This window comes from Aspergillus mulundensis (genome assembly GCF_003369625.1).
Source record: "Aspergillus mulundensis strain DSM 5745 chromosome Unknown scaffold_26, whole genome shotgun sequence".
In the NCBI taxonomy this organism is placed as follows: Eukaryota; Fungi; Ascomycota; class Eurotiomycetes; order Eurotiales; family Aspergillaceae; genus Aspergillus; species Aspergillus mulundensis.
In genome coordinates, this window is record NW_020797914.1 from 1 (window position 1) to 134,078 (window position 134,078).

The window sequence follows — 134,078 nt, forward strand, 5'->3', positions numbered from 1 at the left end:
CCCTCATATTCCTTTTTTGACTCATCTCATTACCTCTATACCTATCTTTGTCCTCAATTTCTCGCTGTTACCGAATCACTCAACATCCTTTTTGGTAACTTCTCTCCCAACGCATCCGATCTCCCTCGTCCTGTACTTCTGCCTCTTAAAGCGTCGGGTCTAGTGTACAATAGTAGGTAGTTCCATGATTGACTTTGTAAATTGGTCTGCACTTCAACTGCAAGGAACCGATATAGTTTGGTAGTAGATGATAGAACTATGTACTTATTAAACTAAGATGGGCGTACAATACCGGCTGTGTTCGTCCTAGAAGCGAAAGAAGTATCTAAAAGACCGATGCCTCCAGAAACAGACCAAAAAGCAGACCCAAGCCAGCATCTACTCCATCCTTGCAATCCAAAAGGAAAAGATAAATGGAAAACGGGTCAAAAAAGGGCAACACCCATGACAAAGAAGTGAAGCTAGTATTTCCAACCGGGGAAATTTAAATGGTTAGAGATAGATTCAAGATTCTGCGCATCTATTCCTCCTTCTTGTCCTGCACAGCCTTCTTCTTGTTCTTCTTACCCTTGTACCTAGGCGCGACGGACAGGCGAGGAATGAATCTTCCAACGCGGGCCTGGTATTCCTGGTACTCGGGGTACTTGCCGGCGCTGATTTCCTCAGTGAGACGGACGCTTCCCTGGAAGATGGCCATGAGACCAATGATTCCCAGGGCCGTCCACTGGACATATTGCTCAGTTCGGTAGGCGTTCCACAGGTAAAGAGTGAGCCAGATGGCCTGTTCAGCGGCGAAATTGGGGTGGCGGGAAAGCGACCATAGTCCACTGACAGCGAAGCCGCGTTCCAGGTCTTCGGGATCATACTGGTCCTTGAGGTTGGCGGGGATGCGGGCGGAGCTGTTGTATTCGTGCTTGGCGTTCTGGAACTTCCATTGCTGCTGGTCGGCGAAGAACTCGATGATGATGAAGACAAAAGCGACCCGGGAAAAGATCAGGTCGGGGAGCTCGAAGGATTCGCCGCCGGGGAGACGCGCGAGGAGGAGGAAGTTGTAGGTTGGGGCTGTAAGGAGAAGAAGCAGGAGCGGCTGGATCACGCTGATGAAAGTGATGTTGAAGAGGAAGAAGACGAAGCGGTTGTTGACACGAGAGCGTACGATAGACCAGCGGTAGTCTTCTGAACCAATGCTGTATCCGCCTCTACGCCAGTAGTTGAAGGTCAAGCGCACCTAGATAAGTTAGGGTTCAGCTGAGTTAAGAGGAAGAAGAAAAACATACGGTCCAGATGACGGAGATAGCAGCGATCGTATCCAAGTTAAGAGTGCGCAGGCCGGAAAGACGTGCCCAGACAGCGAAGTGAACATTGAACACCGATGGTAGGATAGACCAGAAGCGATCGACTTGAGAGTAGTTGCGGTTGATCTCGGAGAAGATGATAAATAGGACGGAAGTGAAGAGCGTAAAGGCAAGCGCACTCGCAAAGGGGTTGGTCGAGAGATAGATGTCTTTTAGAGCGTTCACATCCTTCGTCACAACTGCCGGCTGAAGATGTCCTGGGAGCGCAACAACTTGCGACAGGAATGGCCGCACAGCATGGTTGAACGAGACACAGTCTGCAAGAGACTTGACCTCGGGGAGTGGCAGCGTCATTGTCTTTGATGGCGGAACAGAATCAGGAGTGAGGGTACTTGGTTTAAAATGAGAACTCCAAGTATTCCCACATGAGACAAGGTATATATAGTATTGGATCTGGACTACAGAATAATCAGACCGTCATAGATGCAGTGAAGAGAAAATGGAATAATAGTGAAAGCACAACAAAAAACAACCTTGGGCCCAACTGTCACTAAATCTCACTAAGAGCTGAGGCGGGGTGCACCAGTCCAAATCTGGAAGTGAGCTATTACTTCCTAGCTTGGAAGTGGCGAGTCTCGTGACCGCGTCGTTTTCGCGTTCTACAGACCAGTCAACTACAAGTCTACAGCCCCCATGACCAACCAATTATGGAGCAGAGATGATTCCCAGATTAGGAGCTCCAAGTTCCTGTAGTACTAATTGCCTGACAAACTGTCATGGCGGGCACCAAAGTCCTGTGCGTGGCTGAAAAGCCTGCAATCGCGAAGGCTGTCGCGCAGCACCTATCTGGAGGTCATGTGCAAACTGTAAGTGAAGAAACTAGTTTGTGATATATGGACTAAGACCAGGGCAGAGCGCGGTTACCGGAAACCGATTTGTGAAAAATTATACCTTCGATTTCAATTTCGGGGGCCAGTTGGGCAACAGCTCTGTCACCATGACCAGCGTTCTAGGGCACTTGACGGGCTTGGACTTTGAGCGCCAGTACACTGGCTGGACGTCTTGCCCACCAGCCCATCTATTCGAAGCTCCTGTTAGAATCGATGTGGCCGATGTACGTGAGACTGAGTTCTGGCTGTCAGTGGTGGATGCTAACCTTGAAACAGGATAAAAAAGCAATTGCAAACAACATCATCAAACAAGCGCGGCATCATCAGTACCTGGTCATTTGGACTGACTGTGATCGAGAAGGGGAGCATATTGGCACAGAAGTGCGCGACCAGGCAAAGGCCGGCAACAACCGGATTATCGTCAAACGAGCCAAGTTCAACAATACCGAGAGAGTGTAGGTTCAATTCGGTCTGTTTCTCTATGAGATTTTCTAACCCAGTGGAAGCCACGTCTTGAATGCCGCGAGGTCCCTCATTGAGCTTGATGAACGTCAAGCGAATGCAGTAGCGGCGAGGATAGAGCTCGACCTGAGGATAGGTGCTGCATTTACTCGCCTGCTCACTCTTCAATTACAGAACCTCCATGATACCCTAACACAGAGGGTTATCAGTTATGGTATGCCATTTTTCTGCTCTGCAGCCGCAACCCTAACTGACACCCCCCTTTCAAAAAGGGTCCTGCCAGTTTCCAACCCTCGGGTTTGTGGTTGATAGATTTTTAAGAGTGAAACGATTCAAGCCAGAGAACTTCTGGGGAATCAAAGTCACACACTCTCGGGATGACATCAAGGTGAAATTTCTCTGGAAGAGAGTTCATCTTTTCGACAGAGCCGCTGTGACTATGATGCTGGAGCGCTGTTTAATGGCCAAAAAGGCCAAGGTTACCAAGGTCAACCAGAAACCGACAAGCAAGTGGAGGCCCCTACCATTGACCACAGTGGACTTGCAAATGATGGGAACAAAATATCTTCGCATGGAAAGTTCAAAAGTCATGAAGGTAATGCGTCAATGTGCAAACGCCTGTAGCAAGTCTGTTACTTACAATTATTAGATTGCAGAAAACCTCTATACTAGAGGTTTCATTAGCTATCCACGAACAGAAACTGATCAGTTTGATAAAGGAATCGACCTGAAGAAACTCGTTGAGAAACAACTACCAGACCAGAACTGGGGACAGTACGCTCAAGGGTTAGTGAGACTCACACCGTTCATATCTAGCAGCCATTGATCGTTCCCATGGTTTAGGCTCCTCGACGGTAATTTCAGGACTCCTCGAGCTGGACGGCACAATGACCAAGCACATCCGCCTATACACCCTGTCTGCTGGGTTAACCGCACCGCACTAACCGCGGATGAACATAAGGTATACGAGTTTGTCGCCCGACGGTTTCTCGCCTGTTGTTCAGATGACGCCAAGGGCCAATCAACTGATGTCGAGATCCAATACGGAGACGAAATGTTTCACGCTAGGGGATTACTCGTATTGGAGAGGAATTATCTAAACGTTTATGTTTACGACAAGTGGGAAAGCACCCAGCAGCTGCCCAATTACCGGGTCGGCGAGCTGTTCGAGCCCACCGAAGCCAACATGTTTGATGGAAAGACTTCGCCCCCAAATTACTTGACAGAGCCAGAGCTCATCGGACTAATGGATGCTAACGGAATTGGCACTGACGCCACTATGGCCGAACATATCAAGAAGATCAAGGACCGTGAATATATTGGCGTGCAACCACAAGGAACCGGTCGAAACGCAATAAGCTTACTCATTCCAACTCGGCTGGGTATTGCCTTGATACTTGGCTATGATGATGTTTTTGCCGGCATCCCAGACAGCCCGTCCCTAAGCAAGCCCTTTCTGCGGAAGCAGATGGAACTGGAAATGAGGGATGTTTGCTCTGGCACCAGATTACGGACACATGTCGTTCAGCAAAATCTAGACATGTACCGGGAGTTATTTATACACACTCAAATGCGGATGAACATGCTAAAGGCTGCGTTTCGAAAGTATATTGTTGAGGAGGAGGATGTGTGAGCTCTACTATGCCCTCTCATTCGGCTTATCGAAGAGTCTTTACGAACGACTGGGTTATAATCCTGGTAGAGGTCCCATATTTTGACCAAATTCATACGTCAGGAATATACACACGTCTACGGGAAACAATCACTGACAGGAATGTGGCAACGCAAGGAAATTGATTAACTATAATCATGCCCGCCAAGGCATGTCCTGCTAACGAACAAGGACCAAGTTGTTACATGAGGGGAAAGATCTCCCTTTCAAGCCTGTGAGCCTCTTGGATTGAGCAGATGTTTCTTTGGCGAAAGTCCTCAAGCAACCATGGCCGTACCTCGAAGATTTTAACAATACGCAAGGTATACCCAGGAAGACGCTGCCCTTGAAAATACCTTCTCATCCAATATCCCACACTCTCTCTTCGGAACATTTTCGCTTTTAGCCTTTTTATGAGCCTCCACAGACAACATTCTGAACGATATAATGATTTCGATATCCCCTTTACCCTCTGCGTGGAACCTGGCATATCGTTCCTTGTGGATGCACGCGCAGCCTGCTGAGGTAGAATGGAGCAGGCCGGCATCCTTTTCTCATTTCACCGACTTGATGTTTACGCTGCTTCATCAGCCTTCTTCTCCCTCGCGTGCTTCGGTTCTCGCATGAAATAGAACTCACACTGTCGTTGCCACTCGGTGATGCTTTCTATCTGCTTAACGATCCTTTCCAACCGTTGCTGGATCTGATCGTTCCTCTCGTCAAGAGTACCACAGGTTGTCTTCAGCCCATCGGCCGAGATCCGCAGTTGCACAAGCTGCTCTTCCAGGATGGCTTTCAGCTTGGCGGACTCTTCTTCTTGCAACTTCTTGAACGGCGCGAGATACTTGTTCTTGATTGTTTCTGGGATAGCCAGGATGAAGTCAAGGATTGCGTTGAGTAGGGCAAGGACTTTTCCGATTGGGCTGAAGAGTATCAAGATGATTGGACCGAAGACTTTCTTGACTGGGATAAAGCCTTTTTGGACGAATCGACCGAAGACATTCTGCAAGGGAACGAACATCTTCTTGACAGGACCAGGTATATTCTTCTCAATGCTCTGCCGAACCTGCTCATCGACAATCATCGTCCGTACCTTTCTCCCTATCCAGAGACAACCGAGCGCTGCAAACAAGACGAAAAGTACAACCGCGAGCCCGTATACGATGCCAAGTTGAGTCTCCAGATTTTTTGAGGTTGGCATAGCTTCATCCAGATATATATCCTTCGCGTCAGACAAGTGCGGGTTGGTCGAAGGGGAGGAACTCCCCCATGTGAGTTTCGAGAGGGAGGACCAGGCTGACGCGATCATTCGGTGGTCGAACCTGGGGTCTGGGCCGCCTGGCCAGATGATGTATGCGGCCGAGAGGCCGATGAGGATTTGGAGTGGGAGGGCGGTGCTCATGGTGGTGTGAAACGTGGATGTGTATGTAGAGTTGTGCAATAGTATGATGAGTTGAGTTCCGAAACGATTTGGAATCTCGTAAATGGAATCAATGCCGTTTTCGGTCAAACTGGTTGCTAGAAACTGTTATGGAGAGGAAGGAAATAGGGAGGAAGAGACTGAGTGAGTGTATTTATGTCCCCCACAACAAAGGAATTATGGCTCTTTGAGTTGGCACGAGTGAGTTCTTTGATGGTTCTTTATTGGAGTCCATGGCGTTATGGTTGCTTTGTCTTGTCATCGTAATCCCTCACTCAATGAATAATCCCATGCCTATTTCACCAGGGTACAAGGAAGAATTGCACGCAGAGACTTGTTTGTCAGAAGGGAGAACCTTGGCACTAGGCAAAACCATTAAAGGAAATATCCTGAAGCATATATGCAGGGGTTTTAGGGTACAGCCAACATCCCCCAAAAGATCATGAACAATATATACAATGCATCTTTCGGCTGCGTTAGCGCTACCGATTTGCAGTCCTCCAAGTCGCCTACGCAAGCTTCTTGCTCAGCACAACACCATAGAAGATAGTGGCGCCAAGGGTCACCAGGTTAACCAAGCTAGACAAGCCATGGAGACGGCCGAACTTCTTGTTCAGGGCGATCATCTCCTTGGAATGAGGAGGCGGGTCGTAGCTCTTCTTGCCGTCGCGAGTTTCTTCAGCCACAGTCAGCATCTAATCCTATCAGGGACGTTCTAGTGATGCGCAAGACATACCCTGATGCTTCCGCTCCCGCATCGTATCAACAGTAAGCTTGCGCAAGACGCCAAAGTTGACCAGGCCCGTAACGAATGCCGTCGCAAGCGGAAGGAGGACGCTGTACTTGTTCTCTGGCGCTAGGAGTCCTGAGACACCGAGGGGCTGGTCGGCGCGGGAGGCAGTCAATGCGACAACGACCGGGAGCGCGGTCTGTAGGGCGAAGTAGGTAGGGAAGATTTTGGCTTGGAGGGCGGCGAACTGGGGGCGTGGGAGGGCGCGAAAAGCAATGATGCCGGAGACGAAGCTCTGTTCTTGTTAGGGCATGGTTTTGACTTATATGTGATATGTGGTATGTTACCTGGTAGACCTGGACACCCAGCAGAGTGCCGTAGCTGAGATGCAGATGTCAGTGGTAAGCTTGGGCGGTTGAGGTAAGGACAAACCTCAGAATGTGAAAAGGGCGGGGGTCAAGCATCTTGAAGTCGGAGCTGCACGATGCTCAAGAGATGCGAATGTGAAGGGGAAGTGTTGATGGCAAAAGTCGCTGTATCATGCGATGCGCATTTATGGATTGCGATGCGGGACCATCCGAGGCTTTGCGGGCCGAGCTTGAACCCACACGCCCCGAGATGCAGGAACGCTACTATTTCCACGGGCTGCAGTACTAGGGCAGGTTAAACTCACGCACTTCTTCTATACACACACATCTCCATGATGTCATGTGCCGTCGCGTTTGAGCTGTCCCCAATTGGGAAATATCGCGCGTCTGCCTGGGCCTCCGCGTTGTTCATCGCCTGCTGCCTTTTGGCGGTCCTTTATTAGCCAATTCGCTGTGGTCTCCATGTTCGTGTTTTGATTTTTGCCTCTCACCTTCACCATGGCGGACAAGGAAGCAACAGTCTATATTGTGGACGTGGGGAAGTCCATGGGCCAGCGCCGCAATGGCCGAGACATCACGGATCTCGAATGGGCTATGAAATATATCTGGGACTGCATCACGAACACTGTAGGTTCCCAAATTCCGTTATATGAGCTTTACTGACTAGCCCAGGTGGCTACTGGGCGCAAAATGGCAATGCTGGGCGTAATCGGCCTAAAGACTGACGGTCAGACATGTTGGTAGTTATAGAGGTCCTTATACTGAGAGATTGACAGGTACCGACAACGAACTAGGAGATGAATCCCACTTCTCGCATATTTCTGTTCTGTCGGAGATCAAGCAGTATGTCGTCCGCTACGTTCAAAGTGTTGTGTTCATAGCTGACCAACGATTCAGATTTCTTATGTCTGACATTCGGGAACTGGGCGAACTAATCAAGCCGAGCAATGTCGACAAAGGCGACGGTATGATCCCGGATATACTGAAGACGTGCTTATATTGATGGCTGCAGCGATCTCTGCTCTCATATTGGCAATTCAAATGATCATCACCCACTGTAAGAAACTAAAGTGGAAGCGGAAGATTGTCCTCGTTACGAATGGAATGGGACGAATGAACAGCGAGAACCTTGAAGATATTGTCTCGAAGGTCAAGGAGGATAATATCGAGTTGATAATCCTGTAAGTGATGCTAGCATTTTCTTTTGGGATTGAATCTAAAAGGTTGTAGAGGGCCCGATTTCGACGATGCAGAGTATGGCACCAAGGAAGAGGATAAAGATCCGCGCAAGGTATAAGGTCTTCCCAGAAATGGTTTGTCTCTAACATTTTGCAGGCTGCCAATGAGGCTCTTTTGCGGACTGTCTCTGAACAATGCGACGGAGTGTTTGGCACGCTTGAACAGGCAGTAGAGGAGATGGCAACCCCTCGAGTCAAGGCTGTCCGGCCAGTTGCATCATTCAAAGGTTTCCTACAACTAGGTAATCCTGAAGAATATGACACGGCGGTCCGCATTCCTGTTGAGCGGTACCCACGAACAATGGTAGCGAAGCCGCCAACAGCCAGCCAGTTCGTCCTGCGCTCAAATACAGCCTCTGGAGAAGAAGGGCAGGAGTCAGCAACCGTCGTTCCTGAAAGTCAGCCTGAAGATGGTAGCTCCCTCACTAATGTGAGGAACCTGAGGACGTACCAGGTCAACGATGAGAGCGCCCCTGGTGGTAAGATTGATATAGAACGAGACGAGTTGGCTAAAGGGTATGAGTATGGACGTACAGCGGTCCACATCAGCGAGACCGATGAGAATATCACCAGACTGGAAACCACTGCTGCGCTGGAATTGGTCGGATTCATCCAGAGCGAGCGGGTATGTATAGCTTGACACCGCGAACCGACTTTCGGAACTAACAAAAATTCCAGTATGAGCGATATATGCATTTGTCTAATACCCACATCATTATCTCCAGTCGCGCCAACGACAAAGCCTCACTTGCACTATCCTCATTCATACATGCCCTCTTTGAACTAGAGAGCTATGCCGTTGCTCGCCTAGTCACAAAAGAGAACAAACCTCCCATACTGGTTCTGCTCGCGCCTTCAATTGAGCCAGAATACGAGTGTCTCCTCGAAGTGCAATTACCATTTGCCGAGGATGTCCGAACATACCGCTTCCCACCTCTTGATAAGGTGGTCACCGTGTCTGGAAAGGTGGTAACGCAGCATCGAAATCTCCCAAATGATGACCTTCTCAATGCCATGGACAAATACGTAGATAGCATGGAGCTGAAAGACACAGATGAAGATGGGTACTTGCCCTAAAAACCCCTCCAACATGTACAGACCACTAATGAAGCTAGGGATCTGATTGATACGCCCTTCCCTATTGAAGACTCCTTCTCACCTGTTCTACACCGCGTGAATGCGGCGATTCGCTCTCGAGCTATACACCCAAGCGACCCCATCCCACCCCCAGCAAAAATTCTCACCCAATTCTCACAACAACCCGACCAGCTCCTCCAAAACGCAGACCGCCATCTCAAAAATCTCATGGAGGTAGCCGACGTCAAGAAAGGTACCTGCCTAGGTTCACCAATTCTTAACGCCTTATGCTAACATCCAATAGTACCTCCCAAAGCTAAAGGCCGCAAACGCGCTCGCGAGCCCGAAAAGCCTCTCTCAGGTCTAGACGTCGACGCCCTCCTGCACCAAGAAAAGCGCGTGCGAATCTCGCCGAACAACGCAATTCCCGAATTCAAACAGACCCTCGCACAAGCCGAGACCATCGAAACAACGAAGGACGCCGTCAAGCAGATGCGCTCAATTATTGAGGACCAGATCCGGAATAGCCTGGGGGATGCGAACTATGACCGCGTCACGGAAGGACTGGGCGTTGTCCGCGAGGAGCTGATATCCTATGAAGAGCCGGGACACTACAATGAGTTTATCACGGAGCTGAAGGAGGCGCTGCTCAAGGAAAAGCTGGGCGGTGATCGCAGGGAGCTGTGGTGGCTTGTCAAGAGGAGTAAATTAGGCTTGATCGAGCAGCGGGAGTCGGAGCTTTCTGAGGTTACGGAGGAGGAGGCGAAGAAGTTTCTGTCTGCCCAGTAGTAATGCAGGGAAGAGTGTTTTTGGGTGAAAATGTTCTAGATACCATTTGCTGTTAATGAGAATGAGAAGGAAATGCTCCAACAGGGCAAAGTAACTGAGACATAACTCGCTAAAGAACTAGAGACTGTGTATACTCGAAAAGATCATTCCTTGGGCGCTGAAACACGCTGAATAGAACCCACGCATAGCAATATACAAACCAAACCGACTATGAGATTTTCCCCAGTCTCTTCTTGCCAATATCAACCTTCTGCTGAAGTCTAGTATCGCACAGGGTCAGTAAACGATCCAGATTATGTTCGTGGGGTGAAGGACAACATACCTCGTCGCATCCTCATCTACCATCCGCAACATCTCATTCTGCACCTCCAATTCCTCATTGATCTGGATCCCGAGCTCCTTCTGCCTCCTCACAATCTTCAGCAGCTCCTCCACACTCATATCCTGCTGCTGCATCGTATCCCGCTGCAACTGCAACACACCTTGGTTGTCCAGCTCGCGCGTCCGCTCTGTCTCCTTCCCAAGCACCCTTCCCGATCTTGCGGGTCTCCTGCCACTGCCTCCTGCACCTCCCGCACTATTCGCTGCCCCAATGAGCGCCTCTTTGTCCTTGATCGATGCAATGGCGTTGTCGACTCTGCTCTTCGCCGCCATGGCGTTCAGTAGATCCTCCAATCCATCTTTCTCCTTCCGCGCGTTGATCAGGAGGTCCTTCCGACGTCGAATCTCGCCTTCCCCGAGCGAGGTCGAGCTAGTATACCGCCCGTTCCCTTGTGCACTCCCATTTCCACTATCGGCTATCCGCTTCAGGCCATCCTCCAATGCAGATATCAGCGAACCCGCACGCACAAGAGAGCTCTTCGCCCGCGCCGAGCTCTCATGTTGCCGTTGAGGCGTCGTCTCCTGATCCCGTCTAGTAAGATGTAATCTCGCATCATGGAGCTGCGATTTTAAGTCTCGGTAGCAGTCTAGCCATAACGTTGGATCCGAAATGGGTTCTCCGTTGAGAAGGCCCGGTCCTGTTGCTGCGGCGTGCAGACGCGCGGAAGATGCGGTGATGTTCTCGTTACTATGGTTGTTACTACCGAGGCTGGGCAGGTTCAGGAAAGCGCGCCAGGCTGGTGAGTTGCGCCATCGGGAGTCCGAATCTTCGTTGATGGCGCGGAGGTAGGACTCGAGGCCCTGGCGGCGTGATTCGCGGAGGTCAGCGTTTGAGACTGTATTTGATAGCCAGGACTTCGGTGGGAGAGGCAGTGGCGGCGCGCTGTTTGTTTGGGACGTCAAAGTTGTGTGGAAAGTTGCAAAGTCGGAGTAGCGCTTTGAGAGGGCGAAGGAGCGGAGAGGAAGGCGGAGGGTGATGTTGTAGATTGTGAAGGGCGGGGAAGTGGTTGAGGTCGTAGTTGTTGGTATGGATATCTCGAGGGGAGGAGCCATCATGGAGTATTCTGCTCTCTAAGCTCGCAGAAGCTCCTTGAACTGAGAGATGGGAGAAGATGCTGGAGTTGTAGTTGGAGTTGCACTTGTGAGATGACAAGGCCGATAAGGGCTTCATTGCGCTAACCATATCGGGCCCAAACAATGACGCAACGCCCTCATTACTATTAGTTCGCTACTTCAATTTCATATGAAAGGACAAAGGTATCATATTGAAGTGAAGGGGTACTATTGACTCTTTGGTTAGAAAAGCATTGGCTCCCCTTCAGTCCATAATTCCCGCGCTTCTAACAGATCTCGCTGCCCATAATGCTCTCCAATTATGGTGATGATCATATCCAGCATTGCTCGAGTCTGCGTACTCACGTCAACAGCCGCCGTATCAAACTCGACTTGGGCTTGTATTTCTCCTTCCTCTCGAGATGACTGCTCGATCCCGGTTGCTGAGATCCGCGCTTCGAGTCGCGCTTTCGCCTGCTCCAATCCCTCCGCATCAGATTTCTTCTCCGCACAGGGGTCCTGGGGGTCGGTAAGAACGTTGGCATCGACAGCTACACCCCCTTTATCGCCCAATGATCCGTCCTTGTCCTTGGTGTTCTGATCATCGGAGTCATAGTCTTCTTCTTCTTCTTCTTCATACAATTCCCTCTGTTCTTCTTTCACCTTCTTGAGAATTCTCACAGCACGTTTCCCCAACTCCCGAATATCTCCAATATCCCGGGCCCCCAACTGCCCAGAATCCCGACACTTTCCTAGGAGTCCCCAAGCCCAGGCGCCAATACGTCGAACCAAAACCGCATCCCCGTTCCGTACATTCTCCGATATGAGTCGCGCCAAGATCATCAACACTCCCAGAACGCTATCCATATCCATGCACGCAAGTTGTACTGTTTGAGGGTCAACCTCTTGCAACAGGCGCCTCCACTCTCTTTGCGCATTCTTCGATGTCCGGGGAAAGCTGATGGGGTGTGAGTCATCAAGCGCAGATATGGCTTCAGATGGGGGTGTGCATTTTAGAATCGACCGTAGGAGAAGGAATCGGTGGTGAAGCAGGTTGTAGTAGCTTGCTTGGGCGTCTGTAAAGATCTCCTCGGCGACGGGTTTTGTTGTCGCAAGGCCAATATATACGCCATCAGAAAAGATTCCTTCTGCGACATGCTTCGCGGTGCTCGGTTTCTCGTCTTCGTCGTTGGCGTTTTCGTCTTGCTTGTTTCGGTCGCGGTAATCCTTGGACGCATCTGTCACTGCGGCTGTTTCCACCGGTGGTTCTATCGCTACGGGAGCGTTGAAAAGCGTAGGCAGTGAGTTGGCTTCGGAACTAGAACAGCATTTTCAAGTTAGCGATCCCAACAAAATTATGCCAGGTATAAAGAGAAAGAGAGCGATAGGGGAGACGAACCTCGCGTCATTCGCAAGCTAGCTGGAACCAGAATGCAAATTTAGCTAGCACGTCGCAACAAGAATGAAACCCCAAGAACAAAGGTAGAAGTAACAGGCAAATGCTTACCGGACCATTTTCAGATACTCTAAACCATCTTCCGCCGGTCCATAAAAGAGTTCATCGCCATCAGCTGTATCGAGACCGGGAAAGGCGCTTTTCTGCCCGAAGACGGGGTGATTGCGAGGTTTCTCGTATGGAGTTACCGAGTTCTGCGTTTCCTCGTCGTCCTGATCATCTTCTGCGTACGAAGAGCGGGCGCGCTTGGAGTATGGTGAATATCCTGAGCCTGAGCTGGGGAAATTTCGTTTTTGCGACATACCGGCGGAGGTGTTGTGGTGAGTTGAAGAGTGAGGACCCCGGATCCTCGAGCTGCTCTAAAGAAGCTCTATTTAGGCTAGCTCCATCTACGGATCTGCGGGGCCTAGATAAGAGCAATCATAGGCAAAGTAGCAACTGTAATGCTCCCTACAATAGCTTTCTAGCCAAGATATATACAGTAAATCGTCGTGTTTTCATTATTCTTTTATCTAGTTCCCGAGTTTCGAGCATTTACGATTAAGGACGTAGACGCTGGGGGTCACGAGGGAACAGAGTTGCCAACCTGATGTTTGGCAGTCCAAGGAAGAACATGACAATACGGTTCAGACCCAGACCACCACCGGCGTGGGGAGGGCATCCCTGGCGGAAGGCTGCCAGGTAGTCTTCGAAGCCTTCCTGGTTGGGATCGACGCCCTTGGCGACCATAGAGGCCTCAAGCTCTTTCACATCGTGAATACGCTGAGCTCCGGACATGATTTCCTCGCCACGCATGAAGAAGTCATACGAGTTGGAGAAGCGGGAATCCTGGGGGCAGGACTTGGTGTAGAAGGGGCGGACAGCCATGGGGAACTTGTCCAGCACATAAAAATCAGTGTCGTACTTCTCACGGATGATCTGGCCCAGCTGCTTCTCCATAGCAGTAGTGAAGTCGTTCTCAAAACGCTCCTGTTCTGAGACATCGACACCGGCCTCCTTAAGAAGCGCCACACCGTCCATGTAGTTCAGTCGCAGGGCCTTGCCGTCCTTGGGGAGCTTGAAGTCGCCTGCCTTGGGGTATGACTTCTGGATGATGGCGATCTGGTCCGCGTATCGCTCCTTGAGCTGAGAAAGGATGAAAACGAGGAGTTCCTCGGCAAACTCGAGAACTTCGTGGTAGTGAGAGCTGAAGGTCTTCTCAAAATCCAGACCAGTGAACTAACAAGGGATTTATAATCAGCTTTTGGGAAAGAATATGTTCCCCAGCATGGACATACCTCGGTCAAGTGGCGGTGAGTGTTGCTCTCCTCGGCACGAAAGACAGGCGCAATCTCAAAGACGTTCTTCATATCACCGGCGATACACATCTGCTTGTACAGCTGCGGGCTTTGGGCCAGGTATGCGTTTCTCTTAAAGTACTTGACCTCGAAAACACCACTGCCACCCTCTGTGGCAGCGCCCACCAACTTGGGCGTAGAGATCCATCGAGAACCGCTCTTGATCATGTACTCCGCAAACAGCTCTGCAACACCGCTGGAGATCCAGGTAATAGCCTGGCTGGTCGCTGTCTGAAGATCCAAGACACGGTTGTCAAGACGGGTCTTGAGGGTGACAATGGGCGCACCATCGGCGTCAACCTGGAAACCCTCCTCAGTGGTCTCCGGAAGTGGTCGCTCCGCATCCTTGACCTGCATGGGAAGTTGTTGGGCGGCTTCAGCGATCATGTAGATCTTGCGGATGTGGAGTTCGTGGTTGTTCAGGGTGGCGGAGGCAATCGGAACACCAGGCTTCTTTACAATACCAGTGACCTGGACAATGGAGTTGACATTCAAGCCACTAGTGTACTTGACCATCTGTCGCGAGATGGGTTCCGCCGCAGCAATAACAGCCTGCACCTTCAGACCCTGCTGTCGGAGCATCAGGAATGCCAACTTGGCGCTCTGAGCACGGGCATTGTCCACACGAGCCACGACCGTAATCTCCTTCTCATAATGTTCGTCATTGATATCGGCGAGTTGTGTGGTAGGAAGGACGTCCGCGGTCTCAGGAATTGGGCCGTATAGATCTTTTGCGGTGTCGTTCGCCTCAGCAGCGGCAGCCTGGGCCTGTTCTTGCGCAGCTCGCTGAGCAGCTTTCTCCGCCTTCGCCTTATCCTTCGCAAGCTTCTTCAGCGCACTCTTGCTGAGCTTGCCTTCTCCGCCCTCACCAGCCTCCGCAGCGGGAGTCTCCTCGGGCTTGGGGCGAGTGGGCAATTCGGAATCCGCCATGTTGATTTCGAAAACGTTGAAATGAATAGAATCCCAGAGATAACAATTCTAGATATCTGGCTGGTGGCGGCCTTTGAGTCACTCGTCGACGCCTAAGCTCTCTTTGACTGACTCAAACGGTCGTACAGCTCTTGGACAACAAATCACCCCGCCGGGTTAAGCCCTACCGTATTGGAGGGGCAGTCCACGTGATCCTTAAAAGCCTAAGGCACCGACTTGCTATAGATGAAAGGAAGAGACACAGAGGGCTTCAGGCCACGAAATGCAGGGCAGTTGCTCGATGTGCCATCACTGGAGCATTTTTGATGTTAATTCATAGCTTGCGAATAGAATCGCATTGCGATGAAGTCTACAGTACAGTGGGTCTAGAGTATAATGCTTGCCGTCTCTTCTCTATAGATACGTCAAGCAGTCGAAGAAAGTGTCGCGGTTTACCTCGCGAGGAATGAGGTGTTTCCGAGCGAGTAGTGGAGTCTATCTGACCTGCCACTTCGAATGCTGCAAGCCCCATTCAACCGCTTTCTGGACATTATCAGCAATAGTCTTTGGAGTCCATGCCGGCTCGCCTCCCATGTAAACGCCAGTTCGCACGAGTATAGAATGCCACTCGCTGTTGTGAGCACTTCGGTATGAGTTGGCTCCACGAATATCGGATTCGGGGTTGTCCCCAACCATGTAAACGTTTCTTAAAGATCTTTCTGTTTTGAAACCGAACGCTCTAGAACGGTTACGCAGGAGCTGATTCTCCGCGAACTCGTATGTTCCTTGCGACGGCTTACCAATAACTGTCTTCTTTAGCTCAACGCCCTTGCTAGAGCCTCCAGTGATTGCACTCCAAGTGCCTTCCAAAGCTTCGCGGAAACCGCCCTGGCCTAGACGAGGGAGGCTGTAAGCAGCAGCCCACCAGAGATCCGGGTTGGAGAAGTAAAGCGGTGGCTGTCCATCCTGCTGATATCCACGATTGGGAAGATCGGCGCGGCCATTCTTTTCTGATAGAGTCCCTAGGACTCCTTGCGATGAAAGCAAGAGGTCAACGATGACATGAGCGTCCAGCGCCCAGTCCCTCGGGTCATTGAATACGAATATAGCGTCAATCTTGAGGCCCTTGGTTGGATCCCCGGGCTCTCCTGTGTGAGACAAGGGTCTCGTAAACGTCTTGTAGTAGTCGCTGAACCCCTTGGAAAAGGGCCAGATGGATGGGTTGGCCATCAAAATATCGCCAGGTGTTACGACGTTTTTGAACCCGTACCTCTCTGCTACCGCACGACATCCATCTCCATCCCCACCAACTACTAAGACGCGTTTGTTCTCCAAAGCGGGTTGAGTCTTCGTTCCCTGCACCATTTCAGCGAATGGTGAATGGCTCTGAATGATCACGTCTGCATCCAATGGAACTTGTAGTTTCTCGCTGATTTCAGCAACGCGTTCGGTTTCATGTTTTCCACCACCATTGGTCAGAAGGATAAACGGAATGCCTTCTTTTTTAAGAAGAGCTAACGATTCAGCCGCTCCGGGGATAGGAGTTGACGATCGAAGAAGGACACCGTCGATGCTATGGAAGGCGTTAATAGAACAATTACTCACGATGCGGACGAGTTTATATCACTATACCGCTCAACTTACTCAAATGCAAAGGCAAAATCAGGGACTCGGGGTGCTGCAGAACTAAGGTAGCGTATGCTCCGGCAAGTTGGTCTGGCGGGGAGAAAGGAACGCGAGTTAGAGCATTGGACCAGTCTCAAAGGCCGCCAAAGGGTGTGAGGACGCATTTCAAATCTATGAGATTGAGAAAGAACGTACAAGGCGCTTGAACAGATGAAAATAAGAAAGGAGTCTGGAGAAGTGAAACTGTTGTTATCGGAAGGGAGGGGAAACGGGCAGTCATCGGAGCTTCCCCGGAGCCTTTTCTAAGGCTGAATGATATCATCCCGATCTCAATCCTCATTTTCCTCCGCTCGACTAATCCCGCGCTCAGCTACGAATAGACGGATTATGATGGAAGTTCGGTTTGCCTTGCCTAATGATCTCCGAGCCACCAATCCATCTTCCAACGGAAATTGTCGTTCAGATTTTGGACGAGGTCGCTGCCGATGAGGTGGCCCGCCAATCGACACTCCACGCCTGCTGTCTGGTCTCGCGGCAATGGTATACCTGCGCAATTACTTTACTCTGGGAGAGACCCCGGATAAATAGCGGCCGCAGCTTTACGAGATTTACAAGCACGATCAGCCCACCGATCGGGGTCCGCAAGAGCAAATGGAATCTCGGCGCCCTCGTTCATAAGCTCGATTTGAGCTCCCTCGTCCATCACAGCTCACCCAGCCTGACCGCAAGGTTGTTGGGCCGTGTCAAGGAGAATTTGGAAGTATTTATTGCTCCCAGGGCTTCGTTTGCGTCCAACAGCCTGCCGTCACTCACGAAATGCTCCAAGCTCCGTTATCTAGACCTCTCCCTCGTGACCACACCCATTCCCTTCAAAGACCTCAGAAGGAGTCTAAGCAATCTCACCAATCTACAAGCCCTTCGCCTCCCCCAGTCGAACTCTGTTCCAGACTCCGAGTCGTTTGGAATACCTTGGCCCCCAAATCTTAGCCGTGTCCAGTTCAGCGGCCACTTCTCCGCCGAACCCATCCGGTCATTCCGCTGGCCGGCGTCTCTTACGAGCCTCACCATCAAAAACTGCTATGACCTTTCTCTTTCGAATCTCAGCAGCTTCATGTGCAGCCTGGACTTAAGTAATTCACTTAAGCGTCTCATAATATCTGGTTCAAACCGCCGGCTAAGCCCAGAATCAATAACCTCTATTCTCATCTTAGTACCAGGCTTATCTTTTCTCAGCGTCCCTGGTGACATGGTTGATGGCACGTTCTTCGATATGCTCTGCCACGCTGGTATCCCTACCCTGGAAGTGCTTGAATTTGGATACCCCACTGAGGATCCGACAATATATTTCAGTACAAAGAGCTTGATCGAAGCGCTTGAACTCGGCCTTCCGAATGTGTATGCCACGGGGTTCGCTGAGGTCTTTATCTCCGATGATGGCATGTTAGACGACGACGCAGTTGACGACTTCTTACTTGATCGCATGGAGTTGAGAAAATCTCTCCCACCTGGTGTCGTGGACACTAAACAAACCTCTTTGAACATTCAGCCTGGCGTATATTATATCTGAGTTCCGGGGGTGCTTGTTCCGCAGACCATATTCATCTCTCAGATTTATTCCCACGCGGAAATCAAAACGGGTACAATTTCTGAAGCGCCAGCTGGTGCTCGGATGAGCATTATTCCCCATTATACGTTCTGGTTGGCGGTATACGGGTTACTCCGATATTATTCTCTCCTATATACCTTGCTTTATGACTTTATGAGATATGTCTAAATGACAAATTCAAGAAGGGATGGGTTCAACCTTATGTGATGGATGCTAGAAGCAGGTTTTTCTCAGGCGTCATCCTGTTTCATTGAGGAATAACAGCTGTACAAAAAACACTTGTGTTGTTTTAGTTTGGAACTCCAAAATTTAGCAGTGCATACGAAAGACAAGAAACATCATCTGCACTAGATGAGAGTGTGGATATATGGCATAGCTTGTAACAAAAATGGCCGCTACGCCAGTAACAAAAGTCAGTAAAAAGAAATACTCTTTTATTGGCCAAAATGCAATCAATCATCAAGGTAATAATAGAATGATCAAAACATAAAGAAAGGAAAGAGAAGAAAGAGGAGAACATTGCAATGGGTTTAGACGCCTACACAAATCATTGATCGCATCTAACTCGACACCTGCATTATAGACGGGGGGAAATTGTAGAGAAAATCGAATATGGCAAGCCTGATTTCATAATGCCAAACTCGTCATCGCCTGAATATACCTTCTTGAGAAAGTCAAAGCTACACAATACAACCGGCTCCACCTCCAGCTTAAGCCAAAGAAGCAATCACCGCGGGCGCGACACCTTCTTCTTCGGCGCGCACTGTAATCTTAGTGGTGACTCCAGTCTTCGTGGAGTAGGCCATCTTGATGAGAGCCGCGACTCGGCCGCCTAATACTGTCTTTCCGAATAATTTGAGAGTATGTGTGCTGTTGCTAAGGGCCACGTCGGTTCCTTCGAGAGGCTGTAGTGAGAGTGTAGATATCAATTGTTCGGTGGCGTCTGATAAAATTGTCAGTTCGAATCAAGGATAAAGAGTTAGATCAACGTACCTGCGATGCCCTTTAGGTTGCTGAGCTGAAGAGTCTCGCTGACTTCCTCGCCGTTGGCACCTGTCTGCTCCCAGACATGGTCGAAGCTGCCGGCAAATGTGGGGATGACATAGTCGCTGCCTGTAAGTTCTAGGTCGTTGACTTGATATTCATCCTCATATCCGCTGTCTTCCGGCTCGCCAGTTGTAGGGTCGATCTCCTTGCTAGTGAATTTGAGGTTGTTTGTAAATGAGATAACGGGGACACTTTGTTCGCCCTCGAGCTTCTTGAATGTGACATATATGACTCCAGGTTCGTTGGTGTTTAGTTTGGGCGCAGGAACAATGAATTCCTCTTCTAGGATATCCTCCTCGGATGGCGTAGCGACCACGGTAACGTCTTCCAGGACGGTATCCGGAAGAGTGTTTTTAACATCATATTGCAAAACAATGTGCTCCTTGAAGATGTGTTTGACAGCGGTGACGATGTATTCCGTTTCGCTCTCGCTGAGTTCGACGGGAACAGAAGATTTGAGCAATGTGCCGTACGCCTTGAGCTCGGGAATTTGCATGAGCTGCTCGGCATACTTCTGAGTGGCAGCGGCGGTGGCAGCTTCGGCCACACCATTTGCTTTGCCGCCCTTGGGGGGGCCAGTAGATGGTGCCTTGAGTGTAGGGGTAGCACTCGTAAGCTTCTTGGTTCGCTCTTCGGCCAGGGCTTGTTCCTGAGAGACAACGGGAATCGTAGACACATCGAATGCCGTAGCAAAGGTCTCTTTGTCGCCGGATGTCACGTACATGACAAGTTGATGCTCAAAGGTTGAAAGAGAGTACATCGATTCTACCTAGGTCAGCGAATGTATAAATCTAGCGGGAAAACGAGCTTACCATTCTTGATGAACAGATTCGCCATATCATCCTCTTCAGCCATCAACCGAAGGTTGAGAGCAGCTCGGTCACGGACTTCGTCATCGGTATCATCAAGGCACCGCGTGAGGAGAACAGAAACGCTGGACTTTACTTCAGGGTCCTTCTGGCCAACGCCAAACTTAGCCAGTGCCGTTACAGCGGCAGCACGAACAATGGCGTTTTCGAGGACCACTCGGTTGTAGATGTAACGAATGTACTTCGTAGGCTGCGACGTCTTCGGGCCCTCAACACCAAGGAGGTGCAGAACCCTAACAGACAATTTTGTGAATTCGCAGTCCTCAATAAACTCACAAAGATGGGCAAGGGCTGTGACAAATTAGCTAATTGGAAGTTACGGTCAAATGAAAACTCCATACCATCTTCTTTGCTCTCGGGGACAAATTTAATGAGGTCAAACATGCTCTCGACAACGCTTCGCTTGAACTCATAGCCACCCTCATCCCGTAGGATACTGCTGAGGAACGAAAGCATACCGGCCTGCTTGCTGGGGAACTTCAAGCACAAGGTCCGGATTGCCTCGACGATCGTAATCTTGAATTCGTCCGTGATATCGGCCATAAATCCCGAGATCTGCTTCATCAGGCGGTCAACGCTAGCCTCATTGCCGGTCTTCAAAAGAGTGGTGATGGCGAAAGTGGCGATGGAACGATTGGTATTCGAGATCAATGATTCGATGTCGGGGTTGCACACGTTAACAACATGAGGCTTGAACGACGCGAATCGGTGGAGGATGCGGATCGCTGCGAACTTGGTGATAGCACGGGGCGAAGAGAGGAATAACTGGAGAACATGGACAGCCTGCGAGGCTTCCGCATCACTGACGTCCCTAATATCGCAGATCGCCTTTGCAGCCTCGAAGTTTACCATCTCGTGCTTGTGTCGGAGCCATCCATCGAGCATCTGCATCATGGGTTTCCTTAATCCGGCGTCTTCCTCAGCCAGCTTTGCGGCCAGGCGCACAAGAAGAACAAGCGCGGCGGGGCTCTTTACTACCCCTGCAGCGCCGTATTGTTGGACCATCTTAACAAGAGCCATGCGGTCATGCGAGCGCATCTGGTATAGAAGCCCAATTGCATGGTACTGAGTCATGAAATTTGACTGCGAAATCGCGTGTGCCTGGGAACTGCCACCAAATCCGAGAAAGCCAGTTGATTGCTTAGAGCCCGAAGCCGCTTCCTGTGTCTCGCTTTGCCATCTTCGGACAACGTCTCGCGCGATCGGGAGAAGGTGGTATGAGGAGACGAGAGCGGCTGAGGATACCGAAGGGGTCTTGTCGACAATAGCTGTTTTGATCAATCGTTCGATACCTTGTACGGTCGTGGCCTATCAAGCTGTCAGATGAGAAGAGCCCCGTAAACCCAATTTACTCACGTCGATAATGCGGCACAGAGCCCGAATAGCGTTAGCTCGGTATAGTACATCGCTGCCAACTGCGGTATCCTTCATGATAATGCTAGTGGACATGATGACATCTTCGGCCGTGTTTGCGAGTTCTTTCAAGATGAGATAGACCATCTGCCGTAACGAGGGATCCTTGTTCTGGAACAGTTTCGAGATGCCGAAAAAAAGAGTGGTCGCTTCGTTCGTCGGGAACTGCTCTCCAGTGAATACGAGGACCGCGATCTTGGTCAGTAGCGTGCGGCATTGGCGAGGCAATATCGGTGATGAATTGAACAGTCTCGCTATGGAACGGGAGAAACACGGTCAGCAACAAAACATCCGGGTCATGGTACAGCTCCGATTCGGGGGTGGTTCTCACCATCTTGGAAAACGGAGGTCCGATCCAGCTTGATCATAGTCTGGTCGGCATCCTCGTCCTTCTTCATGTAGCTCATGATGCTGGGCGGCAGCGATCGCAGCAGACAGAGGACTTTCTAACTTGCTCTCTGTCTAGAAAGTAACCGGCTTGCGGGGAGACGCCAGGTCAGGGTCAAGGTCAATAACGAGGGGGACACCGAATTGACCGCGGGTTCAGGAGGCGGAATTGATCGTTCGGTACGTAAGAGGAGTGAGCGTAATCAAATCCTCATTATATGGGCAATGAGAAATAGAAAACGAGGTGAGATTGCTGCGAAGGTGACCGGCCCAACGAACAACAACAGCTTAATTGGACTCCGACTTTCCAGTTCCCGTCAAGCATCCAGGTGGCCTTCCGCCTCTGTGGGCACGAGCCACAGTTCACGCAAACACTGCAAACATGCGGCAGCCACTCCCCGGGTCCAGATCTTCAACGTCTCTCCACCATCATCGTTGATTCATCTTAATATTAACATTAATGGCGAGATCATGCGTGTATGCTGTGCTATAATATTCTGGGCTCCCAAAGCACTGATCAACACATAAAAGCAAAGACACTCTCGTGTTGTGGATGCTAATACCCAGTTCAGGTCGAAGCCATACACCATTGCATTGCGTCAGCGTATAGACTCGAGACAGCCAGTATGTTCATTGACAGGGACCTCTAAGATCGTGCATTGCCTACCTGGACGGCAATCTTCATGACGCCCCTTGAGTTCTGAAACTACTCGATGTGCTGCGTGAAAGTTGATAGGTCTGGGCTATTAGGCCCATTGCTATACTTCAACAACCTGTGAAAGCTGTTTACCACAGTAGACCTGGATGGGTTTACAATAATGAAGCGACATAAAATACAACAGAATAAGAAATATTGAAGTATCCAGTTTATTCTAGGAATCAAGTAGTTCATGGAGATCTGGGCAGCAAGGGTGCAGAGAGTGTCGCAGTGGTTGGTTCCTCCCGCCCTGAACACCAACCACAACGGCGCCTTTCCTCTCTTCGTCCTCGCCCTCTTTTCTTCTTTCTCTCCACCTTCTCTCTCCCCCATCACCAGTCCGTCCTCCACGTCCTCTCCCATCTCTTTTCCTGCCTATCTCCTCCTCTTCCTCTTCTCTCCCTCCTCTTAAACCTCCTCTTCCACTTCCCCCGTCGAATCTCCCGCTTCCTTTATCCTCTTGCCATTATTCGCAACCTCCACCTTCCCCCGCCCGCCGAAACCCCTCTGGATTCGCCCCCCATCCTCGCAAGTTTCTCGCCGGCGAATACTTTCTGCTTTTATCATTGTCCTCAACCTTCTTGACACGTCTCCCTTTCTACTCAGTCTGTAAGTAATTCACGTCTTCAGCAGCCCTTGTCGCCATTTTTCGCCATGTCGGCGTGGTAACGGAACAGAGTTCCTCGGGTGCCATTTCCGTTTGACACTGGCGCAAGGAACAGACGGTTGCCTCATCCGTGTACCAAGCTCCATAACTAACCCGTGACATTAGTCGGATTGTCTCTTACTTGTCTTCCCATCTACGACACACTAAAATCTCGAAAACATGGACACCTCCGACATTCACGAGACCCCGATCGCCGACGAGACGATGACCGATTCCATCAACGTTGGTGATGAGGGCGACATGGAAATCGTCCCCAAGACCGAGGAAGAGTATGCGCAATCCATGCTCACTCTTCGCGCCATCGTTTCATCCAAGGAAGCGGGTGTCATCATCGGAAAGGCGGGTAAGAACGTTGCCGATCTACGCGATGAGACTGGCGTCAAGGCCGGTGTCAGCAAGGTAGTTCCCGGCGTTCACGATCGCGTTCTGACCGTGACCGGTGCTCTCCACGGCACTGCTAGAGCCTATGCTCTTGTCGCCAAGGGACTGCTGGAAGGAGCCCCGCAGATGGGCATGGGTGGAATTGTTTCCAACAACGGCACTCATCGTAAGTGTTACCCTACACATATCTGCGAACCCTGCCTTGACTCTCGAATGTAAACTTACACTCAATAGCTATCCGTCTATTGATTTCCCACAATCAAATGGGCACCATTATCGGACGACAGGGATTGAAAATCAAGCACATCCAGGACGCATCAGGTGTGCGTATGGTGGCTCAGAAGGAGATGCTGCCTCAGTCCACCGAGCGTATTGTCGAAGTGCAGGGCACCCCTGAGGGAATCGAGAAAGCCATCTGGGAGATCGGAAAATGTCTTATCGATGACTGGCAACGTGGAACTGGAACAATTCTTTACAACCCCGCTGTGCGTTCGTCCGTTGGTAGCGGTTCGGTCCAGCACAACGGTGGCAATGGCGACAGCTACAACAACCGCCCTTACAACCGTACCGGTAACGGTGCCGACTTCAGTGACCAGTCCGGCAGCTACGGTAGACGGTCCAACCCCGATACTAGCAACCGCGGCTACCCTCTTGTCACCGAGGATGGCGAGGAGATCCAAACGCAAAACATCAGTATCCCTGCTGATATGGTTGGATGCATCATCGGCCGGGGTGGAACCAAGATTACAGAGATCCGCCGGAGTTCTGGGGCCCGCATCTCTATTGCCAAAGCCCCTCATGATGAGACCGGAGAACGCATGTTCACCATCATGGGCAGCGCCCAGGCTAACGAGAAGGCCTTGTACCTTCTATACGAGAACCTTGAGGCTGAGAAAACTCGCCGCAGTCAGCTGCAAGAGTAATTTGCTGTTAGCCTGAACGGGCATCCACGATCGACCGACTACGCCATTTCCGACAGGCTCTTCATCTCCTCACCTGATTAACAGAGTCGCTTGACTCTTCTCCTTCTCTAATAACTCTGCCTGCTACCTCTATGTTTCTTCTTAATTATGTCTTCCTATCGTGCAGTTTCTCTGGTCTATCAGGAGCAAGATTTGCCGAGGGATGCGTGTTGTGCAAGGTGCTGCAACATCTGTCTATCTCCATGAATATGGACTTTGACTGATTTCGCGGAAATACCAGCACGACGCATCTGCTTTGAGAGTGTCTCCTCGGCAACCCTATCCTCCTCACACGAGGGGTTACTATACTATCCCCGCTTGACTCTTCCTCCATCTACATCCTACTCGTGCCGCCTGTTATATCCGTTATATCCTTCACACCAAACCGTCCTTTCCTCCTTCCGTCCGCTGTCCCCTTATCCTAAAACAACCATGATTCCAAATTATTGACGACCTTTGACTTGAATATCCTTATACCGTCTTGTTGACCTTTTCTCCTTCCATTTGGCACATGTCTCTCCTAAAAGCGTTTTCACGACTATCACCCAGTGAAATATGTGTCAACTTGTGATTTCCGGATTTCCTTGAATTGTCGCTTCTAGCGGAAACCTTTATCATGTATATGATACGGAGAACATCAGCCAGGGATCAAAAGAAGCTAGGAAGAAATGGCTGAAGAAGCATGCCGAACAAGTTACGTGGATTTCGATCGGAGACGATCTCTTTAAGACGAATGATTATGACCTGTCCTGCAAATTCGTGGACTTATCGGAGTACACCGTAGTACTAGATGTAGCATTACGTGTGTCTGACGTAATGTCCCACGAGGCCATATCGTTCTATAAACCAGGTCAACTGTCAGAAGGCCATCTATACTAGTCAAAGTCTGAAAGGTCACGGATGAGACCGCCGGTATCTACCAAACCTAAACCTCCATGTTGGTGCACCCTTCGTGCGCTTATGTACTTACAGCATCGTCATCGCTATTCAAACATACTGCACTGGAGCTCCCTGGTTATCGTTAATATGTAGTAGGGTATATAACATGATTTCCAGGACCATGAGTAAACAGAAGGAGGGACAGTGCACCCTGGCCCCTACTAAGTCACTATTGTGAGAGTTTAAAGTCATCCATAATAGGTAGTGGTAAGTAGTAGTACAGCGGTCTACTGGTACATCCATACAAAAGCGCAGAAGTAGAGAAAAGTAGAAGCAACCCTCTATACAACGCCAGAACAGTGAGAACAAAACCGCAGAGAGCGCGTTATGGTCCTTATGGTGGTGATGGAAAGCTTAGAAGAGAAACAGAGAGGGAATGAAAGAGAAAGATGTGATGCCATTGCCACGCCAGTCGCTCAAACAGAATCAACCTCGTATAAAGTACTGTATCATCATGATCATGATATCCAAGTTCAAGTCCAAGTCATGCATGCGTGTGTTCCAATTCAATCCAATGGATCAGATGAGGTGAGATAAAATAAGGATGTGCTAGGATCTCGTTGTTCGTAAGGTAGATGGGTAAGGATAGCTGCCCGCATAATGATGTTTTGCAGTAGGTATGATGTACGTATGCATGCATGTATGTATGATGATGATGTATCCCCGCGCAAGGAAGAGAAGAGCCCACAATCATTAGTTGGAAGACGATAGGCCAGAAATGAGGGAAGCAAAACGCCGGCTGGAAAGAAAGAACTGTATTGTACCCAAATGATGTCGCTGCGTTCGTTAGATGGGATGTCAGTGGATTTGAATAATGTGAGGATTGAACTGGTGAAGTAGTTCCCGAGGACCAGCGGAATGGAGAATTGAATGGGAGCGGTTAAGGACACGACAGTCAGTCAATGCTGTCGTTGAAAGATTTGGATTGCTTCGTGTCTATTGTTGATATTGGGCGCTGTCTGACGCCTAGTCTCCGGCCGCCGACGCTGTTTGTACGGAAACGATTCTGCGTTATGGGTGTGTAGCTAGAGGCTAGCTTGCTTGAAGGAGCCGATATCCTTGTCTGGGGAACCTCCTGGCGTGGTGATACCGGCACATCATCTGCCGGACTCTCAATAGCTGACGGCAGGCCATAGCGGCGAGAGCCCGCTTGGATGTTCGCACGAGGAATCGCAGGGGTAAAGTTTGATGGTGTCACCAAGCTTCGACGGAGTGGTATGCCGGATTGTGAAGTAGTTGGAGTACGGGGTTGAGAGGGCTGCTGGGAATCAGATATTGGTCGTGGCGACGGGTATCCAAAAGAGCTCTGCTGTCGAGGTGAGGGTTTTTGCGCTGAAGACGCTGCACCAATGTCGGTCATACTCCTGGATACCGAGCGGGTATGCGGATTTCGATAATCGGCAGGCTCCTCTTCCTGCAACCTCTTTGTCCGCATAGAGACGGATAGTCGACTTAGCCGACTTGCGGTGGCAGGGGTAGCAGGGGCGCTCGGTGAATGTGTCAACTTGGTACTTTGGCTATGATTCTCAGGTGAAGGGTAAAGATCGCCATGGTTCGCAACACTTGCCCGCCGCGCTTCCAGTCGACTTGCCGCACGAGGGCCGCTGCTCTGGCGCCGTGAAAGGTCCTCGGAATCTTGATGCAGACTTTTACGGTATGATAACGCGGTTGGGGTTATCGTTCCTTCGTCGGTAGTGTTCGACTGGGAGACTCGGAATGCCGCATCGCTAGAATGAGACGACTGCTGATTATGATGTTCATCTGATAGGGCAAGACACAATTCCGTCAGGCTGCGACAGACACTGTCGGCCTTTCGTCGAGATTGCCGCTCTGATGAACCGTACCCATTGACCATGGAGACATTTCCGGAAGGCGTTTTTCCTGTTCCTAAGAGTTGCGAAAGGGCCATTGCATCCGTAGCAGCGGCCTCCAATGCCGTGTATACATCTTTATTTACCGCACTCCTCGCCTTGACCAAAGCCGACTGCAATAGTGGGTGAACTGGGTTGGGAGCTGTAATCGTATCTGATTCATTCGAAACACTGGTTCTTCGGTGGCGTGGCGAAGAGGACATTGTCGTTACTGTCGTTGTCGCCGTGCGCGGTCGCTCCGCAGAGGAAGAGAGCATGGCCTCCTGAGACGACGGGGGGAGTTTCCCCGTCAGTTCCAATTTCTTGATCCGAGACTTGAGGTCTTCTAGCTCATCCCAGACAGTAGAGGGCGCAGTGGTCGAAAGAGTGGATTCCGTCCCATCCTGTCGGGATTGTTCGTGACGCGGCTTCTCAGTGACTTCAGAGGCTGAAACCTGTCGGCTACTCCGAATCGTAGAGAGGCCGGAATGACGGAAAGAGCGCGTGTCGTGTAGAGAGGCTCGTCGTTCAGGGAGCGATTCATCTTCGGGACTCGTGCGACTTAGTCGACTGCGAGACACTCCGACCGTTGAGTGTGCGCTTGACGCAAAATTTGACTGCGGCGATCGGCCAGTATCATCGAGAGGGTGCGCGGAGGCAGAATACGAATATGGTAAGGTGCTATGTCGATTAGATGGAGAAGCTTTTTGTGAATTTTGATGCAAGGGGCTTTCGAAGGTATTTGAGCGGATTATTTGTTCGGGAGACGGTGTCAGGTCACTGCCAACACGGGAGATGGAAGAGCGAAAGCCATTACCCGACATCCTAAGTCGCGACTAGGAAGAGAATAAAGTCAGCCCTGAAAACTATCCACTCAATCAAGTAGTTTGGGAGGAAGTCTAATCAGCTCCCAGAACCAGAATTAGCTCAACTCACGCGTCTGAGTTCGGAGCGACCCAAGGACTCGCGACGGGTCGAGTCAGACCTTGCAATGTTTAGAAAGATGTCCTCGTTCCTAGACGGAGCTTCGTCGGCTCTCGCGGCAGCGCCGTTTTCGTCGGCATACGAGCGCCCCTGAACGAAGGTCGCAGTGGACGACGGCATCCTTCTCTTTACATCCGGAGGTGACTGCTGGGAGTATAATGTTGATTTGCGACGCTTTGGCGCATTGGGGCTCAGCACGCTGAGAGTCGAGCCGGCGTCTAGAGGGAGTGCGGAACTACCCCCTTGTCTAGGCGCGGTCGCGGCGGGAAGCACTTGCGGAGATTCTGAAGCCAACGGTGTTTCAACGTATGACGAATGAAAGTCCGGGACGGATCTTCGGTGGCCGGCATACAAGGATGAGTGTCTGGGCGAAGAAACGGATTCCGACGCGGGAATACTCCGGTCGATGCTGGCGGTCTTGAGGTGTGATGTCAAGGCGATCTTGCGGAGAGGTGATTGGACTTCGAAACTGAAGCGGCTCTGAGGTAGGCGGGGGATGGGCGGCAGCGAAGGAGGATTAAGGAGGCGCGACGGAGATGAGGGCGAGGAGGTTGAGGGAATCGGACGAGACGGTGAATGTGAAGGTGAAGGTGATGGCGCCGTCGATGAAGTTGTGGTGCCGGCGAATGTTAGCGCGCCAGCTTTCCCCGTGTCACGGGGATGAGGATCTCCCGAGATAGTCAATCTTCTTTCATTCGCAGCAGAGCGCAGTCGGCCGGAGGACCTGCTCTTGACCAAAAAGTGTCTTTCAGGGTATCCAGATTTCATAGCTGGACTCGCGGGTTCAATCTGGTGGTCCTCTGCCGGGTACCTCGTTCGCGACGTGACGTCCATCGTCAACCGACGCGAGAGATGGGCTAATTCGACGATCGAGTCGCTTTCCGTCGCATGAGTGTTTGGCTGGACAATGGAAACAGTCTTCCGCCGGCGTCCAGTGTTCAAACTCGTCCTTTGATCCTTTGTTGTCGGAGTGGGAGTGGTGGGTGAAGGCATCCGAGTGCCAGCAGATCCTGTGTCGTGGAGCATCTGCAGCGTTGGTCAGGCATCCAAACGGTACCGCAAGCGCGAATTCTCTTGTTCCCAGTAAGTCCCAAGAGACGCATTGAAAACTTATCCCAGTAAACTGGTTGGTTTTGGAGAAAATTCGATCTATTGGCTGCGGGATTCTATACAGAGAGTGAATAATAACTACCACGCATACATCACAATTGCCAGCTCCTCTCGCCTCTGATTTGTTAGCTTCCAGGGGAAAACAGGGCTACGTTTACAAAAATAAATCGAAATGAAGGACCTTTTCCACTTTTGTGAGGGTTGTGAGTGGCTAGACAACTGGAATATGGAATCTGGCCGGTGGAGCTCGCACTGTTTAGCCCTCAGTCATGGCCCGGAGAACAGCTGCACTAGATCTAATCTGGACCTGACAGGTACGGCTAAGATATGATATGGATTCTTCCACTGGCCTGCGAGGTGACCAGAATCCCAGATCTTGTTTCATGCATCTTATCGAGTGGCGTCCGGCGATCAGGTATATATTTGGCTTGCTGTCCCCTCCTCCTTGAAGCCTTCAAGTTTTGATAGAAGAAAAGATCGAACACGAACCATGGAAAGAGACTAGGCCGCGCTGGGGCTCGAACGATTTGATATGTCATAATATTCTGCACCAGTTCCTGCAGCAGCAAAAAAAAAGACCCGTCCACGCCGTGGCTTCCACGGTTCATGCTGGCAAGCGAGACTGGTCATCTTCCTGCACAGTTGCCCTAACAATAAACGAACTGGGCGGGGAGAAGTTATACAGTCCTTTCTAGTAATGATACGTAAGGAGAGATGGTCCAGTGTGGTAATATTCTTGATGATCAGCTATCCTTGTTAGGTCCTCGAAGGTGTCTACTATCGGAACCAAGGATGTTGAAACAGCCAGGATTGAGGATTGAGCTCGTTTCTAGTGTAGTGTCAGCGCAGGCAGTAGCCCCGATGATTCAAATGATTGTCCATGCTGCGACCGCTGACCGTTATAAATCTTTACGCCTCCGCGACTCTCCGAGCGTCTCATACTTGCCGCAGTCTGGGGCACTCGTTACGACGTTGTCTTATAATAATGCCAGCTCTGGAGACGGCACGTCGGCAAAACAAGTTTCATTCTTGCCAGCAGCTCGGGGGTGCCTGCCTCACAGTCAAACGGTTACACCCACCCGAGACGGGTAGACACGCGTAGATGACCCGTTTCTTCGTCACCCGCAGCATCAATATCATGGACGTGAAGCCGCGCAGCTCATCACGACATCGAGCGACAGATTCATGATAGCCGTTATGGTCCCTCCGCCTTGAGCCCGCTTGTTTCCGCCTCACGCGTGGCAAAATGGAGTCAACACATGGCTTGACTCAGACCACGTCCAAGCTTTGAATCCGTCCGAATGAAACAGCCGCGAAGCTCTGCTTAGACTACTAGCTCACGAGACGATTAAGAGCCCAAGAGGCTGTTCGGACATCGGAGATTCCATCTGCAGATGCTGCTTCAGATAAACGACCACAGGGGCTTCTGCTGCGGGAATATTGGAGATAGCGTCAGATAGATAGACGAGCAGGAACAGATTCATATACTGGAGAAACAGCTCCCGCGTCGATGAGCATCTCGCCTCTCTATCCTTGATCACACGACCGAGGCAATAATTCGACACTTTGCTCTTGCAATCAATCCTGACCCACCAATATCGCCGATTGAAGTCGAACGGGGGGCCCAAGCTGTCCTGTTCGTCAGTCAATCCGACTACTCAACAATTAACATTGTTTCCTTTGCGGATATTAATTAAGGATATTCCCACGCGGCTCGTTTGGCGCGGTGCGGGATGCCTCCACGGAAGTAGGGACTGGAATACTGGACGGCTGAGCCTGGCAGCCTGGGAATACCAATTGGGTTCGAGGTTGACTGTCATTGTCAGGAGGCCAAGATACAGACCAGTGATGAGCTTCCAGCGTCAATCATGATGCCATGATATTCGTTCTTGAAACCTGGAAGTGGACGTAGGCGAGGATCTCCAGGGATTGACTTGCCACACGTGACCGTGGGGATTTGAATCGCGCCAATAAAATAGTTGGGAATAGCATCGCTGTGGTGTGTTTCACATTCAGCCAAGTCCACTTTGCTTCGCCAGTTTGAACTAGCGCGCGCTGCTCTTGTTTCAGGTGTGTTGCTCACGCCGCAGCGGCGCAGCGTTCGTCCAATTTTGCCCCCCGCGAGTCGGGGATTCGGCGACAACAGCGTATGCTGAAGCCCGCGGTCTCCAGGGGCCGCTCAGGGTGTATGGAATAGACCGGCACAGCTTGTGTGTCAATTGTTTCACCTCGCAGGCTCGGCAGCGATAGGAAGATGTCGCAATGCCTCCACTGTCTCGTAGAAACGATCTGTGGATCACTAGAAAAAAACACGAATTCCATATTATTGAAGCCTTCCTCGGCCTCTGGTCGCTTGCCATATTACTGCTGCTTTTCTCGTTATTCTCAGCTGAACAGCCGCATCGTGTTCTCTTCCCCTCAGTCTGACGTTGTGTTGATCGAGATATAACAACTTCGGGTCTCGGACTGAACAGAGCCGCGCACAAGCACAAGCACTCATCTTGCAACAGGAACCGTGCTTGTAACAGAGCGGGTCTAACGCTTCAGAGCTCGATTACCGATCCAAGCGACACTGAACAAAGAGAAATCTTCATCAAGGAAGCAGATCTCACGCATCAGCCGGCACTGTACTGTCATCTTGCTTCTCGAAGGCTTCGTCGAGGGTGCCGACTGTCGAATCCTGCGCGGGCGAGATTATTGCGATCGCTGGGACTGGTGGCATTGGCAGATGAATCCTGCGGATCTCGTATTGCCGCTGTATTGATTCATTCTTTTTCGACATCCAAACCCAAGGCTTATCCTAGAGGCGGAAAAGACTGTTGACCAGGTATGTCATCTTCAAGCTTGTTTTGCCTTGGTTATGCCGTTATACCTGCACATGTCCTCCTGCCTGCTCCTGCTCCTGCTCGTCACACTCTCAGGATGAAGCCCCAGAGGCAACCCGGTTTCCTGCAACTGCAACTGCAGCATCTGGAATTCCTCACTCCTCACTGCTCAGATGCCCAGACTGCAAAATTCCGAGAGGGAACCTTGGATCTGGTGGCTTTCCCGATTCAGCTCCACCCCTGCTTTGTACTCTCTATATAGCTCCCGCCTTTGTCTTTCAGCTGTTCGCGGTCCTCCCAAAGTCCCAATCCCGAACCCTTCCCATGGAAGCAATGCAACTGGTCTCCAACTCCCGGTCCCAGGCATGTTGACTGGCTGACCCAGGTGGTGTTGGGGGGAGCTGGCCTGTGATTTGCGTGCGTTTAGCGCCCATCTGCATTCCAGCCTCTCTCGCACTGACCTGGGCGCTAAATTTAGAGCTCTGCTCCACTGCGCTGGCCGCTGGGATTGGTTGCCCTTTAGAAACGCGGGCAGCACAGAAGTTCGTTTCAGAGCAGTCTGTACCGGTATTATTTCGCCTGGCGCTCTCTGCCGCTCTCGCTGCCTCTCTCTCTCTGCCACTTTGTCGTCCCTCCATCCCCAATATTCCCAGTTTCTTCCTCTTCTTTCTCATGCGTGACGGCCTGGTGTCTGTCTGTCTTTGATACGCGGTCTGCCTCTTCCCTCGATCCTCTGGCCGCTTCTCTTTCTTTGTCTCTCCCTCACCTCTGCACTCGTCCTCGAGAGACCCTCCTCCCCACCCATTGCATTGCACTGCCTTGCTCTCCGGGGCTTCTCACCTTCAATCTGCCTTACTCCCTTCTTACCTGCTGTGGGCAGTCGTTCTAAGACTCGCTATCGTCCTGAATTTCCCTCAAGGTTGACTGGAAGAACCCTTTCTTGTTACTTCTTGATCGGTTCCTTTCCTCATCCTCAGGGAACGACTGCCCACACAAGCACCGGGCGGCGGCAATCCTCATCTTGATATCACCTCGAGGACCAACAGTTGTCATTGTCTTTCCACGTTTACTCTTTGTATTACCTTCATCTTGACATCACTCCTTCGACTCCGAATCGTCCTTGCGCCTTGCAGGAATCTCTACGTTCCTTTATACTGTTCCTCGCTGACAGATCCCGATAGCGAGCTCGCTCTTTGGTAGCATTCTTTGGTATGTGGCCTTGGTAGACACCCGTTGTCAGTTGTACTGGTTTCGTCGCCTCTATACTTCTGTTCCCTTTCGACAGCTGTGAAACAACTGCCTTCGCTATACTTTCGCGACTCAATAGCTTTGTTGCGATCGCTCTTCAGAACCGGGCCGATCGTCGCTCTGTTTCACTCTCCTTGCAGCTCTACTTTCTTTTCTTCCGACAGCGTCCTCATTTTATCCGCCATCAAGAGACTGAAACATGGAAACTGATTATCCTCTGTCTAAAAGGTCGTTTGCGCTGGTAGCAAGCACCAGTCCTCAACAAACCAGGTCTGCTTACAGGCATTGCCCAACGACTAAAACACCGCCACTCTCCGTCGTTATACCTACCTATACTTGCGGCGCATCCGGGAGCTCGTCTCCTTTCAAACGCAGGCGCACCTCACAGCCTGATCTCACCATGCCCGTTCAAACCAGCCCACCGTCGCTGCCGGACTCGTTCCCATCATTTATGTCGGTGTTTGGCGGGGACCCCTCAATATCTCTAGAGAAGGAGGAGCAACACATCAAGATACAACATCTCAGCTTCCCAGCTAACATCAACGGGAACACGTTGCGACGCCCTCTACCCTTTCAACATCGCGAAAGCGTCTCCTCCGCAACATCGGGATCTGCCGATTCGTCGCCTACCACTACAGTCTCAACCTTCGATTCGCCTATCACCACAGATACCTCTCCCAATTCCTCACCAGAATCACCAACATCGATGCCTCTTGCTTACTCTAAATTTATGGCAACACGCAACTTCGAGAACCCAGCTTTAACCACAGCTCAAAGCAATTTGTCCAAAATGACATCAGAATCTGAAACCACTCAAAAACGACCGGACTCCCCCGGGAGACGAGACAGAAACCTCAAAAACCTGTCGCTGAGGATGCCTCCGCCCCTAAGTTCCTCACGCCCTTCGATTTCTACTGCCTCCGTCGTGGAAATAAACTCTCAGCATCACCTTTCCGCCCCACCGTCCCCAATAAGTATCCCTCCTAAAGGAATGCGACGGAAACCCGCCGGCCTCACAATCCGCACGCCCGGGTTCGACCGATCCTTCTCTAGCAATATTTCAGAGCTGGTTCCTCCAACCCCGCATGGCCGGATGTCATTGCGACACGCCGAGTCGTCGCCATCATTGACGTCCGTATTTTCGCCTTCATTTGGCCCTAAGGGTGGCATGCAATTACCGCGGCCGAGTACACAGCATGGCTATCGACGACCATCCGCACACTCGGAGGATAATCTTTCTCCAGTTCCTTCCGTCGCAGATGAGGGAGCAATAGCGGAGACTGTATTGCACGAATTAGTGGAGGAAGATGACGTTCCGCAATCAAGAGAATCCGCGCGCCGCAGCGAACGTGGTTACCCGAACGGTCCCATACAAATCTATGACTCCGGTGTTTTTCTGTATTTGGAACCTACCGCGGATGAAGCCTCACGGTTCGACGTTGTCGTCAATGTGGCCAAGGAAGTGAAGAATCCGTTCACCACCGATAACTCGCAAACTGTGATGAGCGCTTTGCGCAATGGGACTGTCGATCCCAGACGTCAGTCTTGTTCAACACCCTTCACGGCTTTCTCAGACGCTTCCTTCAAATCGGCACTCGAGTATCTACCCGCTAAGTCGGGAACTTCGACTCCGAAGAATGAGCCATCCGGACCGGAGTATGTGCATGTAGGCTGGGACCACAACTCGGAAATACTGCAAGACCTATATCCGCTATGCGAGCTCATTGAGTCCCGTATCTCCCAAGGAAAGAAAGTTCTTATCCACTGCCAACTTGGTGCAAGCCGATCCGCTTCTTTAGTGATCGCCTACGGCTTGTATAAGAACCCGCAGCTTGACTTCAATTCAATGTATGAAACAGTCAAGGAACGGAGTCGATGGGTTTCGCCCAACATGAGTCTCATCTATCAGCTAACGGACTTTCGGTCGCGGCTGCTTCGTGGCTCACGGCCATCGTCAGGGGATTGGTCCCTAAAAGGATCTGCACCCCCGACACCGCTTCCTGAGGGAGCCATGTCTTCTCAAACGGAGGTATCAAGAGATTCATGTGCTACCCCTGATACTGAACCAAACTCCTCTATTGGTCCATCGCAAGGCTCGCTCAGCTCGAGCTCTCTTTCGGTGCCCTCGACCAACCACACGACACCGGTTTCCGCTAGCAGTCTTGGATTTCCCAAGTCTCTCTCAAAGAAGCGGAGTGTTTCCCCTAGGCCTCTGGCTCTAAGGCAAAGTTTCTTCAACCCGGAGACCCGGAATCGTTCCATGCAGGGCGGATTGTCTAGTGATAATGCAGAGCACGAGTCAAGAAATGCGTTTGCAAAGAACACCGAAGAGCCTTCTCTCTTTTCCCCGCGGACAACGGGCTTCATGGCTGTGGCTCGACCTCGACCGTTGTCGGGTATTCTTGAGGATGGACGACCAAATGTGGTCTCAATCGCGGATCCACGGTCGCCTCCTCAAGGCCACGAGCGACTAATTATGAGAAGCATTGATGAGTTTTTGTGATTTCTTTTTGCATCATACTCGAAATGATTCCATGACCTTCAAACTTTCGCTGTTGTCTTCTCCTTTTTTCACTTCGGACTCTCATGACCGGGAGCGGGCTTTACGGTCGATAATTTCCTCGCATTCCCTTTTTTATTCATTCGCTCCATTCATTGCTGTCTTCACCTCAGTATCGACTGACATGGCATGCATACTTCATACTGGCGTCCCGGGCGTTCAAAAGAGGTCGAGTTTCGGAATCGTGCCTTTCAACTTGTAATATTACTATTCATGTGTTGCTATGGCGATTGGTCTCGGCCAGATACATTCGTTCTGTTTATTGTCTATTTCTTAATATGTGGTGGCTATCAAATACCCATGGGCTCTGAATACACTTATGAAATCTATTCCTAAACATCCCGTTGAAGTCGTATATGTATAGTATTCATAGTTGTCATTGTCTACACTTGAGTGCGGGCCGATAGGAACCCGAGCTCAACTCCAGATCTTTTTGGGAGAGCCACTTTCACTTCTACACCATTGTACCAACGAAGATTCTTCATAATGTCAGGCGCACCGGACGAAGGCCATCCAAGCCATTTAGACCCTAGCGAACTAGGCACAAAGGAGTAGTAAGTCACTGCACCCTGTTCCTGGGAGAAAACATTCCGCATCATTACCCCGCTACCCCTCCTTGCGCCCATGTTCGCATACGCTACATCACACGCCTCGACACAATAAACGCAAGTCGCAATGTAACAATATACTAACATACCGAGTAATAACTAGCTGGGAGACATTCTACTCCAGAACCCTAACAAACATCTCAACGAAACACAACCCAGCCGCCGAGAAAGGCCCCGTGGGAGACGCTGAAGCCGGCAATGAAGACTCAGACTCAGAAGAAGAAGAAGACGACTACAACGCCGACTCGGATCCCGGCACGTCTTGGTTCTCCGAGCATAATGCGCCGCAGAAGGTCCTCGATTTCTTGACCCGCGAGACGTTTCCTCTTGCGCCAGTGAATACGCTCCCCGGTGGTTCTGCGTCTGAGGCTATGTCAGGAAGTAGCTCTGGCATCCGGTCAATACGCAAAAGGACGAAAGGGTTAAGCGATGCCGAGAAGAGGGGCCAGCCTACGATACTGGACCTGGGGACGGGGAACGGGAGCATGCTTGCGCTGCTGAGGAAGCGCGGTGGGTTTGTGGGCGAGATGGTGGGGGTGGATTATTCGGCTAAGAGCGTGGAGCTGGCGCGCGAGCTGCAGGTTACGAGGAGGCATGAGGCTTATCTGAGTGATTCTGATGAGGAGGATGAGGGGTCTTGGTCTGATGACGAGGCTGAGAAGGGAGAAGATCGGGAAGAAGAAGAGGAATGGAACGAGATCCGGTTCGAAGAGTGCGACATCCTTAACTGCGAGGCAGATCTGCAGGGCCAGAAGGTACACTGGTTCCCGTACGACAAGGGCGGCTTCGACATCGTCCTTGATAAGGGTACGTTTGATGCTGTGAGTCTGATGACTGAGAAGAGCGAGTGTGAAAAGTACCCGGGGATCGCGGGAGGGCTTGTTCGCAAGGGCGGGTTCCTGGTTGTGACGAGTTGTAACTGGACGGAGGAGGAGCTTGTTAAGTGGTTTACTTCGGCTGAGCTGAAGGTTGGGGGCGATGGGAAGCTGGTTGTTTCGGGGAGGGTGCAGTATCCCCGGTTCAGATTCGGTGGGCAGGAAGGGCAGGGGGTTTGCACGGTGTGTTTTCAGCGGGCTTAGTGCATGCAATCTCATGATCTTAGATATACCACTATACATTAGAGGGAAATAGGAGTGTGCTTGGAAACCACAATACAACCTCTTCTCGCTAATAGGCTTGCGAAGTTAATGATCAGTGACCTATAAGACCTCCATTAGGGTTCATGGTAGTGACTAAGAACTGGTAGCCAGCCCGGGGACGATACTGAACCGGATAGGTTGTAAAGCTGCTGGTCGACGTGAACAGAAGAACTGTATGGCCAGCTTTACTGGCAACAGCGACTTGATCAGATCGCGTGCCTCGTGGTCCTCTCATTTCTTCAACCCTACTCCACATACCTAAGACCTAGTGTCGGCGGTCTCCATGCGTGCGATATCCTGTCCATGCAATCGCGCGAGCCTTGTAGACACGGCTGTATTGCCATCCAACTGTCCTGGGCGAGGAGCAAGGGCAGACCAGTCAGATCCAGGTCCAGTTTGCGATGTCTCGTGCTTCGATTTGAGCAACTAGGAAGGAAGTGATGATGCGACATAACTCAGAGGCCTGTCCCTTGGTTACACACAGGGGAAATCAGATGCTTGGGTGATCTTCAGCCTGTCGGGTGCTTGAACAGCCATGGGTAGTACGGTAGGCCATGCAAGTTAGATCTTGGATTCCGAACAGTAGACGGGTATCCCTGATCCATGCATGGTGGCGGCTATTGCTCGAACGGCTGAGGTCTTTCGCAGGTCGATGAGCAGATGATATCAAAAATGCAGTAGTTGATACAGGCCCGGAGGTCAAGTACCCTGTTGGATAGGCTAGGTTCGAGGCCGAAATGTCATCTTTGTGAGTGTAAGGGCTGGTCAATAGCTCATAAGCTTTCATAGCCTGCGCTCTGGAACAATGCGTATGGTTTCCAAACCCGGTAAAATCAGAATTTCTGGCTTCGAGCATGGTGACTGTTTGCCCGGCTGCGGAAGGTGGCTGTCATAACCAAAGGGCATTGGGAATAACTACATCTGTAAGCCCGGCCCGGCCGACTGACGTGGATGCCGTCGAAGCCCTTCCTGTTTGCTTGTCGCAACTCCTTATTTGATCCAACGCTAGGGCTAACCTAAACTTCCTCATGCTGCGTTTACAAACCTCTCTCCAGAAACCTAGGATATTAAGAAGTCTGTGAGCCACAGTCAATTGGTGACTGGTTTAAAAAGTGCGTAGGATAATATGCCCCTGTCTTAATATTAGCGGGCCAGAAGGGCACGCTAGGATATTCGCTAGTCTATATTCTCTATTATTATTTATATCATTATACATAAATTCGCCCAGTACCTAGGCAGAAGTAGAATGCCGTAAAACCGCAACGACGCACCATCTCCGCCGATTCTCTGGTCCCTCTCCCTCCCTAACGCCAACCCACTCCCTCCTGACCTCTCCACCGTCCTCGGCGCTCGAATGCACATCGCGCTCGTAAATGCTTTCGATTTCCATCCCCAGGCTAACCGCCGTCTCAAAGAACCCGGCCACAATCTCTCTTCCGGTGTGGAAACCCGCAACAACCCAGACCCTGCCCTGCGGCGCAAGGAACCACTTCATCGTGCGCACGAGGTTCTCGTGTTGTGATCGCATCCAGTAGCAGTCTGCGGCTATAATGCGTGTATAAAGGCCTTTGTTTGACAGAGCCCAGGGATCCGAGGTGAGTGTGGTGCCCCATTCGTGTGGGCAGATGTCAATTGCGCGGCCGACTGGGGGAATGTTGCGTTTGACATTGAAGCTTAATGCACCGCTCGCAGCTAAGGCCGGGGATGAGGGATGGTCCGTTATCGTTACTTGTGAGGCGCCGGCTAGGGCAGCGATTATGGAAGGGAGTCCGGCGCCTATGATCATAGTATGTCAGCAGTCCAATCATTTTGTCCAGTCCATGTGAGAGGAAGACGAACCAGCGCCTAACTCCAATACTTTCTCTCCCTGGACCTTCCATATTTTGTAGTCCGCATTGCTCAGCTTATCCTCAGACTCATCAGCCTGCTCGATTCCTTCTGCAACAACGATACCCGCGCTCCAAAGGAAGTGAGCAAAAAGCTTCCTCCCTTCTTCAATTGGGTTTGCGTGACCGTCAGAGCGCGGCAGACCCTCCGCAACCGTTTGAGAGAGTTCTCCGCTCCGGCTCTGGCTCGGATAAGAAGGGACCATGATCTCTAGCTCGCCGTACCGCGGCGAGGAGTATAGAAGGTGTTGCCCTGGGTCTCCGTGGAACTGGGGAGCGTCGTCCGGGAACAGATGAGAAATAAAGGCTGTAAAGACATCTTCCGGGTCTTCGTCCTCATCGTCTGAGCATTGATCGGAAGAGAAGATCGGTGACGGAGGAGCGGAGAAGGAGGACGAGGTGGAGGTATCGATAGAGGCAGCGGTAGAGAGGGCGACAAGACGCCGGGGGAGGGGCCTCAGGCGGGACTGGAGTCCCATATCGATTCCAGATGAATCTCTTGTCAGTCCTCAAGGGAGGAATGGGATATCAAAGCACATCTGTGAGGCCCGCGGTGTCGTGAGTTTTGAGTAACCACAAAACCGTTTGCAAACCCACCGACTGGTGGGCCGGTGGGGAGGTTAATTTGGCTCCAGAGATTGGCAGAGAACCTCATTGATTTTCCCAGTTATCCTCAAGTACGCTGGCAAAGAGGGATATCGTGACTTCAGTAAGTATCGTGCTAAGGCAGAGCATTTCTATCCAAATTATCTTTGGGAGAAAAATAATCCTGCAATGTTCTGCGCACAGTTTGTAAGTTTGCCTTTACATAACTTTATATGGAAACAAGAACTAACCCCCTTGCTCCTGATTAGCTCTGCTCCTGATCTTTCTACCTTTGCGCTGCGCTTAACACCACGGCAAACTTAATGATCACCAAGAGGCTTTCTGCATTAAACTACCTTAAAAATAAGCGCAGATCTTGCTTATAGATTGACAAGGTGAATAAAGGGCCGTGATGATACTACTCAAGGCTCTGAGGATACTCTTCAAGCTAGCAATAACAATAAGCTGCCAGAGCTTCCCTACAAGCGGTCATTCGATGCAGCGTTTGTATAGAGATTCTTGGTGTTTTTGGAGATTTTGATGTTGATCAGCGGATACTAATCCCCAAGTAGTATCAGGCTAGCCCGATTGGAACTAATCTCTTTGCTTAAGTAGAAGCTAGTCCCAATAGGTACAGAAGGCTTCTCGCCCGCGGATCCATGGGATAGGATCTTTCATCCTCCGTACATCCAAAAACTTTAACATCAAGATTCTAACAAGGCCATGTAATTACTGAAACTGTTGTTGATATATAACACCCCTATCTTCAAGGCCATTGCTTTCAGGGTGCTATATAAAATTATCCAGCCGATGATCAGGGTTTCTGCAGGACAAGAGCATTGTAAATCATGCTCGTAGCTGCTCGTAGCCTCAGGTACGTAGTAGGGTTATATGTCGGCATTACGAGAAAAACTGCTATTCAATTTAGCTCTTGCCGGTATACATCAGTCCACTCCAAATATGCTGATGACATTGACTGCATGATTGTCGCCATGAAATCTAACACTTTGTTCTGTGGTGTGGGAACTTGGCAAATCTGGCGAACATGGGTTATCACCAACTTACGGAGTAGCGAGCGTCGAATAATACTAAGCTGCCCTGAGGAATAGACCTGCCCTGGAAAGCTGAACAACAAGCTTAGTGCGCGAATTGGCAATGCTTAGACCCTGGAAGAACTATTCAACACTTCAGGATTGCGCCACTGACCGAGTACAATCAAGCTTTCAGGGCGATGTCAAGCTCTGGTTTCAACATCCTTATTGTGTAACTCTTAGTAGAGATCGCTTTACTAGAAGTATAGAGCGACTGGTAAACAACTTGAGCCGATTTTAATGGGGGTATCCGGTTAACCACTCCCTGGTCAAGGCCATGCTGGAGACAGCCCCGGGACATCCATTGAGCTTTAGCATGATACATATCGATATTCGTAGGCCTAGGTTATTTGTATGCGAGTTCTCACGATGCGGGATCTTGCTTTCGTGCTAGAGTTTTTGGAGTAACTTGCCTGTGTTGGAGTATGTAAAAGGACGTGCCTATAGCGAATTGGTTTTTATGGCCTAGCGGTATCGAACAGCCTGTGCACACTCAGAAATATATAGTGTGATAACTCTGCTCAGGCTGTCACTTAAAGTGGAATTGTTACCTAATATTAGTATGTTTATCCGGACAACTCGAGGTTAGCGGATGATTATCAACAATAATTGACTATCAATTGCTGGCGGAAGACGCTATTTTGTCAGTGTCTAGCATGTCGAGATAAGGCCGGGCGTGATAGCGCCGGTGAACAACAGCGACAACTCAATCTCATTGTTATCCAGGGCAGCGATATCGGATCAGCCAATCTGAGCTCAGGCTGTAAGGACAATCTAGTCTCAAACAAAAACCTTTTTTCTTTTGTTGAATTGATACTCGGCTTATCGAAACGGAGAAATATTTTTGACAGTTGGCAGGAAAAAAGTTGGAAGGTCAAAGCTGGAGCACATGACGTTGTACAGCACTGGCCCCTTAGAGTCCACCTGGCCAGGCGAGAGCTCGTGATAGGACGCAACGGCCTCGGAGAGTCGGAGCAGTTCAAGGCTGGTCGCAGTCAGCCAACCGGTGATACCGGTACCTGGAGTTATTACTATTGCTATTATTATTTGGAGACGAGCGATTTACGGCAAGGGATGTTCATGTCAGCCTGCTGGGCGACTTAAAGATTTCTGACTTGCATGCTCAGGGCTCCTTTTCTGTACGGAGGAGCAGGTCTGGACCTTGCTGGGCGAGGCCGAATCAAAGAATAATTCGCGCGCGGGGGCGGCATTTCCGCCTTTAGGAGCCGATCAAGGCTGTGTCAGCAGGCTGATGACATCATTCACGTGACCCGAGCATGTCACCTCCAATCCCACGGCTGCCTCGCGCATTTGAGTTTGGCCTTCCGTAGCGTGAGCGCTCTGTTCCCAGGTTTCGTGTCAGGAGACGTGGACATGGTTCTTCTAGAGCCCTAAGGATCATTATTGCCTCATTTTMTAAGAAGTAGAGCGCGAGAGAACGACAAGCATGGCCTTCAACCGCCAGTTTGGTACGGGAGCAGCTGCTTGGGGTCGGTTCCCAGATGCGGGTGGAGCTGAAGGTCACCTCATCCTATTCCTCGCTGCCTTGCTGTTCGCCCGTTAGTCAGGAACCAGCTGAGGATAGGCGCCCGCAAATCTCTCGATTTTCTCTGCAAGCTCGACCTCAGTAATGATGTGCAGTATGAGAGCTCGACAAGAGCATCACTTCGAGGTCTTCCATTATTATTATCTCGATTTCTGTAAATGAGTCGGCTGTCTAATCGCCGACCCCGCATACTCTAGAGCACCATAATTAGCCCCACAGTCTCACGCCTGTTCCACCGGGATTGGAGCGTTCTGGATACCCTGGCACGCTCTGCCATTGCTTCCTCGACTGACTCCTGCGACTTTCTTCCTCCTCTCACTCTCTACTACCTCTCCCCTTCTGCTATTGTCCAGCTGTCCAACTTCTTCCTCCTTTCACTGCACTTCCTCTCTGTCGGCCTCATTTTCTCGTCCTTCTCTTGGTCTTTCTCGTACTCAATTCGTCCTGGCCCAATTGCTTATCATCTGAGCCCTGAGCCCAGTCTTACTTCGCCCACAGGTACCCTGCGCTCCTCCCATTATTATTTCTCTACCACAAGCTCGACATTCCACCCGAATTTCACCTCTCCTGATATAGCCACTGACTTTGAGGAATAGGCGGTTTTGACTTTCTACCCTCCAGGGGCTTTTTGGGATTGACTTTCCCAGAGCCCACGTATCCACCATGGCCTCATTCAAGGTAACTTGCTCTTTTGGTCCTCTTTGTCAGGCGTGTCTTTTTTTCTCCTAAACCCGATATCCGGACATTTCCAAAAACATCTGCTAATGCTATCTCTACTAATTAGGAATTATCTCTCTCCCGTCCCTTCCCTCAATCCACCCATCGTCACCATTCCCACTCCATTTCCCTTGGTGCCGTCAACTCAAACCATCGGGTGACTCGCCGAAAGAGCGTGACCACCACAGCCGCTGCCAACGCTGCCGCGGCGGTTGCTGCCACCCTGAAAGATTCTCCAGACTCCATGGGAATTGCCATGCCCGCCCATCGTCGGGGAAGTCGAAAAGGTTTAGAATCTAGCTCGGTCGGAGCTCCCTCTGCTCTCAGCTCATACCTTTCCCGCAGCATCAACAGCGCCAGCCGGGACTCGCTGGTCGCCCGCAAGGCTTCTCCCAGCCAAGTACAGGACAGCTCGCCAATGGCCCAGACCGCGGTGGATGGAAGCATTGCCCCCGGAAAACAGATCAGCACCAAGAACCGCAACCGACGCGCTAGCGAAGGTGGGCATATGGTCAAGGGCGAAGGAAAAGGCTCCAGACCCGAACTTCGCTGCGAACGCTGTGGGAAGGGGTATAAGCATGGCAGTTGCTTGTCCAAGCATATGTGTGTAACCTCCCCCCTCTGCCATCCTGCCACCCGGCTCGGTTTGGAGCAATGCACCATGTCGGCTCTGCAACGGTCGCCCTCGTGGTCAACCAGCTCCTCTAGAACCACGTTCCCTCCTATCCCTTTCCGTGCCGGAGTTTCAGTCGGTTGACATGTTATCGAAACATAGGTGGGAGCATGACCCAGCATGGGCTATCACGTCGAAACTCCTGATCTCTAAGCACCAGCAGGTGCAATTGCTGGAAGCGGCGTCTGTCTTGGTCAACATGAACGTGGACGACCCGACTGCAGAAGTTCCTGACGCTGAGTCGGAGACTTCATCCGCTTCACCAGACGCCTCCTCCGAACTTCGAGACGGACTCAGCTCGACAGAGACCACTCCGCCGCCGATGGATGAAGACAACAGCGACGACGACATGTCGATTGAACCTGAGAAGCCCTTCGGCGTCAACCACGCGGCCCCGCAGTATTCCCACTCGTTCCAGTCCATCTCCGCGAGCTCGTTCGCAGGGAGCGCCCCATGGCCTTCCCCCGGCTTCTCGCACTACCGTCATTCGAGCATCGACACTCGTCCCCCGACCGCGGAAGCCAAGTTGGCCGACGACGATGAGGCGGATTTGGCTGCTGCCATCGGCCTTTGCAACTTTGGCACACCCCGAATGGGTCCGACATCGGTGTCACCCGGTGTTCCACCAGTGCCCCCGCTTCCATCCCGCTTCCTTGACCAGGCTAGTTCTTCGGAACATCACAATCTTGGCCGATCAGGGTCAGGGGTCAGCGTTACTGATACCACCCTCGCCAACTCCCAACAGGACGTGTTCCTCTCGTTGTCATTCAATCCTTCGATGTCGTACAAGGTGTCGGATGAGCGCGAAGTCAGGCTGGGGAACACGGAACGCAGCAGCCGTCAAACCCGCAACGCTGATGTTGATTTTGGCAACCGCCCCACTCACGCGGACGACGATGACGACGGTGTCTTTGGACGAATGGAGGAGTAAACACCTCCCGTCTATAATCTCATCGGGTGACTTGAATCTCTTGCAACCGCCTCAAACCTTATACCTCTCATGACATGTACGAGACTCTGCGTGAACTTTGCGAATTGCTGTGCTTTGACCAGTTGGAGTTGGAGACCCCCTTTGCGTGTGTATGACCATTTCAGGGACTGTACCGCCCCATTTACTTGGCTGGGGCACTCTGTTGCATGATGGAATTCAGGGTATATTATATCACATATTTCCTTTTGTCCTGACCGTCTATGCCTTACTGTGGCCATTTCCTTATTGTACCTTGTTCTCTTGCCGACCCAATTCCTTCATCTACTGTTTCCTTTTCCTATACATGACCATTGTGCATGGCCCCTATACCAATACATGTATAAATCCCAACGGACAATAACCTAGCATTATCGTTTCTTTTTGGCTTCTTCACCAAGTAGTCATGCTATATAGCTCTCTCTTGTTCTTAGACTCCCAAATTCCTCTAGCTAGCAATAGATCTCCATGCACCATGGAACCCTGATCCTTGTAGCTGCATCGTCGCATGATCCATGCTCAATAGGCACCTAATTTCCCCGCAAATCAAACATGCAGCCTTAGGCATATTTCTTTCTCACGAGCAGAGTCCAACGGCTGCACCGCTTCCGTATACCTGGCCGAATCATCAATCACCGGACACGAGGCCGAAACTAAATGGCCACGGCCAGATCGGATCCGAACAAGCGCAAGGGGCTGAATGTATGAAACAGAGTATGCAAAGCTCGGAGATTGGTATAAATTTGCTGGCGAAGACTGATTGGTACTATATGCTTCGAGTCGTGTTCCAACCGTGTTTGACCTTCGAGCTGTCTGACTATCAAACTTACTCTGCCAGGTCTCAATTAAGATCGGTCTGCATGATTCGTTTGTGGATATATGGCATGTTGGGCAGGCTGGAGGGTTGTTCAAGTGTTTTTCGTCCAGCCACTCATAGCTGAATTTTAGAAGCTAGAGAGAGTGTTCTATGGAGCGTTTCCGGTCTGTACTCGATCAATAAACTTAGGACCACTTGTGATGTACAGGCCCAAGCTCAAAAGCTACCTAAGAGAGAATAGGCAAGACTGCGCAGTAGGTGTTCAATCGCTAATATTTCTACGTAAATATCTGATTCTAGACTTCTATACTTCGCCCCTGTCAGCCCACCAGGTACTCCGTAAACCCAATATATTTATTTTCCCGCCTCGAAAATAACCTTCTGCACCCTCATCGCATTAAACAGATCATAGGCCTCGACTGCCTTTGACAAAGGCATGATGTTGTCCGTCATGAATCTACCGTAGATAGCATCGCATTAGCATGATCGAGTCCATAACAAACATAAGAGAAACAGAGACCCACCCAAGCAAATGCTGGTTCCTCTTCAGCACCTCCAGCGCTGCATCAGACACAGACCGCACGGGACACCGACCCATCTGCAAAGTCACATTCTTGCCGTATGCCTCGCTTCCGCTCCAGGGGATCTATGCACTCGTCAGTACCGCGGCCGCCTCAGCTTTCAACCCAGAACCACTGGAAGCATACCTCCCCATTATGAACCCCAACACTACTAATAACGCCCCAGGGCCTCAACAGCTCAAAGCTCATTCTCAGCGCCGGACTCAACCCCACAACCTCAATGACGGCGTCGGCCCCGCGGCCGTGCGTCAACTCAGCGACCCTCCTATCCAGGCCCTCGCGGTCGTTCTTGAAATCCCAGGGCTCAGCACCGAGAGACTTTGCTAGCTCCAGACGAGAGGGTACGCAGTCAACAGCGAGGACGTGCTTGGGCTTGTACTCGAGCGCGTTGATCAGCGCGCAGAGACCGACGGGGCCGCAGCCGATAATCACCACAGTTTGCTCTGCGATTTGCGCGGGCGTCGCATTCTTGAAGGCGTTTAGGGCGGCGAAGTAGCCCGTTGGGAAGATGTCGCCCATGAGCACGAGGTGCTGCGGGGAGATTCCGGCGGGGGCCTTGATGACTGTGCCGTCGGCGTGAGGGATTCGGACCTGGGATTGTCAGTACGCGTAAGGTATCCCTGCTGGAAACTGTGAGAGGATCTTCGTACGTATTCCGCCTGCGCACCATCTAGGTCGTCGCATCCAAGCAGCGTGTTCTTGTCGCATCTTGATGAGAAGCCCTGCGTGCAGTAGAAGCATGTGCCGCTGCTTGAGTCAGTACGGCGAGATAGGCAGATTATATGGTAAGGCGCGACATACCAAGATGTCGTAAACGCCGAAACAACCATGTCCCCCTTCTGCACGGTCTTAACTGCATCACCAACCTCCACGACTTCACCTGTTACCTCATGGCCCATGACGAACCCTGTCCCGGCGGGTTCAATGCCCCGGTATACATGGAGATCACTGGGTCAATTGGTTAGCTCCGTCTATCAAAGCAGCAACTCGCAAGTGAGAGCCGATCAGCTAGTTACCTTCCGCAAAGCGCGGTATATGTTGCTCTGATAATAATATCCTCTGCATGCTGGATCTGGGGGATCGGACGCTCCTCAACGGCGACTTTGTGTAGGCCCTTGAAGACCACAGCACGCATTGTCTGGCTGGGCATCTTGTTTTGGGTTCCTACTGTTTGGTGAATTCTTTTTTTTTGTTGGACGTGGGGGTGTAGTTGATAAATCTCGGCTTCAAGTCCGATAAACGGCCAACTCCATAGATGGTGGGGCCGTCATGTTGACCGATCTGATGGTTCGCCGATCTGGGGACGACCAAGGGAGTTGTTCCAGAGGTTGACTTGGTCTGAGCATTCGCAGCGTTCCTGGCTGAGGGTATTTGCTGAAGTCTTCGATGTCAGCAGTGCTGCGTTGGATAAACCGGATGGATTGAGATAATCTGCCTAACTATTTGTTCAAAGCCATAATGGATAGATATGGTCGATTCCGAAACAAGGCTTTCAGAACCTAACAGCTATCCTCATAATCATGTGTAGTATTGATAAGATATCCAATCTCGGGGGCTTTGATCTTCAATCAACTCTGCTGCAGTGTTGTATAAACTGCAAAGTTCCCATTCTCAGCCCGACCAAATTGAAAAACGCCGCTCAACGCCGCTCACTTTGCGCCATGTTGAAATATGCTCATCGTAGTGTCCATTCGCAAATGATGCCGGACTAGCTGTGCTCAAGAGAAGAATCACCGGCCCGTGGATGTGCCCGATGATATGCCCGGGGTATGGCCACGTCAAAAGACCGTCCCTAGCACACCACGCACAACAGCTCCTCTTCCAAGATGAATTTCCCTTCTTTGTATTTCTCGCTGCCCTCGTACGCTTTGTCGTACTTCCATCCTACCGTTTCTTTGCATTGCCTGCATGAAATGTCGCGGACGATATGTCTTCCGGTGGTCATGCTACGCTCCACGGCTTCCGACGTATTGATATTGACGACGTTATTGAAGAGGTACGCTTTACCATGCTGGCCCCGGAAATTCTGTGAAGGGAGACTAGGTTAGTAGTAGCTCCTCGATCAGACGGAAAAGGACAACTATACTCACTCGGCTCATGATGTCGTCATAGTCAGCCAGATGTGTCTTGCAATTCTTGCACCCAAAGATTTTGGCAGATGTAAGATAGACGTTATAAGAGAGACCCATCCTGTCCTGTTGTTGCTGCCAGTTCTTCTGAGCTACTGGGCAGGAGAGACCCGTATGATTCCTGGAGTGTGAGCTGCACAAGAGCTAAGCAAGTGTATACAGAAGGTGTCAGTTCGAAGCGGAGAGGAACCAGTATGTAGAGTCCGATCAAAGATGCACTATCTGCAGTGGAGGTTCCTGTCGGTGGAAGTGGAGTTACAAGGCGGGGAAGGAGATAGCTGCGGAGACAAAGGCTGGGTGACTTCACCGACCTCTTGACGGGAGCGGAAGGTGCAGAGCTTGATCGCGAGAATGGACAGATGTTCACAAGAAATCAAGTCCTCAGGAGAACGTTATCGTCAGAAGCTGAGGCTGATGAGCTGATTTGAGATCAAGGGGCCGGCTGAAGATGTGGAGTAGTAAAGACAGCCAGATAAGTCACGGGTTACAAGCGGCGATCGCAGTCTCGGAGAAAACAATGTGGAATTATGTAGTGAGCTCAGATATTCCGCTGGACTTGTTCAGCTTGCCAGCACTTGAGTATGGGAGAGAAGGGGTCGGGTGATCTATGGGCGAGGCTGCGCGCCCATCCTTGTGCCCTGTTAGTTACCTAGCGGGGATCTCACTCAGCAGTCATCATCAGGCAGGACTCCTACCAAAGCTAGTCTAATGCCACCACCAAGTTACTCTATAGTAAGCTTGTTTATACTGACTATCCTTCCGCACGAATCCGCCATTTTGACTTCAGATGTTTATGTTGCGGTTTAGCTGTATATATGTCTACGGTTCCTGAAACATCCAATGCTTATCTCTTATTGCAATCGAGATAACCGTCGGAATACATATTCAGGAGAAAAAAAAAAGCCATTGCTAAGAGAAACAGGGCTTCTACCTCATGAAAAATGCAACGGCAATGAATGTTTGAGCGGGCCATTCCCGAGTTAAGCGAAGAGCGCCATATGCATTATATGCGATTTCGAGTTTGGCGACTGATTGATTCAAACCATCTGCATCGCGCAAGCCATGGGAGAATCGGGCACCTAGGGCACAATAAGCCCATTTTCATCGTTGCCCAAGGAGACCCATGTTGTGCTCCCAGAAATGCCTGCATTCGGTATGACCCCAGTGCTCCGTCCACCATTCGCCGAAGCTATCCTCCACGTTCTCATCCACCCTGGGTATCCTTTCGTCTCTCTTTAGCCCGCAAAGGGCGCATGCATGTGAAGCCTTTATGGCTCCTTGGCTGGCTGTAGCCGTTACAACTCGGGTGCTCTCGAGGATAACCTGCACTGGACGCCTCTCTGCCGCCTGAATCACGGAATTAAACAGCGCTGCACGGTCTCGCCACATGTTGATAATATCGACGGCCTCTTGTTGCTCCTTGATATCCTCGTTCTTGTTGACAGTGTTCAGTTTCATCCCCCCTGACTTCCCCGAGCGCGCAGGGCCGATTCGCATACTCTGACTCAAGATTGAATCTCTTTTCCATCGTAATGTACGGCCTGCGACAACCCTTGCGACAGCTTTCAGAGTGCAGATGATAGACTCAGCTACTGAACCTAGCCTATCCCTCTGTTGTATATTTCTCTTTGCTTCCGCACCTTCTTTCCGCAGGCGCTCGAATAGCCGAGGAAACAGCTCTAGTAGGATAGATGGAGGCGGTATATTAGTTGGGCGGACGAACGCGGTAGACGGGGACTGCTTGGTAGTCTGTACTCCCGGTTCTACTGTGGCCTTCAATKGTTGTGGGAGATTTCCTGTGTCAATAGCTTGTTGAGGTTCTTTAAACTTCAGGCTAGAGCTTCGATTAGTCTCCATGGGCCCGTCAGTAAAGTCTTCCCATTCCTCAAATTGTTCTTCTTCCAAGGGAAATTTTGGCTTCGCATTTTGTACATTGCCGCGCTTTTTTTCTGGGGTATTATCGATCAATGTATTTGCTTGATGATGGCCACTAGTCGGCGGCTTGTCTGGGATTGTGAGTGAATCCAGAGAGCCCAGCAGATCTACAGTCCCAGAGGATTCCAACGGCGAATTGTGATTTTGTGTGACATTGCGCCCCGGCCTGTCAAAAGCCTTGTGGCTTCTAACTGGCTCTGAAAATCGCTTCTGGCCAGGTTGATTGACTGGAGCCTCTGCGGACTCGAAATCGCCCCAATCCTCACTAACATTATCGGAAAATTGCTCAAGTGTGGCGTCGAAGAGCACATCATTGCTATCTTCGGCCTGCGGCAGCTCAAAATCTCCAAAGTCGTCAAATTGTTCAGGCTGATGGTGGGTGCTGCGCTGGCCTAGCAGCAAATTGGGCTCGTTCAAATGATGACGAGAGCGCTGGGATAAAGTCGCATTTTCGGACACGTCCAGTTCGGGTATCAATGATCCCTCGTAGGGCGTGCTTATTTGATGGCGCGCAGTGTTTGAAGGTCGACTAGTGGGTGCCCCAAGTCCAAATTCTGCAAACAGGTCTGCCGACATCGAAAACTGGAACACGCACCATCAAGAGGATCGTGATCTTCGGGATGAGTTCTGGGTTTGCAGGTTCCACGAGATACGTCGGGGCGAATTCGGATCCGGTGAGTCAACTGACAGCTTCTGAGAATTGCCTCAGCCCTCTTATCAATTTGCAAGTACAGCTCCAGGCCTCAATATGGACAAGTATGGGTTTCGTCGCGATAGGTTTTGGGGCTTGACGGTGGTTAAATAGGTACGGTAGTGTCGCTGGCGGGGAAAAGACGGCCGAGGTGACGATCCCGCCCCATCAAGGCCGTCGTCATTTGTACCTCCGCAGCAGCTCTCTCCTCGATTTACTTACCTTCAGTCTTCGTGGAAACCACCTCAAACTGCTTCAAACTACACATGGAGAAATGAGGGGTATTGAAGATTCCAGGTATAGTTTTCAGAGTGTGCTTTTAGCTGTAAACTTGGGCTTTTAGCTGACAATCTCTTTAGACAGCGCTGGAATACCCTGTTCGAAGGCCGCGATACACCCTCAGACATCCGAAAAGCACTGAAGTCGGAACAAGAAGAGAATATATGCAATGATGGGCTGAGATCAATATGCTGGAAGGCATGTACCCTCCCTATCTGCAGTCGGGCCCTGTGCTTATTGGAGTCAGGCATTTCTGCTGTTTGAGGACCTTGGACGGACGCAGTGGCCGAGCAAAATCGCCGAGGCACGAAGCACTTATGTCGCACTGAAGGAACATTTCTTGAAGTATATAGAGCATCCGGATGACCTCCAGTCAAGCATCGATCCGCTAGCGGACGATGAACAGGTATGTGAACCTCGATCTCAATGTAGACCTGGTTGGCTGATTCATCCCCCAAGTCTCCCTGGCAAACCCTACGACAGGATGAGCAGTTGAGAGCAGAAATATCTCAAGATGTTGATCGATGCTTGCAAGAAAATCATTTCTTCCATGATCCCGCAACTAAAGCTAAGATGATTGATATATTATTTATTTATTCGAAACTCAACCCCGATCTGGGTTATCGTCAAGGCATGCATGAGTTGCTGGCGCCGATTTTGTGGGTCGTCGATAGGGATGCCATCGAACCCAAATCTCGTGAAGAGCCTACTTCAACCGGTTCAGGCGATGAATTTATGCTTCATCTTTTGGACTCCGAATATATCGAGCATGATGCGTTCAGCCTTTTCTGCTCGGTAATGCAGAGCACCAGAGCATACTACGAGCACAACACACATCGATCAGTGAACGGGCAAGCTGATGCGATCCCAATTATTCTCCAATGCGAGCACATTCATAACGATCTACTGGTGGCTACAGACCTGGAGTTAGCTGATCATCTACAAGCACTTGATATTCTTCCCCAAATTTTCTTAACGTGAGTTTTGCATTGGCATTGTTGGTGTATGTATTGACTAACTTTATGTATCAAGTCGATGGATGCGTCTTCTTTTTGGGCGCGAGTTCCCGTTTCAAGACATGCTTATGATTTGGGATGCTCTTTTTGCAGAGGGACTCCGACCCGGGCTAATTGACTTCGTGTGCGTGGCGATGCTACTTCGAGTCCGCTGGGAATGTTAGTACTCCCGGCCCCTTTTCGTGATATGAAAGACTGACATAAACAGTACTGGGCTCCGACTCATCAACTGCCCTGACCACGTTGCTTCGCTATCCGTCGCCTCACCCTCACTCCCCAGTCAGTTTTGTTCAAGATGGATTGTACCTTGAACAAAACCCTACGCCCGAGAGAGGTTCGTTCCTCATTTCCAAGTATTCCGGAAAACCTCCCGAAGTATCAAAGAGACCCAACTCAGCAAGCAGAGCCCGCCCGGGCCGAAGATTCCAGTTTCGCAGTGATTTTAGGGGCAATAGTGAGACAGGTTCCCCTTCAAGATCCTCAGCAAGAAATAGCCCGTTGAGTATCGAGGCTCTTCTTCAGGACGTATCAGATGGCATACAGCGAAGGACCGAGACATGGGGTGTGGCGAAAGCTGTACGCGGGGCCGTCAATGAAGCGAAGAAAAATATGCAATCCATGCAGGCGGATCACGCGTCACGGCTGATGAGAACCGGAGATTCAGCGCCTGGTCCGATTTTATACCGGGAGTCCGATGCTACCACGCAGTTGAAGGCTAAGATTGAGGGCATCCGGGAGAAAAACCGGAGACTGGCCGCGTCACTGGGTGAGGCAGTGATTGATATTCGCTCACAACTGGCGAATAATGCAACCATGAATCCCGAAACTACAAAGACCGTGGAGCAAGCTCTTACGAAAGTTGAAAATGTGCAGATTACGCTCGAGACGCCTTACTCTGATTCAGATTATACGCAGTCTTCCAATGTCGGCGATCCCACGAACGAGACAAAGCATTCTGACCATTACAAGCCAATAGCTGGTGACGAGAAGTCTACGCCGTCGGAAAACGACAGGCCCCCACGCGCCTCGATTGATTCCAGCATATCGAATACACCCAGTTCCAAGTCACCTGCTGAAAGCGACAATGGGAAACGCATTATTTTATCGCCTCAACCAGTGAACAAGGCTAGGCCCTTACGACACCCCACCCGGCCGTCGTTAGCAAATTCAGAATTCTCATGGATGCTGGGTGGAGGTCGACATCTTTCCAGCTTTGTTAGCCCTGCATCAGTTCCGCCGGAACAGACTAGACATGGTGAACCACGAGTTAAACAGAGCGCCCTCTTCGGTAATGGCGATGTTGAGCAGAAGAAGCCGGACGCTGAACCGGACGGATTGGCAATGAAGAGTTTGAGGGTGGGAAAACGTGGAGAGTAGAAATCTGCATTTCTTTTTTCTTGCATTTAGTTTCATATACCCCGAGCTATCTAAACTTACCTAGGTAGCTGTGTCATGCAATTTCGTACTCATGTGCTCTCGCTTAGTCGCTTAGGACCTGGGCCGAGGCTCAAATATATGAGGTGTTGGACGATCGTGATGCAGGAACTTAATTATTGGTGGACATATAGCAAATTCACTGGCCATCGACAACTAGATAGTTTTCAACCACCTGAGTGAGAGGAGAGATTGAGACTTGAGAAACTGGCACCGTGGGGTATCCGCAAGCTCTGTGGTAACATCTCGGTATACTTGGGCTCACGAATTACATCACCACCTTGATAGGAAAACATTAGACGGAGCCCTGGCAAGGCAATGTACGTTATCGTGAGATATCCCAACATACAGTAGCTTAATCCAATCATGGTGCTGGTGTACACTACCACGAGAAGAGATCAGGCTAAGGGCAGTGTGGTTGGATTGTAGATTCCTCCCCCGACCGATGTCACTGGCCTCTCGAGGGTTTGCTTTTGGTCAACGTCTCGATCTGGCCTCTCCGGGTATAATAATAATTGAATCATATTCCAAGACTTTTGTTCTTATTATAGCGTCCATTCCTGTGTAATATTGAAAGAGCAGACAAAAAAGCAAAACAACGTCATCGTTTTCGACCCTTCTTTCTTAGTGTCTTTTCACGCTGGATCTTTAATTCAGCTTCACTCCCCACTTTCCCTTGACCGAACCACACCTACGCGGTCATCTGCTTGACTCTCAGGTCAGAGTATTTCCTTGACCTCTTTGTCGCTTTGGGACCAGCGGCTTCGACCCCCCGCAGTGTATACGGAGCTCGACCCTTTTCGTTCTCCGTAGGTTTCCACTCGCAGCACTCGGTCCACGGCGTCTGCTAATAGGCGGTCTTTCTTTTCTCACTGCTTCTGCAGCCGGATTGCAGAAAAAAAATCGACCAGCGTTTCAATTCGCAGCTTGTTTTGGAGGAGAGTGCACCTAGAACCAAGATTCCATCCACCCTCCCCGCGTGCTTCTCGCCACTGCGACGGTGCCTGTGACCTCCTGGGGCAGCTGCTCACTTCGGCCTCCGTTGGCCACCAGCCTTCTGACCTTGCGTCTCTCGCTCCTTTCTTGACACTGATAGCGCAGCTCGACCCGGTCCTCTCCTTTCGATCACTGTCTTCCGGCAACGTCAGTCGCATCTTGACCTCGATTTACGCCTGTACGAATTCTCAGGGACGAAGAGATAGCGCGATTGATCCTCCGCACCTAGTCGTCAAACTGCGAGTGACCGGCGAAGAATACGCGAGAAACGAACTCTATGTCCACAGCCACGGCGCCCATTGATGTTTAAGTGTCGCATGTAGCAGCGGGTCATCGCCATTCCGAATTACCCTAATCCTCGCCCCGTACTCAAAGTTGCGCCGTTTAAAGCTGTTGCCCTTAAACGGCCCAACTGGTACTGGCCGCTGGGCCGTTGATTGCTTGGAAAACTATGGGGGCTGCTTCATATAATCCTGATGGTTAGTTCGACCTCGTTTTTGTTTCCTTCTTGGGACTTGCCCCTGTTGCTTCGTTCCGAGGAGCAACATATATTAGGCTTGTATGAGTGCAAGTCCGTGAACGAAGAAATGTCAGGGCGGGAATTAGATGGGAGGGAGCGATCAGAAGAAAGGGATAATTATTTTGTTCGGCTTGTTTTCTTGCCTAAAGACTGCATTTGCCTGCACATTTGATTTGCGGGTCGGGGCAATCTGAGACACTGCATCGCATATTCCGTGATTTGGATGGAACAGTCAAAGATGCTGACGATACTGTCCTAGGCGAACCCAGTCCCTTATCGTCCCCACTGGGACGGCTCTCAGAATCCCCGGAAGACGAGTCTTTCATGACACCTCTTTCAGGCAACCCCAGCGACTCGTTAAGATACTCGGTGGAGAACAATTCAGCTGGATATGATTCCCTCCCAAGGTGGGTAAATCACCAACGGCAGCCCCTTGCATTTACCGGCACCATAATGCCATTGTATAAAAGACAATCAAAACTAAGAGCAACGATTCTGTATCCTTCTCAGGTCTCCGCTCCTTGAACAACATGAACATGGACTTGGCCCGTCCGGTTTAGATCGTATACGCTCCCAACCGCCCTCTCGGGTTTTTACACTCCCGAACATGTCTACATCTTCTATAGGCGCTCTGAGTCCTCGAACCCTCTCTCCTTCACCGCGATCCCTTTCGTCATCGAGAGCGAATTCGATGGCCGTCGCGGCCAGTCAAGATATAAATACCTTGGAAGACCTTCATCGGTTTCCTTCCGAGTCACTTCATTCATTTTCTTTCGCGCAACAATCCGAGGAGCTTTTGCACAGTCGCCAGAATATCTTGAAGCGGTCTATAGATTTCATGCGTGACCGCTTCAAATGGGGCCCTAGCAGCACAACCGGGATTGCGAGTCCTCCAAATCGGATGCGTGGTGATACAGACACGCAGGCGATGGTGGATCTTTTGTCCCAGTCCAACATCTCCGGGGCATCGATAGGACCCATGACCGGACCTCCAGACGTGGGAAGCGACAATGTCTTTGAAAGAACATTCACCGAGCTTCAGCGACCTTCGCCAGAAGCCAAGGACGTTGGACAGCCGCCACCGCAACCTCCAGGACATTTGCAGTTAACCTCCAGTCAACAACTACCTCACGAGAGGAGAGGCTTAAAGTCCGCTCCTACATCCAGGCGCGTAAGCTTAAAACGTACATTCACGGACGTCAGTTCTACTATGCCTCAACGTCAACTGATAGAACCTTTAGCACAACCATATACGACTGGAGACCCATTTTCTCCGCTAAGCACCTCCACCATTGGGTCCGTCTTTCCAACTCCGTCCTTGCACACCCATAGCAGCAAATGGAACCCGGTATCACAGGCGGTTTTCCGGACTGAATCCAAGGCACCCTGGACCATCCTAGCGGCCAATGATCTATCATGTCTCGTATTTGGTGTTACACAGGCTGAAGTACGCAAGCTGAGTATCCTAGAGGTCGTACAAGAGGACCGACGGCAGTGGCTCGAGTCAAAACTGGGGGATCCTACGACCCACGCTGCAGCGAAAGTTCGGCCGTCACCAGATAAGTCCCGTATGAAACCTGCGGTCCCAAGGTCTATGGGAATGGGTAATGGTGTCACCGCACAGTTGCTCAGTAAACCTCCCTCTCGCGCTCGACCTTCGAGGAGAGCTCAGACCGATGATGGCTATGGTTCGAGTGCCTATACGGCAAGACAACTCAACCATCCAGCAACTAAATCACGCGGCGTTCTTTTATGTGGTGACGTAGTTCCCATCCAAAAGCGCAATGGTGCAAAGGGTTCTGCGAGTATCTGGGTTATGGAAAAGCGCGGTGGTCTGATTTGGGTTCTCGAAGAAATCCAGGAAGATGTCGCCTACATCAGCTGCGACGAGGCTTGGAATATTACCGTTGCCCGTGGCGCCACCGAGAAGGTATGGGGCCATGGAGTAGTCGAGACCGGTCAGCATCTCACGAAACTTCTGCCTCACCTGCCTTCCAGTTGCTTGAACGTACCAATTGAGAAAGGTCTCAACGAGGTTGCCGATATCAAGTATTTCGCTGCCGCTACCTCTGGGGCAATTTGCACACCCACCACAGTTGCCAGGGACGAAGGCTTACGCTCTCTTCGAATATCCAGCTTCCCTCACGTTGCCGGTATTATGGTATTGTCGTCGTCAAGCTTGAAAATCATTAGCTCGAACTCGGTCTTCTCGTCGGTGCTGTTTGGCTATGAACGGCCGGAAGGGCTGGATATAACGGATCTCATCCCCGGTTTTGACGACTTCCTATACGTAATCTCTGATGAAGAGAATGTGCCTCTGGTAGACGGCGTCGTTATTCCGGAGCTCAGCTTTCGAAGAGCACGAACGCTTTCTATGTTACGGGATGGCAAGTCAAACGTTGCGTCGGTATTCCTCGAGCCAGCCGGCCTCACGGCCAAACACCGCGACGGATCTACTATCGCTGTGGATGTTCAGTTACGCGTCGTGAAGAGCGGATCGATATTTCCTAAACATCGCGAGAAGAAGATTGACACTGAGGAGGAGATTGATGATGGCTCCGAAGATGCGGTCACGGTAACGGAGCTTGTGTATGCTCTATGGATTACATATTCAAGGAACATCCACTCTCACGGTCTGCCAGTGCGCCCTCCTACGCCGCAAGAAGTATCCGCGCAGGCAACAAACTCGTCGGAGACGCCAACACCGAAGCCCTCGTTAGCAACGCCAACAGCCCCTCGGCTTACGGTACCAGACGGAATGAAATCGAGAATACCAACTTCTACTTTGAGCCAGCAGCTCAGCGAGGCCGCTTCTGAACCGCTCACCGACAAGCCCGTTCAGCCAGTGCCCGAGGTGAAGCCGGTCAACGCAAAGGAAGCTTCCAAGAAACGTATGATCACAGATTATGTCATTCTTGAAGAAATGGGCCAAGGGGCGTATGGTGAAGTCAAACTAGCTCGCCTCAAGAAACTGCCTGCGAAGAAAGTTGTGCTGAAATATGTGACGAAGAAAAGGATCCTCGTCGACACATGGACTCGTGATCGTCGCCTGGGGACAGTCCCACTGGAGATTCATGTCTTAGATTATCTCCGGAGAGACGGCCTGAAGCACCCGAATATTGTCGAAATGGAAAGTTTCTTTGAAGACGATATCAACTATTATATCGAGATGTTACCGCACGGATTGCCCGGCATGGATCTTTTCGATTATATTGAATTGAAGACAAACATGGACGAACAAGAATGTCGGAACATTTTCGAGCAGGTTGTCAGCGCCATCCATCATCTACACACAAAAGCACTGGTTGTCCACCGGGACATCAAGGATGAGAACGTGATCTTGGATGGTGAGGGCAAGATTAAGCTAATCGATTTTGGCAGCGCGGCCTATATTAAAAATGGGCCATTTGATGTCTTTGTAGGAACAATAGGTAAGACTCACGGTGCGTTTGTTGGTGCTCAAAGGTTAATGAGTTTCATAGACTATGCCGCCCCCGAGGTTCTCCAAGGGAAATCATACCGAGGGAAGGAGCAAGACATATGGGCGCTTGGCATTTTGCTGTATACGATCGTCTATAAAGAGAACCCATTTTACAACATCGACGAGATTCTGGATCACCCGCTTCGGGTTCCTTTCATACCATTTTCGGAGGACTGCATCGACCTAATCCGGAGGATGCTCGACCGCGACGTGGATAACCGCTTGACGATAGGCGAGGTTATGGAGCACTCATGGATGGTCGACAGCTGAACCATACCGCTACCTCGCGAGAATCGTTTTGGATAAACCAACGGCCGCAGAAACGGAGATTATATATCGACATTACATACATGACATGACATTTCAGCAGCGAGAGTCTTTACATACTCATACCGACATATCCTCCCTCATAACAACAAGATAACAATAATGACTTCATTCTTCACTGCATGACGCCCGGAAACGACCTGAAAGGAATATGGTTACAACCTACGAAGGATGTAAGACTGAGTGGGGCGCTTCGTCGAAGCAGATTGAGGTCGGCCTAGTACATAGCCGTGTTTTATCTTTACTCTCTTTATGCCAAAAGACTAGTATTGATTGATATAGAGGCCAGGAGATAGCGAGATACCCCGTGATATAGCTTGAACTAGTTTAGTAGTCAGTAGTTACAGAGACATCTTTATGAATTGGATTGACATCCCTAGCCGACTCTCGGGTTGGCTCTAGAACAAGTGCGGGGTGAAGCGGGGAAACCGCATCGTACAGAGAACTCCGTACACGAGAACTATCCATGGAAGGCAAATCATCGGACAAACTCCATTTACGGTGCGCATTGTTCCAAAACTTCCGTTTGCGAGATTTAAAAATCTAGCACACCGGGGCACCAAGTCCAATGGTCGGCCTGGCCCTGGCAAGCCTGACTCGATCTGACTCGTCCAGGCTCCAAGCAACTGGGCCGCTGCGGTGGCAAAGTCTTAGATTGTCCGGCCGACGCAGACCGTGGGCTGGTATAACTGGTCCAGGACATCAGGAACGGAGGAATGGGCTGTTGAATGGGAATTGATAGTCGGGATGGACAGGAGAAGCTGAATTGTGAGATTCATGGGAGCCTGGCTCGGGCTCACGTGATGCGCGGTTTCCACGATGTTGCTTAGAATGAATGGTCTTCTTCTGAAAGAGCAGAGAACTAAACTAAAGGACAAAGAACACACTCGGCATATGTCGTCGAGAGATTTTTTGGACTTTTATCCTCGGGCTCCCTCTTCCGTGGTAGGTGGAATCCAGTGGCTCAGCTGGCGTATCTTTCTGTCCGGTATAGACTATAGCGGGATAGCGCCTAAGCTAAGACTAAGAATGCTATCGATAAAGATAAAGTGTGGGGTGTCCAACTGTCAGTCAGGCCAACGATGTGTTCAGTCATGGTATCATTTCTGATCTCCTCGCAGCAACATTATTCCAATGATGATTAGCAGACTACTACTCCGTAGACTAGAGATGTCCATCTGGAGTCTGGATTGATCTGACACCTCCGTTCCACATCGCCTGACCGACTGGCTCCGACTGTCTTGCTCCCCCTCCACTCCAGTAGCCCACCTGCATTATCCACGTCTCCCAACCTCCTGCGGCGTACGCTTCTCCTTGTTATTTTTCTAATCTGCTTTTTGTTGTTCTTCTTCGAGTCTCGCCCTCATTGACCTCTGCTGCCGGGCTCTGGTTCTACGGAGTGACTGCTGAACTGCCTTTGACTTTGAGCAGCTCACACTGTCAGATAACTCCTGGTTACGCGGCGAGTCCCATGGTTCGAGTGTGAACACCACCCTCTTGTCTGCCCTCCAACCGATGACCGTCTCGGTCCTGTCGCTTGACCAAAGTCTCCTCCTGACCTCGGCCTCACACCATTTCTTTATCTTTCTTTCTACCTTATCTTTGTTGTCTACGCCTATCTTCCAGTGTTCATCACCCTTCTGGTTCCTCCAATGTTCGCAGCCGGAGTCTGGCGCCATATCACCTGTTGATTGCGGATGTTGACAATGTCCATCATCTGAGAACTGCGTCCTAGCGGGTTCCCGCGCCGTCGCTGACTGCGTTCTTGAATACTCTGGTTTTTGTCCGGGTTTAGGTGCGATAATTCAAAAAAGTTTGTCCGCCGTGATTACCCTCTATCGCCTCTGTCAGCACCGCCTATATCAACAATGGCGACAGTAGATCCCGAGATCGTACCCTTCCCCGAGGCTCCTAACTCAGCGAGCCCCAGCTCATCAGCAGATCAAATACCGCTCGAACAGCCTCAAAAGGTGAAAGGACGACACAAGTTACTGCAAAGTCTCCAGCGCTTTTCCTCGAGTCCATCCTTGACCCGGCGCAATCGATCTCGGTCCGCGTCGACCACCTATGGTCGTAATGGTGCTTCGTTGTCTTGTGTTTCACTCTCTCAGTCGACGTATGCTCCCTGCTCAAGCAACGGAAGTGCAACGCAGCTGTACGGCGGTCTGAACATTCGTCCTACCACTCCCGGTCCTACCGGATCTTATGCGGCTGATGACCAGGAAGGGAATGCGCGTATCCGTTTTGTTGCGGACACTATCAATGGCCCTCAGTCGAAGAAGATTGCGCTGCCCACTGAAGTCAGGCCCGGGTCTCGGAGTGGTATGCTTGAAGATGCTGCTGTCGTCGCGAAGCCGGAGAAGTTCGACTTCTGGGGAAAGATGCCGAATGAGCTCGGGATGCTGATTTTCAGCTACCTCACCCCAAAAGAGGTCATCCGTTGCTCGACTGTTTGCAAGTGGTGGCACAAAATGTGCTATGATGGGCAGCTGTGGACGGTTGTTGACACCACGGACTATTACAGTGACATACCCAGTGATGCGCTCATGAAGCTCATTATGTCGGGTGGCCCGTTCATAAAAGATTTGAACCTTCGAGGGTGCGTTCAGTTGCGAGAGAAGTGGGAGAGTGAAAGCGAGGAAATCACGGCTGTGTGTCGCAATGTCGTGAACTTCTCTCTGGAAGGGAGCCGTATGGAGAAGTCTGCGATCCATTGCTTTCTTGGGCGGAACCAGCGGCTACAGTATGTCAACTTGTCTGGTCTGGACAGTGTCACGAACGGAGCGATGAAGATCATAGCAAAGTCATGCCATCAGCTGCGGACTCTGAATGTCTCCTGGTGCACGAATGTGACTGTCTCGGGCCTAAAAAGAGTTGTGAAGGCTTGCCCTATATTGACTGATCTCTTGGCCAGCGAGATCAAAGGATTTGATGAAGTGGAACTTCCCTCGGAATTGTTCAAGCGGAATACCCTGGAGCGTCTGGACATCAGCCGGACTGATATTACTGATGAGAGTCTCAAAGTACTTATGCACGGCGTCGACCCGGAAATAGACATTTTGGAAGATCGTGCGATTGTTCCGCCACGACGCCTCAAGCATCTAGATCTCCACCAGTGCTCGGAGTTGACAGACGGCGGCGTGAAGAGTCTCGCGCATAACGTTCCCAATCTCATAGTGCTCCAGCTCGCAGGATGTACTGACTTGACCGATGATTCTATTATTCCTGTTATCCAGACGGTTCCGCACCTTGTCCATTTGGAGCTTGAGGAGCTGGAGCGTCTCAGTAACAGAAGTCTTCTTGAGCTTGCGAAATCCCCATGTGCTCCATTCATAGAACATCTCAACGTCAGCTCCTGTGAATCGTTGAGTGACCCAGGAATGCTCCAGGTCATGAAGAGCTGCCCGTCGCTCCGCTTCGTGGAAATGGACAATACCCGGATCTCGGACTTGACCCTGTCAGAAGCCAGTTATCGTGTCCGCAAACGAGGATATGACGAGAACGTTCCTCAGATCGGGCTGCGCATAGTCGCCTTTGATTGCCCGAACATAACCTGGGTCGGCGTCAGGGATATCCTAGCAGGCAACGCCTACATCCCCCGTCAATACAAAGTCTCCGCCCCCGATGCGATATCAGTAGTCACCCAGACTGTAAACGCAAGCAGGACCTCCGTGCTAGGATCCGGATCAGGAGCCTCGACGCCCATGATAACCTCCTCAATCACACCGCCGCCCCCGCCCACCGTCTACCCGAATCACATCATCCAGCTCAAGTGTTTCTATGCCTGGCAGGCAACTGTGGATGAGCACACAAAACGTGTCCTGCGCGGCGACCTTGCGGCTGCCAACCGGCTCGAGAAGAAATGGTTCGATTATATGGTTGCCACTGAGGAAGCGGGTATCGGTGGTGCTGGTGCGAGAAGGCGACGGAGAAGAGCGCGCGAGGCGGAGCGCATTTACAACGACGACGACGCCGGGGAGCCGTACCTTGGCCTGCTGGGGGGCAGAAGACGAGCTCGCAGCGGCGGGAGCTGTGCGGTCATGTAAACCACTTTGCCGCATATATCCCTGGCTCGGTGACCGAGGTCCTGATAAACCTTCTATCCACATTGGTCAGCGCTGGGCAGTCTCGATGCTGTGCCGGTCATGTCATACTGAGACTGTCCTGCTCTGCTCTGCTCAGATTAAAGTCATATCCAGTCTTTTTAGGATAGGACATGACCCATCACACAACTTAACAACACGATAAAACAGCGAACCCACAGCTAAATTCTGTGAACCTGCTCTCCTTTCCTTTTTCAGTTGGGGCTTGTAACCCGCATCATTCAGCAATTTCCTTATTACATCTCATGTTTTGTCTAGAAGGGTTGGTGAAGTCGGAGTTTGATTTACATCTTATTCGGGCCATGTCTTGCATCATCCCCATTGCATAACCTAGCCACCTACCTACCCGAGGATTGGGATTATCTTGTTGGTATTCTACTTCGGCCCTTCTATGTTCGCTCAGGATTTTGCACTCTGCAGTCTCGGCCCATTTGCATATATGTTCGCGCTTATTGACTGCTAGGAGTTACTGCGTAACTACCTCGCTAGATGAAGAATGAATTGCACAGTATGAGTATGTGTTCATTTGGGTATCCGATGAAAGAAAGAAAAAATCAAGTTCCAGTTGCGCACGTAATGCTGAAATATAAACAAAGAGAATTGCTATTCTCACGGTAACTTTCCTATTCTCACGGTAATTAGCGCCCTCTGGCCGCGCTGGCGCGGGAGCTAGCCGCTTTAGTACTAGTAAGCGGAAAGGCTGTTACTAAGCTTATTTAGGTTCCGCCTTTTAATTTTGCCCGGCAGAAAACTTAGCGCGCATTAATTATTAATATTCTTAAATTTTAATTTTTTATACAAAAATTAACATTTTAAACTTAACTAAATATAGGCAAGTTCTAACTTTTAGGTGGCCGTGTATACTAACTAATAAAAATATGTTATTTAAAATATAAATTCTTACTTTTTTTACTGCGCTACGCTTGACTACAAATACTTGCTTTAATAAAAAACCTTAACACCGGCCTCCCCCCTATTCTTAACTAGTTAATTTATATATTTAAACTTAAATAAATCTTGCTTAATAAACTTTTTTAGTTAATTTAAAGCCCCCCGAGGCCTTTCTTTTTATTATTTCTTTAGTAAAAAATAAATATAAGGGTGTTAAAAATACGCAAGGAGTTAAGATCTTAAAACTAAAAGCCACTAGTTATAAAACTTTTTAAGGCCAAGGCTCCGGTTATTATAAAACACTTTTTAAATTTAATAAATACAGGGGAGTCCAAGGCTTTACTTATAGCTGCTTATATAATACTTAATTAATTTATTAAGGCGCTTTAGTAAATAAAAATTTATTATTTTAATTACCTTTTGCATGGCGTAGGTAAAGACCTTTATAATAATATTTTTAAAGAAAAAATGCTTATATTAAGGCGGAGGCCTTAAAGTATTATTAGCGTGTTAGTATTAAGCCTTTATATACTAAGCCTTAATAATATTATTAATAAGAGTTACCACATGGATTAGCTCGCTCTGGGATGACTTTAAATTTTTCTTTAATTAATAATAAGCTAACTTTACCTAAAAGGTTAATATTTAGCTAAAGTGTGGATAGGTATTAGTATAATAAGCCAGGAAGAACTTTTTAGTATTTTTTTAAAGCTATTTCTTCTTAATATACTGCAGGAAATCTTTATATATAAGCTACTTATATACTTTTTTAAAGGCCCTTTATTAGCTTTTAAAAAAAGTCTTTATTAAAGATTATATGGCTTAAAACCATAATTATAGCATTACAGTCCACTACTTATTAACCCTTTAACTTTACTTTTTATTATTTAAATTAAGGCTATCCTAAAGCGTAATTAATATAGCCCGCTTTGCTTAGCTAAAAATCTTCTGGTTAATATACTAAATACAAAAAATTTAATTAGTTATAGGAAGAATAACACCAAGCGCCTTAATAAAAGCCTTATTTTTATTAATAATAATAACCCCGGGCATTTTAAGGCCTTTTTATGTATAAAAATCACGGAGTTATTATAATATTTAGGTGTATAATAGCTTAGTCTTATCCCCTATAAAGCTATATATAATAATAAAGGTCTTATTACACGCGATAACTTTAGCAATTATATAAAAAGGTAGGAGGTACTGGTTTATTTTATAGGTATAGTTAATAATAATAATAAAGGGGTTTTGCTTGAGTTGCTTAATTAAGGTTAAATAGGCTAAAAAGGTGTACTTTAGCTTTTTTTTAAAGTTTATCTTATGCCTTATAAAGCTGCCCTTTTATTAAGGCAGCTAGTTAATAAGCGCTTTAGTTAGTGTTTTACCATTTAGGAACTAACATTAAAACTTATTATAAAGATTATAAAGATTTTTAATTTTTAAAGGGCAAGGCTTTTTTATACGCTTTAAATAATTTATAACGTGTTAAGAATAGCAGCTAGCTTTATTAAATATTAGGCCAAAAATCTTTTTTTTATAATTTTTAATATACTTTTTATGCTAGTTAGGGATAAAAAAGTCCTTAGTCCGCTTATAATTATAAGAGCCATAAATAACTTTAAGTACTGTAGTTGGGGTTTGGCGCCTAATAATAACTTTAAATAAATAATTAATTTAGTAGGATCCAGCACTTTAAGGCTTTAAAAAAAAAGTAGGCTTAAAAAAAAAATTTTTTTTTGGTATAGGCACTGCTCCGCGGTGGTATTTAAAATTAATAAAATTAACTTTTTTATAATATTTAGGGTACTTGCTAGTGCTTTATTTAAGGACCGCGAAGCTATTAATTCTTGCAAAAAACTTAAAATAGGCCTTTACTTTTTTTATAAAGTTAAAAACCTTTTTAAAGCTATTTTTAAGCTCCAAGATGCTATTATATTAATTTTTAATTTTAAAGTTATATTTATTAGCAAAGGGCTTGCTAGGGGCTTTGTTTTTTAAATTACTAGATAAATAAATTAAACCAGCATCTAATGCCTGATTAAAAAATAAAATTTTATTAGGATTAGACTTTATAGTATTAAGTTCTTATCCTATATAAACTATGACTTTACGGAGTTTTAAAAATATTTTTATGGTGTTAAGCTTGGTAATAGGGCTACTAGTACTAATTAAGTCTAGTTTATGGCTATAAAGCGGCTGGCTGTAAAACTAGTATAAATACAGCTAGTGGCGGCAGCGCGCGCGGCCGGAGGGCGCTAATTACCGTGAGATTAGCAAAGTTACCGTGAGAATAGCAATTCTCTAAACAAATAGACAGACTCCTGAGATGCGACGCATGAGTAGGCAGGTGGAATGGCCGTAGGGGTACGATATATAGGTATGGATGCTCCGTAGATGTTGGATAGACCAAATTACATCTCGAAGAAACCGCCGTCGCTTTCGTCTCCGCTCTCCTCGACTGGTGCCGATGGAGCGTGTTTCGCGCTCTTCCCTTTTCGACCATCGGGCTTGCTGGTCTTGACCTCTGCCTTCTCCTTGTTGCTGGCCTTCTTGTCACCAGTGTCCTTCTTCGACTGCGACTTCGATTTCGACTTCGTTTCCGTCTTAGTTCCGGCTCTGGCCTCGTTTTCGGCGATCGAGCTCAATTTCCCTTCCCGAAGCAGATCAAGCGTTCCGTCCTCCATGCACTTTTCAATGGTCTGCAGCATAGCTTTCTTCTCTGCTGCGGTCGCGGCGCTCACAGTTTCCTCTGGTTGCGCCGTCTCCTCCTCCTTATCAACGTCCTCATTTTGACCCGAGTCACCCTTCTTCCTCTCCGCGTAGATCGAAATATACTTCTCCGTAAGCGGGTAGTAGATCGTGTAGTTCAGGTTCACTTTCGCGGTGTGTAGCCGGGCATCCAGTTTCTCGAGCTTCTTGTTCTTTGTTCCTTCGTCGATATCGATATCCTTGCCTAGCTCGTCTCGTTTCCGCGTAAGTCTGTTGACTTCCTTCGTGGCTGTTTTGCGGTCTGTGATAGCGCAGCACATTAGCACCAATTCATCTCAACGACTGAGCAACTCGACCCCAAAGAAGAATATGATAGGAGAAATATACCCAGGAATCTAACAAAATGATACTTCTTGATCATCCGCGACCTCTCGCGCCGCCTCTCCTCATCCGCCAATTCCTTCTCATACCCACCCAGCGCACGCTCCTGGATGATGCGCTTATCGGCAGGGAGTTCTGGTTTTGCGAGAAGACGCTTAGCATCTCGAATGCGACGCTTGAGTTCGTTGACGGATGGGTGTTGCTTTTCTTCTCCGCGGTCTTGCTGCGGCTTTGATTTGGGTTTGCGTGATCGGTCTGGGTAGGGCGTTTTGCGCTGCGGTCGGGGTGGGTTGAAGTCTTTTGGCATTTTGGCGGCTCGTCTATGCTAGAGTGTAGCTGAGACTGGGATTGATTTGGGATGATGTGGTTGCTGTACTTTATAGAACTGATCGGCAGAGAAAATAATAATGGCTGCGATAAAAAGTGGAAGATTGTCGGGCCGAAGTTGGAGTGCGGGAGGAGCGGAGATTGGGTTCGAGATGGGGTATACGCCGCATCTACCTAATGTCGACTTCGACTTGATCTCGACTTTTATCGTGTGATTGAAAATTGAAACTCTTTGGCAATCAAACAGCTAGTTAGCAGTGTGCTAGCAGTGCACCTCAGTTATCAACGGAGTGCCCTGTTGCGCCTCAGCTACCCAATCGCACAGCAACATGCGCGTTGCTGCTTGATCCCGCCCAGCTCCATGGGATGAAGCAACGAATGGATCAGACGCAGTACTTTGTCAAGTACTATATTACTCAACGCCAGAATATTCCACGGAGTACTACACGAAAATAAGTCCGGCATTGAATACAGAAACGGCAAAAATGGACAGAGCAATCCGCTGGTCTCCCTCCTCTACACCCGCAGAACAGCGCTTTCTCTCCGTCGACGTCACAGGAAAGGTCTTCCGGCTGTGCAAAGTCACCTCCTTCTCCGATGAAGCCCTCTCGCACTCCATCCTTTCCACGCACACCAAAGTGCCCGCCTTCCGAGCCTTCGATTGGTCCCCGGTCGACGAGTCCCTAGTCGCGGTAGGGCAATCCTCCGGCGATGCGACGATCCTGCGTATGCGCGAGGGCGACGACTCGCAGGAGTCCTTTTCCTTCCCTGTGCGACATCAGAGATACTGCAATGCGATAGCTTTCAGCACGCACGGGCTGTTAGCGGCGGGGTTGGACCGGGTGCGCAATGACTTTTGCCTGAACGTTTGGGATGTGAATCAGCGGTTAGCGATGAGGGGCGGGAAGGGGCATGTCGAGCCGCTGAGGAAGCTAGCGAGCTCGGAGCCGATTACGAGTGTGAAGTTCTTCAGAGATCAGCCGGATACATTGGTGACCGGGGTTAAGGGGCAGTTTGTGAGAATTTATGATTTGCGAGGTATGTTCTGCTCTGTGCTGGACCTGGAGAGAGCGACTGACAAGTGTAGAGGGCCCTGGTTTGCCATCGCTGCAGTTCCCGACGAGATGTGTGCATAATCTGGCTATTGATTGGCTTGATGAGAACTATATCGCGTCCGGGTTGACGTCGAACGATTCCACTGTCTGTATCTGGGACCGGCGGGTCGGGGCTCGTCTTTCGGCAGGCGCAACTCCAGGCCTGGAGACAGGTCAGTTGGAGCCTGCGCTTGAGTTCAAGAACGTGATCGCGCCTAAATCGGCAATCTGGAGTCTCCGGTTCTCAAGGACGAAACGAGGCTGCTTGGGTGTGCTTTCCAGCAACGGTCACCTGAAAACTTACAACATTGTAAAAGAGTACGTCGCTGAGGAATATCGCTCGCCAATTGACCGAACTCTTGGGCAGAACTCCGTCACCAACTACCCAGAGCAGATCTATACCAAGTCCGTTCGCGATGTCTTCAGTCCATATGACCTCCCGTCGCGAGGATACCAGGCCTCCGAACGAGTGGTCTCATTTGACTTTCTCAATATGAGCAGCTCCAATGAGCCTAGCATCTTGACGCTGTCAGCGGATGATCAGATAAAGGTTGTTACCGTGAAGCCACCGCCGCCTCCAGTTCGGCTATCTTCGCAAGGGACACTGGTCTGTGGTAGGCCTGGCGAGCGCCACGACTTCAAGTCCGTACGTCCTCTAGAAACGGAGGGCACAAACATCGGGCAAATAGCAAAGAGTCTGCGGCATGGCGCTCTAGAAAGGCAAGATGGCCAGGACGATGATGGGAAAAGTCGCGCTGTGCGAGAGAACCCTGAACAACATCTTTCCAGTCGAGAGGGGAGGGAGCGCGTCCTGTCAGTCGGGACGCAGGGCAGTCCCCTTACTGCCCAAGAAGCATTGACTCTCTTGACAGTGCACAGGCTGCGGTGCAAAGAAGGGTATCTGTTCAATGGAATGCGGAATAAACTGATTCTGGCGGATGACCCGTCGCTGCAGGACTTCTGGGAATGGATTGAGCGTGAGTGCCTGCTGACATGAGGAGTTAATTGCAAGCTAACGAGTTAGGTGCACGCTCCGACTCTGCGAGTGACTCGATGATCATGAACCACCTGGATTTGAACTATCTCGGCGTATTTGATGTCTGGACAGGAGATTTGGGTATGCTTACTCATGAATGTCTGCTGGAGCAGGGAAGAAACAGGGCTAACTTGCATAGGAGCCAGCTTCGAGGCACGTTGGTTGGGTTCCAACGCCGCTCACTACCCTGATATCAACGATACCATCGTGGATCTAGTACAGGAAAAACTGAACCTTCCTCCCATTGAAAGCTTACAAACTCGCTACTCCGAGCAAAGACGTCTTGGTCTGCGGATATGCGGCGCAGCGCAGTCACATCGCGAACTCGAAGAGCTCGTCAAGACGTTGTCGGCAGAGAGCCAGCATACAAAGGCCGCTGCTTTAGCTGTCTTCCAAGGCGAGCCGAAGCTTGCGTATCTTGCGCTTCGGAGCCATACCCCTACGCAGGCGCATAAACTTCTCGCAATGGCGATAGCCGGTGCCGCCAAAGGAACAACAGATCCTGACTGGGAAGAGACCTGCGCGGAGATCGCCAAAGAGCTTACTGACCCGTATGCACGGGCGATCATTGCGCTCGTCAGTAAAGGAGACTGGCGTTCTGTCATCCAAGAAACCACCCTCCCTCTGAAATACCGCGTCGAGGTCGCTCTACGTTGGCTTCCAGACGACGACCTCACAACATACCTAACCGAAACAACAAAGCGCGTTATCCAACAAGGCAATATTGAAGGCATCGTCCTTACCGGTCTTGGCCACTCGGCCATGGATCTCTTTCAATCCTACATCAACAAATTCAACGACGTCCAAACCCCCGTCCTCGCCATGTCCCACACAGTTCCCCGCTTCGTCAACACCCCCGCAAACAAACACCGCTTCGAGACATGGCGCGAGACCTATCGCTGGCAAATTAATTCTTGGAAGCTCCAGCTCGAACGCGCCCGCTTCGACGTTGGTTCCCGCAAATTCGCCGCCACCTGGGACGGCCGCCGCCTCATCGAGCCACCGCGCCAGCAAGTCAGTCTGACCTGTAACTACTGCACACAGCCATTAACCCAGCACGACGCCTCCTCCCAACTATCCCCATCCACCAGTGGAGAAATTGTCCACGCGACTCCGGGCAACCCGCTCGGCTCGGCCGCCATGTCCGGCACGATCTGCCCACGCTGCGGGCGCCACATGCCGCGGTGCGGCGTGTGCACGCTCTGGCTAGGCTCTCCGGATCCGATGTCCAAGGCTTGTGTCGCGGCGGAGACGGCGGCGAATCACCACAAGCTTCCCGAGGCGGAAATAATGCGGCGATTTATTGTTTTCTGCATCAACTGTAACCATGGCTTCCATGCGCATCATGCGCGAGAGTGGTTTGCCAGACATAAGGTCTGTCCGGTAGCAGAGTGTAGTTGTATTTGTGATCGATAATACCCTAGCATAGCATTATGAAGTTATTTCCTCTTCAGTTGTATGTAGTATGCAGAAATGGTTTGTTGGAGATCAATGATGTCAAACCTCCAGCTTACGTTACGGATTAAGATTCATCTACTCCGTATGTATGATCGTGATCGTGACTCCGCAAATTTAACAAAAACAACCCCAGCCAGCCACGGAATGACTTACAATTGACTCACAACAGCTCCATCGGTCCTATCACCTGGGATCGCTGGATTATCCCCATTCCTCAAAATTAAGCTCATTCTTAAACCCCTCCCCGCCCCGAGCCTCATCCACCCCCACCGTCTCCGACAAATTCTCCGACAAAATAATTTCAACCCCGCACAACCCCTCCACACGCTGCTGCCACCACGCGGACGATCAAGACCTCCAAAGATGCCCGACACAGACCAGCAAAAACGGAATGGAGGAAGAGGAGGAGGCCGAGGTCGAGACCGCAAACCGCCCAGCCGCGAAGTCACGGTTTCCAAGGCATTGAGTTTACTCCTCCGCCACGCCGCAGAGCGCGAGGGGCTCAAGATCGATTCACAGGGGTACGCGAATGTTGCAGATGTGGTATGTGATGCTCTGCCGCCCAAAGAACTCAACTTCATGGGACAGCAAAGGATAAGAAGGAATTGCCTGAGAAGAGCAAGCTAACTAACGAGACGTGCACAGCTCGCATGGCAAAAATTGAAATCGCTCAAGGTGACCTTCTCCGAGATCATCAGCGCCGTCGACACGTCGGATAAGAAGCGCTTTGCGTTGCTATACCTCCCACCATCCTCGGATGCAACTAGCGAAACCCCCTCAGCCTCAACGAACCCCGAAGACAAAGCAAAAGCGGAGGCTGAATCCGGGCAAGATGAGAATGCCACAGCAAAAGCCCTAACATCCTTCAATACCGACCAAAAACCTTCGCATTACCTCATCCGCGCGACACAAGGCCACAGCATTAAATCCGTCGAAGCGGAGTCCGGGTTATTGGAGAGACTCACGCTGGAGAACCCTGATAAACTTCCCGACACCGTGGTGCATGGGACTTATCACTCGACGTGGCCGTTGATCCTGGCGTCTGGAGGCTTGAGAACCATGGGCAGGAACCACGCGCATTTTGCCACAGGCCCCGCGGTGCAGGATGTTTTGAGTGTGATTGATTCTTCTGCTTCCAAGGACGAAAAGGAGACTGGCTCTGGAGCTGGATCGCACGGGAAGGTTATATCAGGCATGCGTAAGGACGCGGCAGTGCTGATCTATCTCGATATCCGGAAGGCATTGGCGGGCGGATGCCCGTTCTGGAGAAGTGAGAATGGTGTCATTCTCTCTGAGGGTATGGAGGTGGATACGCCGGCGGGTTCTGGTGAAGGTGAAGGTGCAGCAAAGGGGCAGGTAATCCCCGTGGAGTACTTTGATGTTGTGATTGAGCGGAGGAAGGGGATGGGCAAGATTTGGGAGCGTGGGGAGGTGATTCAGCCTTTGCCGGAGGAATTGACGAGGAGGGGAAATCCCAAGAGGAGGGGAGGGGGTACATAGGGATTGTCTGACCTGTCTCTATCTAAATACCCTATAGTACGCTAACTTACATCGACCCGATCCTGGCCTAATGTAGTAGCGATGTGACGGCTATAGACAAGGTTAGGGCTAAGGTTCAGCCGCGCCTACCTCACCGCTGCGCACTACTCCATGTTCAACCTTACGATGTGCTCCGCTCTCAAATGGTAAGGCGCGTACTCTTTCTCTGCGGTGGACAGTAGGAACCCCGCAATGCACTCAATTCAGGTATCACAAACATAGAGCAGTGGACTAAGACTATATACAATGAAAACCCCACCTACGCACGGCCTAACTCAAGCACCGTTAGATTTCAGCCCATCTGGCACCAATCTCACATCGTAGTTCAACTCAAGCCCAGCTTGAGGGTCACCCTTGCGCTCAACAAAGTCAACAACCAGCGAGTCCTTGACGGCGAAGACCGAGTCGTTTGTCAGATAGGGGTCTTTGCGGTCGAAGATCTGCGTTGTGAGGGGCTTGTACCCATTGTGCGTTGCCTGTACAACATCAGCATTAACCACCCATACCAAAGGCGCTGCATACGGCGCAAATAAATGAGCTAGAGGGGTGGAACATACAATGATATGGATATGCGCCGGTCTGAACGGATGTCTGTCCATCATCTTCAACAACTTCCCCGCAGGACCGTCATCGGGCACAGGGTACGGCGTCGGCCGCAGACAGTAAAACGAATATTTGCCGTTCTCATCTGTCTTGAACTTCCCACGCAGGTTAAACTCCTCCTGATCTGGATCCTGCTGCTCATACAGTCCATTCGTCGAAGCCTGCCAGACCTCGACCACCGCGCCAACGAGCGGCTTCTTCGTCACGAAGTCCACGACCTGCCCGGTCATGTACGCCAACTCACCCCTGCCGTCTTTTTCTTTTGGCGCGGTCTTGACGATGCTCTCGCCGTTTGAGCGGAAGGGGGTGTCGGCGCGGAAGAAAGGTCCTAGGATTGCGGTGGCTGTAGGAGCGTCGGTGGCTTCGTCGGCGAGTTTGAAGGTGATTTCGTCGACGAGGCTGCATGGCATCAATCAATACATGTTCCTTCAGGTAGGATGGGCAATAAAGGAAAGAATTGGTACGTACGACTCGAGCCCGATAACGTCGCAAACCAACTGCCCCTCATTCCGCTTTGCGTCGCTCATCTGCCCCGCCCAGTTCATGAGCTGTACACCGGCCATCCACTCGTCGACGGTGAGTTCGTTCTCGCGCGCAAAGTCGTGGACGTGCCGGATCAGCGACGCCATGAGCTGTCGGAACCGCGGGTTGACGTTCTCGCCCATGGCGTTGACGACATTGTCTGTGAAGTTGGGATCGAAGCGGTGGGAGGTCATCTTGCTGGCTCTCACGGAGATTTGTTTCGGGAGAGAAGTAGGGATAGAGGGAAGAGATGGGAAAGTCTATCCATGGGGAAGTGTCCGAGTGCTCTTATATAGGCAAATAAAGGATGTCTGCCAATGAGAAAGTGTGGATTTCCGGACACCCCCAGACTCCTCATTCTGGAAAGAGACCCCGCATTTACTTGCGGTACCACTGTGCCAGTCGGAAGCCCGCTGATCGTATGACTGCGAAAGAAGACGAGGCAAGATGCTGGCTTCCGATGTCAAGGTGGAGGCTGGCAGCGATCCGAGCAACTGTTCGGATCGGATACGAGCTTCAGCCAATCAACGTCTGTCATCATCCGCCCTTATAGGTACGGTGTACAGAACTACAGTTTGTACAATGCATAACTGATATGTAACGGTATTCTAGGACATTATTCAAAAGCTCGCCTTGACAAACTCTGCGATCGTCTTTCCAACAGTGTCCGGCGCTTCGATACAATGCCAGTGTCCAACCTGCGGCAGCACTTCCATCTTCTTGTTGGCGCTCGACACGCGGCTGAAGATATATTGACAACCCTCCAGGCTAGCCGACTTATCTTCCTCTCCCGCAATTAGCAGGAACGGCACCTGGATGGCCGAGTAATCGATAGTAGGGGCATTAGCAATCGCCTGACATAGCGCCGCATATCCCTTCGGATTCTGTCCGAGGACGAGTTCACGGATAAAGGAGCTAGCGAGAGGGGACGCCGTCGATCCGGTAGCTTGATAAGGAATGCTGTTTGCTAGAGACTCCATGCCACCTACTATCATTAGCAGCCATGCTTAATTCACCTGAGAATAGCTTACTCTCGGCGGCAGTCTCGCTGCGCTTTCGCATAACAGATGCTAGAGTCTCAGAAGGGTGAGTAGGACCAATCGCTACAACACCTTTCACACGATCTGCATGTTCTGAGCCCAAAAGTGTCACAACTAGCCCACCCATAGAGTGGCCGACAACCACGGCTTGAGGAATATTCAGCGCATCAAGAAATCCAATCACATCAGCAGCGATAGATCCGATAGAAACAGACTGGTCCGTGTACGTAGAGCGACCAGAGCCATAGGTGTCAGCGGTGATGCAGCGATGCTGAGAGGTCAGGTACAGGAGAAGCGGGAAGTAGTAGTTCTGCGATGAGCCTAGGCCGTGAATGAAAAAGAAAGTGAGACCATTGGCGGGGGCTCCGTCGGGATGAGAGTCAGCATAATGCAATTGATGGTTATTGACTGAGATGAACGGCATCTTGACTTTGCAGCTTGAACAATGTCCGCTAGGTTAGGGATGTTGTGAGTTGCGGGGTGATGAAGCATTGGAACAAAACACTGGAAGCCGCTAAGATTAGATACCAAATCGCCGACGTCATGCAGCTCACACTTCACATAGCTCTCCCGATTTCGTAACCCAGCACTGGCATTTTGTCCCGGATTTCCGAGCAGCAGGTTTATCGTCGACTTCAATGGTCTCATAGCTGCACTGCTGCAGCCTACCCAGGCCGGTTCATCCGTCGGATGGTGGGACAGCGAGACGCTTGCCAACATACCGTTTAAGCCGAAGAGGGGCCCGCTATCCGAAGACTACCCGCACTGCCCCATCGGATCGGAAAACATGCAGCATTGAGCATGCATATCTCGCGGGCGGAGACAGTTATTTGTGATGTTGTATATATAATGATATGTTTTGGACTCTTAAGTCGCATCCAATTGAGCCAGTTCCTCGTCAAAACTGGAACCTGGGTCGAAGTCCGGCACGAACTCCTCCAAGAGGATGGCAGTGTCGTCTTCGAAGGAATCTGTGCTCAGGACCGTCGCAACCGACACCTGCTCAACAGTATCCGTCACTTTGGAGAGGTCCTCGTCGTAGAAAGCAGAGCATTCGGAGAACTCGTCGTCATCCTTCTCGATATCTTTCTCGCGGGGGCCCTCGATATCCTCAAGTGTAGGCTGTCCTGCTTCATCTAGAGCAACCAGTATGCTATCAAACTCCTCATCGTCGAAGCTTGAATCGTCATCGTCGAATTCACTGATTGTCTCGGTCTTACTCTCACTCTCAGAATCTATCTCTGGTTGCTCCTCTGGACCTTCGCCTTCCGGCTGAACAGACGGTGTCCTCTTGATGAAATTGAACAGCAAGGGCTGACTCGCAGGTACAGCAGGGGCATTCGGGTCCGGTATACCACGACGGATTCGTTCCTCGCGGGCCTTCGCGTCCTTCTCGGTCTTTTTCTTCTTTAACAGTATGCGCCGCTTCTCCTTTTCCCGGAGCTTCTCAGCTTTGCGTTCGCGTTCTTCCTCTCGTTCGATGCGAGCGATCTGGGATGCTGTGAACTGAAACCGTTTGTTGCTGCGCTGGTACCGACGGCGGACGGTGCGGGACTTTTCAAGAATAACTCGCGGTCGATCGGCCATGGTTACGTTGGACAGCTGCGAACTGGTTGTCGAACGATGCAATGTATATGGCAGACATTGAGTATATAGGTTGTAAACAATAACAATAAACAGCGCTGTGACTAACAATAACCTGCCTGCGGTTGCCTGGAAACATTCACTGTGATGGTGACTGCCCCGAAGTGCTTATCTCCTGGCACGTGATTCTCTGCTAGGTGATCTACTCCAGCTTGAACCAGCATCTCAACAAAGGCACAATACATCACCAGCTACTTCGAATATGAAAAGAAAAGATCCACCTAAAGCCTAGGCTTGAGAAGACCTTATGACAAGCCAAAAACACATTCTGACGTGTTGGTACTGTCTGTCTTTGTTACCTCCGTATGGATGTGGACAATCTGAACGAACCCCGGATTTCCCTCTTACAAATCCTCCTTGGGAGCCCTTCAGTCAAACCGCCTTGATGTACATCCACATTACAGGTCCTTATTCAATCTATACACGCTTACACCAGCCCCTGGAGCCTGAGCAGGTGCTGTTACAGCACCAAGTACAACATATCCAATGACAGCAGTACTCCGTAGTCGCCAGGGTTGAAATAACAGTTCGCTAAGAATACGACATGCATGCATTAGCATCGTCTGCCAGATACCGCGGAACTTGCCTACCTATTTTCTGGCAAATACCCTACCGCCGTTTCTAGGAGCAGGATATTCACCACCTACACAGCAAGGGAAGCAATAAGCCTCTGCATAACGGCATGAGTAACCCACGCGCTGGCATTGTTCTGACCGTTTATGACCCATGTATTGATGATTATCTGGCGTCAAACAGTCTTGGATAGAGGCAGGCATACCTTGTGCCTCGGCTCCTGTTAGCTCAGACAAATCGCTAGTCAAAGGTACAGTATTGAAGGAGTCATACTGCTACTAAGGGATACAAGATATGATTGCCACGTTATCAAAACAGGCAGTCTTTTGAGGGAAATTAGCTCGGATGCGCTCTGACTGATAAACAATTTCGGTATGTTCGTGCACAGCGAAGATATTCGGCATCGCAATGATAGAAGGTATGGTCAAGGAGGCTCTTGTTATGTTGGATAGTCTCATGTTCGAGGTGACAATTGTATTCGAATCTCTTACGCGCACAGCATCAGACTCGTTACTAAATGAATGAGGATGACCCAGGAGAAGCAAATCTCTGGTTTGGTGAAAAGGCGCAAGCTATTTTATCGGAGATGACGCGGACTTCAACGAGCACTCAGACGAAGGGGTTGGCTGGTATATGACCTGGTATGATCACTGCCCAGAAGAATAGATCTGTACTCCACCGATACTTAAACCTTTGTTTCGGCCATGAGTACTCTATACATCAGCCAGTGTCACCATGTTGCTCAGACACGCTGGTACATCTGAGGCGCTAACTCGCTGGCTAAAATCCCACTTACAGAAACAGTAGAAGCAGTTTATATTTTGGAAACCGGGCATCTAACAAGCTGGACAGAACTACAAGAGAGATGTATACGGAGCAGGTATACTTCAATCAGGGCTAGGCCACTCTTATCGATAAGGACCCACTAGGCCCAATGTGCCCCTCCGTCATCAGAATTATCGGGCTTGTGATTGCAGACAACAATCTTTCCCCAGATTGATTTGGAAAGCCATTTACACGTACAATATCTATATACCAATCACAGACACAATGCGCCTCGTCAAGAACAAGATCGAATATGGCGGCGCCGGCAGTGTCACCCTCATCCCCGAAGAGCCTGAGGACATGGTACGTCACCCCTCCCTTCAATAAACCCAGATGCACCCCTCTAACCAGGTAACTCACCAGTGGCATGCATACAACCTCATCGTACCTGGAGACCTCCTTTATGCGACAGCTATCCGCCGCGTTACAACAACCGCCGCATCAACCGGCTCAACTAGCTCCTCACGCGTGCGGCTAACGCTGGAGATCCGAGTCAAGAACCTCGACTTTGACCCGCAAAACTCCCAACTACATGTTAGCGGGCAGATTGTAAATGAGACGCCGCATACGAAGATTGGACAGCACCATACCCTTGACCTCGAACTTAACCGGCAGTTTACCCTAGAGAAGGGATCCGGGCCGGATAGTGAGGGAAGCGGGTGGGATAGTGTTGCGGTCGAGGCGCTAAAGGATGCGGTTGACGAGGGCGGGAACCGCAAAGCGGAGGCTGTGGCCGTGGTGATGCAGGAAGGACTAGCGCATATATGCTTCATTGGACAGTTCCGGACTGTCCTGAAGCAGAAGATTGAGATGTCCGTGCCGAGGAAGAGGGCTGGAGGCAGTGATCATGACAAGGTATTCCGCATTACATTTTTAAAGGATGTTTTGATGCTAACAAGCGCAGACAATGACCAAGTTCTACCAGACAACCCTCGACACCCTCCTCCGCCACATGGAATTCAACACCAGCTCCACCTCAATGACAAGCAACGACCCCGTTCGCCCCGTCCTCCTCGCATCCCCAGGATTCACTGCAACCTCATTCCAAAAACACATCCAACACGTCGCCAACACAACCACCCCCGCGCTCAAGCGCTTGCTCCCCTCCGTCGTCGTCGTCCACTCCGCCTCCGGCTACCTCCACTCACTCACAGAAGTCCTGCAATCCCCCACCGTCAAGGCCCTCCTCAGCGACACCAAGCACGCACGCGAGACAAAGCTCATGGATGACTTCCATGAGCAGCTACGAAAGGAAACCAACAAGGCTACGTACGGACCCCGCGAGGTCGAGAACGCCGTTGGCCAGGGCGCCGTGGGGCGTGGCGGCGGGATACTTATCATCTCGAACAAGCTGTTCCGTTCTCCGGATGTGGCGGAGCGGAAGCGGTGGGTTGCGCTTGTGGATCGCGTGCGGGATGTCGAGGGTGGTGAGGTGCGCGTTTTGAGTTCGGAGCATGAGAGCGGGAAAAGGCTTGATGGGTTAGGAGGCATTGCGGCGATCTTAACGTTTCCTATCGGTGATGAAGATCTGGAGGAGGATAGTGAATGATCTACTCTTCTATACTTCTTATTTCTACTACTTTCCCGATAGATATTCTAGGACGGTCGGTAAATACTTCACAATACTATGCTCAACTGTAGCACAGGCAACCCACCAAGGACCGGTAAGAGCACATCGTGGCTAGACCATCACATGCTTGGACAGGGCCCCTACCTAGTACCTACTGGTAATCTAATCAACAATCTATTCAAAGAGTATCGAGCCTTTTCAGCCGCAAGTGCAGTCAGACCGGACAACCCCCGGCCCCAACCGAGCGCCCCGGCCCCTTTCTGACGTCTGGGCATCAAGCCTCATCCAGAAATCTAAACGATGGCGACTATGTTCATGAGCCGCCGCCCTGTGCAGTCCAGAGTCCAAACAAGATGAGGATACGGAGTACGCAACGGGGGCGGAGGCGGCTTTCAGCAAGCGAACTCCGGCGACAGATAAAAATCCACGAAATTCAAATCAAAGATTATCGCGGAGATGAACCCGTCGCGAGCCAAGGGCCGGATGGGCAGCGGCGCGTGATTAGCAGCCCTCTAGTTCGCGGGCTAGTAGTAGATACATACTACTTGTAGCTATACTTAGCGAGTGATTGTGGCTTGGAAGAGATAGCTTTGCGAATGCCAGGAAGTGTTTATTTGGATTTGGTTTGAGAGTTATCTATTGTTCGGGGTCGAGGTGGAGGTGATAGGGGGTAGAGTAGGGGCCTTCGAAGATTGTGATGAACTGTTAAGGGGCGGCTGCTGTAAGGTAAGGAGCGAACAGGGTATGGGTATATGGTATGGTGAACATAAAGATGGACATGCAAAGATAGAGAGTAAAAGGCAGAAGCCATAAAAACTGTGAAGCAGAATCCCAACAATGCAATAGTCAAAGAATGGAAGAAGAAAATGTATGCATGACAAAGGGTACAAATGGCAAGCTTGAAACGAGGCGCCAAAAACAATCAAAAGAGCCAAACGGGTGTATAAAGCATAAAAACATTAAGGCAATGCGGGATGGTTTATGATGCCGTGTTGACTTGCGTTCTTGATCTTCTCTGGTGGGAGGTGCTCTCTCTTAGCTCATCCGGCTCAGTTCGTCGCCGCTTGCGTCGAGGTTCGGTTGCTTGAGGCTGTTCCTGTGGGGTGATATCTTCTTGCTCTTGCTCTTCTCGTTCACGTTCCTGGGCTTGAATGTTTTCTAACTGCGCTTCGCACTGCTCTGCGGTATATGTAGTGTTGGCGCCTAGTTCTGACATCTAGACATTGTAAGCAGACATTCTGATCCCAAGGGAAAGCATGAGCTCACCTTCTGCGCAATTAACTTGTATTTCTCCTGTTCCCAGAAATCCCTAGCCTGTAAAAGTATCCGAACCTGGAACAATATATGTTAATAACGTTCGAGCCACATTTCGCTTCTTGTATCAAGAAGGCTCTGGATTCCTGCGGTACACTCACGCACATCATGGTCATCCCATCGGGCCATTCGTTCCCTGCGTCTGCGCTGTCGCATTTGCAGGCGGGCCTCGGTAGCGTCTTTGTTGTATCTCTCCCGGTACATGTCCCGAATCACTCTCCATGCCAGTTTCTGTTGGCGGAGATTGTACACATAGGCGTCTTCCTCTTCTGCTTGCTGGTTTCGTCGTCCGCGTCCTGATGCCCGGGCTGGTTCAATGCTTGGACCCGCGAGGCTCTGTCTCTGTTGCTCTTCTAGGCGCTGGAGCCCTTCCGGATGTGGAAGAATGGTTACTGGTGGATCACGCGTCACTGAGGGCCTAGATTCTCGCCTGGCCCTTCTCTGTGACGGCTGGGGCGAGAGAGTCTCCTCTCTAATCCCGTATCCGCTGGGTGCAATACCGAGGCCATAGTGAGGGTCCCGGGTAAGCTCGCTTGGATAGGGAGTGGTAATCCCAAGTCCGTGATGTGCAACAGAGTCGGAAACCGGATATTGGTACTCTTGCGAGTGGTGACTGAGGACTGGGCTAGTCCGAGTATGAGCGTATGAGTTGTCTGGAAGACTGATTGGCGTGAGAATTGCCGAAGCTTGGTATGGTGGAGGTGCATTGTACGGATTGCTAACTGCTCCATACGGTGACTGCAGAAAACCGGGATCAGTTTGCGTGAACAGGATATCTCCTACGGCTGTTGTACTTTGACATACCGGCCACTGAGGATTGATACCACCATAAAACTCATCAATCCCTTCATTGGGATTGCATCCACCTTGACCGAATGACATTGGGACGTAATATTCACACGAAGATCGGCAGGACATAGAACGAGTCAATCAGAGTATAGCTGGAAGCGCCGAGAGGTTCGTGAGTGGACCAAAGAAAAACAATGAAACGCTTCGTGAAACAGGTGCCAGGGAGGCCACTATGGAAGGCGGCAAACGACAGAGGCTCGACGAATAGACTGAGAGTAGAAGGTGCACAATATATGAACTGTTTCGGTCCCTGACCCGAGGTGCGTGGTGATTCGTCCTTTGAGCAGTAGGCAAAGGATTTCTAGGTCTGAGCGATATATACCTTTGTGATCGTAGTCGGAGGTGGTGATGAAAGTAATCCTAGTAGCGGTCTTGTGGATGCTCATATACCCGAGTCGACGATATCAACAAAGCCAAAAAGCCTTGCAAGGCAAAGCCAGTATCATGAGGCTGCTCTTTCAACAACAGGCTCAGAGAGCTCGAAAATGTGTGATGAGTACCGCCGACCATTACCGTGCCACACAAACCCTCTCCTAACTAGAGGCCTAGGGTGGAAGATGAGTCTGCATTTAAGCGCCCACCTCTTCCGGGGAACGGGGTCCGTTTTCTAAAAGGTCATCTTGCAGCGTTCACAATGACATGAGAATGAACTAGATAGAATCTAGCCCCCAATTGACGGGGCTCAGACTTGCATATTATTTTTCAAGGCCCACCGCGCTTCCGGACAAAGGCCAAGGGGGCTCAGGACAGGACCGATCCAGGTCCCGATGCTCTGGATCTCCAGGGGTGATAACCTTGAAAGAGGAGGGCTTCGGCTTTAGTGGGCCTAAGCCCAGGTGGCCGTCGGCTGATTAGCGCTTAGTTGACAGAAGAGGTCGCCAGGTCCAACTATAACTCGTGAAGGCTTTTACAACAAAGAGCTTTGAACCGCCCCGAGGTAGATCACCCGCGGCTAATCTTAACGGCCCTGAAAGATGGATGAAGGGTGGACGATCAATGTTGACCGACAGTTGACCAGCTACAAAGGGGGCCGACGTTGGGAGAGCGTCTGAACGTGGCCCCCAAAAACCGCAGTCGAGGCGCGAAATCTTGGTTCATTATGAAGAGTCGCAGTAGTAGCTAAGGAATCCTTGGCGGCGCGCGTAGACAGGGCACAAGAGCAAGCGGAAAGTTTTCAAAGAAGCTTCGAAGAGTCGGACTCCAAAAGGTAAGCGAATCGTGGCTGATGGGATCGAGTCGTGCTTCTTTTCTTAATGCGGCTGTAAACCCATGTGGATAAGGATGCACCGCCTAGGATCAACTCGGATTAGCGTGGCAGGGCAGCAGCTCCTCGTTTAAAAATCGAACCATAAATGAACGCAATTAAACGCCTGGGCTGACCACCATGGTTGGCGGAGCCCGGCGCGCATCATGGGCCTTGCAGGTCGTGACTCGTGAGAAACCCAGGCCCCAGGGGCGAGATGATGGCCTCCAATAATCTAGTGCATCATCCTCGAGAATAGTTTGTGTTGAATCCTTCTTTCGATTGACAGACTCCACCCAGAACTACTACTCCGGAGTCCGAGCCGTCAGTGATTCTATTTGGATTTGGAGATCTCAAACTCGAACAAGGGTCTTCGCAAACTTAGTCTCTTACTACGGATAAGGGACAATCTCCCTTCCTTCCAGTGGCCTGCATCCAACAACATCCACGTGTTGCTAACAGTACTGGCTGGTTACGCGCCAGATGACGCGAGAACGCAGCCGGCTGCCGGTCTGATGCTTTTTCGAGCACGGGCTTCCAATCGATAAGAGAGGATGACGAGCCTGGGGCGAGCCCAGCGCCTAAGAGCGGAATATCATGGGCGGTCCCGTCAGTTCGTCAAGTGGGGCATAGTGATGAAAGTGATTTATTTCCTTGACTCGTGGAGTCGCAAGGGAGACGGAGAACCCAACTGCAATTGCGCCTCGTGGGATTGTATCATTGTACGGGGTAGATTGTAGATAGATGCCGTCCCGGCAAACGCGAAGCGAAAGGCACGTGATGCCTACTATTGTCCGTACTCCGTACTCCCCTGGGGCCGTACCCCGGAGTTTTCCCAAGGCTCAACAACCTCGCTCAACCTCGTGAGAAGTCAGATTTCCTTGATAATCATGGGCACTGATGATGCACAATGCATGAACCGGGAAGTGCAAGCTGCTAAGCTATTTGAAACCGTCGCGAACTAAATTAGAGTCTCAACTCATCCGCCCGGTCTGCGCTTTCCGACACCCGAAATGATCAGTTCCTGTCCACTTCGCTAAAAATGAACGAGGCAGTTTTGCTAATATCTCCATCAGGCTGTTTTTCTCCAGATAGCCCCTTTTGCTTCCCGCTGTTCTCCCGTTCCTGCGATGGTGTGATCGCGATGGGATTATCTATTGTTTCTTGTTTTCCCATTGTCTTCGGTTGATCGTGGCTATGTCCTGCCGCAGCAATGGCTCAGAGCGCGGACTTTACTCGACCGTCAATAGGACGTCTCTGTTACTCTACCGTGTAGTTTCAATCTCATAGATCATCGTGTTTATATTTAGATATGCCACATTATGTCGCTTACTCATGAAGTCGTTAACTATTCAGGGAAATCTGTCATGCAGGGCAGGTGGCCCCAAACAAGCATGCATCTGTCTGACCTTACACGCGAAAAGACATCCAGACCATTTGCCGAACGACCGCACCCGTGCAGAGGCATTTTAATCGCACATCTATATTTAGATTCTTATACCATGTAGAGTCATCTTCGGGCGTTCAACAGATGCGTAGGGAATCTCCCTTGGTGTCTGGCGCAGCCAACATTCAGCCAGGTTCCTCGCCCTGGGGAGAATGCTCAGTTGCTATCTTCCTCGGAGAAGCCCTCTGTGTCATGATCTGCCGCGAAGGAACGACCGTTGCGCTGATTCTCTAACGTGTCGTCCGCAGAGACGGAAATTCCCCGAGCACCCCATCGGTTATTTCGCGGTTGGTGCTCATCGCCATTTTCCTGGTCATGGAGCCTCTGCTCTTCTTCGTCCTCGCTCCTGCGCCGCCTAATGTTGAACACCTTGTTCACAAGATAACTGTTCCGGTAGTCTTCCGAATCAACCACCCCTCCGTTTCGGAGCTTGACGCGCTGACGAGTATAGTAAACCCAGGCAAAGTCCACGTAGAATGCCGTTTGGAGGACGCCGAAGATGATAGAAATCCAGTCTACGTGGTGGTCAGGTCCAACTGCCCTCACAAACCAGTTTATGATGTAGAATGCTCGGTAAGAGCCCAGCATCAAAAGATAGTAGGAGTTGATGACAGTGGGCACAGTAGTCTGGCGAAGGAGTAACAGCTGCGGAAGGACACAGACTGATTCCAAGATGATAGAGAATGTCCACAAAACCTATAATAAGCGGGCAAGTCAGTACCGAACATAAGAACAGAGAATGGTCAGAGCTGGGAATTTTGGCTTACACTTTCAAACCACGGCAAATTGGACTTTTTGTCCCCAAAAATGGGCAGCACAATTGGAGCGAGAACTAATGAAATTCCAACAGATCCTAAAGCCATCTTCCAGGCTCTTTCCTTCTCGCGGGTTCGAGGAAATACCTTCATCATCAGGAATATGGTATAGAAGGATGACGAGAAGTAGAATATCTTGAAAATCACAAGATACGCGTCTCTCCAACCCGCTGGTCGAAGTAGATCAGCGTAGCGCGTGAGGAATACCAGAGCGTAGAGAATTTGAGTCAAAAGGGAGACACCTGCATACAACGACAGTCGTTAGCATAGTATCCGCATCAACCCGACGGATATGAGAATCACCTTCGGCGCTCCGATTTCTGTGGATGGTCCCAATGAGAACACATTTCGACAGAAAGTGAGTTATGTCCGCAAGGACACGAGGAACAGTCAAGTAAATCATGTTGTGTCAACAAGTCGAATAGTCCGGTATTTCAGCGAGCAGGACGGAGGGACCATATAAGTTGATCTCGTGCTTGTAACCTTGCGGGTCCGAATGCCTGACTCTTGCTGGCAACTCAGTCACAGGCCAGCGGCCAGTGTATTAATTAAAAAAAGAACAAGCAGACCCAAGCCGCAAGGTGGTGACGAATATTCGCGACGAGGGTAGGTGAAACCGTGGTCTTCCCAGGCTGGAGGCTGGAGGGCGGAATTGGAACGAAGCTCAGGTGGGGACGACGGAACCGTTGATAAGCACGAGAGTCAGTAATGGCGATCTGCGATAAACGACGCGGTAGATTGACGAGATGCTGGAATGCTCAAGAGGAGTAGAGCCTGATACGGCTCTGTCTGCTATCAATGAGCCTTTGCGCAAGAGCTGGACTCTGAATCTCCAAGCACTTCCCCCGGCATTCACATTCAGTCCAGGAAGCTGAGACGAGTGGCCGCGCGTGCATCACGTGAGTAGGATGACGTCAGCAAGCTTGCGAGCTTCGTCCAATCCACAAAGGGAATAGTGGTAACTGGGGGTCAGTGACCTGGAGTGGAACCAGTGCCCTGAAGTACCCAACCAGTCGGCAGCCGTATTTCTCAAAGTCCTCTGCACTCTATTACAGTATTGTTAATCCCATAATTGAGTAAGTCTTAGCTGGCTGAAGAAACCTTGTCCCGAGAAGATACGAGATGGCGATGCTGCTATTTTGCCGGCAAAAGCAAAGAGTTCGGCATCCCAAAGCACCGGCCCTGACGTATCATATTCATCGGCAGCCATCCGACAACAACTCACGAACAGCACAACAACCCTAGTTCTCTTCAAAATATGGGTCTACGCTGTCCGCGACAAAGAGAAGCTTTGGAGCTGCCCGACCTGCACAGGGGATAACAGCGCTATGTCCACATCTGCAAGTTGACTCATGTTTCCTCAAAGTATATTGACCGCTTGAAAGGAGAGGTGACCTTTTATCTCGGAGCGAGTCTGACCTTTGGAGCCTACAGACTGTCTACTTAAGAGGCGCCAGCTCGCCCAACCAGAGACTGTTCCCACGCTGGAAAAATTAAGGTGCAGATTCAACCACTCATAAGGCGCGTCTGTCGCTGAAGCGGTTTTGCCCGTTTTCCTCCGTTCAGCCACTCAAGTTCGTTATACTTGTAGTGCAATCGACTACCCCGCTTCGATGTTTCTAACAGGGACAGCAAGAAACGATCGTTCCATACGCTCACGTCCGCCCTGTCTCGAGACTGCCAAGTCCGACTCTCGGTCCAGAGACTCCTACTGGCATTGCTCGTGCCAGTCCGTAGGTTTGTCTTACCGTCACTTGATTCTCCCCTGTCTCTAGGGCAGCTTCGCCATACGTATTCAGAATACGGCAGTTGAAGCCTTTGGATGCAATGTTATAAAGCCACATGTTCTTCCGCCGCCGCCGTTGCCCCAAGTGGGATGAGTTGTGCTTAGCATGGAGGCCGAGTCGAGAAGCGAGGACAATAAGCAAGCGACAGCACGGGAATTTATCCATCGTTTGATGGCTCATGAGCAGAAGGCATCTGATCCAACTCTAAAACGTCTAGATCTGTCAGTGAAAATCATCCGCTGACGAAAATCGAGTGGGCAAAAAGCATATCTCTGGATCCAATCAGTGGTTGCCTCATTTTATTTTCCGTCAGTTTCCTTTTGCTCTGCTTTGACCTTGGGTTGGCGTGCAGAAACGAGTCAACATGCCGCTGGGAGGAAGGAAAAAGCAAGCGTCATCTGGAAAGGGTGGGATTGACCAAGTCACTGGTTTCAGTCTCACTTGCTGTCCCTGCTCCCTTTCTCTTTCAAGTCCTTCGCGCCGCTACTTCTCTATACGGGCCTCGCTTCCTCCTCTTGCGCTTAGGACACTCCTTTGAGATCTGAAGTTTCGGTGACTTGCTCAAACATCGACTCAGCCATGAACTTCGATCAGTAAGTGAGCTCCACTCTGCTCCAGTTTACCGTCTCGGTTTCAGCACTTCCAGCTTTTGTATCTAGGTTGCTGAGAGGGCCTACCGGTCACTATACCTAAACCTGTTTATACTTATTATGCTATTTTCCCCTCCCTCGTCTTTCTCCTCCATCGCTTTCTCCCTCACTCCTTTCCCCGCTTCTGATCGAGGGACCATCCTCGAATCTCTGGCCTCAGGTCTATCGCTGCCAACCATTTACATATATGCATGTAACATCCTCATCACACCCGCCCCTCTGTCTGGTCGCTTTCCCTTCAACCTGCAGCGCTACTTCCACGCTGTGGGATGTGCCCGTGTCATCGTCACTTTTTGGTGTAACAGACTGCTCGTCTTCAGCGACTTGACAGGCCAATCTCCCCGGACCGTTCTTGTGCGGCAGACTTGCTAATATCCTAATCATGTGTATGTACAGATGAGACCGCGCGACGTGATTGGAAAGCTTGCACATTATCCAATATGTCGTAAGTTCCATCCTCGTTCTCCACCGGGGCCTTGTGGTGCCCAAACCAAAAGCCTATTCTCTTGTCAATCTACTCCGTTGGGGGTGTATATACTTTCGTGGTATATATACATCTGTATACTACTATTTATTCATATATATATATTTTACCTATATATGCACGCACATATTCTTGGATTCTCTCTACCTTTCCCATCATTACTTCTCAACATCCAAGTGTCTCCAAATCGCTCGAAGGCAGCCGGAATCTTCTTCTATTTTTGAAGGGCACTTACTAACCGTTAGCCCTGCCTCTTTCTTTCGTCACCAGGTCAACTCCGAGTTCCAAGCGGGTCAAACCCTCTACCCCTGCCAGCTCACAACAACTCCTGTCTCAGCAGCAACACATCCAACAGACACAACCTTTTCAACGCGTAGCAACTTACGAGGGCATTCCTATGCCCCCTACTCAGAATCCCGGTTCGAATCCGCGCAAACGACGTTTGTCTCCCCCGCCAGGGTCGACGGCAACAATGACCAGTACGCCTGGTGATGATCCTGTGGCACCGGCACCGGAGGCCACGCCCAAGAAGAAAGGAAGAACCAACACTCCCTGGACTGCAGAGGAGGAGCAGAGGCTGAAAACGATGCGCGATGCTGGTCGCAGTTGGAGTGAGATCGCTAAGGTTTGTTAACATGACGTCTCTACCTACGCAGCTTACTCACTAGTAGCACTTCAGACATTTCCCAATCGAACCGAGGGTAGCGTAAAGAAGCACTGGTACAAGGTATGTTCAGCCAACTGTCCAAAGATGACTAGTCTAATAATGTTGATTTAGGACATGCACTACGCCGAATTTGCGGAAGATGAGGTGAGTTGGATTTGTGCCGCAACTGGCTTCCTCGCGACTATTCTTATAATTGCCACAGTCTATAGCCCTCCGTGAGGCCATCAAGGAATATGAGGCCAACAAGTGGAAAGTAATCGGTCAGAAAGTTGGAAAGCCGGCCAAGGTGAGCTATCAGAAGCTCTAGTACACATGAATAACCCGGGTACTAACTCTGACTATCAGGCATGCGAACAATACGCGAAGGAACATTTCAAAGACACCTAGATATCGAACGACCGTAACGACGTAACGACTATCGCGATGCTCTTCTGGATTCCCCCTGTCTCTTGAATCTATAGCGCTGCTTCTCACGAGTCACGACTAGCGTTCCAGTCTCAATTTGCAACTATGGGCAAAAAGTCACCGGAGTCGTTCGTTACTTATACCGATTTCCTCGCTGTTTCCATTTGGCTTTGGTTGACTTCGGGCATACTGGGGTCGGGACGTTGTCGATATATATTTTGCAGAGAGGCGGCTTGGGTTAATGCAACGCTTGTTGGCAAGGCAATAACTCAAGAGATAGACTTGAATGCGAAGTGATGATTCCCTGCTACAAAACAGTAAACAAGCGTAGTTAGTGTGCAAAGGATGACAGGGCGCAAAGGTTGGATCCGATGAGCGGCGAGATTAACTTTCATTTCTTGTCCTCACTCCATTTCTCTTCTTTCCCCACCACTCTGCCTCGTCGACCTCGAATTTGTCCTCACAAATTGCTACCAGTGAGCAACGTGTCAATAAATATATAGACTCGTCCTGTTGAGGTGAAATCCATACCTCCCAGAATACCCCACCTTCGGCTCAAGATTGTTACTGACTTTAGATGGCCTGCCTGCACAGGTTTCGCCTCTTGCCCTCCAGTGTACTGCCTCCTGTCTTCCCGACTCGCCATGGCCATCATGAAGCCGAGTAGCGTGGATTTGTCTGTCGATCAAGGTATCTAGGTAATCTGCTGCATGATGACCGGTGTTCGACGACTGCGTGCCACTCGAGCCTGCATCTGCATCCGAGTGGGCGCGCAGTCGTCGTTCTGAGATCATACGGTTGAACTTGATCTGGATAATTCCAGCGAAAGAACTCATGCGCGCGAATCCCCTCTTAGCTGTCGCGTAGATTGGATGCTAATCATTCCATTCCAGCATGTCATCCGGAATTGCAACGCCCACGGTAGGGACAGCCACGAAGGAGAATGGAATTCGCTCAACCGCCTTCTTTGACGATCTTCGTTATGAGGAGGAAATCGAATCACGCAGTGCAGTGCATGGTACATCTGTCCCTCATAGGCTTACCCATTACCTCAAGAAAGTCGAGAACCGGCTCGTCGAGTACAGTCTGGAAGCCCGTGGCATAGAACGGGTGCAAGAGAGCGAACGAATCCCGAAACTATCCTGGGTCTCGTACTTGCAAGCTTTTCTGCTGTGGATGTCCGTCAATTTGGCAGCCAACAATATTACTCTTGGGATGTTGGGCCCGGCCGTGTATGGCCTTAGCTTCCTGGACTCGGCCCTCTGCGCAGTATTTGGGGCTCTTTTGGGCTCCATATCTTCATCTTGGATGGCTACCTGGGGACCCATATCTGGTATACGCACTATGGTATGCTTTGCCTTCTCTCTAGCCATGATATGGCTTTTCTGACGGAGTCTAGGCGTTCGGGCGTTATACTATGGGGTGGTGGCCTAGCAAACTTATCGTGATATTGAATCTCATTCAGATGATTGGATATTGCTTGATCAATTGCGTCGTCTGTGGGCAGATTCTCTCCGCGGTTTCCCCAAGCGGAAATCTATCAGTAGCAGTGGGTATGGCACATGGACAATCTTGTTCTTTTCCCGCAGCGGCTGATGAAATATCAGGAATTGTGATCATTGCGGTTATTAGTTGGATCATTGCGACGTTTGGCATACGGGTCTTTCATTACTATGAACGGTATGTGCAAAATTTTAGGCCTTGAAGCGAAATGGTCTAATGTGTATAGTTTCGCCTTCTTACCTCAGGTTATTGTCGTTTGCATTCTGTTCGGAGTTTCGTCCTCAAAGTTCGACCTATCCACGCCATCTCAAGGAGACACCCGCACAGTGATAGGGAACCGGTGTGCCCTATAATATCTACTACAATCATCTTCCCTGGCTAACGGAAGTCTCTTGTAGCATCTCATTCTTCTCGCTCTGCGTCAGCGCCGCAATCACCTATACCCCACTTGCAGCCGACTTCTTCGTCTACTACCCTGAGCGCACATCGAGACTCAAACTATTTTCCCTCTCCATCCTTGGTCTGCTCATCTCGTTCACCCTCGCCTTCCTCTGCGGTATTGGTCTCGGATCCAGCATAAACATTCATCCTGAATATGCGGCGGCCTACAATAACGGACAGGGCGCCCTCATAGTCCAAGGCTTCAGCTCCCTGCACACATTTGGCAACTTCTGCTCTGTCATCGTCGCCCTCGGTCTCATCGCCAATACGATTGCGCCAACCTACTCCGCAGGAGTCGACTTCCAAATCCTAGGGCGATATGCTGAGAAAGTGCCTCGCGCGATCTGGAATACACTTGGTGTCGTGATCTACACCGTTTGCGCCCTTGCAGGCCGGAGCCACCTTGCCGACATCTTCACCAATTTTCTCGCCCTGATGGGCTACTTTGTCGCTATTTGGCTCGCAATCGTCCTCGAAGAATGCTTCATTTTCCGCCGCGGAGGGACTGGAAACGGCTATGGATACTATAACTGGCTTGTCTGGGATGACCCGTCCAAGCATCCTGTCGGGATCGCGGCGCTGATTGCGTTCTTGGTCGGCTGGGCCGGTGCTATTCTCTGCATGGCGCAGGTCTGGTATATTGGGCCATTGGCCGGCCTAGTCGGAGAGTATGGTGCTGATGTATGTTCTCGCCAATCTTGTTTTGTCATTGGCTAACAGATGTTATTATAGATGGGAAACTACGTCGGATTTTCCTGGGCTGCCGTTGTCTACCCGCCTCTTCGGTATCTCGAGCGAAAGCGATTCGGTCGATAAATGCACTACATATCCGCTTCTTCCTGGTTTAGGAGTATGTCTCGGTGACGGCATAATCGGATGAGAATATAAATCCGTCCCGAACACGAACGGGAAGAATGCGGCCTGGAAGAGCGGGCTCCCGTCAATTGGAGGAGAATATACCGGCAACTGATCGCACCTGCCCTCTGCGACCCCCCTCCATAATAGTTGTTCTTTCCATATGTGTATATACTACATTGCCTATATAGGAAGCCGCACACCATCCCTGGAGGGTTGCGCCTTCCGATCTTGAAATAGAGTCGTTCCTGCCATTTTCGTGAACATTCAGTATTGAAGGAAGGCGCGATTGAGGTGAGCACCTGCCTTATCTAGATGGACAGCGCGCCCGGTTGTTCCTGCCATTTTCGTCATCTGGTCCGCGCCTGCCAACGCGGCCAGTACGTACGCAGCATAGTCATTGGGCGTCTATGTGACATAGTACGCAGAGGAAAGTTAAATTAACCGGCAATGAGCGGATTTGTTACTCGGTTGGATTGGAGGGAGAGGCAAGCGCTAGTCTTCAGCTGTCATTTGTAGACTCTGGTAGACATATGATTCGAAACCAAGAAAGATAAAAACCAAGTTGGAAACCAAGTTACGTCGGATAAAAACAACGGGACAGAAGGAAAAGTAACCACAGCTTTATTCATATTCACTAATCTACAGAGACCAAGTGCCAGGATTCAGCAACAACAAAGGTAGGAAATGGAACTTTATACTTTGTCATCTAAATCCCCTACCCACCGCACCACACCGCATCTTATATCAGGCGAGCATCTCCGGGATCATGGCGGAAAAACAAAGGAGAAACGAGGGAGAGATGAAGGGAGACAGCAGCCACGTCGTTTATCGTCTTATCGGACTTCGAGCTCGATGAGACCGTTTACCGGTACCAGTACTCGGGCTTGACGTAGTCGGCGAAGGTCTTGGGCTCCTCGTGGGGAGGGTGGTGGTGACCGTGGTCGTGGTCGTCTGGGTATGTATGTGAGTTGTTTGCGATCCTCACGCATGTTGAAGGTGGTTTTTGGGGTGACTCACGAGCGTGGGGGTCCTCCTCGGGGCCGATGTAGTTCAGCTTGACGACGTTGCCGCACTCGAGGCAGCGCTCGATGGGGCGCTCGCGAGAGACCTGGATAGTGGTCAGCGTCCAGACAGTACCGATGATTAAAGACGGCAAAGATCCATACAGTGAGCCAGTTGACCTGGTGAGAGTCAACGGGGTAACCAGTGCAACCAGCGTACTGCTCGTCACCGGCACCGTTGACGATGATGGGGTTGTCGAGGGTTCCTGTCGGTTGTGGGTTAGACTCGAATCCCTTCCTCGTAGCAATTGGCGGATGAGACATGCATACCCTTTCGGGAGGCATCAAGAGGCCTCATGTCGAAAATGTCAATGCCCTGCATCTTTCCGATAAGTTCGAGACGCTCGAGACCGGTAGCTTGCTCGATGTCGGTGGGAACGGTACCGGGCTTGGCACCAGGGGGAAGCAGGTCCTTCTCGGTCTTAATCTCTATACGCAGGAAGGGCTCCAGTTAGCAATGGTCCCTCGGCGTTGGTGGGTCGAAGCGGTAGTAGAGCGAGGTAATGATGTAACAACGTAGGAAGGTAGACGTTGAGTCCGAGCTCGACACTCAATTGCGATGTTCACAGTTATCAATGCCGTAGGGAGCTCGTAAATGATCGGATATGTGCATTTGGTGATTCGTATAGCGGCTGATTGGACGGAACAGGATACGAACCTTCGAAGGGAAGGATCTTGCCCTCCTCCTTGACCTGCCACTTGTTGGCGTTGGCTATAGAAAGATTTCATGTTAGCTATTGTATCTTGAAACAACATAGTTCCCCGACATGGTAGCTGAGACCGGCCGCACTCAATGATGTCGCGCTGAGGTATGGCATGATCGCTATCTCGATTGGGGGGAAGTCGAGTAATTTGGGCTGATCGGGTACGTACCGCGGACGATGGAAGAGGAGAAAGGGCGGACGGAGAGGGCCCGGGCAGGGGCGCGCCTCGAGAGGGCGATAGCTGTGCGTTGGAAGAACATTGTGGGTGCAATGCCAACGGACAAGGCGTGGAGGACTGGCAGAGAGGGAGTTTGGAGGTTGAGGTTGAGGTGAGTTTGAAGCCGCTTCGGCCCGTGGTCTGACCAGCAGCTACACCGCCTTAGTGATCCACGACACCTGATTGGAAGTCAAGCTACGACGGCGCCTGGAGAAAGCCTGTCTGGCTGATTACCGTATCCGGAGGCTTCCGTAGGGCTTAGGGCAAGCTATCAGTCTAGAATGATAAATCATGCCATTCCAGCGTTTAGATGCCGACCGCAGTTGTATCGCCAGATCTGATGGTTAGATCGAGTACCAGCTCAGGACATTCATGGTCTCCACACGCTAATATAGATATCATACAATAACCTAACATCAGTCGTCCGGTCTAGAGCAATCGCTAGTAAGAATCCGTGTCCCCTTTGTACAACCTGCCAAGCAAAGTAGGTCAAAGGACAAGAAGCAATAAAAAGCTAGAGACAAACGAGGATAAAAAAGTCATTACAACTGGAGAAATGGGTGAAGGGAAGAAACAAAGTGGTGGGTGGGTAGAAGGTGAAATGCACTGTCCCTCCGTTACTTCCATAACATCATCCATATCCCATGACAGTTCTGCTTATAGCTGTGTTGCCTTTTCTCTACAGGCCGCTGGTGTGAATCCATTGCCAACCTTTCCAGCTATTATACGCCAGCGATCGTTTTCGTACTCCTGAATAGCGCGCCGCAGGCGTTGCACCTATGCATTGCGTCAGTACAACTGTCCATGGCCACTTCAGGCCGTCGTAAAATGTAAGAACACATGGAGAAGTAGATGGGCTACCGTACCATTTCATCACTCCAGGCCACATCCTTTGCTTTGAGTTTGGTACAATAACGGACCTGTAAGGTCCCGCTAGTTCGGCCAGGAAAGAAATCGGCTATTTGCTTCCATGTCAAGTTTTTGTTTTCTTTCAGCTCCACGAGTAAAGCATCCTCCTCTGGCGTAAACTTGAGTTTGGGGCCTCGCGGTCGAGGCGCCGGATCGGGCATCCCTGGCTGACCCACGACACTTGGCGGGCCAGACGCCAGAGGTGATGTCTCGACATTCATACCCTGACGCTCGGCTGCGCGAAGCGACGCGTGCGGTGGGAGATGGTGGTGATGGTGGTGCTGCGGCAAGGCCATAGGGTCAGTTGGCCCGAACCCGTGGCCTTGCATTGGATGATGGTGCTGCGCGGAATCTCCATGTACGGAGAAGAGCATTTCAGGAGAATGGGTCGGTTCGGAAGAGGCGTCTGGTGGAAGGACTGGCATCTGTCTGATTCCATGCTCTGTGTTACCGCCCTCTGGGCCAGTCTCGGAATGAGGCCTTTTCTTGCCACGCTGGACGGACGACGCGAGGTCAAACCCGGCGGTTGCGTACTGCACCGGAATCTGACGGGGAAGCATTTGAGCCTGGTTGAGGACAACTGCCTGTGAGATATCGGGGACTGCGGATTGTGGTGTCGCGGTTGGAAGTACGGTCGCATTCGCATGGTGCTGCTCATATGCTGCGCCGTGCGAGCTTCCAGAAGTGAAAGACGGGTCTGTCTGTTTCGCGTGCTGAATATGCGGCTGCTGGGTGTGATATACGAGCGTGCCTTCATGTTCCTCAGGTTTGCAGGTAGCATGTTGAGAGTAGTCAATGGCATAGTCTCGATACGGATCCGCCAGCGTCGCGGACATACATCGGTGCTGCTAGAGCCTAGAAGCCCTGGCAGGCTACCGAGCCGATTGTTGAGTGCTTTAAAAGGTTGTCAGAAGCCGCTGCCAGGGGGAACAGGCGTGGCGATATAGGACGACGTCAGATGATAATCGCGTCGCCCAAAGATCTCAGAGCTGCTTTTAATCGACTTCTCGATCTGACGTCTGATGATTGAAATGAAGATGGACTGCGACCGCCATGTACCAAACCAGAATACAAGCACCCCCGACTTGACTTAGCCCAAGCAAGACGTACTTCCAGCTATACCTCCCAGTCAGAATAAGACAAGATAAGATATCACGATACCGTAATTGGACCGTCGACAGAACGGGGACCGGGTCATCAAAAAGTAGAAAAAAAAAAGGAGGCTGGATTCAACTGGAGACGACAAACAGGCAATTCAGCAACCCCAACTAAATGGGAAGGCGGGTGATTAAGAAGAGGAAGAGATGAGCGAGGTGAGAGGAAACCGAAGAGCGCAAGTAGTAAATATTAGGGATGGTGTGTACTCACCGGGGCCTGACGGGCTTTAGACGTTCCAAAAATACTAACGCAACGCAGCCTGCACTGTACTCTTCACTACTAGTCTAGCGCAGGATACACCCAAATACGCTGAGACTGAACTAGCCCCCAGAGGTGAGCGGGAAGGGCTGGGTTTGTTCCCTTGCGCCAGGCAGAACCAGCGGAATTAATCGTCCAAACGGCTCGTTAACCGTGATCCGTGTTGTGTATAAAGGTTGCGGAAGGGATTGGAAATCGAGTAGTAAGACGCGAAAGAGGTCGGAATAGATGGAGAAGGGAAAGGGAAGCACGGTCGAGACAGGGTCAGGATATGCTGTCGTGCATGAAGATAAAGTCCCTATGCAGCGCGTTGGATTCCGGACTGCGGTCGACAGGAGCCAAAGACTGGGGAGGAAACGTTCTGGAAAGAGGCAAGGTCGAGGTACAGTACATCGCCAGAACCAGAGAGATGCAGGTGGATAAAGTGACAGAGGTCGCCCATTTGGCGGATCTGCGCTCTGGTCAAGCTTAGCTTGTAAAGGACTCAAGAGTCAGAGCACAACGGTCTTACTCTTGACACTCTGAGGCAATTTGATGGATTCCTCAGCATCATTTCACCCCTCCACCGGGCCGTTCTGGTCCCATGCCAAGGCATGGCAGTCGAAGCAGGAAACAAAAATAACCATCGGAAACGAGGAAAAATAATCGAAAAGGGTAAGCAAGAAAGAGCTCTGGAGGCAGGAAAGAGTGTGGCCTGAAACGCTCAGCACGACAGATTGCGCCGGCTTCTCTGAACGCGATTCGTGATCATCAGGAAGCGGGGGGAGATCCAAGCCCAGTTCATTCGTAGCTCTAGCAGCATGGGGAAATAGCTTATTGGATACGAACGTGGAAGCGCAGGCTGGTGGGTTTCGGAGTAAGGAATCAAACCTGCGGCTGGGCGTGCTTTAACTAGCAAAGGATTCCTACCCCTGTCAGGACAAGGGCCTGTCGTACGTCGTCGCAGCAATCCCCACCGGCCAGCGACGCCAGGAGTGGCTAATCGGAAGCACCTGTCGGCGAGACACCCACGAGGGGGTAGGCGATGGATTACTGGCGGCAGATGCGAGACCTGGAATGCTCCTTGGTTGGAGGGTATGTCATCCAGCCTCGTGCATTTGCTCAAGCGACAGATGCAATCTCGAGCAATATACTCAGGATAGAGTCGCGCATAGCTGGCACCTGCGTCGCGACTGATCGAGGTGGGCCGTACCGTAGGGATGGGGAAAGCACCTGTTGTATGTGGCGTCCTCAACTATATCGCGCATGGTAGCGCGAGGCGGCGAGACTCTAACAGCAGCAGCAGCGCAGCGCAAAACCCCCGTCTCTCATTCTTACTTCGGACAAAGTCGCCCGATAATAATCAGTCCCCTGGCGGCTCGTGACAGTCAGCTTCGTCGTCTACTTCAATAATTCCTCTCCGGCAACCAGCGATTTCGCGCGCCTCGCGACTTGAGCCTCTGCCAATCTCCTTTCCTCCTCTCCCCATTGTTCCAGGAACCCGGGATGAACAAAGGCGCCCGTGTTTTGTACCATGGTACACATGTACATCCCCTGAATTCCTCGAATGCCAACGGTCGGACGGAGCAAACCATTCTAGCGTCCGAGCGTGGCAGGAGCGAGACAAGGCTGTGGGTGGCGGACGTGGACGCGGACACGACAAAAGATGGCATGGGATCGAGCACATCAGCCTATCCTTCTTTCATGCCTAGTTCAGCCCAGGGCGGGAGGACGGAGCACAGTAACCCAAAGGGTATCACCATGCTGATGGCGATTTCCAGCGAGCAGCGAGGAGCCAGAAGTTAACGTCTCCTCGATGAAGCCTGCGGAAGTCTGTCACCGAAACATACGGAGTGGAGGCAGGGTCTTTATCTTTGCGCCCAGATACGGTCCGTAGGCGCAGGACAAGACAAGCACATGCCGTAGATATCCGTCATCTTATTTGCCTTGAGATACTCAACGAGGAAAGTGACTGAGCTTGAACGAGGCTCAGGGCACACCAACCCCGGTACCGTGCAGCTGCAGTGCAGTCATCACGCATCGATCGCATTCGCCCGTCCTCTTGCCTTCCAGCTTGTCTCCAGCTTTTCTTTCTTGCTTTTTCCCGATCGATTTAGAGTTTGCGTCCCGAGCTTGAGTTGAGGCCTTGATTCCCTTGAAGCAATGGTGAAACAGATCGATAATCTCACCCCCACGCTTCACGATAGGCTGAAATGAAGCTGGCCCCAATTGTCAAGGATTGAGACTAGTAGCAGTGAGTTGTAATTTCGCGGAGGATCCGATTCCTTGGACACGGCTTGTAATCAATAACGGCTCGCTGGGGCTGGACTCGAAGAGGAGAAGGGAAGAAGCAGAGTCGATGCAGCCTGCAGGTTGTGTCGAAAGAATTGGCAGAAAAGCAGGAAAAGACATCCAGTCCCACAGTGCCTGGTGGACTCGATCTCCCACGTCTATCTTGCACCCTGTACACTCAAAAGTCTACAGAGGTTGAGCTTTGCAGGAAACTTGGCCAAAAATAGATTTATAGAACTACCTAGGTAATATACATACATACAAAGCCGGCCATTTCATCCCCGGATTGCCTTTTCCTCGCGTTCGCAAAATAGTTCCAGACCGTCATAATCAAACATGAAAGAAAAGGTTTATCACAAACGTATTATTGCAAGAACACAAAAGAAGAACATAAAATGATAAACGCCCGCCTCGCTTAAGCAAAGTTATCAGATCGATCGACCCAAATGTCCTCCAGTTCTGCAAAGTTTTGGAAGTGCAGTGGGCGATGCTGGTCGTCGTAGAACCGTAGCGGCGTGTCGATTTTGACATACACCGGGCGCTTCTCGACGCTTCCGTACGAGCTTCCCATGAAGCTGTAGTTCCACACATTGTCTTCAGGCACGAGGAAGTACCCGCGAATCTTGTCACTGAGCAACAACTGACACTTCTCGCCCATACTGGTCGAGAATCCCTGCGGCTGATCGGACGTCGTATCCCGGTTTTCGGCTCCCCATTTGTAACCCTGAGGGGTGAGGCCCCATGCTGCAAGGGAGACGGAACCCGGTGTGAACGAGACGGTCATCGTAACCGTCTTCTTGTCCCAGGACGAATGGGCGTTCATCAGGCGGGAATGCTGAGTCACGTCCTGTGCCGTCATGTACGGCGGCTCATTACCGGAGATGGTGTGGATCACTCCGAGCGGCTCCAGGTTTTTGAGGTAATCGTGCTGGGGGAGCTGCTGCGGTAGTTGAACTTCGCGAGTGTTGCCGACTTGCGGGATCATGACGATAGTTCGGATTTCCTTGACCTGGTCGTTGTCCGGTGGCGAGCTACCGTAGAGATACCCGGCTACTTGCACTCGGAGATCGGCGATCATGATGAACCGCTTGAGGATGTTCTTCGGCATAATGTACGTGTAACCCTCCTCACGGATATCATCTGACGAGACGTAGATGTTGTTTGCCCGAGTGCGGAGATTAGACGTGGCGATCGCACGCGTACGCCACTCGGTCTTGGACGCGAACGACTGCTGTTCGTACTGAGAAGTGGTAGTGACAATGATGTCTTCACCGCGGACGTTTTGAGTCTTCGTCGTTACAGCGGTAAGCTGCTTCGCCTCCTCTTGCTGTTTCTCAATTTCGGCCGCCTGCTGTCGTTGCAGTGACGGCGCACTAATCTCCATACCAAGAATAATATCTCGGACTTCACTACTCGTCAAACTTTGAACGTTGACATTGTTTTTCTTGCCGTAATCATTCAAGATCAGATCACGCAGCTGCACTTCAACCTTCATCCAGTCTTCATCGGAGAGCGAGGGCCAAATGTGGTGCTCCAAGGTAATGACGCTCTTGTCAGGCCGGAGAATGATCTTCGCCTTGTCGATGTTAACGTGAAGAGCACGCAGAATCAAGATTAATCGCGAGAAGGCAGTGTATGGCGAAATGGTCTTGAGCCACTCGTCATAAAGGTTGAACAAGACCATTTGAGGCTCAGTCGCGCGCAAGATCATGTCTGCAAGCTTCTCCACCTTCATAGCAGCTTGGAAAGGCAGCTGAAGCTCGGAAGCACGGATAGAGATGTTGGGGAAATCGAGAAGGTGAACTTCAAGGGGATCGAGGAGACCCTTTCGGGTAACGATGAGCTGCTTGGGCTGTTCTTCGACCGGTAAGGATCGGATGAGAGCCGCGACTTCTTCTGCCGTCTTCCACTTCGCAAGCTGGCCAAGACGCTTCTGTCCAGCCCAGACACTGGTGTGAATAATCTTCAAGAACAGTTGTCCAGTACGAGGGTTGAAAATGAAGATAGCACCGTTGATAGGCTTGGTGGTAAGATTACCTTCAAAGGTCTTGTGGATGGTGACACGGTAGACGTTGGTATCATCAATGAACAGCTGGATCTGAGGACTGAAAAGCTCCGAGTAGTTCTGAGAATTGAGGAACTCCTGGTTGCTCTCGGAAGCATACAGCTGAAGACCTTTTCGGATACGTTCTCTCAGCACATAGAGGGCAGGGTTGGCCTTCATGATCTTGGCCATCGCTTGCTGAACCAGCGTCTTCAGACCAGGGAAGTACTGGCCGTAAGCGGAGTACAGGTTGTAGGCAAGATCAACTGCGATCATCAGACCCGTCGCAGACGGATAGATACTCATGCTGTCGGTGGTGTAATCCAAATACTTGGCGCGGACGTATCGTTCAATGTCGTGAGAGTCGTAGTCACCGTAACGCAGTTGCACGTCGAGCCAGAACTTGTTTGTCGTGGTCGGCTCATATACATCTTTCGTGTCGAAGAGGATGGAAGGTCTGGTGACGTTCCACTTGTTCGTCGCAAACAGCAAAATATCCGCACAAGAACTGTTCATCTTGTAAGACTTACGCGGGTGGATAGTCTCCTTCTGGACCGCCTCAATGCCAAGCTGCTCAAGTTCCTGATCGAAGACTTGACAGAGATCCATGACTACGGACTCGTGGATTTTCTGCCACAAGTGAGCACGGAAGATCTGAATCAGAGAGATCTTCAGAGTAGGGATCTTTCCGTGCAAGAAGATACCCGTGAGATCTAGCTGCACCTGGAAACCAACGTAAACGTTGGCGCGGTTGATGGTTGGGGACCACCATAGGGTAAATCGACGGTTGGGAATCTGGTTCAAACCGGATCGCTGAGCGTTCGTGAGCTTCTTGAATTTCATAGACTATAAAAGAGTTAGTTAGACCATGGTCATTAAAGTTATGGTTGGGTGGCGGAGAAGGGGGAGGTTGTATAGGGAGTCCATGGACGAAAATCGACCACAAGAGTGCAAAAAAAAAGCAGAATGAAATGAAAAAGTTAGCCCACTTCTTCAAAGCCTGAGGCACGTTCCCAGAATAGACCCTCCCAGGACGGAAAAGCTGTTGCTTTGAACAAGGTGTGCTCAAGTATAGTCTCTACACCACCCAGCGCCTGTATAACATCGGTACGGTAAGCGTTCAAATTCCACAATTTACCATCATGCCGCTGACTAGTCCACCAGAAAGGATTGCTTTTCATGAGCTGGTACTGCTTGAATTCAGCACGCAGACGGAAACCCTTGTCGAAGCTGAGCGTGCTGCGGTCCTTCTGGAAAAGCGTGTTGATACGCGGCAGACCGCGGTCCCAGCTGTCTTCGAGATCCTCCAAGGTGAGACGACGATTCTGCTGCTGAGCTTCCATGCGCTTTTGCGAGTATTCCATCCACACGCGCTGGGAGTCGATGAATTCGGCTTCCCAGGGGATGATGTATCGGAAGATGTTGGGGATTAAGGTTTCCTCGTCATGTGACATACCCGCGCGGAAGTGAGTGATGCCGGTATCGGTCTGCTTCGACCATCGCTTGTCGCTGGCGGGAATGAGAATGTGAGAGCCGGAAATCATACCAAGACCTCCCAGTTCCTTTGGTGTGTAAAAGACGGCCGGAGGGAAACGGGAAGGCATCTTGGAGTTCAGACCGATCTTGACACGGGTCTGAATCTTGGTCTCACACTTGACAATGGTGTCAAGGAGGTTGACAGTCGACACGGCAGCTTCACGGTAGTAGGTAAAGAGAGCGATCAGAGCAGTGTTCCACTTGTTCGCGATCTTGGTAAAGGTCGTCGAACCGGAGGACATGAGGATCTGTCGGATCCGATTGTTGAACTTTTGGATATCCTCCTCAGTGACCTGCAGGAACGCATGCGCTGTGCGCTCCTTTGTGGAGTTGTCCACCAAAGACCAAACACTGTCCTTCACCGAGAACTCTTCATTGAGGTTGCGAGACTTGGGAAGGATTCGGACCTCGAAACCGGACATGGAGAACAGAAGATTAGGGTTGTCCTTACTGTAGACGCTGGCAAAGGTGTCGTCCCAATCAATTGTGGTAATGGACCGAGGAAGACGGTTCTTCAGATCCCAGAAGACAGCACGACCAAGGTTAACATCATGGCGCATCAAGCGCATGCGGCAATCCCGAGGCCAGCACTTCTTGTTCTTGTAGCCAATAACGTTCTCAAAGTTGGGATCGGGGTTCTCAGTCAAGAACCGCTGGATGAGGTCGCGTGATTCGTCCGCGTTGAATCGGAAGAAGACCCAGATCTTGTCAACGTAACGAGTGTACAATCGAATAGGGTGTCTCGTTTCAGTCGCACGGTCTCTGAACTGGAGGAAGTCGTTGGGGCTCTGGGGAGGACCGGCCATTTCGCTGGCTCTTTGCAACCCAAGGAGGAGCAAATCGATCATCAAACCGTAGAACTGGAAGACGAAGCCAGAGAACTGGAGACCACGGATCAGACCGTAGCTGTTGGTATGGTTCATATCCTTGTAGCTCAGCTGCACGTTGTTCTTGGAAGTGATGTAGTCCGCCAAGTTGTGGTCCATAATTAGACGAAGCAGGCGGTTAAGCAGCGTAAGATCGATCTTCTCGTAGACCTTGGACAGTTCCGTCTCGATCATTACGTTTGTCTCGCCATCGGCAGTTTCCCATACGTTCGACAAGTTGTTAATTCCCTGTGCCCACTTGTAAGTCAACAGAGGAGGGACCTCAGAATCAGACGGCTTAATCCAAGCAGGGAACAGGTGGCGCTGCTCGGCTTGGTACCAGAGGTACTGATCAAGATAAGCGTCGGTGATCTTTTCAATGGGCTCGACATCGTAAACGGGGTTGATGTTGTTGTAGTTGTCGTTCATATCGATTCCAACTTCCTTGAACGCTCGTTGAGTAAGCAGGAAACGCTTGATACGTGCCAGTGTCGTTCCGGGAGAATCATACGCCTGCTCGATGAGGGCGAGTTCTTCACGCTGACTCTGGTTCAAGCGACCCTTGACAGAGTAGGACTCACGCAGACGTTCCAAAGCAAGAATCAGAATCTTAGTATCGTGCTTGTATGAAACACTAGGGAATGGGATAGGCGAGAATTTCCGGGACTCGAGCCAGTGAACCATTGTAGTATAGATGGCCACTGCCTCCTCAGACGACACATACGGACCGTCCTTGAGGTAATTGTGCTGGCGCTCTTGCTCGGCCTTGAGCCACAAACGAGTAAGGCGACCCAAGTTCTTCTTGGCAACGGTCTTGTCGACTGTAGCACCACGACGAATTCTCTCACGGTTATAATGCGCCACCGAAATCCACCAATCGGCCTTGCTCTTGACATAGCGCAGAATGATGTTCTCAATAGGCGCAGGAAGACCAGGAACCTTCCAAGGAATGTTACTCTTCCAGCATCGCCATGCTTCTGACAGATGTTGGAGGACGGTGTTAACCTTGTTTTGCTTGATACCCTCGGGCATCATATCCATTAAGTCGGCCATAACGGATGCGCGGAGTTCGAGATCGAAGTGAGACTCCACACGCTGCTTGGTAACTGTCTTGGCCACGCCCTTGCTGTGACGACCCTCGAACTGACGAGATAGCAAGTTTCCAAGCCATCTTTCAAGCAGAGGGATAATACCACGCATGAAGAAGAGCCAAACGCGCCAGGCCGGGGCCCAGAAACCACATCCAGGACCTTTACCAACAGGGCCAGAGTTGAAGCGATAGTAAATCAAGTGCTTCAAGTCCTTGCAAGATCGAATCTGGTGCATCAACTTGTACTTGTAACGGTACATACCCGTCAACTGACCAACGTGGTTGAAGGCGTAGAGGATACCATCAGCAAGCTGGAAGGCATCAATATTACCAAGACGGTACTGAACTTGAGCGTCGACAATCAGCTTGGTGAGACGGAGGATTTCACGCATCAGATGGAAAGCGTTTCCGAAACGAGACTTCTTTCGCTCCTTAGTTGTCAGGGTCTTGACAGGCTTAAGGTTGAAGTTGTAATCCAAGTGGAGGTACGTCAAGTTCTTGCGGTGAATTAATAGGTTCAGCATATTGAAACCTTGACGGCAGACTTGCAAACCAGCCTCAACCCAGTCGATCGTTGTCTGCTGGAAGAACTTGGTTGACTTCAAGGTCTTTAGCAGGTCCTGCTTGCTTTGGGCCTTGGGTTTCTTCTGATGCAGCTCGTTGAGCACGTATGTTTTGAGAAGCTTCTGGTAAGACACGCGAACTTTGACAGGTTGACCTTGAGGGCAGTGCTCCAGATACCACTGCTTAACTAGCGGAACATCCTGTGCGCGGACCATCTTGCCGGAGCGCTTGTTGAAGGGGTGAGGAGCCCACCAAAGGGCAATAGCGGACGCAGTCTCAGGCGTGTAGAGGTCCTCATCAGCGAAGAACGGCTCCGCCTCTTCGGGAAGCTCAAAGTCGTCCTCATTGCCTCCAGGTCCAAACAGCTCGTCCTCGTGGCTGACTGTAATGTTCTTGGGCGCGACGGAGCGGGAAGAGATCGGGTTAATGACAGGGTCGAAGTAGAAGGCGGGAAGGTTAGGGTCGTCGGTCCGGACATAAACAACTTGCGGGTGAGAGTACCAAGAAACCTTTACGCTCCTTGGGAGTGTGTTGTAGAGGAAGGGATAAGCAACGCGGTATTCGGTTCGGATAGGCGCGCGGAAGATAATACGGTCGATCGCATTGAACTCGCTAAAGTCCTCGTCATTGGGATCAATGTCCTTGTACAAAGGCTCGAAGCGAGGTCCACCGGGAATAGCAACGTTCAGCGCCTTGGCCGTGAAGAAACTGTTCAGATCAAACATATGGAAGTAGTTCTGGTCCACGACGTCACTCAGAAGCTGATGACTTAACCGGTAAAGAGTGGCCATCTGGGGAAGATCCAAGTTCCACTTCCTGTAACTCGGTCCGTTCACGTGTGGTGTATCAAGGAGTGGTCGGTGGTCGTAGAACCATTCGTATACGGGTCCATCTTCAGCCTCGTCAAGTTCCATCTGAATCGGCTCCAACGGCTCAACATCCTCGATGTTCTCTGACCACGAAAGCGGCGGCTCTTCGTCATCGAAAGGAGGAAATCGCATACGCTTGAAGTGTCTTCGGTCACTCTTCTCTCGTCGCATACACACCCACATTGTCGCCCACTGTGCATGGAACACCGGCTCGATGACTCTCGGCGTTTCATTAACAAGAGTCAAACAGCCGTTGACGTGGTACAGCACCTTAACTTCCCTCGTCGATTCCCAAGGCATAGGCATGTTCTCCAGCAGCTTCAAGACAGCATGAGGCATGAACTTGAGAGCACCGAGATAGCTTCGCTTCTCGTTGGTAAATTTCTTCTGAGACACGTCTCCGATATCCCTCACGATCTTGCGGAGATGCTCCGGCGGCATATCAGCCTTTTGCGTCTCGACGAATCCGCCCTTTCGCTTCTCTCCAAACCGGTTCCGTTGCGTCCGCAGCCATTCCGTCTTCTTCTGGGCAAACTTCGCGACGTTCGGGTCGGCGGGCGGCTGGTATCCTGGCGGCGGCGGCGCCATAGGCATTGAGGGCGGCGCCGATGCACCCCATCCAGGCGGCGGGGGAGGAGGCAGCGATGCCATCGCGGTTGTTTATGGTGTTACTCCTCTCTATGGATGACGTTCAGTCGCGTCAAGACTTAGGTCGAGATCGAGAGAAAAGATCCTGCTGGCAGCCAATTCATCAGTCGGGATGTCGGGTTGATGAAAGATGGCAGTATATCGCGTCGCAAAATGTAAGTCGTTATCTTAGAAAGAGAGCGCAACTCCTAGACGAACCCCTTCCGCGACGGTGATGGCAGACAATTCTTTCTTCACGTCAGGCTCCTTTCTCGCGATGCAGCTCGAAAAGAGGTGGCGGCTCCGACCCGGGACGTAGTTACGCTAGTCTGGAAGCGGGTTAGCGCAGGCTCGCCAAATGGGCGCTAGCGCGGCCTCTGAGGGCTCCAAGAAACCCACACAAATCCAGACGACTGCCAGAATTCTACGAGGATCACGACGACAACCGACGACGACGCCAATTTCTTGACCATACCCCAGAGGTTCAAGCACAGTCAAAATGCCCAACAACAGACTGCAATACGTGAGTTATTTCCCACGTCTTTTGCGAGCACGATCAAAATCGAAGTGAAGGCTAACTGAACTTTTCTTCGCAGCGCCGCCGGAACCCGTACGTTTAAAATTCCTCCCCAGCGTTTCTCCCAGTCGTATCCGTCTCTACAGTACAATTCTGCGTTATTTTGCTCGACCGGATTGGATACGATGGGTTTTCAATTTTCAAAGACAGAATATTGATGGGTTTCGCACAGGTACAACACGCGGTCCAACCGGGTTCGCATCGTCAAGACCCCCGGCGGTGAGCTGCGATACCAGCACATCAAGAAGCAGGGTACCGCTCCCAAGTGCGGTGACTGTGGCATCAAGCTCCCCGGTGTGAGTACCGAGTCCCCGACTATGGCTGGAATTCGCTCTACAAGAAGAAGATGAGGAAGAACGATGGATAGAATTGAGAGAAGCGAAACGGCCGCCTCGAAGCAGGACAATAGAACTGACGGGGAATTTCTTTCAGGTCCCTGCCCTCCGCCCCCGCGAGTACGCCCAGATCTCGCGCCCCAAGAAGAACGTCAGCCGTGCCTACGGTGGTTCCCGCTGCGCCGGTTGCGTCAAGGACCGCATTGTCCGTGCTTTCCTGATCGAGGAGCAGAAGATCGTCAAGAAGGTGCTCAAGGAGTCTCAGGAGAAGGCTGCCAAGCGCTAAGGGTCGCATATGGTTTTGTGTTTAGTGGAAAGCAAATCAACAATGGAAAAATAAAATTTGGCTGGGCTGGGTATGGTTCGGTTCGTTTTGTGAACACTAGCGCGGCGTCGTCGTAGCTATCGATGAATACATTTTCATGACAGTCTTCTATCCTTTTCCCGACCTCGTTTCAAGTGAGCAGGGTGTCAGGCCAGGTCAGGTCAGGTTCAGGATCCAAGTGGCAGGGCCATGGCCATGGGCAGGGTCCAGCTCAACTTTCACTCCCTTATCTGTGCGCTTGCAGTGAGGTTGAAATTTCGCCCGATGTCTCACGTCATGTCTCAAGTCCCAGCTCGCAGCAAGCAATCACGCATACCAGGAGTTCATGTGCCTAGAGTTCATGAGTTATGACGAGCAGCTGAGACGGCCCAGACGGGAGTCGATCAGGCTTGATCAAAATCCGCCCCGTGAGCCACACAGGGTCTACCGTCCTACGGCCTACGGCAGCCATTTCTTCCTGAATCCTGTCACGGCCCAGCCCCATGGCACAACAAACCACCCCCATGTTCAAAGTTTCAACCCAAGAGAGGAGTTCCTGTAATCAGATCCAGAAGGGGACAATGGTGCAGGCGCCGGGGTCCGCGCGCCCGGACATAAGCGCATAATGAACTGCTGTTCGGCGTAGTCTGCCCTACAGTACCCCCGTACACCTCGGCCCCCATATGCAGTTCATGCTGCTAACCGTACCCTGGCAGATGATGTCGATGCCACCTCTGTCAAACGTCTCCCGTCCTGCTCAGTGTAGCGTTCTCAGTAAAGACAATTTCACAATGGAATGAAAGGACGAATGGACTTTGGTCAACTAAAGTCTACCTTTGGGGTCCCCCATCAGAAAGAGCAGAATTAGCCGAAGCACACTCCACAATATACAAAGGTACGTTATCCGTACCACCGCAAAGCAAAGCAAAAAATAAAGCTAAAAATAAAACAAACAATAAATAATGGCGCTGCTTATCACTACTCCATCCACCCTGTACATATTTGACAGGTAGCTAGATAGCCTACGACCAAAGTACGAGGCACCACGAAATCCAAAACTCTATACTAGGTAGGGTAACTCTCATACCACATGCTTCGTGTACGGAGTACTCGGTGGCGGTTGATGTGCTTCGACTCAAGCACGAGGCAAACCTTTTCCGTGGGCAGTGGCGTCCAGGACATTTGGAATGCCGCATGCCGTTGTGTAGCCATGAGGCTGGATATATCAACGGCACGAAAGTACGTCGTTGCCGGAAGACTGGACTCAAGAGACCATGCGGTCGGGCTCAGCGAAGTGACGAGTAGATCGACAACCCGGCATTTAGCTCCAGCTAGAGCAAGCCTCAAGCCTCGTACTTTGCGTGGTTATTTGAAATCTCTCTCGCGTCTGGAGAGACATCTGCAGAGGCTGAGCAATGCCCTAATTCGAGCTCCGCGGGGATGGCAATAGCTCGGTCCCGGCCGACGTCAGAGCTGAGCTGACCTGAGGACCTGAGGTCCTGAGCTGCGCTGGGATACGGAGTAGGCTCTAGCGTGAAGAGCTTTGGAGCTGGATCTCCAACAATATGACATCTCTGAAGTCTGAACGAGGTGCCCAGGCTGCGGCTAGCGAACGGATCTGCAGGAAAGAGGGTACCGGTACTCAGTCAGACATGCACACCATATTTGCGATCAGCTCGGGTCGGGGGAGAAAGAGAGGAAAGAAGTACCGCACATCTAGTTCCACTGGTCTTTGTCTCTAGCTACAGAGAAACTGGTGTAAACCCAGAGAGCTGGTAAAAAGTGACAGGGTAGATGACGAACCCATCCACAGACCGCAAGCCTACCGGTTCGATCGCCTGCTGGTCGCCATAACAGGCAGTGGAGAACTGGAACTGAAAGATGTATTTCTTACTTCATAGCCTCAACCCTAAATCTTGTTGTTCCTTAACTTTGACAAATTGACTTGCATTTTGCAGCGCCCATCGCTGGAAGAGCCCCGCTGGGCCGCTGGGTATTCAATGTCGCTCTGTCGCTTAGGTGCGTACCCGAGGGGTTGTATGTATATGCCAGCAGGATAGTGGGGACGGGCAGACGGAGGAGGGACGGTGAGGAGTCAGCCTCGTCAGGACTCATTTCCGATGCAGGATTATTCTGGCTCGGCGCTTGAGCTGCTGGTGCCGAAGCACCTCTGGATTCTCGCACTCCATCGTCTCGGGATGCGAATTTTGTGTAAGTGTGATGGATGGATGGCTTCTGATCCGAGATAGATGGACCAGAGGAGAGTCGGACTTACTGCATCGAGCTACAGGCCCGAGACCAACACTGACTGACTGACTGACACACGCGGTGGACGTAACACGTAGACGGGACCTGGTTGTGCTCCCGCCCGGTGCTGAACCTGAGACATCCCTCGATCCACGAGATCTGTAGGTAGCCTTGCAGCGGTGAGTAGGTTCCAGCTCTCATAGCCCGTTAGTCACTGCAGGCGGCTGTCGCATGAAACCATCATGACGGAATTCAATTCCTTGCCTTCATGCAAGCAAAAGGTACGGCCTACTTTAACAGCCAAGGCAGCCTTCTCGGGCCATCCCAGCAGACTATCGAACGTGAACGCAGCAGGGATCATCGAAAGAGGAAAATGAATTGGGCTGTCAAGACTTGCCATCAGGACCAGAGGGCCAGAGTGATAGATAATTTCATGCACTTCCGAGCAGGATCACTGGCGGCAAGCCTGCAGCAATTTGGGAAGGCATTCAGGCAACTTGCTATACTATGCAATAGATTAATGCATTGCGGCAGGAAGTGATTGGTGGGATAAGAGCTGATGACTAGATGCTTAGTATAGATGGATAATTGGATATTGTTGGGTGTGGTAACTGGGTATAAATAAGTTAGCTGTGGTCAGGTAACCCCGCGCCACCTTAGTCACTTACTAGCACTCTCTAAATATCAACTGGATATATATATTGCATTTACTGGTGATGCAGTGGAGTAGCATATAGTTTCTAGAGACAGGACTCGAAGATTCTCAGTATCTATACAATTGACAGCTTCCAACTTCCAAATAACTTGGTAAGTCAAACTGTCAAAGAGTAACGGATGCAACGGCACGGCCCGCTAAGACAAACAGTGCCTGATTCCGTACAGAGCAGAAGACAAACTTAGGAAGTCGGATCGTACTTCTGCCAGGCAATACTCCCAATAGTTGATGCAATGCAAAGCACTAGTCTGGCCAGTAGATATCAGACACTCGGCAAATCTGTCCAAGAGCCATATCTGTCGGCAAAAACAGACGGCCACTCAGACAAGAGAAAGAAGATTGGAAAGAGCACTACTCCGCTAGCAGACTAATCAACTACTGCGGCTAAACTGGCAGGTCAATGGCAAATGCAGGCTGCTATCCACTAGTACTGCCACTGGCACTTGACACACTTACTTTCTTAGCTGCGTTAGGGCTCTACGGCCCGCCGCCCGTTCGAGGGACTTTCTTCACGATTCCTTTGTTCTTTGTTGTTGATCATGGATCTGGATCTACACGGCATCCAATGTGGCAAGCCGTGGCGACTCTTCAGTCTCTGCAGGTGCTACAGTGGACGTCACTGGTCAGTAGTGCCTGTTCTACAAGATACTGTTCTCTCTCCAAAGAACCGCCTCTACCCGACACAAAGTACGACGCTTTGACACTCGCACCCGCCAGGCCAACCCTGCCACCAACCCCGTCGTCCCAGGACCCAACCAGTCAGCAGCCTCGCAGCTATTTTTCCTTCTTCCACCTTCTGATTCGACCCCTCTCGACGTTCCCAGCCGAGTTCTCAATGCCATCACGAGGGCTTCGAAAATTCTGACCTGATCCGTTCCGACCCTGACCCTGAACCATGACCTGACCTTCCAGGTTGTCCTGACTCCTCCACTCAGCCAACCCGCCCTCACACCATCAGCCACCATTCACCAAGTCTCGAAAATCATCGGCAAATGAGAAGATCCATCACCCTTACCCCAAACCAAGCAAGGTCTCCCACTGGACGCCTTGGATAATCCTGTAGGTAAGATGGGCGGTGCTGTGCTGGAACAACGGCATGGCACGGACTGGATTGAAGAACAGAACCCCTGCTCTTAAGGATCCAGCTTACTGACCGAGATGTAGCAACAAGATGCTAGGTAGAGCAGCCCAATATAGGTACACAATCTCCTCCTCCATCACCATACAACCGCAATGTACCTTAAGCTTATATACATAGTTGGCACTCTACTACCCAACCCAACTCCTCACTCCAGCCTTCCCATGCATAACATATCGTGACAGGCACTTAGCAGAACCATGCCATCCAACCCCAATCTCTCAATCCGCTGCCTCGATCAACCCTTGCCCTCACCTCCCCTTACCGAGGTTTACGCATGCGCAGAACACAGTAAGGGTAGACAGGTAAGGGTATCTCAGTGGTGCCGCGACAGCAACAGGAAGAGCAAGAGCAACATTCTATACCTGGTTACTGTAGCTAGCTGTCCCTCGCTCGTTTCTTTTGCCCACAAAGGTATCAAAAGCATATCAAATTATTTATTTGCCAGCCAGGCGTCTAGAGTACTGTACATACATGGACCAGGTGGCGAGCTGTAACTTGTAGTTCGCAGGCCTCAGGCTGCCGCGCATTCTGGCCCCGGTCATCAGAAATGACAGAATCACACTCGAGTCCAGCTTACACTTAGTCACTTACCGGTATCATCCATGCTAAATAATCTCCGCCTGTGAGACGGGCCTCTCGTAACGGCCGCGCCACGACTAACGTCAGAAGGCGCAGAAGAAAATAAATGATCATCGGACGGAATTGAAATACGGCCAAGACCGTGGATGGGCTTCCTGTTCTGCCGCGCGCCTTTGAGTTCTTGATAGACGTCTTCATCACCGCAACTGCGCGGAGAAGGATCCGATCTATGGGTGTGGATGGCGTGGAGACCGAAAAGTTGACAAATCCAGACACGCCGGTTTTGCAGGCCGAAGTTAGCTGCCAGAAGGATTTGCTCAAGGTCGGTTGTGGATGCTTTCTTTTTCTGTCTAGAACTAGTGCTAGGGAGATTATGCATGAATGTGATGACTTGTCGGCTCGAGATGGGGCTGGTAATATGAAAGACAGATAGATACAGCAGATCCGTAGACCGTACTCCTTGTAACGCCCCAAACCAAGACTATATCCGTAGTGGGCAGACTACTGCACTAATTTTCGAACATCAGACTCTAACGTACATTCCATCGGACCGTCACATTCGTTCTGTCTTATTTCATCTCATCTCGGCTCCTCTCATCAATGCTGTCTGTCAGCAGAGATGCCGAAGTAGCTAGTTGGCTAACTAGCTCGTAGCTAGCCACCTGCCCAGATCAGGCAGTGCAGGAATGGGCAGGGGTTGTTGGCGCGTGCGTGCTTAGCGCATGCTCACGGGCACTTATAACCCAATGTGAAGATCTGTAGTCGAGATCTCGGAGCCAGCAAAGGACGAATGGATGCCGTCCATCCCCATAAACCCGGCGTCAAAGACTAGGCAGTCTGGACCAGGGCCCGCCATGTCGCAAAAAATAGGAGTAGTGGACGTGCAGGGAGGGGCTTCAGTGCAGCCAACAATATTGCCCAGATTGAAACCCTCGATGGCTGAAGAGCGCGCCGCTGTCATTGAGTGTGTTGTGGGTGCTGTTCCTACAACCCCTGGTGCATATGCTGCTGTTGTCGTGGGCGGCGGGCGATGAAGATACTGGCTATAGATAAAGCTTTTGGGGAGGTGCCTCTGGGAAGGCATGACGCGCTGGTTGTAGTCCTGGTGCTGATGGAGGTGTTGTTGGCGGTACGCTCGTTCTCGTCGGTATTCCTCTGGGCTCATGCCGTTTATGCTGAGACCGTTGCTTCGAAACCTAGCCGTGATTTTCGTAGCTTTCCCTCCCTTGGCTCCGGAGCGCTGACGCTGGGGTGCCGGCGGATCCGATGCAACTGGCTTCTTGTAATTCGTCTGTTTTCTGTACCGCGTTGTAGATTGGATGCCGTTGCTAACGGCCTCATCTGTCAGGCGCCAATAGTTCACAGCCTTCTTTCCTGGCATGGATTCTTCCCGAACGGCTTCGAAACCCTGTCGAACAGGTCAGCAGCTATCGAGAATAGGCAAAACTTGACTTACTGCATTCATTGATAGATTATGCCGGATGCTATTCTGCCAGCCCTTTGAGCCCCGGTCTCTTCCCTTGGCCGTATTCTTCTCAAACCACGAATAGATACCCTGGAGAGGTAGCTTCTTCCCGGGCGCTGCTGAAAGAGCTTCGTAGATAAGTTGCGAGTATGGGGGATCTGCGTTTGTATCTTCGGCTTCGTCCGCACTTGCGATGGGCGCAACATCACGGTCCATTTCAAGTTTGATGGGCGGGCTCACGACGCTCAATGGAAGCGATTGGTATGGCATGCTTGTTGACGTAGGTAATATTGTTGTCGCAGCTGGATTCATGGGGGATGATGAGTGTGAGTGCGGGGGAAGCGGATGTGAAGACTTGTACAAGGAGAGCGAAGCGGCTTCTGATGGCTTTGAGTGTGGCCAATCCGGCAAGTGCTTGCCAGCAGGGAGGCGCCGCATCTCAGGCTTCAATGGCCTGGACGAGGAGTAGTTGGACGCCATGAGAGACCCGGGCCACTCATGAATACGGCCGCCCATGGAGGGTACTACACGAGGCAGACCATCTTGCGAGGGCTCGACCGTCGACTGGGGCTGAAAGAACGAGCAGTTCATGGTGGGCTCGACGGCCCATGGCTGTTGGTAGGGCAACATTGCTTCGGGACTGCTGGAGCTGGAGTCCGACCACCCGTCGAGAAGAGAGGGAGGAGTCTCAGGGCTGGAGCTGGGGCTGGAGGAGCTGGAGCTGGCGCTGAGGTATGAAGGCTGGTGGTATGGGGAGGAGTGCATCTTCTGAGTATAGACAAGAAAGTATAGGCAAGGCTGCAAGGCCAATTGAGAATGGGCGAAGGGAAACCGCAAGACATATAAGACAATAAGGCTGCGATCAGGCAAGAAGAAGGCAGGGCTGCAAGTGTTGAAGGAGAAGGAAAATAGTCAAATACTGCAAGCCGTCTAGGTACCTGCTTCAAGGCACTACGTGTGACCACTCAATACCACACAGTTCTACAAGCCCTGCCAACACAACACCCTCCGATTCTTTCTTCTTCTGCTGCAAACTGCCTGCAGCCCTTTGAAGCTCCAGACAAACATCCCCTGCTGGAAATGAGGGTCTGCGTTTCTTTTTCCCACAATCCGCTAAAAATAAGACACAAGTTCCTCCAGGCTCCTCGCCCCGGGGTTGTTCTCGCAGACAGCCATTAGGTACCGCGTCGTGAAACGCGATCATGCTCACAGAGGCCAATGATCTCTGCGATTGTCGCTAGAGGCTGGATCTCGTGCTACGCAATGGGTCTACATGAGTAGTCTACAATGCCTGACCGACCAGGATTGAGCGTGTAGCTAGGACAGGGGGTAGAGCGCGGTAGCCTGCAGCACCTCCGGTGGGTCGGCCATTGTACTGGCCAGACTCTGCATTTAGGCCCTTTATGGCCGTGCAAGACCCTTCTGGAACTGACCTGTTGACCTCAAATCGCTCTTTTGATGCATCCTGCACCCTGAGGCCCTTTCCCGCTTTCCCCGACCAGCCGGATCTCCGGAACAGGCATGCAGCCATGTCGCACCGAAATAGTCTCGCCTCCAAGTGGAAGAATAAAAGAAGGAAAGAAAGCAACAAGGAAAAGCTGTCTCGCACCATGAAGACAATTCCACAGCCCACGTGATGAAACCATCCCGGCGAGACAAAGTACGGAAGATCCGGATCGGGCGGTGATGGCACCATCGGAGGATAATTAGAGGGGGTGGAAATAAGCATTCTATATTCGCTCCATGCACGTGGTAAACCCTGCTCGGGAGCTGCTCTGGTATCTGATATCATATGTGCGAGCTCACTCGCCAGGCTGAACCCAGTCCTTTGACAGACGGTTAATGTTTCTAGCCCAATCGCGGCGCCAGCTGTTTGTTCTAATGTGGGAAAAGGCGGAGAAGCGCGACAAACGCCGGGACCTGCAGGCTTTTTCTGGAGCCTCCTACACACCGTATGCTTCTTGTGTCCGGGCCGGATAAGCATACTTTGGATGATGCGCGCGAGCCACATACAGCTTTTTCATTTGCGGTAGTAGATCTGGGGAATGTCAGCAGGTACAAACAGCCATAAGAGTGTGGAGTGACATACTCTTTTGAACTGGAAATGCAGTTGTAAAATCCCCTGAGCGGGTCAGTGATGTTGAGGCTGGAGGGACGTGTGCAAACATACCTTTTCAAATGTGCTTTTGAACCCCCTCTCACGTTTGGCACTGTAGTCCCACTCTTTGTCGACGATGCGAAACGCGATATCTTCATATGGTGGTCCAGCCATAAACCGGATAAGGCAAGTATCCTCCTCTCCAGCTGCGGCGAATGACTGACCTCGTTTTCTTCCATGTTCCCGTTCTATCCGGTAAGTGGGCGCTTTCGTTTTATCGATAAGGTCGGGATAGAAGATATTGAATTTGTACCCCTGGACAACCTTTGGCGGAGGATTATCGTGGTCGTAATGTGTTTGGTTATACTTGTTCCATTCGTATCCCATTTGAACACGGTTGAAGTATCTTGGCTTGCGAGGCCGGTACTTGTTCGCCCATTGGGGCTGTGTGTCTGTACTGACAGACTCTTCCCCGGTAAAGATCTCCTCGTTCTCACTGACCCCCTTGGCGAGTTCTCTCTCGTATAGAGCCTTTGTTGCTTGAGAGAAGTCCTCATTGGGGATAGATGAGAAGCGGGTCGAGTTACTGGCCACAGGAGTATTTGCAACGTTGCTCACAACAGGAGTCGATGTCTTCTCAGTTTGGCGTTGGCGTAGAGGGACATAACCCATTTTCAAGAGCTTCTGACGTTCACGGGCCTGAATAGTAGTCAGTGACAGACAGATCCGTGGAAAGGTATGCGGTAACGTACCACTTGATCGAGGAAGGCCTCCTCATCTATTACCTCATATACCTTGTCTTGTGGACGAATCTGGAGTAACGGATCGGGATCGAGATCACGGAACTCTTCCTCGTTGTTCGCAGAGCCGCTCCGGACGGGTGCCAACGGCGCCAGCTTGGTACGAACTGACTCGGCTTCCTCGCGCTGTTGCTGACGCAGTCCGCGAACGCGCTCATCTATGACAGCCTGGTAGACCTTCTTCAGCTTTGCGCGAGCCTTCCACACGGTGAGACTGCGCAAGAGCTCCTCCCAGTAATCTGTATCGATAGGTTCATTGGAGTCTAGCTTCCTCCTGACCTGCCCTTCCAGTGTTTGTAGCTGCTCGTAGGATTTCGGACTAAGAAGCTTGTTGATGTCCGCAGCAACCGAATTGAGCGCACGTCCCTCAGGAGCTGTCGTCTTCTGCCGGTCTTTACAAATAACCCTCATGGTCTGCGCAAAAAAAAAAAGGTATCAGCTGCTGCCATCGGGAGGAGAACAAGATTTCTCACCTTCCAGTAGTCTCTATTTTGAGAATTTGATTCCAGACCCAAGAATGTATCAATGTCCTTCTCCAAGTCTCCCAGCTGCGTCTCCGATAATCCCTCGAATACACCCTCCGGGTCTATCAAATCCATCTCCGAATCCGCAATCTCGTCATCAAGAGGGTTTCTCGTCGGGTCAATCACCCGTAGCATCACCGTAAGCCAGTCGATCGGTTTCGCGCGGCCTTCCTTCACTCGTATCTCTGCCTTCTTCTTGGCCTGCTTGAGTACAAAGACGTCCTCCTGTGCCACCCACTCGCGCACTCGCTCGTCCTCCTGTAGCTGATTGAGCCGCATCTGATCTTTCATGCCTCGAGCATGAGATTGCCCCGGTCGCGCATCGCGATCACGGTATCTGTTGCTGTCATATCTCTGGTCTCGCTCGTCAGACCGCCGGCCGTATTTTTGGTGGTAGTCGGAGTGTGGTGACCGAGATCGAGATCGCTTCGAGCGCGACCTATCTGGAAAGCGCGCTGACATATTGCTGATCGATTTCTAGTATTCGAAAGCTGAGTTGCTGTGGCGAGATCTGGCGAAGTCCAGGTCCTTGGGGATGGAAGAAGGAAGGTGTGCCGACGCCAGACCTTCCTTTGTGGTCCGTGCACTGCTGCCTCATCATCAGCTGCCTCCTCGGTACATCTGCGATAAACATCGCCCTTTTCGAAGATTTGCACTCCAGCCATCAATTTGAAGCTATAGCGATGGCTGGTAAATGGAAGCGCTTGCATATCGCTAATGGCGGGAATATTCCCCCTCTTCTGTACAAGTACTCACCAACAGCCAGCGGCTACGAGCTGTATATGACAGACCTCAACCATATCTGGTCGGAGTATTTAGACAGAAAAGCCGTTCTCAAACGAGCTGATGAAGATGAAACCCCAATCGACCCAAGTGAAGATCTTCAGCAATTTGATGTCCTCTTGTCGAAGATCGAAGAGGGTTTGCAAAATGAACCTGGAAGCCAAGTATCGATCAGCACCAAAACACGAGACACCGCTGATAGTTTGGAGCTCACTGTGACGTCGAAACTGCCTTCACCTCTTGAGCCTCTCAAGTGGAAGCTGCATCTGGCCAAGGAGCCACAGTCTTCAACCACGAGCCATTTGCTGCTCCCCTTCATCAACGCCGAGACGGATCAGGAAGCGCGCCAGCAGTTCCTGATTGAGGAGCTACACAAAAAGGACTGGGTGCTAGCAAAACTCTTTGATAAGCTTGAGGGGTTGGGCATTGACTTGACTACAATTTTCCCGGGTACATCTGGACTCCGTGGCCGCAAAGGCCTGACGCTCACACAGGCGGCGAAGTATATCAGGGGTCTTGCACCATTTGATGAAGAGTCGTGGCGTGAAGAGGTCTCCACATCGTCTCCAATATCTCGAGAATCTGCCAACATCGTTGCGGAGCTGTCAGTTGGGTCCCCGAGAGCAGACTCGCTAAAACCTGCCCCAGATGCATGGTGGAAAACACTTAGAGCATCCGACACATCTACATCTCTAGATGCCAAAATGAAACAAGCAACTAAATCATCAACAGACTCCTTGGAAACAGAGACCGACGCCGGGTCCGAGACGGGAAATGATGAATTCGAGGTACGTATCAAAGCACACTACTTCCACGCCAAGTCTCATTTCTTCCAGCGACAAGAAACACCACCTAGGTTCAAAAAGCCCAGTGGACCGCAAAAGTCTCCTTCCACAAGAAATGGGGAAGATGAAGAAACGCAATCAGAGAATGGAGAGGTAGTCTCTCCAAAGAGGAGAAAAGAAGCGAAGCACAAGGCCGAGGACTCACCTCCAGCAATTCGCCCCAAAGCGGCCCCGTCAGTGAAATTGAAAGGCATGGGTACAATTGGTGGCAAGAAGCAGATACGACAGAAATCGCCATCACCGTCGGCGGCTCCTACACCATCACCATCACCCTCACCAGCACCCTCACGAACCCAGAGCACCCCCTCCCCTCCACGTCATCGTAAGCATGAATCCTCGGAAGGTCTCACAGATTATGAAACCGATTCAGGAGACACAGACGCGGACCCAGAACCGCGTCACACTCCACTGAAAGCGAACACCAGGAACAGTAGCGAACCGGCCCCCAAGCCATCCCGCAAATTAGGACTAGGTGTTATTGGGGGCAAGAAGAAGAAACAGCCGACGCCGACGCCAGAGACAGAGCCAGGATCAGAAGAAAACGGCAACCTATCCAAATTGCAATCTCATTCTCCAGATTCTCAACCACCTCCGAAGAAAAAGAAGCCTCTAGGCAGGATTGGTGCCATTGGCGGATTGAAACCCAAGGCTAAACCCCTTCAGGACAGCAGCTCTCAGTGGCCAACATCCTCACGGACTGAGGTTGGCTCCCCTCCGGCTAAAACGAAGGAAGATCTAGACGACACCGAGGACGAGGCAGAGAAGAAAGAAGAAACCCGTTCTCAACCTTCACCTCCTAAGAAAAAGAACGCAATGAAGCGGGAGACCCCTATGGAGCCGGCACGCGAGGAGACGGAGGAAGAAAAAGCGAATAGGAAGCGGGAGGAGTTGAAGAGGCAGCTTGAGGCAAAGAGTAAGGCTCCTGCGAAGAAGAAGCGGAGGTTTTAGATAAGTTGGTTTTTGTTGTTATCTGGACTTATGTCCGGGCTTGGGTTTTGAGCGACTTAGGGCGTGCATAATAATCTTGTTATGACATATCTGGGCATGTTGGAAGCGACTAGGATATATCTCGATTTACCATATATCATGATTGATCATGAATGCAGGCTAATGATACATAACGATGTCATTACGCTAAATTGAGGTATGAACTCAATACGCCTGCTGCTGACCGTAGCGTCAACACTTTTTCTATATGTGAAAAAGATATGGTGTAGCTGTGGGTGAAGAGGAAGGAATAGTTGCAGACGCGAGCATGGAAACCGCAAGGTTCAAGTGCCTGACTGACATATCAACCAAAACTTGTCCGCGTAGAGGCCGTCCTAAGCGGCCTTTCCTGCTCACTAGGAGTAACAAGGCGCACTTTCTTCGGCGACGACATCATATTCGACGAAGTCGCACTGGGAGCCGCGCTTGTTGCCGCGGTGGTAGAAGCCGACGCGACCCCCGTCGCAGCGACAGCACCGGCATTAGCACCAGCGCCCAGCATGCCTCGCACCTTTTCAACGGCCTTGCTCTCGCCCTTGGCCCAGGTGTCGCGCTTGACGAAGCCGACGCCAGCTTTGCGACTGGCACTGTCGCGCTTCTTCGTCTCCTCGAGGAGGACTCGGCGGTTGTGCTCACGGCGCGGGCCTGGGCCGCAGTCATGCATGCAGCCGGGGGTTGCGCATCCGCCTTCACTCACGTCAATGTCCTTGAGCCACGTGCTTATGCAGGCAAGATGGCCGCCGTGGCCGCAGCCCTGACACCAAGACCAGAGCTTGGTTCCCTTCGCGCGAGCGCGTCCATAGGGTTCTAGGGTTACTCCGTCAATGCGCTCCAGTTCGGAAGAGGGGATGGGCTCCGTCTTGAGCGAGGAATTGGATGATGAAAGAAGGTGGGAGGTGAAATCCGAATCCAAATCGTGGGCTTCGTCGAGGGCCAAGGTACTCTGCTCCGCAACCCACTCTGGGGGCGGATCAAGGCTCATGCAGATAGTGCAAGGATCCTGTGGAGTACTGCATCGGTGGCAGCGGGTACTGTCATTCTTAGGATTTTCATATGGTCGTTTGCACGTAAAGCAAAACACGTTCATGTAGGTGTCTCCTTGAGCATACTCATAGACAGCGGGGTACGACGGCACGCAGAGCAACCGAAGCTCGGCTGCTTCCAAGTACATAGACTGACGTACGAGCGCTTCATTATACGCTCTGAATATAGCCTCGCTCTCCTCGACCGATAAAATATTCTCGCTGTCCCCATATAGAATATGCAGCTTCTGGAGCAGATGGGCAGCAGATTGAATATCAACGTCGGTACTACTGTGATAGTGTCTGATTGCTTCCTTCAACAGCAATTCCGCATTCCAAGGGTTATTGCTTGTTTGGTCAGAGAGTATTGGAATGGAGACGAGAGGAAAGCCATCCGGCAAATTGGGCCCAGCAGTTAAAGCACGGTCTGTCGATACCGCGACACCTTCATCTTCATGGGTCGGAGGCTTCAAGGGTGTGGATTCCTTCAAAAGCGGAGGCGGAGTGGATGGTCTGTCAAGATGGAGATGACAGTTGGCAGCGGAATTCTCTTCATACGTTTCGTCGACATCGTATTCTTCTTGTGGAATAGAACTGGCGGTGATTATCGAATCGCTGCGGGTCCTTAATAGTGTATCATTCCTGGCGTGTACATCGTGACTGTTGCCGCCTGCTTCAGGTGCATCATGAAGCCTAGCTGCAGAGGTGAACGACGTGGCCGGCGATTTGCTGGGGTGGGAACTCGTGGTCGATGCGGAAAACATTGGAAAGCTTTCTGTGGATTCGTGCCGATAGAAGCCCGGTTTGATGGGACCCGTATGTGCCTCTAGAGACAGAGGCTTTTTGGGGAAATACTTGTAGTCACGAATAGCAGCCCTTTTGTCTTCCATCTGCTGGTCAAATTCGTCCACGTCCGATAACTGTTTTTTTAGCAGAGGTCGACCGCGGTTATACCAATCAGCTCTTCCAGCAATTGCCAATGGGGCAGACCTCTGTTCTTCCTCGGCTTCGTGCGGCACCGAATCACGGCGACCAACCGGCGGACTGTTTGACGGTATGCGCACATTTTCACTGGCGTTAGACTCCCGATGCTGACGTTGATCAATAGACCGGGAGTCAATGTCTGACATTGATGACCAGTCGTTTGAAGCCATGGTGCCCTGGTTCGAGCTCAAAACTGAAGGTGGGAGAGGTTGAATGTCTTCAGCATCATCTAAAGACCTGAATGGAGAACCGGAGCTGTCATACGAATCTGGAGGCGAATCCGGTAACGGTCGAGCAAGAGGCGTGGTCATGCTCGAAGCACTCTCAAGATCAGCGAGAGGATTTTTAGGGGCTTCGCTCTCTATGACCCCCTTGAAGAAGCGAGTCTTCATCTTTTCATGCCTCGCATCCTCAAGGTTTCGGGCTTTCTCCGTCATTGGGTCATCCAAAGATGTTTTCTTTTTAACACTGTGGATGCCCTTTTCCGGCGCCTGGCGTTGCTCTCTTTCCCTTGATTGCAGCTCCTGGACTATGGCGTATTCCATTACGCGCCAGGTTTGAGCCAATTTAGGCAATGCAACGTCTTCGGCACGCTGAGCATTATGGATGAGCGAATCTAATAGTGGCAGTAGAAGTCCTGTCTGCATGCCATAGAGCTGGTTCTGAAGGAGGGGCGAATACTCGCGAGCAAGGTACTGGAACGTTTCTCGATCCATTGTAGCTCCTGGAACGCTTACCCACACCCCTTTCTGGCTCAAAGCCGGGGATGTCTCTTTCGAGAGAAGTCTTTCAAGCGGGAGTATGGGAACGAGGTCTGTAGTTGCCGGTGGAGTGCTGCCGAGAGATTTGGATGTACGGATACTACTGGACTTACTATGTCGAGGTCGAATAGAAGCAAACAAGGGCTCATCAACAACCGCCTCATCAGCAGCGCTTTGGCTCAGCGTCTCACCAGCAGTATCCTCTTCTTCGGAGTAGCCAATGAATTCGTTTGTACTGAGACCTCGGATACTCCTCCTAGGACGCCTTTGGGAAAAAGCGAGAACCTCGCCACTGGGACTCCAGGCAACCGAGCAGGTTGGACGCCGGTTTACCACCTGAGGCGCATAACGTACATCGGTCTGAGTGAAGACACCGCCATCACCTACAGTCCACAGAAGGTCTTTGGAATGCCAAAGTAAATCCGTGGCGGTTGAGTCATATCGGTCAAACTCTCGGAATGGAATATGAGGCCGACGGAAATCCCACAAATGAACCCGCGGGTCCTCTTTGTCGTAAGAGGTAACTACCTGTGATGACTGCCAGTCGCCAGAACTGTCCGTCTCTCTGGACCACGAAGGCGGACGCCAGCGGACATTGAGAACCGCCTGAGGAGTTCGAAACTGGAATAGAGGTTTCTGCCTGCGATCAGCGTTTGCTGAAAAGTCCCAGACCTTGACTTGTCTATCTGTGCCGCCGCTGACAACATGCTTCCCGTCCGGATGCCAGTCTACGGAATAGCAAGGCCTGTCGTGAGCAGTTATCCGCATGAGAGGACCATTCGACTTGCGAATATCCCATAGCTGGATTGCGCCACTATCTGTGGCAGCCGCAAACAAGACTCCGTCGCCGGGAGACCACCTGATGTCACGGACAGCGTCGCTATTGCCGTTATAGTGGTCCCTACTTCCACACACTGAGACACCACTATCCATTGGCACGGAACGCAAATCCCACATCCGTATGTGGGCGTCCTGACTACCGGAGAGAAGCCATGCTGGCTGGTGCGGGTTGAAGGCTAGGCGATGAACCTGGCGGCTGTGGCCCTGAAACCTGCAGTACTCCAAGCCGGTTCGATGTAGATCATAAACGACTATGCGGCCGTTGGCCACCGCGGTGGCAATTATCTGTTCGTAGGGTCCATGTGACCATTTCACATCCTTAACCGTCAGCTGCTCCTTGTGCCGCGCGGAAAGCCCGCTGCCGACGCCATGGGTCGAGGAGTAACCGATGATAGCATTGCGTAAATTGAATTCCTCCGACGAATGATCCGGCAGGACGCGGATCGTTTTCAGAATCTCTTTCCCTCCAATCACTGCATGTGTCCGTTGCGGGGAGATATCCAACGCAGCAATCGAAATGCCTGTCTTATGGGTGATTGTCTGAGATGCGCCGGGCCTACAGAGCATTTAGTATTAGTATGGATGCGTCAAAGCCTCATAATCACGAAGAAAGATCCAATCGGATTATGGTAGATGAAGTTCAGCGGGAACCTATTACAAGGCTGCGTAGAGAGATGGACTAAACGGAAAGGGGGGGAGGGAAGGGGGGCGAGGAGGCTGTACAAAGACCTAGACCTTGTAGAACGGACAGCAGCAGGCTCTGTACGAGCCCCGGTGCCGTGCGGACTGGGTGGCCGAGAACCTGACAAGAAAGGCTGGGCGAACCTAGCGAGGGCATTGGCCGCGCGGTGGGAGTACTTGGGTTGGTTCTGGCTCTGTTGTTGTATCGGGGCAGGCGGAGGAGGGGGTGGAGTCGGGGAAGTCATGCTTCAATCGCGCATCATCAAGACCTAACTGAAACAGATCGAGGCTCCATGGTCGTCCAGGACAATGGGGAATGGCGGGTTGCGACAAGCTGTCAGATGCACTCGCGCGGGGAAAGGTTCAAACCGTGTCCGGAGACGAGCTGCGACGGTTTCCTGCGGGCGCCGGGATGAAAGCGGCCAGTCGCCAGTCGGTCGGGATTAGTCAGTCTGCTGGACGACGCGGCAAAAATATCAAGCAGGCGAGTAGGGACTGAGGCGAATGCCTGATGAGCCGATGCAAAGGATTCTAGGGCAATGAAAAGTATCTTTGACGTGGTTGGCCGCTGCCATCTGTCGAGAATCGGCTCAATCGAGAATCGTCGCACGCGCGTGAGTTACGCTCGAATTTGGCTTAGTGCCGGCCTATTACAATACGACTCAAGGTGTCTGAGTTACGGATATCTAGATAGACCTGTACCAAACGTCCAGCTGATATATCACTCGACTAGACCATATCGTCTCGACTCGAATGCCTGAGCGACCGACGTATGTACGCAGCGGAAGGGCGAGCTCAACTCCAGTTGGCCCAAAGACCCTGGCCGGATGCAGGCTGGATGGAACAAACGTCAAACAGAGCAAAGGGAGGGGTTGACTGGCAGCCTTGAACGTCGAGCTTCACCTTCCAGCTAACGGCGGTGTACGGCAGCATATTCTGTGGTGAGCTGGACTCGAGATTGCCATGTTTTGACCATCTGACGTGGAGGAAGTCTGGCAGCGAATTGGATGGCAAGCCAGCTCCCAGTCGATCATGAGATTCACCTTTGTGCTATGTATAGGCGTGTAGGGGGGCCTCGAATCTCGATCTCAACCCCTCCGTTAGTAGGTCTTAGATCATCCGCAGCCTCGGGATTGATAGGACGCTGAGGTTTGATATCGATGATCTGGCTCTGGAGCAAACACTCCAGATCTGATGTCACCTCCCTTCCAAGACCGTCAAACTCGGCTGGATTGGAAACACTCCGTGCTCTGCTTGTCTTGCCAGAGCTTAGCAAGTCAACGTCGGCTGCATCGCTGTACTCCGAACGTACTTTGAGTCCTTCGAGTCGCAGTCCATCTCCAAATTCTTCAAGATCACAAGCAGACCGGTCTTCAGGTTTTACCGCCATCTACTCTGGAGGAACTTCCCTGTAATGCAAGATCCCATTGGGCACTGATCCTTTTCTAGCCCACCCAGCTCTGACGAGTGCTGACTGCTGGCCATTGATGATCTCGAGATCCTGGGGGAGCAAGCGCACAAACTGCATCACATTTTGTCGTTATTCGATTTTGTAACATAATCATTCAAAGTACGGCATGTTCAGAGCCACCCGTCATCAAGACCATCGAGAGATCATCGTAGGAAGCAATCCTTGAGCGCGAAAACCCCCGTCTCCAGGAAATCATCAGCGTTGAAGGAGAAGACCGGCGAGAATAATACCCAGGATGGCCTCCTAAAAAATGCGACCTGAGAGTTCTTTGTAGTGAGCTTGAATAATAATAATGCAGAGCTCGGTTCTGGGGCCCAGCTAGTCGAGTCTGGAATTGTTCTGGGCCATGGCCAGCAGAAGCTCCATGCGTCTCTTCGTCACCGGTATTTTAGTAGTCCTCATTCTCTACTTTTCCTGAACCCTTGAACTACAACATTTCTCTTCCCCCCTCTCTCTTCTTCCTCCTCTTCCCTCTAATGTCCATTTCGTTCTCCCCTCTAGGGTAGTCCCAGCTCCGTCCACCCGCCGTTTGTTCCCGGCCCTTCATTGCTATCCGTTTTATTCTCTCGCGTGCTGCCTCGTTTTTGTACATTGCATTCCAATTGCTGCAATTGTCTTCTTTTTATTCTCCTTTCTTTTGGAACTTTAATATCTCCATATCCTTGAGCTAGAGCTCAAGAAGAACGATCACGAAGACCGCGCTCTTCCCCGTCGATCCCTTCGAAATTTCGTTCGCCGAGATTCTCCTCAATCTTCCCGCGTCCCAATCCAATCCCCAGACCATCCACTGTCCAGTCTTCAGCTATACCGAGGCTGGAGGAACGCTGCTGTCGCTGTGCCATGGAAATACTCTGATTGACGGTCTTCGGATATAGTGCCTAGGACCTTGCGCGAGGAAATCGCTCACCATGGGTCGCCATAACGTCATGCGGAGATTTCTGGAATCCCTTCGAGTCGGTTACCCGATCCTGATCCTTGTCGTGTTTGCGTCGGCATTTATAGCCAACTCGATCGTGACGGCCAGAACCGCGACCCGAAATTCCTGTGCTTCGCAGACCGGCCCAGGGGGCCGTCCACTCCCCAAGCGGTCGAGGAGTACAATAGCCGTGGTAAAATCGGCCCAAAAGTTCTCCCGAAACGCGAAACTATGCTTCAAATTGCTCTCCGCTGCCATTCTGGTCACGCTGGTGGCAGAGGCTGCTGTGAACGTGGCTCATGTGATGGTTGCCAGATCGGAGCAGTGGTGGTGTGGCCAAGCAGTGGTGGTATGCTTTCCTGTCTCCATTTTGCCCTCTGTGGCATGTGTGATATCACTAAAGGATGATGTGTGGCTAATTTCTGACAGATCTACATTGTGGGGTCGTTCTTTGACTATGCCATTATCCTTGTGTCCTTGTTGGATACCGACCCATCGCCGACATTCGCTCAGTTTGTGCCATGGCTGATAGCCGCACCCCTTGAAATGGCGATCCTTGGGCTTTCACTCTCCATATACTCTCGCCCGCACCATGAGCCTGCAGTTGGAGCTCCCACTGGCGGCCAATTACAGGGAGGTGTCACTATGTGGGAGGCTGCAAGCATCGTCTGCAACAGCATCCGCCTCCTGTTATTGCTCGTCTTAATCATGCTTTATGCGTGCAGCTCCCTCAGATCTCCGCCTGTGGCCCATAGAGCGGCCCGTATGAACGGAGACAGTCCTACAGAAACTACTGGGCTTCTTCACTCTGGGACAGAGAACGGACATGCCTATGGCTCAACTAATAATGTTCATGGTGATCAGCACAAACCCAAGCCAGCAGATCCGTGGGTTCGCCCAACAACACAACCATCCACCAGTTGGTGGGAATACCTCAGCGGCTATTCGTTATTCTTCCCATATCTTTGGCCATCCAAGTCCCGCCGTCTGCAGTTAGTGGTGCTGGTTTGTTTCATGCTGATTGTTCTCCAACGTGTCGTCAATGTCCTCGTTCCTCTCCAGGTTGCTAAAATTACCAACAAACTATCCGAACAGGGCGACGACTTCCGCGTGCCATGGTTCGAAATCTGCCTATACATCTTGTTTCGGTGGCTTCAAGGAAATCAGGGTCTTATTGGGTCCCTTCGTTCAACGTTATGGATTCCTGTCAGCCAGTATTCTTACATGGAACTGTCGACCGCCGCTTTTGAACACGTCCATGGACTCAGCTTGGATTTCCATCTTGGAAAAAAAACGGGCGAGGTGCTTTCGGCTCTTAGCAAAGGTAGCTCGATCAACACATTCTTGGAGCAAATTACCTTCCAGGTGGTCCCAATGCTGGTCGATCTCTGCGTTGCGATCGTCTACTTCCTTGTTGCGCTAGACGCCTACTACGCTCTCGTCGTCACCATTGTTACTTTCTGCTATCTTTACGTGACTATCCGTATGGCCCAGTGGAGGGCGGAGATCCGGCGGCAGATGGTCAATTCATCCCGGCAAGAAGACGCGGTGAAGTGAGTTATACAGTTTACGATTAGATGCTATGCGATTTACTCACATAAATTGTCTAGGAACGACTCAATGGTCTCTTATGAGACAGTTAAATACTTCAACGCGGAAGATTATGAATTCGGGAGGTATCGAGCCGCAGTAGCCGACTACCAAAGGGCCGAATACCATGTCCTTTTCTCTCTGAACCTGATGAACACTTCGCAGAATACCATTTTTATGCTAGGGTTGCTGATTGCCTGTTTCATTGCCGCTTATCAAGTCTCTCTCGGTCAACGGAATGTAGGTCAGTTTGTCTTGCTTCTCACATATATGGCCCAATTGCAGGGGCCCCTCAATTTCTTCGGAACATTCTATCGTTCCATCCAGTCTGCTCTGATTAACTCGGAGCGCTTGTTGGAATTGTTCAGGGAACAGCCTACCGTTGTCGATCGACCTAGCGCCCGGCCTTTGCCGCTCTGCCGGGGAGACATCAAATTTGACAATGTTGAATTTTCCTACGACGCCCGTAAACCGGCGTTGAACGGCCTTACATTTCACTGCGAGCCCGGAACTACCACCGCGTTGGTCGGTGAGTCTGGCGGAGGAAAGTCAACCGTCTTCCGCCTGCTTTTCCGATTCTACAATTCTGAAAGAGGCCGAATCCTAGTTGACGGGCATGATGTCGAAGGCATCACTATCGACTCTCTACGAAGACATATCGGAGTAGTGCCGCAAGACACTGTTCTCTTCAATGAGACTCTGATGTATAACCTGAAATATGCCAATCCGAATGCCACGGACGAAGACGTCTACGAAGCATGTCGGGCCGCAAGTATTCATGACAAGATCATGTCATTTCCAGATGGCTACAACACCAAGGTTGGTGAGCGTGGCCTGCGACTCAGTGGTGGAGAGAAACAACGAGTAGCAATTGCTCGGACGATCCTCAAGAATCCGCGAATCATTCTCCTGGATGAGGCCACTGCTGCACTGGATACCGAGACGGAGGAACATATTCAGGGTGCTCTGTCAACGCTATCTCGCGGCCGTACGATGCTCGTCATTGCACACCGACTGAGCACCATCACAACAGCTGACCGGATCCTGGTCCTAAGTGAGGGTAAGGTCACAGAGAGCGGGACGCATGACCAATTACTGGCGATGAAGGGTCGGTATGCAAGCATGTGGCGCAAGCAAATCCGTGCTCAGGAGGCTGCTGCAAAAGCTCAAGTGCTGCAAGACCGAGCTCAACGGTTGCGCAGCGCATCCACTTCGGCGGCCGCGGAGGACAGCTCCAGCCAGTCCGATGAGGATCGAAACACTCACCGAAATGCAACCCGACAAGCTCAATTCCACCATCCATAGAGCCTTTGCCCAGCATGGTCACACGCTGAAATGGGCGACGGCGACGGCGACATTGCCTATGCATTATCTATTAGACCAAAGACCTCAGTTAGAATGGCGGGTGGAATACTGCTCTCGTAGATTTGATCGGTGATTGGTGTTTATCGTCCATCTGCTTCACATATTGTTTTCCGGGCTAAAAGGCGTTTGGGGTGATATACGACCTTGTATGACATTTTACATTTGACAGGAACTCGACCGTTGTGGCGAAGGGCGGCAGGGGTTTTCCTAGATAGCTACGTTTGGAAATATTGCGATAATGGGATACTATCTATAGCAGTATCTATAATGAATAAAAAGTCGTTGTTGCTGCTATCTCTCCCTACGTATTACTCTTGCAGCTGAGTCTACTGTCTAGACTCTACTCCGTCCTCAGCATGGTAATTGTGCGGCCTGCCATTGGTTAATAGCTCAGTGCCTAATTCATGAGGCACCTCTCCGCCTTTTACTATCGCAACATGCCCATTTCATCGAGCTTGCCTGCGTCTCTCTCCTGTTCCCCAATTCAACCATTTGTGTGCATTTGTTTTACGCAGAAATTCCGTTTTTGAAGATTGAAAATGCATCCACCATCTCTTCAGCTCCTTCGAGCCCTGCGAACATCCATATCCCCAACCACAGTTAGAGCCGCCACCCCTCTCTGCGCGAACCTTACCCGCATGCAAGCTCATATCGCCTCGCCATTCGATTCTTCTCGTCGCCATAACAGCGGCTCTAATGGCCCTGCACACATCCGCCCAACCCGCATGGTGTCCCGCGCCCATCCATCGAAACCACGCAGCCATGACCGCGGCCCGCCATCAAAGGAGGATACTCAGACTGACTTCGCTGCGCTTAATGTTCTCGGAAACATCCCTACCCCGACAACGGCGGTCGATGCCTGTCTGGATACGGGATTCCATCTAGACAATGGTGTTAAGATTACAGGTGGTGACGGGGTGATGCTGGTCGGCGGAGAGGCTTTCACTTGGAGACCTTGGCTGGGGAAACAGGACGGGGACAAGAGCAGTATGGTCAATGCGAAGGGGCAGTTTGAGGTTGATGAGCAGGCATGGGGTCTTCTGGACCTAGTGTGGCCTCGTCCTGGTATGTTTTCTGACTATGATTTTTTTTTCTTTCCTTCTGCTGTTCCTTTTCATATGGTGTACTGACTGTTCTGTGATATAGATTTGCTGATTCTTGGAATGGGAGCTTCCATATACCCTCTCGCGCCTGAGACTAGAAAGCGCATCAACGCTCTTGGGATCCGGGTTGAAGTGGTGGATACGAGGAACGCTGCTGCGCAGTTCAACCTGCTCGCGACCGAGCGGGGAGTCTCTGAGATTGCGGCTGCCATGATTCCGATCGGATGGAAGGGGAGGTAAATATCCGTATGTCTCAAACTGTATATTATATGTATCTTATATAGCAATCTACCTTTGTCTTCTTGCGCAGGGCTGAGAGTGGATCTGACGTAAATCCACGCCAAGCCCCTTCAGTCAGCCGCTTGACAGCTTTGGCCCGATCCAACCCCCAAGTTCCCCATCTCCAACCCCAACTCCAACGTCAACCCCCACCATCCCTTCATTTCGTTGTGCTCCCCCGCAATGCCGCGAGAAGAGCCTCTTTTGGCTCCAAGGCCATCATCAGAACAGTCTTCGATTCGCAATGCCGAGGAGGAAGACGCCTTGCTGACTGGTGAGCGCACCCACCGCAGCGGCGGAAGTCATCGGGGGTGGGGATTCTGGAGACAAGTCGGCCTCTTTGCCTGGGCACTCATAGCCACCGTCGCCGTCATAGTTATTGCAGTTGTCTACCAACACGAAACAAGCCGGGCGCAGAGCCACGAGAAAGAACCATGGGGTCCTGGAGGAAGACCGACTGGGAAACGCAACCTTATCTTCATGGTCTCCGACGGAATGGGCCCAACCAGTCTTACCATGACCCGAAGCTTCAAGCAGCTCACACAGGGGCTTCCAGCAGATGAAGTCCTCATGTTGGACAAGCATATTCTTGGTACATCGCGGACAAGGTCCAGCTCGAGTTTGGTCACAGACTCGGCGGCCGGAGCGACGGCCTTCTCGTGCGGATTCAAGAGTTACAACGGCGCCATCTCTGTGCTTCCCGACCACTCCCCCTGTGGAACGGTGCTCGAGGCCGCGTCTCTGGCCGGCTACAAGACCGGGTTGGTGGTCACTACCCGCATCACCGATGCTACACCGGCTTGCTTCGCGTCACACGTAAATCTCCGACAGTACGAAGACCAGATCGCGGAACAGGAGATTGGTGAACATCCGTTGGGCCGTGTGGTGGACCTTATCATGGGCGGTGGACGATGCCATTTCTTGCCGAACACAACGGATGGTAGCTGTCGGGCGGATGAGCGTGATCTTGTGGCTATCGCCAAGGAAAAGGGGTTCTCATACATCAGCGACCGGAAAGGTTTTGACAGCCTAAATGGGGGAACGGAATCAAGATTGCCACTTTTGGGCCTCTTCGCGGAAAAGGACATCCCCTATGAAATCGACCGCCGAACTCAGAATGATGTGTATCCGTCTCTGGAGGAAATGGCGCGGACGGCACTGAAAACCCTCAGCCATGCCACGGAGAACAGCGAGCAAGGATTTTTCCTCATGATTGAAGGCTCCCGCATCGACCACGCAGGTCACGGCAACGATCCAGCTGCGCAAGTCAACGAGGTTCTCGCTTACGACAAGGCCTTTGCCGCGGTTCTCGAGTTCCTCGAGGAGGATTCCACGCCAGGCGTTCTGGTCGCCACATCCGACCACGAAACCGGTGGTCTTGCCGCAGCCCGCCAGCTACACGATGCCTACCCCGATTATCTCTGGTATCCAGGCGTGCTCGCCAATGCAAGCCATTCTTCGGAGTATGCCGCCAATGAGCTCCAAGACTACCTCAGCCAGAATCCCGAGAAGCCTGCCCAGGAGACTTACACTCGAAGCCTCCTCAAGAAGGCCCTAGGAATTGAAGACGCGACTCAGCAGGAGATCGACTCCCTTCTTGACCCCAACAGCCCAATCATCCCAGCCTACGTCTTCGCCGACATGATCAGCCGCCGAGCCCAAATCGGCTGGTCAACGCACGGCCACTCTGGTATGCCTCCCATTTAACCAAAGATTCCCTCGCTATGTACTAATTATTCTGCTCTTAAACAGGCGTCGACGTAAACATCTACGCCTCATCCTCCAAAGACGCCTGGCCGCTCCAGGGCAACCACGAAAATACCGAAGTGGGAGCCTTCCTCGCCGACTACCTCGGTCTAGACGTCAGCGCAATCACAAACCGCCTCCAGCACTCTGAGTACTGGTCCGCTGCTTCTGGTCCTGAAAGTGGAAATGTTGCCGCTGAAGACGGAAAGTTCAGCTGGCTGGGTAACCCGTTTGGCGACGACGTTCGTACCGATGGACTCGACACGTACCATGGTGACTTCAAGCGGAAGCGCGGATTAGTCGGTGATGAGTGTGGATGTGGCAGTGTTCACTGATTTCAGATTGGTTTGGATGTGTATGGGATTTAGTAGAACTCCTTTCTTCTTCCTCTTCTGCTTGGGCTTTCATATATGGTGTTACATATGCTCTTTCGATTTTTAACAGGCATGCATTCCAAGGATATTTCGGGTTTTGGGTTTCTTTTACTCTAGTCAGTTTTATAGTTATGCTTGTGGCGTTCCATAGAACTATGAGAGGTCATATTGGGCATGAAATATACCTACCATATATATATTCAACTGTAGAACATCACCGTGCCAACTGATGGTCACATTCCGAGCAATCTGCAATAGACAAGACCTAGGTAACTCAGTATGTTTCTCCCAGCCATGGTTTTTAGAGGGGTTTCCCTCCCATGGATCGAGATCAATGTTTACTTTGCGGCGGACTTTGGTAATGATCCTGACCTGCATCTAATGAACCTTGGAAGGCCGGACTGACCGGTCCACGTGTTTACTAGTCGCGCTATACGGCGATTTTGCTTATTATGGATTCCAAGGTCGGTGGCTTCTGATAGGATGCGGGTCAGTATGGCCTTTAGGCAAGATGTTTGGGCCTATAGGTTCGTTATTACTATTTGGATTAGCGACTACTAAACCCAAACAATATGCAAGCGCAAATGCAAGCGACCCCCAGCAGCCAATGAGAAAATCAATAGGCAGGGCAAACCAAGGCGTGCAATGCAATTAATAGATGCCAATTCCCAGAACCAAAAATGACATAACGATGATGGATCGAAAGCGACAACAGCCAGAAGAGCAAGGAACAGAAGACTAGGGTATATATTATATGATTTTGTTGCTGGAGAGTCTGGATAGAGGTCCACGAACCCACCAGATCTAGTAGCAGTACGAGTCGGCGCAGTCACTGCGGGATCATGACAGAAATAGATAGATAGAACATGAGGACATCCGAGTGACCCAAGAGTCAGTCAATAAATAGACGTGAAATTGAACACAGTAAAAGTCACTGGTATCAAGGCGA

At 50.9% G+C, this 134,078-nt stretch overlaps 43 protein-coding genes across 43 annotated transcripts; 20 read left to right on the top strand and 23 right to left on the bottom strand.

The window, feature by feature from the left end:
- Positions 1-520: 520 nt before the first annotated feature.
- Positions 521-1,649, bottom strand: DSM5745_11414 (uncharacterized protein; the record flags this gene model as incomplete). The annotated part of the gene is made up of 2 exons (XM_026753430.1): positions 521-1,228; positions 1,278-1,649. 2 exons carry the CDS (start codon positions 1,647-1,649, stop codon positions 521-523), a joined length of 1,080 nt encoding a protein of 359 aa, XP_026597936.1.
- A 422-nt stretch (positions 1,650-2,071) lies between these two features.
- Positions 2,072-4,280, top strand: DSM5745_11415 (DNA topoisomerase III; the record flags this gene model as incomplete). Its single annotated transcript, XM_026753431.1, has 7 exons — positions 2,072-2,161; positions 2,209-2,409; positions 2,462-2,640; positions 2,692-2,861; positions 2,920-3,242; positions 3,297-3,433; positions 3,491-4,280. 7 exons carry the CDS (start codon positions 2,072-2,074, stop codon positions 4,278-4,280), a joined length of 1,890 nt encoding a protein of 629 aa, XP_026597937.1.
- Positions 4,281-4,872: 592 nt separating this feature from the next.
- DSM5745_11416 (uncharacterized protein) lies at positions 4,873-5,700 on the bottom strand (the record flags this gene model as incomplete). The annotated part of the gene is made up of 1 exon (XM_026753432.1): positions 4,873-5,700. One exon carries the CDS (start codon positions 5,698-5,700, stop codon positions 4,873-4,875), a length of 828 nt encoding a protein of 275 aa, XP_026597938.1.
- A 527-nt stretch (positions 5,701-6,227) lies between these two features.
- Positions 6,228-6,912, bottom strand: DSM5745_11417 (DUF4149 domain-containing protein; the record flags this gene model as incomplete). Its single annotated transcript, XM_026753433.1, has 4 exons — positions 6,228-6,394; positions 6,455-6,743; positions 6,796-6,829; positions 6,881-6,912. 4 exons carry the CDS (start codon positions 6,910-6,912, stop codon positions 6,228-6,230), a joined length of 522 nt encoding a protein of 173 aa, XP_026597939.1.
- Positions 6,913-7,314: 402 nt separating this feature from the next.
- DSM5745_11418 (ATP-dependent DNA helicase 2 subunit KU80) lies at positions 7,315-9,920 on the top strand (the record flags this gene model as incomplete). Its single annotated transcript, XM_026753434.1, has 10 exons — positions 7,315-7,443; positions 7,489-7,543; positions 7,593-7,659; positions 7,714-7,781; positions 7,829-7,997; positions 8,047-8,107; positions 8,152-8,679; positions 8,733-9,118; positions 9,170-9,384; positions 9,436-9,920. The coding sequence occupies 10 exons, from the start codon at positions 7,315-7,317 to the stop codon at positions 9,918-9,920; spliced, it is 2,163 nt and encodes a 720-aa protein (XP_026597940.1).
- A 208-nt stretch (positions 9,921-10,128) lies between these two features.
- On the bottom strand, positions 10,129-11,354 carry DSM5745_11419 (Qc-SNARE protein; the record flags this gene model as incomplete). The annotated part of the gene is made up of 2 exons (XM_026753435.1): positions 10,129-10,180; positions 10,243-11,354. 2 exons carry the CDS (start codon positions 11,352-11,354, stop codon positions 10,129-10,131), a joined length of 1,164 nt encoding a protein of 387 aa, XP_026597941.1.
- Positions 11,355-11,597: 243 nt separating this feature from the next.
- On the bottom strand, positions 11,598-13,112 carry DSM5745_11420 (SIP1 domain-containing protein; the record flags this gene model as incomplete). Its single annotated transcript, XM_026753436.1, has 2 exons — positions 11,598-12,672; positions 12,862-13,112. 2 exons carry the CDS (start codon positions 13,110-13,112, stop codon positions 11,598-11,600), a joined length of 1,326 nt encoding a protein of 441 aa, XP_026597942.1.
- Positions 13,113-13,350: 238 nt separating this feature from the next.
- Positions 13,351-15,077, bottom strand: DSM5745_11421 (uncharacterized protein; the record flags this gene model as incomplete). The annotated part of the gene is made up of 2 exons (XM_026753437.1): positions 13,351-14,028; positions 14,088-15,077. 2 exons carry the CDS (start codon positions 15,075-15,077, stop codon positions 13,351-13,353), a joined length of 1,668 nt encoding a protein of 555 aa, XP_026597943.1.
- Positions 15,078-15,551: 474 nt separating this feature from the next.
- Positions 15,552-16,846, bottom strand: DSM5745_11422 (uncharacterized protein; the record flags this gene model as incomplete). Its single annotated transcript, XM_026753438.1, has 2 exons — positions 15,552-16,629; positions 16,701-16,846. The coding sequence occupies 2 exons, from the start codon at positions 16,844-16,846 to the stop codon at positions 15,552-15,554; spliced, it is 1,224 nt and encodes a 407-aa protein (XP_026597944.1).
- Positions 16,847-17,097: 251 nt separating this feature from the next.
- DSM5745_11423 (F-box protein) lies at positions 17,098-18,249 on the top strand (the record flags this gene model as incomplete). The annotated part of the gene is made up of 1 exon (XM_026753439.1): positions 17,098-18,249. One exon carries the CDS (start codon positions 17,098-17,100, stop codon positions 18,247-18,249), a length of 1,152 nt encoding a protein of 383 aa, XP_026597945.1.
- Positions 18,250-18,998: 749 nt separating this feature from the next.
- On the bottom strand, positions 18,999-22,024 carry DSM5745_11424 (Coatomer subunit gamma; the record flags this gene model as incomplete). Its single annotated transcript, XM_026753440.1, has 6 exons — positions 18,999-19,231; positions 19,282-20,100; positions 20,148-20,495; positions 20,546-21,512; positions 21,561-21,871; positions 21,949-22,024. The coding sequence occupies 6 exons, from the start codon at positions 22,022-22,024 to the stop codon at positions 18,999-19,001; spliced, it is 2,754 nt and encodes a 917-aa protein (XP_026597946.1).
- Positions 22,025-23,527: 1,503 nt separating this feature from the next.
- On the top strand, positions 23,528-24,672 carry DSM5745_11425 (KH domain-containing protein; the record flags this gene model as incomplete). The annotated part of the gene is made up of 2 exons (XM_026753441.1): positions 23,528-23,915; positions 23,984-24,672. 2 exons carry the CDS (start codon positions 23,528-23,530, stop codon positions 24,670-24,672), a joined length of 1,077 nt encoding a protein of 358 aa, XP_026597947.1.
- Positions 24,673-26,545: 1,873 nt separating this feature from the next.
- On the bottom strand, positions 26,546-29,510 carry DSM5745_11426 (putative LPXTG-motif cell wall anchor domain protein; the record flags this gene model as incomplete). The annotated part of the gene is made up of 2 exons (XM_026753442.1): positions 26,546-28,336; positions 28,437-29,510. The coding sequence occupies 2 exons, from the start codon at positions 29,508-29,510 to the stop codon at positions 26,546-26,548; spliced, it is 2,865 nt and encodes a 954-aa protein (XP_026597948.1).
- Positions 29,511-34,067: 4,557 nt separating this feature from the next.
- On the top strand, positions 34,068-36,170 carry dspD (putative protein-tyrosine phosphatase; the record flags this gene model as incomplete). The annotated part of the gene is made up of 1 exon (XM_026753443.1): positions 34,068-36,170. One exon carries the CDS (start codon positions 34,068-34,070, stop codon positions 36,168-36,170), a length of 2,103 nt encoding a protein of 700 aa, XP_026597949.1.
- A 543-nt stretch (positions 36,171-36,713) lies between these two features.
- DSM5745_11428 (putative S-adenosylmethionine-dependent methyltransferase) lies at positions 36,714-37,914 on the top strand (the record flags this gene model as incomplete). The annotated part of the gene is made up of 2 exons (XM_026753444.1): positions 36,714-36,781; positions 36,939-37,914. The coding sequence occupies 2 exons, from the start codon at positions 36,714-36,716 to the stop codon at positions 37,912-37,914; spliced, it is 1,044 nt and encodes a 347-aa protein (XP_026597950.1).
- A 1,291-nt stretch (positions 37,915-39,205) lies between these two features.
- DSM5745_11429 (putative nicotinamide N-methyltransferase) lies at positions 39,206-40,339 on the bottom strand (the record flags this gene model as incomplete). The annotated part of the gene is made up of 2 exons (XM_026753445.1): positions 39,206-39,750; positions 39,814-40,339. The coding sequence occupies 2 exons, from the start codon at positions 40,337-40,339 to the stop codon at positions 39,206-39,208; spliced, it is 1,071 nt and encodes a 356-aa protein (XP_026597951.1).
- A 3,406-nt stretch (positions 40,340-43,745) lies between these two features.
- On the top strand, positions 43,746-45,403 carry DSM5745_11430 (putative C2H2 finger domain protein; the record flags this gene model as incomplete). Its single annotated transcript, XM_026753446.1, has 3 exons — positions 43,746-43,760; positions 43,867-44,402; positions 44,575-45,403. 3 exons carry the CDS (start codon positions 43,746-43,748, stop codon positions 45,401-45,403), a joined length of 1,380 nt encoding a protein of 459 aa, XP_026597952.1.
- A 1,207-nt stretch (positions 45,404-46,610) lies between these two features.
- Positions 46,611-47,987, bottom strand: DSM5745_11431 (alcohol dehydrogenase family protein; the record flags this gene model as incomplete). The annotated part of the gene is made up of 6 exons (XM_026753447.1): positions 46,611-46,713; positions 46,781-46,902; positions 46,964-47,428; positions 47,488-47,584; positions 47,639-47,785; positions 47,854-47,987. The coding sequence occupies 6 exons, from the start codon at positions 47,985-47,987 to the stop codon at positions 46,611-46,613; spliced, it is 1,068 nt and encodes a 355-aa protein (XP_026597953.1).
- Positions 47,988-52,444: 4,457 nt separating this feature from the next.
- DSM5745_11432 (GTPase-activating protein GYP6) lies at positions 52,445-54,264 on the top strand (the record flags this gene model as incomplete). The annotated part of the gene is made up of 3 exons (XM_026753448.1): positions 52,445-52,848; positions 52,904-53,046; positions 53,096-54,264. The coding sequence occupies 3 exons, from the start codon at positions 52,445-52,447 to the stop codon at positions 54,262-54,264; spliced, it is 1,716 nt and encodes a 571-aa protein (XP_026597954.1).
- A 2,180-nt stretch (positions 54,265-56,444) lies between these two features.
- On the top strand, positions 56,445-59,588 carry DSM5745_11433 (serine/threonine-protein kinase; the record flags this gene model as incomplete). The annotated part of the gene is made up of 1 exon (XM_026753449.1): positions 56,445-59,588. One exon carries the CDS (start codon positions 56,445-56,447, stop codon positions 59,586-59,588), a length of 3,144 nt encoding a protein of 1,047 aa, XP_026597955.1.
- A 1,925-nt stretch (positions 59,589-61,513) lies between these two features.
- Positions 61,514-63,691, top strand: DSM5745_11434 (F-box domain protein; the record flags this gene model as incomplete). Its single annotated transcript, XM_026753450.1, has 1 exon — positions 61,514-63,691. One exon carries the CDS (start codon positions 61,514-61,516, stop codon positions 63,689-63,691), a length of 2,178 nt encoding a protein of 725 aa, XP_026597956.1.
- Positions 63,692-67,050: 3,359 nt separating this feature from the next.
- On the bottom strand, positions 67,051-68,036 carry DSM5745_11435 (Efg1 domain-containing protein; the record flags this gene model as incomplete). Its single annotated transcript, XM_026753451.1, has 2 exons — positions 67,051-67,649; positions 67,736-68,036. 2 exons carry the CDS (start codon positions 68,034-68,036, stop codon positions 67,051-67,053), a joined length of 900 nt encoding a protein of 299 aa, XP_026597957.1.
- A 505-nt stretch (positions 68,037-68,541) lies between these two features.
- On the top strand, positions 68,542-71,602 carry DSM5745_11436 (uncharacterized protein; the record flags this gene model as incomplete). The annotated part of the gene is made up of 4 exons (XM_026753452.1): positions 68,542-69,094; positions 69,144-70,127; positions 70,175-70,267; positions 70,326-71,602. 4 exons carry the CDS (start codon positions 68,542-68,544, stop codon positions 71,600-71,602), a joined length of 2,907 nt encoding a protein of 968 aa, XP_026597958.1.
- A 405-nt stretch (positions 71,603-72,007) lies between these two features.
- DSM5745_11437 (tRNA 2'-phosphotransferase) lies at positions 72,008-73,144 on the top strand (the record flags this gene model as incomplete). Its single annotated transcript, XM_026753453.1, has 2 exons — positions 72,008-72,187; positions 72,290-73,144. The coding sequence occupies 2 exons, from the start codon at positions 72,008-72,010 to the stop codon at positions 73,142-73,144; spliced, it is 1,035 nt and encodes a 344-aa protein (XP_026597959.1).
- Positions 73,145-73,458: 314 nt separating this feature from the next.
- On the bottom strand, positions 73,459-74,502 carry DSM5745_11438 (intradiol ring-cleavage dioxygenase; the record flags this gene model as incomplete). Its single annotated transcript, XM_026753454.1, has 3 exons — positions 73,459-73,659; positions 73,741-74,185; positions 74,255-74,502. 3 exons carry the CDS (start codon positions 74,500-74,502, stop codon positions 73,459-73,461), a joined length of 894 nt encoding a protein of 297 aa, XP_026597960.1.
- A 426-nt stretch (positions 74,503-74,928) lies between these two features.
- Positions 74,929-75,772, bottom strand: DSM5745_11439 (alpha/beta fold hydrolase; the record flags this gene model as incomplete). The annotated part of the gene is made up of 2 exons (XM_026753455.1): positions 74,929-75,293; positions 75,340-75,772. The coding sequence occupies 2 exons, from the start codon at positions 75,770-75,772 to the stop codon at positions 74,929-74,931; spliced, it is 798 nt and encodes a 265-aa protein (XP_026597961.1).
- A 443-nt stretch (positions 75,773-76,215) lies between these two features.
- Positions 76,216-76,935, bottom strand: DSM5745_11440 (uncharacterized protein; the record flags this gene model as incomplete). The annotated part of the gene is made up of 1 exon (XM_026753456.1): positions 76,216-76,935. The coding sequence occupies one exon, from the start codon at positions 76,933-76,935 to the stop codon at positions 76,216-76,218; it is 720 nt and encodes a 239-aa protein (XP_026597962.1).
- Positions 76,936-78,615: 1,680 nt separating this feature from the next.
- Positions 78,616-79,939, top strand: DSM5745_11441 (putative translation factor pelota; the record flags this gene model as incomplete). The annotated part of the gene is made up of 3 exons (XM_026753457.1): positions 78,616-78,693; positions 78,754-79,245; positions 79,295-79,939. The coding sequence occupies 3 exons, from the start codon at positions 78,616-78,618 to the stop codon at positions 79,937-79,939; spliced, it is 1,215 nt and encodes a 404-aa protein (XP_026597963.1).
- A 1,000-nt stretch (positions 79,940-80,939) lies between these two features.
- On the bottom strand, positions 80,940-82,156 carry DSM5745_11442 (uncharacterized protein; the record flags this gene model as incomplete). The annotated part of the gene is made up of 4 exons (XM_026753458.1): positions 80,940-81,176; positions 81,227-81,292; positions 81,380-82,012; positions 82,079-82,156. 4 exons carry the CDS (start codon positions 82,154-82,156, stop codon positions 80,940-80,942), a joined length of 1,014 nt encoding a protein of 337 aa, XP_026597964.1.
- A 2,813-nt stretch (positions 82,157-84,969) lies between these two features.
- On the bottom strand, positions 84,970-85,676 carry DSM5745_11443 (ER lumen protein-retaining receptor; the record flags this gene model as incomplete). The annotated part of the gene is made up of 2 exons (XM_026753459.1): positions 84,970-85,509; positions 85,581-85,676. 2 exons carry the CDS (start codon positions 85,674-85,676, stop codon positions 84,970-84,972), a joined length of 636 nt encoding a protein of 211 aa, XP_026597965.1.
- Positions 85,677-89,021: 3,345 nt separating this feature from the next.
- Positions 89,022-89,603, top strand: DSM5745_11444 (SANT/Myb-like DNA-binding domain-containing protein; the record flags this gene model as incomplete). The annotated part of the gene is made up of 5 exons (XM_026753460.1): positions 89,022-89,174; positions 89,229-89,276; positions 89,328-89,360; positions 89,419-89,502; positions 89,562-89,603. 5 exons carry the CDS (start codon positions 89,022-89,024, stop codon positions 89,601-89,603), a joined length of 360 nt encoding a protein of 119 aa, XP_026597966.1.
- A 912-nt stretch (positions 89,604-90,515) lies between these two features.
- Positions 90,516-92,381, top strand: DSM5745_11445 (purine-cytosine permease family protein; the record flags this gene model as incomplete). Its single annotated transcript, XM_026753461.1, has 5 exons — positions 90,516-90,968; positions 91,021-91,301; positions 91,351-91,464; positions 91,523-92,246; positions 92,298-92,381. 5 exons carry the CDS (start codon positions 90,516-90,518, stop codon positions 92,379-92,381), a joined length of 1,656 nt encoding a protein of 551 aa, XP_026597967.1.
- Positions 92,382-93,285: 904 nt separating this feature from the next.
- On the bottom strand, positions 93,286-94,448 carry cox5b (cytochrome c oxidase subunit IV; the record flags this gene model as incomplete). Its single annotated transcript, XM_026753462.1, has 5 exons — positions 93,286-93,531; positions 93,590-93,690; positions 93,755-93,913; positions 94,143-94,196; positions 94,358-94,448. 5 exons carry the CDS (start codon positions 94,446-94,448, stop codon positions 93,286-93,288), a joined length of 651 nt encoding a protein of 216 aa, XP_026597968.1.
- Positions 94,449-95,062: 614 nt separating this feature from the next.
- Positions 95,063-96,150, bottom strand: DSM5745_11447 (SANT/Myb-like DNA-binding domain-containing protein; the record flags this gene model as incomplete). Its single annotated transcript, XM_026753463.1, has 2 exons — positions 95,063-95,182; positions 95,272-96,150. 2 exons carry the CDS (start codon positions 96,148-96,150, stop codon positions 95,063-95,065), a joined length of 999 nt encoding a protein of 332 aa, XP_026597969.1.
- Positions 96,151-99,416: 3,266 nt separating this feature from the next.
- Positions 99,417-106,621, bottom strand: prp8 (U4/U6-U5 snRNP complex subunit PRP8; the record flags this gene model as incomplete). Its single annotated transcript, XM_026753464.1, has 2 exons — positions 99,417-101,891; positions 102,035-106,621. 2 exons carry the CDS (start codon positions 106,619-106,621, stop codon positions 99,417-99,419), a joined length of 7,062 nt encoding a protein of 2,353 aa, XP_026597970.1.
- A 475-nt stretch (positions 106,622-107,096) lies between these two features.
- On the top strand, positions 107,097-107,795 carry DSM5745_11449 (60S ribosomal protein eL34; the record flags this gene model as incomplete). The annotated part of the gene is made up of 4 exons (XM_026753465.1): positions 107,097-107,120; positions 107,194-107,207; positions 107,347-107,470; positions 107,607-107,795. The coding sequence occupies 4 exons, from the start codon at positions 107,097-107,099 to the stop codon at positions 107,793-107,795; spliced, it is 351 nt and encodes a 116-aa protein (XP_026597971.1).
- Positions 107,796-113,231: 5,436 nt separating this feature from the next.
- On the bottom strand, positions 113,232-114,725 carry DSM5745_11450 (Forkhead; the record flags this gene model as incomplete). The annotated part of the gene is made up of 2 exons (XM_026753466.1): positions 113,232-113,903; positions 113,952-114,725. 2 exons carry the CDS (start codon positions 114,723-114,725, stop codon positions 113,232-113,234), a joined length of 1,446 nt encoding a protein of 481 aa, XP_026597972.1.
- A 1,255-nt stretch (positions 114,726-115,980) lies between these two features.
- DSM5745_11451 (splicing factor cactin) lies at positions 115,981-117,844 on the bottom strand (the record flags this gene model as incomplete). The annotated part of the gene is made up of 5 exons (XM_026753467.1): positions 115,981-115,998; positions 116,050-116,082; positions 116,131-116,757; positions 116,811-117,272; positions 117,332-117,844. The coding sequence occupies 5 exons, from the start codon at positions 117,842-117,844 to the stop codon at positions 115,981-115,983; spliced, it is 1,653 nt and encodes a 550-aa protein (XP_026597973.1).
- A 320-nt stretch (positions 117,845-118,164) lies between these two features.
- On the top strand, positions 118,165-119,958 carry DSM5745_11452 (uncharacterized protein; the record flags this gene model as incomplete). Its single annotated transcript, XM_026753468.1, has 1 exon — positions 118,165-119,958. The coding sequence occupies one exon, from the start codon at positions 118,165-118,167 to the stop codon at positions 119,956-119,958; it is 1,794 nt and encodes a 597-aa protein (XP_026597974.1).
- A 343-nt stretch (positions 119,959-120,301) lies between these two features.
- On the bottom strand, positions 120,302-124,530 carry DSM5745_11453 (WD repeat protein; the record flags this gene model as incomplete). Its single annotated transcript, XM_026753469.1, has 2 exons — positions 120,302-124,160; positions 124,340-124,530. 2 exons carry the CDS (start codon positions 124,528-124,530, stop codon positions 120,302-120,304), a joined length of 4,050 nt encoding a protein of 1,349 aa, XP_026597975.1.
- Positions 124,531-126,664: 2,134 nt separating this feature from the next.
- Positions 126,665-129,567, top strand: hmt1 (putative vacuolar ABC heavy metal transporter (Hmt1); the record flags this gene model as incomplete). The annotated part of the gene is made up of 3 exons (XM_026753470.1): positions 126,665-127,021; positions 127,102-128,225; positions 128,283-129,567. 3 exons carry the CDS (start codon positions 126,665-126,667, stop codon positions 129,565-129,567), a joined length of 2,766 nt encoding a protein of 921 aa, XP_026597976.1.
- Positions 129,568-130,166: 599 nt separating this feature from the next.
- DSM5745_11455 (Mth938-like domain-containing protein) lies at positions 130,167-130,970 on the top strand (the record flags this gene model as incomplete). The annotated part of the gene is made up of 2 exons (XM_026753471.1): positions 130,167-130,692; positions 130,774-130,970. The coding sequence occupies 2 exons, from the start codon at positions 130,167-130,169 to the stop codon at positions 130,968-130,970; spliced, it is 723 nt and encodes a 240-aa protein (XP_026597977.1).
- A 222-nt stretch (positions 130,971-131,192) lies between these two features.
- DSM5745_11456 (alkaline phosphatase) lies at positions 131,193-133,090 on the top strand (the record flags this gene model as incomplete). Its single annotated transcript, XM_026753472.1, has 2 exons — positions 131,193-132,699; positions 132,762-133,090. 2 exons carry the CDS (start codon positions 131,193-131,195, stop codon positions 133,088-133,090), a joined length of 1,836 nt encoding a protein of 611 aa, XP_026597978.1.
- Positions 133,091-134,078: the final 988 nt, after the last annotated feature.